The sequence below is a fragment of the Gossypium hirsutum genome, chromosome D11, assembly GCF_007990345.1.
Source record: "Gossypium hirsutum isolate 1008001.06 chromosome D11, Gossypium_hirsutum_v2.1, whole genome shotgun sequence".
NCBI classification, from domain to species: domain Eukaryota; kingdom Viridiplantae; phylum Streptophyta; class Magnoliopsida; order Malvales; family Malvaceae; genus Gossypium; species Gossypium hirsutum.
This window is the reverse complement of record NC_053447.1, coordinates 72,198,778-72,313,556: the sequence shown is the minus strand read 5'-3', so window position 1 is coordinate 72,313,556 and position 114,779 is coordinate 72,198,778. Positions and strand designations below refer to the sequence as shown.

General features: G+C 32.2%; 14 protein-coding genes and 2 non-coding genes across 28 annotated transcripts; 11 read left to right on the top strand and 5 right to left on the bottom strand.

Annotated features, from left to right (window-relative positions):
- Positions 1 to 4,500: 4,500 nt before the first annotated feature.
- LOC121223568 (carotene epsilon-monooxygenase, chloroplastic) lies at positions 4,501 to 9,290 on the top strand. The gene is made up of 9 exons (XM_041105298.1): positions 4,501 to 5,171; positions 6,526 to 6,822; positions 6,907 to 7,104; positions 7,203 to 7,304; positions 7,669 to 7,809; positions 7,927 to 8,034; positions 8,445 to 8,527; positions 8,634 to 8,796; positions 8,885 to 9,290. Exons 1-9 carry the CDS (start codon positions 4,677 to 4,679, stop codon positions 8,942 to 8,944), a joined length of 1,647 nt encoding a protein of 548 aa, XP_040961232.1. The 5' UTR covers positions 4,501 to 4,676; the 3' UTR covers positions 8,945 to 9,290.
- A 423-nt stretch (positions 9,291 to 9,713) lies between these two features.
- On the bottom strand, positions 9,714 to 12,853 carry LOC121223567 (vacuolar protein-sorting-associated protein 37 homolog 1). Its single transcript, XM_041105297.1, has 7 exons — positions 12,724 to 12,853; positions 11,436 to 11,660; positions 11,243 to 11,330; positions 10,509 to 10,548; positions 10,378 to 10,424; positions 10,158 to 10,278; positions 9,714 to 10,005 (listed from the first exon to the last, which is right to left on the bottom strand). Exons 1-7 carry the CDS (start codon positions 12,735 to 12,737, stop codon positions 9,842 to 9,844), a joined length of 699 nt encoding a protein of 232 aa, XP_040961231.1. The 5' UTR covers positions 12,738 to 12,853; the 3' UTR covers positions 9,714 to 9,841.
- A 1,744-nt stretch (positions 12,854 to 14,597) lies between these two features.
- LOC121223566 (WUSCHEL-related homeobox 8) lies at positions 14,598 to 16,701 on the top strand. The gene is made up of 3 exons (XM_041105296.1): positions 14,598 to 14,991; positions 16,062 to 16,457; positions 16,530 to 16,701. Exons 1-3 carry the CDS (start codon positions 14,805 to 14,807, stop codon positions 16,616 to 16,618), a joined length of 672 nt encoding a protein of 223 aa, XP_040961230.1. The 5' UTR covers positions 14,598 to 14,804; the 3' UTR covers positions 16,619 to 16,701.
- A 3,657-nt stretch (positions 16,702 to 20,358) lies between these two features.
- Positions 20,359 to 22,055, top strand: LOC121223565 (transcription factor MYB1R1). Its single transcript, XM_041105294.1, has 3 exons — positions 20,359 to 20,859; positions 20,958 to 21,166; positions 21,363 to 22,055. Exons 1-3 carry the CDS (start codon positions 20,559 to 20,561, stop codon positions 21,771 to 21,773), a joined length of 921 nt encoding a protein of 306 aa, XP_040961228.1. The 5' UTR covers positions 20,359 to 20,558; the 3' UTR covers positions 21,774 to 22,055.
- A 4,148-nt stretch (positions 22,056 to 26,203) lies between these two features.
- Positions 26,204 to 27,105, bottom strand: LOC107905948 (probable calcium-binding protein CML13). Its single transcript, XM_016832753.2, has one exon. It carries the CDS (start codon positions 26,914 to 26,916, stop codon positions 26,479 to 26,481), a length of 438 nt encoding a protein of 145 aa, XP_016688242.2. The 5' UTR covers positions 26,917 to 27,105; the 3' UTR covers positions 26,204 to 26,478.
- A 1,664-nt stretch (positions 27,106 to 28,769) lies between these two features.
- LOC121223563 (polyadenylate-binding protein 7) lies at positions 28,770 to 34,854 on the top strand. Of its 3 annotated transcripts, XM_041105292.1 has the most exons (11): positions 28,779 to 28,886; positions 28,993 to 29,204; positions 29,985 to 30,103; positions 30,428 to 30,621; positions 30,702 to 30,961; positions 31,042 to 31,148; positions 31,217 to 31,406; positions 31,752 to 32,047; positions 32,123 to 32,269; positions 32,345 to 32,536; positions 34,453 to 34,854. In XM_041105292.1, exons 2-11 carry the CDS (start codon positions 29,003 to 29,005, stop codon positions 34,648 to 34,650), a joined length of 1,905 nt encoding a protein of 634 aa, XP_040961226.1. In that variant the 5' UTR covers positions 28,779 to 28,886; positions 28,993 to 29,002; the 3' UTR covers positions 34,651 to 34,854. The 3 variants fall into 3 exon arrangements, with proteins under 3 accessions (XP_040961225.1, XP_040961227.1, XP_040961226.1); XM_041105291.1 differs by having other exon boundaries at positions 28,770 to 29,204; XM_041105293.1 differs by having other exon boundaries at positions 28,773 to 29,204; positions 32,348 to 32,536.
- Positions 34,855 to 36,445: 1,591 nt separating this feature from the next.
- Positions 36,446 to 38,622, top strand: LOC121223562 (60S ribosomal protein L24). Its single transcript, XM_041105290.1, has 5 exons — positions 36,446 to 36,547; positions 37,592 to 37,667; positions 37,756 to 37,857; positions 38,040 to 38,188; positions 38,284 to 38,622. Exons 1-5 carry the CDS (start codon positions 36,537 to 36,539, stop codon positions 38,435 to 38,437), a joined length of 492 nt encoding a protein of 163 aa, XP_040961224.1. The 5' UTR covers positions 36,446 to 36,536; the 3' UTR covers positions 38,438 to 38,622.
- A 1,150-nt stretch (positions 38,623 to 39,772) lies between these two features.
- Positions 39,773 to 43,691, top strand: LOC121223561 (uncharacterized). 2 transcript variants are annotated; one of them, XM_041105288.1, is made up of 7 exons: positions 39,773 to 40,519; positions 41,406 to 41,544; positions 41,638 to 41,691; positions 41,776 to 41,867; positions 42,509 to 42,741; positions 42,954 to 43,124; positions 43,254 to 43,691. In XM_041105288.1, exons 1-7 carry the CDS (start codon positions 39,861 to 39,863, stop codon positions 43,349 to 43,351), a joined length of 1,446 nt encoding a protein of 481 aa, XP_040961222.1. In that variant the 5' UTR covers positions 39,773 to 39,860; the 3' UTR covers positions 43,352 to 43,691. The 2 variants fall into 2 exon arrangements, with proteins under 2 accessions (XP_040961222.1, XP_040961223.1); XM_041105289.1 differs by having other exon boundaries at positions 39,775 to 40,519; positions 41,409 to 41,544.
- Positions 43,692 to 50,651: 6,960 nt separating this feature from the next.
- LOC121223560 (iridoid oxidase) lies at positions 50,652 to 52,816 on the top strand. Its single transcript, XM_041105287.1, has 2 exons — positions 50,652 to 51,615; positions 52,020 to 52,816. Exons 1-2 carry the CDS (start codon positions 50,701 to 50,703, stop codon positions 52,644 to 52,646), a joined length of 1,542 nt encoding a protein of 513 aa, XP_040961221.1. The 5' UTR covers positions 50,652 to 50,700; the 3' UTR covers positions 52,647 to 52,816.
- Positions 52,817 to 56,386: 3,570 nt separating this feature from the next.
- Positions 56,387 to 59,631, top strand: LOC121223559 (histone deacetylase HDT1). 3 transcript variants are annotated; one of them, XM_041105284.1, is made up of 8 exons: positions 56,387 to 56,578; positions 57,392 to 57,468; positions 57,558 to 57,789; positions 57,879 to 58,063; positions 58,383 to 58,499; positions 58,598 to 58,688; positions 58,895 to 59,030; positions 59,377 to 59,631. In XM_041105284.1, the coding sequence occupies exons 1-8, from the start codon at positions 56,566 to 56,568 to the stop codon at positions 59,438 to 59,440; spliced, it is 915 nt and encodes a 304-aa protein (XP_040961218.1). In that variant the 5' UTR covers positions 56,387 to 56,565; the 3' UTR covers positions 59,441 to 59,631. The 3 variants fall into 3 exon arrangements, with proteins under 3 accessions (XP_040961218.1, XP_040961220.1, XP_040961219.1); XM_041105286.1 differs by having other exon boundaries at positions 56,417 to 56,578; positions 57,558 to 57,783; XM_041105285.1 differs by having other exon boundaries at positions 56,429 to 56,578; positions 57,558 to 57,786.
- A 5,898-nt stretch (positions 59,632 to 65,529) lies between these two features.
- On the top strand, positions 65,530 to 67,003 carry LOC121223558 (60S ribosomal protein L24-like). 3 transcript variants are annotated; one of them, XM_041105281.1, is made up of 4 exons: positions 65,530 to 65,680; positions 65,930 to 66,419; positions 66,508 to 66,610; positions 66,793 to 67,003. In XM_041105281.1, the coding sequence occupies exons 2-4, from the start codon at positions 66,337 to 66,339 to the stop codon at positions 66,961 to 66,963; spliced, it is 357 nt and encodes a 118-aa protein (XP_040961215.1). In that variant the 5' UTR covers positions 65,530 to 65,680; positions 65,930 to 66,336; the 3' UTR covers positions 66,964 to 67,003. The 3 variants fall into 3 exon arrangements, with proteins under 3 accessions (XP_040961215.1, XP_040961216.1, XP_040961214.1); XM_041105282.1 differs by having other exon boundaries at positions 65,537 to 65,680; positions 65,917 to 66,419; XM_041105280.1 differs by having other exon boundaries at positions 65,559 to 65,680; positions 65,799 to 66,419.
- An 8,291-nt stretch (positions 67,004 to 75,294) lies between these two features.
- On the top strand, positions 75,295 to 75,377 carry TRNAL-UAA (transfer RNA leucine (anticodon UAA)). Its single transcript has one exon. It is a non-coding gene; the product is annotated as a tRNA-Leu (tRNA).
- Positions 75,378 to 89,600: 14,223 nt separating this feature from the next.
- LOC121223306 (protein MAINTENANCE OF MERISTEMS-like) lies at positions 89,601 to 90,185 on the bottom strand. Its single transcript, XM_041104482.1, has one exon. The coding sequence runs from the start codon at positions 90,183 to 90,185 to the stop codon at positions 89,601 to 89,603; it is 585 nt and encodes a 194-aa protein (XP_040960416.1).
- Positions 90,186 to 93,225: 3,040 nt separating this feature from the next.
- LOC121224014 (small nucleolar RNA snoR83) lies at positions 93,226 to 93,368 on the top strand. The gene has a single exon (XR_005921477.1). It is a non-coding gene; the product is annotated as a small nucleolar RNA snoR83 (small nucleolar RNA).
- Positions 93,369 to 97,998: 4,630 nt separating this feature from the next.
- Positions 97,999 to 108,198, bottom strand: LOC121223556 (BTB/POZ domain-containing protein FBL11). 2 transcript variants are annotated; one of them, XM_041105279.1, is made up of 19 exons: positions 107,936 to 108,197; positions 107,768 to 107,818; positions 107,064 to 107,184; positions 106,074 to 106,215; positions 105,895 to 105,944; positions 105,130 to 105,218; positions 104,941 to 105,046; positions 104,562 to 104,598; positions 104,315 to 104,466; positions 103,289 to 103,844; positions 102,591 to 102,872; positions 101,830 to 101,975; positions 101,163 to 101,510; positions 100,480 to 100,720; positions 100,120 to 100,175; positions 99,772 to 99,852; positions 99,207 to 99,251; positions 99,034 to 99,102; positions 97,999 to 98,519 (listed from the first exon to the last, which is right to left on the bottom strand). In XM_041105279.1, the coding sequence occupies exons 1-19, from the start codon at positions 108,112 to 108,114 to the stop codon at positions 98,346 to 98,348; spliced, it is 2,925 nt and encodes a 974-aa protein (XP_040961213.1). In that variant the 5' UTR covers positions 108,115 to 108,197; the 3' UTR covers positions 97,999 to 98,345. The 2 variants fall into 2 exon arrangements, 1 of the variants encoding a protein (XP_040961213.1); XR_005920885.1 differs by lacking the exons at positions 97,999 to 98,519; positions 99,034 to 99,102 and having other exon boundaries at positions 99,212 to 99,251; positions 99,985 to 100,175; positions 107,936 to 108,198.
- Positions 108,199 to 108,675: 477 nt separating this feature from the next.
- On the bottom strand, positions 108,676 to 113,068 carry LOC121223555 (serine/threonine-protein kinase D6PKL1). 5 transcript variants are annotated; one of them, XM_041105275.1, is made up of 3 exons: positions 112,877 to 113,068; positions 109,896 to 111,968; positions 108,676 to 109,715 (listed from the first exon to the last, which is right to left on the bottom strand). In XM_041105275.1, the coding sequence occupies exons 2-3, from the start codon at positions 111,578 to 111,580 to the stop codon at positions 108,872 to 108,874; spliced, it is 2,529 nt and encodes an 842-aa protein (XP_040961209.1). In that variant the 5' UTR covers positions 111,581 to 111,968; positions 112,877 to 113,068; the 3' UTR covers positions 108,676 to 108,871. The 5 variants fall into 5 exon arrangements, with proteins under 5 accessions (XP_040961209.1, XP_040961208.1, XP_040961212.1 ...); XM_041105274.1 differs by having other exon boundaries at positions 109,896 to 111,743; XM_041105278.1 differs by having other exon boundaries at positions 109,896 to 111,743; positions 112,714 to 112,882.
- Positions 113,069 to 114,779: the final 1,711 nt, after the last annotated feature.

Genomic DNA, 114,779 nt, shown 5'->3' with positions numbered 1-114,779 from the left:
GACCCATGAACACCTCTAAATCAGATAAATCAAATTTTCCTATAAGTTTCGTACTATATTTAAGTTATAGATTTAATCCCTCTTTTGCGATTTGATAATTTTTAATTCATATAATTTTGGAATTTTTAGAATTTCAATTTGAACTTAAATAATAATTGCTAAATTTATTAACTAAAATCATGAATCCTCGTACTGGAAATGTCGATTTAGTTTGTTCTCCAACGAACTTAAGAGGTAGCCAAAAATAGTTAAATTCTATTGTTAGTTCTTATCTTCTTAGGGTTTAGCCCACATACTATAATTTAGTCCATTTAGTTTTTATATTTTTAAAATTTTTAAATTTCAATCTTAACTCAAACCATAGCAATTAATTTCGTTAAGTTGAATTCTGCTATTAGGTTCACATTGTGTTTAAGTTATAGATTTAGTCCCTATTCTATAATTCAATTGTTTTTTGGTCCTTATACTTTTGGAATTTAAAATTTCAATCCAAACTCAGACAATGGTTGTTAAGTCCATTAAGTAAAACAATGACTTGAGTTTTTCTGTAAGTGTTATGTGAAAATAGCAAGTTGACACGAACATTACACATGAGAATACAGTTGTCACATAAGATTTTGGAAGTAAGACTACTGCTTGATTTAAGGCTAAAATTTTAAAATTCGAAAAATACAGACTAAAAATATAAAATTAAAGTATAATAATTAAATTTGTAACTTACGAATACTAAAAAGACTAAACGATATGAAGTTGTTTATAAATGCGTTAGAAAAGTTAAATTTTGCTATTAGTCCCTTTATTATCTATAAGTTGTAAATTTAGTTATGGTATTTTAAAAAAAATTATTTTTCGAATTTTAAAATTTTAGTCCTATCTAAATGGTAACTATTAATACTTTTAAATTAAACTCTGCTTGTAAATTTACAAATTTGCTTACAAATGAGACGGATTAATGGATTGAACTGAAATCCATTTCTAAAAAAATTTCAAGTCTAAGCCCAAAAAATATAAACCCAAAATACTCAACTCGAAATAATTTTAAAAAAAATTAAAACCCGAATTTATCTAATTCTGACTTACACAAACTAAAATATCCTTAACAATTTACGATTCTGCTTAAAACTACTTGTTTTACTGTTTAAAAATAAAATTATATTTTATTTAAATTTAAATAGAAAAACACAAATAGTAATAGAAAAACCATTTCAAAATTAAGAAGGGTCAAGTTAGGGTTTAGGAAAGCTTTATTTCATTTTTTTTAGGATTGGGCTTGAACCCACTAGGTTTTTTTGATTTTCTTTTAGGTTTTGATTGGGATATTTTGGTAAGGCCCGTTTCATTATTTGTTTCCTTAGGTTTTAGGGTTTGTGATTTTACCGGGCTTGGCCTAAATTTTAATAAAAAATCCCAGAGTTCATGTCAAAAAAATAAAAATAAAAATTAAGAAGGGTAAATTACACCTAAGGCCACTAACTTATTAGTAAGTTTACGTTTTGGTTACTCAACTTCAAAAAGTTACAAAATGGTTACTAAACTACTCGTAAGTTTTCATTTAAGTCATTGACTTGTTAAAATGATTGTTTTATGGCCTTCTTTACTCGCACCACCTGCAACAATAAAAAGTTATCATTCCTCTTATCTTTTATAGTTCAGTTTTCTTTTCATAAAAAAACTTTAAATATCACGAATTTGTTAACTAAATTTTAAACAACTTTCTTCTTTAATCTCTAACACTGACAATCAAATTAACATGTATCTAAGGTATGTTATTTTACTCATCAATAGATATTGATCTATCGTACTAATAGTTGAATTGTCACTTAAAGCTCGCTAGCTGAGCTTAAAAAAAAAACTTAACAGTCCAGTGACTTAAATGAAAAGTTTTGAATAATTCAATAAACATTTTGTAACTTTTTGAAGCCAAGTAATTAAAAGATAAACTTACTAATAAAAACTTTTGTAACACCCATAATCCTAGCTCTTACTTAAACCCGAGCAATGAATGCTACAATTAAGGGTAAACACATTACTCTAGAGCCCATTTTGTTATTTAGATTTTACTCTTCTTTTAGGTCTTTTAATGGTCATTTAAGGCCTATTGTAACAATTCTAGGTTTTCTCTAAAGCCTTATTGCATTTAGGGTTCATTTGAGACTCTCTCGGATAAAAAAAAACAAGCTAGAGCAAAATAGGATCAATGTCACGACATCATGGAACCAGTATCATGACACTAGATTCTCTGATGCTCATGTTGTGACGTCTTGAGGCCAGTGTCGCAACCCTAAATGCTCTTATGCTAAACAAGTTAGAACTTCTATATATTAATATTAAGATCAATACCACATAATCCAACACATGTATAAATCAATTTAAACTCATATAATACTTCAATTTATCATATAATAATTATCAACTTAACGTCCCAACAATTTCATTTAAATTTCTTTAATTCCATCACTTATATCAACTTCTTAGCATTACAACTCTTTTTATTATTTTTCTCTTCCTCCTCTCCATTTCATATCATATATGTACATGTATATATATGAGAGTCATTGGCTTTTAGTATAGTAGCCTATATGTAATATTAATTATTCTTTCACTAATTACACATATACTCTTAACAATGTTGTCTACTTAAGTAGCTGTCATTAAATTATTTATATCTTGGCGTACATAATCTAAAATTAAGATCCGCTTGTTGTTTTCAAAACTAGACTTAATAAAATTTTTACCATAAAAATTTTAGAATTTTCACATAAGTCGATTAGTATAGTTTTTTTTTCTTCATTTCTTCTATTGTTCTGCTGCTAGGCAATTCTGACCATTCTTCACTAAAAATTATTTATTTTACAGTATAGGGTTTGTATAATATTTTTGTTTGTTTCTCTTGAAAATGACTCGTTAAGATTTTAAAAATATAAATTTTGTCTCCTAAATATTTTTTATACAATTTTTAATGATTTTTCAAAATTAGAACAAGAGAACTTGAAATCGATCTGACTTTATGTCACTTAAATTTATTTATCTCATGATCTAAAAATTTCATTGCTTACATCATTTCTTCTATACAAAACTAGACTTAATAGGCTTTAACTCAGTTTTTACGATTTTTGGTTAATTTTCAAAGTTGAGTTACTGTTGCTATCTAGAAACTGTTTTAGTGGAAATATTTACTTTTCCAAGATTCTTTGCATTAACTTTCAATTGGATGTATATAATCATTATAATTTTTATTATTATTCAATTTAGTCATATGCATTCATATGTTATTCACATATTCATTTATTTATCTTAACATTTCTCATGATACAAATCATATCTCTTTTTCTCGTAAAAACTTAATGTCGCCATATATCATTCATTCTAAAAATACTTCCCATCTTTACTATTTCGATTAAATTTACACATCATACATTCCAATCACGATGTATCTAACTCAATTATTTGAAATATAGCTAAAGTTAACGTGAAAACTTATCTCTTTTATCAATAATTTCCTCCCCTTTGCTTCTCTTCCCTTTTCTTCCTCAACTTCATGACTTTCCTTCTCTTTTCTTTTAATTTTCTTCATTTCCGTCTACTACTTTCTTGCTTTTAAGTTGATGAACATACTCTCTAGAGCCTCTACTTCATTTCTCCTCTTTGGTGCCTATGAAAATTTCCAAGAAATTTAGTAGAAATAGTGAGATTACATGACAAGGGACCAAATTGTAACAAAATAAAAATCTCCTCTTCTTATATATATAGTAACGTGAGAAGCATGGAAACATGAGAGAAATTTCTAGATTTTTCCATGAAAATATCTCATTAATTTAATTAATTAAAATATTAAAATATTAAAATATCTTATAATAAAATAATATTAAAATAATTTATAAACTATTATGATGATAATTATATTGATTGAGAAATGATCATTTTTGCCCTTGTCATATCTCAATATTCACTTTCATGTCATTTTTTATTTTTAATTTTAATTCTTCTTATTTTTATACTTATTTAATTTGATCCTCATTTACCAATTTATTTTACTCTTTAGTCCTTCCTCCCTTGGGGTATTTTTACTTTTGGTCTTTCAACTTTTTCGCATTTATATTTTGACCTCATAATTTTTTTAAATATTTACACTAAAACCACAACACTTTTCATATTTTTACAACTTAGTCCTTACCTTAAATTAATATGTCATGTCATATTTCTTGGTTCAACTTCCTTTACGATCCTATGACCTTCTCTTTCATCGATCTTATACCTTATTTCACTAAGAATCTATCACATACTATTTACGACTAAGGGGTTTTTGGGACGTTACAACTTTCGAATAATTAAATGACTTAAATGAAAATTTTTGAATAATTTAATAATAATTTTATAACTTTTTGAAATCGAGTAACCAAAACGTAAACATACTAATAATTTAGTGACCTTGGTTGCAATTCTCCCTTACGAATAGAATTTCGAGTTTCCTTTTTAAAATTCTTAGCTGTTATATCGGATATGTTTTTTTTTTTAACCACAAACCAGACATCTTCAATATAGAACCAAAAAAAAAAGAAGACACCTTCATTTCTGTTAGTTAGCAGCCATGGCGAAGAACACTGAAACCAGACACAACTGAACTTCGACAACAAGTCATCCTAAGAAAAAAAACACATTTTTAAAAAAACCCCATCATGCAATCTTATCTTGCTCCTAGCTCTTTCACTTTCCTTTCATTTCCTTCACAAAAACCCATTAATAAAACTATCCCGTTTCAATCTTTCACAATCAAATCCTCCATTGATAAGACTCCCACCACTAAACCCAAACCAACAACCCCATCAAAAACAACATCTTGGGTTAGTCCCAATTGGCTCACTTCATTGACTAAGTCCTTAACATTGGGCTCCAACGACGATTCGGGTATACCCATAGCTAGTGCTCAATTAGAGGATGTCTCTGAGCTTCTTGGTGGTGCTTTGTTCTTGCCTTTGTTTAAGTGGATGAATGAGTATGGGCCTATATATCGGTTAGCTGCTGGTCCTAGGAACTTTGTGGTGGTTAGTAACCCGGCCATTGCTAAGCATGTGTTGAGAAACTATGGTAAATATGCTAAAGGACTTGTCTCTGAGGTCTCTGAGTTTCTTTTCGGGTCGGGTTTCGCCATTGCTGAAGGTTCTCTTTGGACGGTAATCATTGGTTTCCTTTTATTGTATTGCATAGAATTGGCTACTTGATAAGTATAGTACTCGGGTTTGGGTGGAAGTGTCGGATATTGATATGTGCCCACCAGGTGTATGTTAAAATTTTTCTATGTTTGGACTTTGTGTATTATTGATAATGGATAAGAGCATTTACATGGTTCTTTTGCTTGATATATATATATATATATAGTGCTCAATAACAATGTTACTCGGGTTTGTGTGTAAGTGTTGATATTTGCTTGTGCCCATTTTCTCAAGCTTTTCTATTTATATTTGGAGAGAACATTTACATGGTTTTTTTTAGCTTGATTTATAATATCTAGTGCTTGATATCTCTATGTTCCTTGGACTTGGATTATTAAGTGTTAGGATACCCGTGTTTGAATATGCTTCGGAGTTCGGACAATGGTACTTCATGAAAAATAAAGAGTCGGAGCAAGCTATGATATTAATTATAGGCTGAGTAGTGATTTTATAAGGAAAAGGAGAGAAATCCCTTCTAGGTTGATTGCTTGGCCTAGTTGTTATGAATCTAGTGCCTGATATCTCTATGTTTCTTGGACTCGGGTTATAACTGTTAAGATACTCATGTTTGAATATGCTTCGGACAATAGTACTTTGTGAAGAAAATAAAGAGTTGGAGCTAGCTATGACATCAATTATAGGATTTCTAGGTTGATTGCTTGGCCTAGTTGTTTCGAATCTAGTGTTTGATATCTATATTGCTTGTATTTGGGTCTAAGTGTTAGATACTCGTGTTCGAATATGTATAGGACAAATGTATTTCATGAAAACCAAAGAGTCAGAGTTATCTATGATGTTAACTATAGGGTGAGTTGTGATTACTAAGGAAAAGGAGTGAAATCCTTTCTAGGTGGATTGCTTGGCCTAGTTGCCATGAATCTTGTGCTTGATATCTGTATTGCTCGGATTTGGGTCTAAGTTTTAGATACCTGTGTTTGAATTTGTATAGGACAAATGTATTTCATGAAAATCAAAGAGTCTTAGCAATCTTTGATATTAACAATAGGTTGAGTAGTGATTACTAAGGAAAAGGAGTGAAATCCCTTCTAGGTTGATTGCTTTGCCTAGTTGCTATGAATCTAGTGCTTGATATCTATGTTGCTCAGACTTGGGTCTAAGCGTTAGATACCCGTGTTCAAATATGTTTCAGACAAATGTATTTCATTAAAAATGAAGACTCGATGACCTGGTTAACATTTACGAACAATCGATCTATGACTCTGAATGTTAGAAACTGGCTGTGGTATTGTACTTTAGTTGAATCTTATGTCTTCCGTTTCAAGTTTCGAGCATGAAAAAATCGATTTTTGGATAGGTGAGGCGGAGGGCTGTAGTTCCATCTCTTCACAAGAAGTATTTGTCTGTTATGGTTGATCGGGTATTTTGCAAATGTGCCGAGAGATTAGTAGAGAAGCTGCAACCTTTTGCATTTGATGGCACTGCCGTGAACATGGAAGAAAAGTTTTCTCAACTGACTCTTGATGTTATCGGTCTCTCGGTATTTAATTATAACTTCGATTCGTTGACAACCGATAGCCCTGTCATTGATGCAGTTTATACTGCTTTGAAAGAAGCAGAATTACGATCCACGGACATTTTACCCTATTGGAAGGCAAGTTCTTCCTCATGTTCCCTTATTTGGCTTTTCTTGCTTTGATCTTTCGATGATGAATCAGTCGTTAATTTTCATTTGTAGATTAGTGCTTTGTGCAAGATAGTTCCGAGACAAATAAAGGCTGAAAAAGCAGTTACAGTCATTCGGAAAGCCGTTGAAGAACTTATTGTAAAGTGCAAAGAGATTGTTGAAAAAGAAGGTGAAAGGATCAACGAGGAGGAATATGTAAATGATGCTGATCCAAGTATCCTTCGATTCTTGCTTGCAAGCAGGGAAGAGGTGCGCAACTGGTCTTCACTTCTTCTTGTATGATTTCTTTGTTTGAAGTGTGAACACTTTGCTTCTTGTTCTTATTATGATGGCTCAATCTGTTACAGGTTTCAAGCTTGCAGTTACGAGATGACCTTTTATCAATGTTAGTTGCAGGTCACGAGACTACTGGTTCGGTATTGACATGGACATTGTATCTTCTAAGCAAGGTATTTTCTTTTCTATCTGCATTATATGTTGTTCAATATGCTACCAAATTGTCGGGTTGCATGTCAAAACTCTGCCGGTTGCAGTGTGAAAGTAATTCTGGTTTTTCCCGGGTTTAGGTCACACTGGTCAATCTAGGCACTGTCTCATGCATTACATTACTAAGGATTTGTTTTCATTTCGGGTCATTCAGTCTAACATTGACGGAAAATTACTTTTAACACAAGGCACTCAAGGTCCATCAATCTTCTTTTCTTCCCAATTTTTATTTTTTCGATTTTAACATTCTGGATTTGCTAGATAAACAAAGTTTAGAAAAACGAAAATGTGAGTAACTTCGCTCTATTCCTCCATTTTCTAATGCAGGATCCCTCGGCATTGGTAAAAGCACAACAAGAAGTCGACAGAGTCTTAGAGGGACGGAACCCTACCTATGAAGACATAAAGGATCTCAAGTTCCTAACTCGATGCATAACTGAGTCATTGCGTCTATATCCACATCCTCCTGTAAGTTGCGACCTTTCTAGTTTCTAGTAGACAACGAAGACAAACCTAGTAACTTCTCGCATATTTTCTCGATTAATTGACCTGTGTTTTATACTTTCTGGCTTCCTGTACTCGTAGGTCTTGATAAGGAGAGCTCAAGTTGACGATGTTCTTCCCGGAGACTATAAAGTTAAGGCTGGTCAAGACATAATGATTTCAGTATATAATATACATCATTCTTCACAGGTGCTTGCTTATTTTCATCATACTCGTAATTTTTTTTTTCTTTGAATTTTTTCCTGGTTATTACTCCTATGTTGTTCCGTTTCTTCATTTTTCTTAAAATGCCTGTGTTTGATACCTGTATCCGATGTATATAACCTAAAAGACCCCGCCAAATATATGGGAATACTTTAGAAAATTTTTTGAATATATCCAAATCCTCTGTGAAATACCTCATTTTCCGTTGTTCGCATCTTACGTATCAAATTGTACATGCACTATCTCTATGCTGAATTTGCAGACTGCATAACCGATCAACGTTTTGTTTCCTTCAAGTAGAATATTCTAAGTTTGAAAATAGGGAGTTTTACGATTCCTACCATCCGTTTTCTTGGACAGCAATAACCGATTTTCCGTCTTTTTCTTCTTTCCAGGTCTGGGAAAGAGCTGAAGAGTTTGTGCCCGAAAGGTTCGACTTGGAAAGCTCAGTCCCTAACGAATCAAACACAGATTACAGGTACGAAAAACAACCGTGTTTTACTAGTTTTCTCCCCGTCCACGATATCCTTCCCGCATTTGCATTGCATACTCTTCATCATATTATTACGGTAGAACATCTTCAGGTTCATTCCGTTCAGCGGGGGGCCTCGTAAATGTGTTGGTGATCAATTTGCTTTACTAGAGGCCATTGTTGCACTTGCAATTTTCCTTCAACGCTTGAATTTTGAGCTGGTTCCGGATCAAAACATTAGTATGACCACCGGAGCTACGATACATACAACAAACGTAATTTCTCTTCGTAACATTACCTCTTTTCGTTAACCATAAGATCTCTCATCAGGCACAGGTTGTTGACAATGTGCTTTTATTGCAGGGTTTGTACATGAAGCTCAGCCAACGCATGCCCGATATTAGTTCGTCAACTTCCAAGTAAATCGCAAATTATTTACTGTATCAAATCGTATCATGTTTATAGTCATAACTCATAATGCACCGTGTTTGAACGACGAACTATAACGAGTTTTTGCCATTCACGGTCTCGTGAATTACATAGGCAATAGGCGGAAGAGTAGGCCATGTTCTTGTTTTCTTTTCCCAATTGATACACTTCGATGTATTACTAATTCAAATTTGTGTCACGGGTCTATACTTTAGCATTTTGGCTGTTAAGGGCACGGACTGTGACATTTGCAGCTGGATATAGAGCAGGTTAAATTTTACTATTGGCCACTGTACTTAGCAAAAGTTGTAAATTTAATCTTCATACTTTCATTTGATCACTTTTAGTATTTTTACTTTTTAAATTTGAAAATTTTAATCCTAACCCAATAATAGTCATTAAATTTTGTTAAGTAAAGTTCTATTTTCAAAATCTGATGCACGAAAAATAAATCCAATTAATGGATTACCAACTATCATTTACGTTAAAATTAAAATTTTGAAATTCGAAAAAATTAAGGACTTAAATGAACTAATTAGAAAAAATGAATTAAATTTATATTGTACGCATAGTACATAACCAGTAATTGAATTTAACCAAATGAATTTAATTGCTGCTAATATTTGGATCAAGACTAAAATTTCAAAATTTGAAAAATACAAGGACTAAAATTGATATAATAAAAATATAGAAATTAAATTCACAACTTTCTTTAATTGCAGAGACTGAAATTGCAGAATTAACCTATTGAACACAATCAAACTACAAAACTTGTATTTATTGGAAAAAGTTGAAAGGTTCAAAACATATGATTTCATAAGCCAAGCAAGAACAAGCAACAATCTGTCGATATCAAGTTTATACAGATACAATCAAATATCGATCTCCGTTTCATCCGATAGGAGATGTTTTAGCAGCGAGATGAATGAGAGCTCGCTGGTGGTAACTAATCCGAAGCTTCTTGTACTTTTGTACAAAGGTACCCAGATCTATTTCCCTGTCAAGAAGTTGCCTGTTCACAATTTCTGATTCTTCTTCCGTCACATTCATTGCATCTACAAAGAAGAACCGTCTTTTATTTCTTATGTATCGAAGCCTTACCGAGCTTCTTATAGCAAATATACTATGTAACCATACCCATGTCAAACATATACCCCAATCAAACACTCATATCTGAGTCCAAGTAGGTGATATTATTAATACGTACCTTGAAGCCTATGCATAAATGATGCAGGGGAGTAGAACTTCAAAGTTTCTTCTTTCTGTCTATCGAGCTCGTTTAGTTTTTCCTGAGCGGCAGCCAATTCGGTTGTGCGGATAATCCTGCACTGATCACACGAAAGAGAGAGAGAAAAAGGGTTTTAGTATCGATATTACATGCATTAAATCGGTGACGTAAAACCGAAAATATGTTCAGAGAACCTCACCTGGTTTCTTAGCTCCATTATTTGTGGTTCTTTATCCAAATTGTTCCCTGTTTATCAAAAACATGTAAATGGGAATTTCTATGTATGAAAATTTATGGCATTATCATAATATTCATGGAATAAGAACTCACTAGCAAGCTGCAAAGTCTCGTTTCGGAGTTCATCTCGTATCTGGTAAAACATTAAATCTCTAATGAGTAAGAAACTGATGAAACACAGAGTAACAACAAACACGGTTGTATCGTCGCATGCATGTGTAGTTCAAATAAAGGGTATCGACAAATAGCTAAAATGCAACTGGGTTATGATGCCGACAAGGAATAGCAACGATCTGTGCGGTTTATGTTGAAATAGAACACCAAGGTGAACTGGATAACAGAATTTGGTATACTAACCACTATAGGTTTACTCCTAATTAAGTTTGAACATAAGACAATCTCTGAGACCAATACAACCATGAGATCATCTTTGCCTCGGTATTTCAAGTTGAGTTACTGAATAATCCCTTATAAAAGGGAGCGTAGTCCACTAAATTCTGAAACATTAGAACTTTATGAAACCTTATTTCCTTACCGTAATATACCTGCAGGCTACCGACAACTACTTATCTTCATAACCAGCATTTCGACATTCAAAATGGCAACAGCAGCACAAAAAAACTAGCAATATGAATCGACAATCTGTAATAGAAACAGACTATCAATCTTGCCAAAAAACCACTGGTTAACTGATACCCTTGTTTATGTTATGGTCTAAAAGGCGAACCAAAATTTGAGACTAGAAAAGTGGACTAAAACCAAGAACATGACGCATGGTGCAAAAGGACAAAACAACATGCAAATACAAAAGTGATTTTGTTACTTACTTTGTTTTGAATTTTAACTTGATCAACTGATAGTAAGAACTGATTGTACGCATCCTTATCAGACAAAAGCTTCCGTAATTCATCAACACTGAGAAAAATACGAAAGTGATTAGGATTTCGACAAACATTATTTAAGAGTAACCAAGATTACTCTGCCAATACTGAGACAGAATGCACAAACCAAACCCCTTACCTTTTGTCTTTTAAAAGAGCAATGACTCCAGCAGCTTCAGCAGGTGAAACCGGTGACGGAGAATGAGACCATTCTGCAGGCCTTTGCGAGTTGAAGCTGTTAGAAGCACTGCTACTCGGTGTTGCGGGTCGGGAAGAATTAGTGGAGCCAACAACAGAAGGCGGATACCACGAACAGGAAGAACCCTCTTGTGGATGTGGCTGAGCTTGTTGCTCGTGTGAATTCCTGCAACATGATCGAGCTTTCAGTGAAAGCAGTATACATATATATAAGCACACACAAGCAAATACATCACAAAACGATCATAATTGTGTGAGTTCTGACCGTATCATACAACTACAACCTTGACAGTCAACACAACTTCGTATAACCACATGACTTTTCAGAAAATTCTCGAGATTTTGACGGTGTTGCCCCCCATTGAAAAACCAACATAAGGTAATAGCACAAAAAAGAATACTTTGAAACATGTCCACATTTGTGAATTGTACATTAAAATGTCAAGCAATTAAGAGAAGCTCATCCTTATATCAAACTCCATGAAGACAAATATGTTATAAGGCTCTGTTTACGAACTATTTTCCATGAAACAAACATATTTTAAAAGTACCATGAAGACCCTGTACCAGAAGTCAGATTGCAATTTGCCCCATCTACAAAAGATGGGCAAATTAGTCCACCATTAAAGAGTAAATTGATAATTTCTATTAAAAATTTCATTCATTTGTATTGTTAAAAACTGATGAGTGAATAGAATAATATGACTGAATAGAATAACCCAACAATGACATGTGTATTGACCTACATGAACCAATTTTTACCAGTAGAAATGAATGAAATTTTTAAGAGCATCTAGTTAGTTCTTTAATTTAATGTAAATGACTAATTTAACTATTCTTTTTTAGTAGAAGAACAAAATGTAATCTGACTCCTAGTGATTGATCTCTATGCTTCTAATTTACCTTTTTCGTAAAAAAAGCACCAATGCAACAAAAATTCCCCAAATTATTCCAACTAAAAACATTTTTTATACTACAAATGGCAATAACCCAATTGTTCAAATTTTAATCCCTGATCATGGAAGAGACCAACAAACAAAAGGTAAATGATGATTCTAAATATACAATTTATATTAAAAATGAAAGGAAATAAGATTAACTAACACGATAAACCCTAAAAATAAAACAAACTCAGATTTAATTTCACGGAAATTATAATTGAAGTCAAAATCACAGCCAATTGAAAATTAAATAAGAAAATAGATTAAAGAATTAAATAAGAACAGCACCAGAACTTGAACATAGCTCGAGCAGGGAGGCTCCTTGATCGTCGGATAATCAAAAAATGAACCCAATCGATAGAGTAAAAAAATAAGAAAACAAATGCTTTTGATTGAGTTGAATCTTCCACGAAGAAGAAAAGATGCACTGTCTTGTTTTTATATAGTTTTAAGATTATTTTTTGGAGTGGGCCGGGGACGGGCGGGTGTTAAAATGTAAAAGGGCCAAAACTCTTCGGCCTGTTTTCCAAATTTTGAAGCCCGTCTAGGGCCACCCCTCTATTAAAAAAATAGAAAACTAATCCTTATATATTTTGAAATATGCAAATTAATCCTTCTTTCAAATAATAACGTGGAAAATACTGAAAATTAGTTTTTATGGGTAAATTATAAAAATGGCCACCCAATATGCCTTTCGTTCTATTTTGGTCACTTAACTATTATTATTTTTATTTAGTCACTAAACTTTCCGAAATTAAATATTTTAATCCCTTTGAGTTGATGTGGGCTTTTTTTATTGGTATAGTAACAAAATTACCCTCTAATATTTGCACATTCCATTAACTTGATCCTAAATATAAAAATTTTAACAAATTCAGCCTTCAATATTTATAAAATTTATTATTTTAGTTCTAATTCTAAAACGTTAATAAATTTGGCCCTCAAATTTTAAAAAATCCACCAATTTATTACCAACTCTAAATTTTTTTAAATATTTTAAAAAAGATAATCCTTTTTAGTCCTTTATTAACTCCAAATTTTTTTAAATTTGATTTTTTTATGGAATTTATAACTTTTATGATTAATTTAGTAACATTTTTAGTTCAATTTGACAAACTAATATAAAGTAGGATCCAAATATTAATTTGGTAAAATAAAATTAAATAATTGCAATATCTAAATATAAATAGTATCTAAATATTAGTTAAGTAAGAAAAATAAACTTAAATAATTACAAGATCTAATACAAATTAAGCAATTAACTTATTTTACTTTTCTTTAAACTTTGGTGATTAAGATTATTCCAATTTTAAAAATATTTTATTCAAAATGGACTAAACTTACTTCTTCTTTTTTGTGAAAAAATAAACAGAAAATCACATCAAATTAAAAAGATCAAAAGCACCACTCGCTTTATCTTGTTGAAAGATGTCCGAGATTTCATAAGAAACGGAATCGAAGGTTTGAAGGCTTGATTTTCACGTAAGACCCCAACTTGACCAAGCAATCTGCAATTTATTATTTTCTCTAGATATGTTTTATTTAAATACTTGACCCATCAACATTTATTTAAAATCTGAATTTGATTACTCTTCACATTTAATTTGAATTTTACCATTAGAATTCGACTTAATTAAATTATTCATTGAATATTTCAATAATTTTTTTTATTAATAATAGCGGACTGAATTTATTGAGGAGTAGAGTACAAAACAAATTTAAAAGTTATTGTACACATAATCTATACTAAGCATATAATATTACTCTAACGTAAATATTAAAATAATGTTAAGATAACTATATAAAAATTTCTAATAAATAAAAAATATATAATTATTAAATATTAAATTAAAATAATATAAAAATTACTTTTAAAATAATATGGGTGGACAAAAAATAAGATGGATAGTCTTTTACAAATATGAGCAAATTTAAATAAAATTTTAGACTCATATTTCGAATTAGACTAGATTTAAGCAAATATAAAATATTTTAATATTATGCTTAAATTTCGCTCGGACTCAACCCAACCCGACCCGACCGACCATGAATTCAACTATGTTAACTTTGGTAATTTCATTTTACTTTGGAAAGTAAATATAAGTGATGTTTTACATTTATCAAAAATAAAAAGAGTCCAAAATTTTCTAACATAATTGATGGAAATAACCTCATCCAAATCAGTCATAAAGTCAATGATGAAGAATCTTCTACACTGCTAATTAACGCAGCTTTTTGCTCCCTTAATTCCTCAAAATATCTATTCAAGATAGCTTTTTGCTCTTTGTTATAGCTTTTTCTCCCATAAATTGACAAACAGATATTCCAAAGTTAAAAAGTCTCTAACGGGAATACAGAGATAAAAAAAAATGGAGCGGGAGAATCAACATGGAGAAGAAGAGTATTTGCAGTACCAAATTCAGAATGGGGTTTGCGGGAAAGTGATGAGTGATGAACAGGTAGAGGAACTGAAGAAACAGATCGTTGCCTATTCAGCCATTTCTGAACAGCTTGCCGAGTTGCACAAATCCATGTCTGCCCGCCACGATTTTACTGGTTCTCTTCTCTCTTGCTTCTTTTGTTTCTTTCGACATGTTCCCCAGTTGAGTTCACCATTTGGATTCTTATTTGATCCAAATCGGCAATTTAGGTTTTACAGAAGCAAAAGTGAAAAAAAGAGCTTTCATTGAAGGCTGCAGTTTTCTCTTTGAGAAGATGAAGATTTTAAAGAAAGGCCACGTTTTTTTAGATGTTGGATTTTTAATTTATTCATTTATTTATTTTTAATATAATTTTGTTTTTTTAAGTAGCAAATGTTGTTGGGAATTTTCATTAATTTCTAAAAATAAACATCAAGCAGTTTCTAGAACAAAATTTTATATAAATATTATTTATAGTATTTTACAAACATTTTAAAAATATTGTTATGTTGGGTTTTTTAAAATATTTTATATGTAGATGGTCGGATTGTTTATCCAATCTTAAAAATTTGTTTGAAAAGTGCAAGGGTTTAGTTAAAAATATAGATTAAAAATGGGGTTGGATAAAAAATAACTTCCGTTTTTTAAATGAGTTGGGCCTCAGGTGGTGTTTTTTGGTTTCAGCTTGGCTTAAATCAGTTGTTTTGTTGTTGTTTTGCTATCATTTCGTTATTATATTGTTGTTATTATTTTGATATTATATAACTCTTGTTTTATTATTAACTTTGTTATTATTTTAGACATTTTTGCTTGATAAGATGTAATTATTTTAGTATTATTTAAATTAATTTAATACGAGTGGGTCTGAATGGATTTGGGTTTAGTATTTTTAATTTGGGTTGAGCTTAGGTAGAATTTTAGATTTATTTTTTGAGTCTGATCTTAACTTAAAATCTTGTATCAACCGACCCATAATCAGATTTAATTCTACTTTATAGAAATAAATTGTGAGAATCGTAAAATTGTATTTCCTTTTTGTATGACTAGTCTATCATATTGCTTAATGCTTACCAAATAAATAACAGGTTTTGTTTCCGATTTTGTTCCTCGTACTGCATCTGGTCTAAGTACCATAGAGTTAAAAGCTTAGAGAAAATCGTTGGCTGGCTGCCTTAGTCCTATCATCAATTGCTGTTTTGGTTTCAGGCATAAGGTTGGGAAATCTATACTGTGATCCAATATCAGCCTCTTTTGGGCACAAGATCACTCCTAGACAGCGATGGACTCCAACGCCATTACAACTTCAAATTCTAGAGAATATATATGAGCAAGGAACCGGGACACCAAGCAAGCAGAAAATCAAAGAGATAGCATCTGAACTAGCACAACATGGTCAAATTTCTGAAACTAATGTATATAATTGGTTTCAGAATCGTCGTGCTCGTTCAAAAAGAAAATTTCAGGTCTCTACTGGTTCAGCCAATGCTGAACCTGAACCAGATGTGAGCACAAAAGAGAAAAAGACCAAACCAGTAGGTCTGGACTTCATTGACAGCTTCTCACAAGGGGTTGAAAGCTTCTATTTCCAAGGTTCTGAATCAGGTACTAAAATGTAGCATTTGGTCTTGTGTCGAAATCATAACTTTCCTTTTTTTTAAAAAGTTCTTTTTGCAGGGATTGATCAGTTGATGGGTAAAGAGGAATCTTCACGAGGCTATGATCCTTACAATAATTTAGTTGAACAATTTGGGTTATTAGGATGATGTCTTGCGGTTTTGTCTTAGGGCCGAACATGTTGGATTTATTTCTGTATTTACTTTTATTTAATGAAAAATAATTTAGTCAACTGAAAATAAGAAAGTTTTTTCTATAAAATAATTTACTCTTTTAAAAAGTATAGTGGTTTTATTTTTATATAAAAATTAACAAATCAAAATTATTATTATATTTATAATATATTTTTATTTTAAAAATATTTAAAATTAAAAAAATATTATAATTTTCAATATTATTTAATATATATGTAATTATCTATATCTAATCATATAATAAATTATTAATATAATTTTTTTTATTTTAATAAATTATTTAATAATTTAATTATAATTTTAAATAATATTCTTTATTGAAAAATATTTAATATTAATATTTTAATAATAAATATTTATTACAATTATAACTATATTAATAATAAATGTTTTGTAATATAAATGTTAAAATATGTCATAAGTCAATATACTCTTCACCAATTTAGAATTTAATATATATATATTTTTATTTTTAAGAATTTAGTCCCTCTACTTTTTAGATTTGAAAATTAAGTCCAATTATTATTAACATTGTTATTTTTTTCAATTTTATTGATATCACATTTTTAAATAAAAAATATTTGATATTCATGTAACTAAAAAATATCGTTATAATGATCATTAATTTAACAAAATATTTTTAATAATGCTAATAATTGAACCTGATTTTTTATATCTAAAAAGTATGACTAACCCAATGATAAAATTACATTGACTAAATTTCAAATTTACGAAGAGTACAAGGACTTATGACATATTTTAACCTAGTATAAAAATATGATATTTTAATTATATAAATATGAGTATTTGTTTAAATAATACTTAACATCATTTATCATTTACAACTCTAATGTGTCAATATGTACTCTCATATATATATAATATGTAATTTAAATTAAGTTTTAATCAAGAATTATTTATTATTATATTTATATATGGCATTGATTTTTACAACATATTTTTTTATTATAATATAAATTTCGATTGTTTAAAGGAAATTGCACTCTAATATTTGTTTAAAGAACAATGTAAAATTTAAATTTATAGATATAAAATAAACTCAATTAAACAATGAAAATATAAGAAAATCTCATATGTATATTTGTTTCATTAAAAATAATTTTTCTAACATATTTTCAAAAAACCTGCCAAATAACATAAAATATTTTACACAGATTTATCCAAACACTAGAAAATATTAACTTTTTCGGAAATCATTTTTCGAAAGTCGTTTTCAATGAAATAGACAGATTAGGATTTCGAAATTGAGTCTTAATGAAAACGATAGTCATTAAATATACTAACTTTTTTTGTGTGTGTGAAAGTAATATGTGAAAATGGTAAGCTGACATGTATTGCACATGGAATAATATGTTTGATGCATCAAATTTTGAAAATAATATAACAACTTAATGAATTTAATAATTGTCATTTGGTCAGGACTGTAAATAATTAAATTAAAGTACAAGTATTAAATCCACAACATATTCAAAATACAGGGTCTAATAGCAGAATTTGACCTTTTTTCATCTATGATTGTTTTTTTTTTACAAAATCCATTATTTATTTATATGGCCATAATAGAAAGTGGGTGATTAATGGGGTCCATGTTTATCATCTACACCCATCACTAAGGGTGATAATAAATAAGCAAAGAAGGGTGACATAGAGGAGCAGCGAATATGCCAAGTTGACGGTAGAGAAATGCTCAGTCCCTCCACCATCCCTTCTCTTTAATCATTTACATTCTCTCCTAATTTTTATGGGTAAATTACACCATTAGTCACTAAATTATAAATGAATATTTTATGTTAGTCACTTAATTAAAAATATTACAATTTGGTTATTAAACTATTCAAAAATTTTCATTAAAATCACTGAACTATTCAGAAGCTTTTACTTAAGTCACTAGACTGTCAAGTGTTTTTTTTTTTAAGTTCCACCAACGATCTCTAAGCGATTATTTGACCATCGGTATGGTGGATTAATACCCATCGATGAGTAGATTTTAAATCCAAGTTTGAATTTTGGTTCGTAAATTCATAACGTCCAAAGCAATTTCATAAAAAAAATTAAATTGTAAAAGAGAAGTGGAAAGAGAGCTTTCGATTGGTGTAGGCAATGTAAATAAAGAAAGTCATATATAGTTTTTAATTTTCCATTGACTATAATTAAAACTTTTGAATAGTTCAATGATCAATTTGTAATTTTTTAAAGTTAAGTGACCGGAATGAAAACTTACTTATAGTTTAGTGACTAATGATATAATTTACCCACTTCTTATTTATTAATTTATCGTTTCCTAAAAAAGTATATTATATCTCTTCTCCACATCATTTAAATTATTGTTTACCTAAACCCAAATGGCCCCATGATTTATATCTCGTCCAGGTTGAACCTTAGAATATACCCATGTTTAAATTATTTTATTTTGTTTTTTTATTCTCAAATAGTTTTACCTAATTAAAAATTCTCACGTCAACACAAAATTAATTTAATTATTTAAGGAAGACGGTGAAAATTTTTTCTTCGTCTCTTTTATAGTCTTTTAACACGAATCCTTGTGGGGTTCATAATTGTTCCTCCCAATAATATGATTGTTAGGATTGCAATTTGAGTTTGTGTTGAGAGTCCAAGAAAAAAGGTCAACTATACATATAGTCACTCAACTACAAAATATTTTCATTTCAGGCACCCATGTTACATAGCGATGTCAATTGGGCGGGGCGAATACAGGGGTTTCATCCTAGTCCCTGCCCTGCAACCCATTGCGGGTACGAAACTCAAAACCATCCGTGTCCTACAACCCACGTTGGTCCTCAAACCCACCTAATCCCCGCTATACTCGCCCAGCAACCCACTTCATACGATATATTTATAAGTATTAGTTAAATAAATATAAATCAATTTTTTTTATGAACAAAGTATGAAATACCTGTCTTCCAAACTCCCACCACATATGTGACATTATTTCAACTGTCACCATTTAAAAAAAAATGTCGTCACGACCCTTTAATTGGTAAAAAAATTATAACTTCAACACTAGTTTAAAAATCTCAGAAAATAAAATCCTTACATAATATCCAAATACAAACAATGTCTCAAATACATCATAGCAGTGAATGCAATACAAGTGCAAAATAGCAGTGAATGTGAGTTGAGTACGGTTATCAAAATTAATTTTTTATTTTTTAAATATACTTATTATAATATACAGGGCGGGTGGGGATGAGGTGGGTACAAGGTTATACCTACGCCTGTCCCACCACCCATTACGGGTCTAATTTTGTTCCCATCCTCACCCCACTACCTGCGAAACCTGTATCTATCCTCGTTCAATTGAGTGCAAAGTAGGGCGGGACCCCGCGAAACCCGCCCCACTGACACCCCTAACGTTGCATAGTTCGTTCATTTTTAAAAATGTCATGTTAGATTTCCATTTGAGATTTTAACGTAATGACCAAAATAAACGAATTATGTAATGTGAATGTCTAAATTGCAAACTTTTATTGATAGAATGATTATATGTGCACTTTACCCAAAAAGGAAAACCCTTTAATATTTTACTCTTTTCTAAACTAGTTGTTTAAGTGAAAACAAAATAAAACATCCACCATGTGATGGATGTACCAACTCAAGTATTGTTAAAACAATGGCCTTATTTAAATCATTAAAGGGGTTGGGCACATTGGAGGGTCCTGATTCATGATCTAGAAAATCAAGATTTTATGGTAGATATTGAACTTCAGTAAGACATGATGTAGCTTTCAGTGAGTCCTTGTAAAGCACTGGTTAATTTGCACTATATATGAACCACAGCATCCCTTTAGTTATCTTTTCTTATATTCCATTTTTCTTCTTCTTCATTTAGGATTCAACGATTCTCTTCCCTTTCATGACCACGAGTATGTCTCGTAGCTGCTCTCACTGTGGAAACAACGGCCACAACTCTCGTACGTGCGGTGAAGTTGTTGCCGGTGATGCAAGCAATGGCAGCGGTGGAAGTGGAGGAGGAGAAGAGAAGGGTATCATGTTATTCGGTGTTCGAGTCATGGAAGGGTCGTTCAGGAAAAGTGTTAGCATGAATAATCTTTCTCAGTTCGATCAACCTCAGGTTTCTAACGCCGATGCTGGCTATGCTTCTGATGACGTTCTTCATGGATCTGGAATAGGAAGAAGCCGTGAACGCAAGAGAGGTATAATAATTCAAATATTCATGATCGAATTACATATTAATGAATAGATTAATGTTGATTTTTTAGTTTTTATTTTGAAATTTTGATTTTGTTTATAGGTGTACCATGGACGGAAGAGGAACATAAATTATTTTTATTGGGGTTGCAAAAAGTAGGGAAAGGGGATTGGAGAGGAATTTCAAGAAATTTTGTGAAGACACGTACACCGACCCAAGTGGCTAGTCACGCTCAAAAGTATTTTCTTAGGCGAAATAACTTGAATCGGAGGCGTCGCAGATCTAGTCTTTTTGATATAACAACTGATTCGGTAAGTATCTATAAATATTTATTTAAATTTGATTTTCATTATTAATCTTAGACTTATCTAAGGGTCGAGTCAGGTCCTAACAAAATTCTAGATTTGTTTATAGGTCCGGGCTTGACCCGACCCATGGATAGGTATCATATTCAATCCTACGGTTCATAAATTCTAATATATTTGATTTTCGTGATGAATCCTGCAGTTCATAAATTCGACCATATTGGAAGAAGATGAAGTCGCCCATCAAGAAAACGTTTCGTCACCACAGATGAATGGATTTTCTATGCCGACAACGTTTCCGGCAACTCTAAGTTTGACTGATTTATCAGTAACAGAAAATAATAACTCGAAGGAGAATCTCATATCAAGGCCGCCGAGCCCCAAAGCGAACACCTCTTCTTATGTTATCTGTCCAATACCGGTTCTTCCCGCTCCTCCATCATCGAAAATGGCTGATCTTAATTTAAACCAGAAAGCCGAAGAAGACCGTTTACCTCTATCGCTAAAACTCTCGACACCATCCGCCGATGAGCAATCAACAGCAGCGGCACACTCGTCTACTCTCGTCGTCATGTCAAATGGGGATAACAATAGCATCATCAGCGTTGCTTGAAAATTAAATGAAGTAAATAATTAGGTGAAAAAATTATTGGAGTATTTGGTAATTAGGTGAAATTCCTTGTTTTGTACAGCATAATTATTACTGAGATTGCATTAGAGTGAAAAAAAAAAATATTAGAGTATTGGGTAATTAGGTGAAATTCCTTGTTTTGCACATCATAATTAGTGCAGCAGGAGTCTAAATTAAAGAAAAGTGGGGTTGTCTTCTCTTTAATTTTGTGGGTTGTATGTAAATTTGATCATGGTCGGTATAAAATTTTAGGTCTATTTTTTAGGTTCGTGTTCGGTTCGCTTAAAATTTTATCCAAGCTTGATTTAGTCTACTTGTATTAATTTTTTTATATTATTTTTTATCTAAAATCAAATACACTACAAACATCAAAATAAATATTTCCGAACAATTTGAGAATACATTAAAAAGAATATTTATATTTAAATAATACTAAAATAATTACAACTTAGCAAACAAATGTCTCTAAAATAGTAACAAAATTAATAATTATATAATATCCAAACAATAACAACAATATAATAACAATATAATAGCAAAATTGTAACAAAACAGCAACGAAATAACAACAAATCAACTTATTCAGGCTGAGCTTGGGCCAAAAAATCCTATTCAAAGCTCGACCCATTAAGAAAATGAGCATTATTTTTTGTCCAAACTCATTTTTTTGTTTATATTTTTATCAAAGCTCTTCCACTTTTGAATCTAAATAGATGAACCGATCAGTATGGTCTGTTTGGTTCCCTTTGTGGGCGAAATCTCTAATGGGATTTAGGAATTTTGACAAATTAAAAATAAAAATATGTAACTCGATATTCTTATATTTACGTGATTGCCATTTTAACACATACCCAATTTTTTAGACTGTTTGCTCATACATTCAAGGGCAAAGTAAGAAAATTTGTTTAGGAGGCCGAAATTAAATTGTAATTTTTATAATACTAAAAATACAATTTCATCATTTTAATAGTCTTTATCTTTATAATTTTTAAAGGATTAAATCAAAATTTTTATCATTTTAGGGGGCAAAATAAAAATTTATCTTTATTAATTCTAAATTTAAAAATTTCAAAATAACTAAATATAAAAATTTCCATTTTAGGGATGAAATCTTACGAGCCCCGGTTTCACCCCTGCAGACATCACTCGAGTAAATCAAAGCTGTATACACAAATCTTATTATATATTTTAAAAACACGTTTTTTTCATTCATTGAAAATTTTAAAATTAATTATAAAAATATATTATTTATTATATATTTGAAAAGTCATTTCAAAGAGTCATATACGTAATAACATGTGGTATTTTTAAAAACATTTATAACATTTATTATTTTAGTTTTATTTTTTTTAAATAAACTTTTTTGTATTTAAGGATTAGTCCTCTCAAATTTTTTTTCCTTATTTTCTCATCTTCTTTTAATATATATTTGTTTTATGATTGTTGTTTGAAATAAATAAAAATTTTAAAAGATATAAAAAAAAACAACAACATTTAAGAAAAACTTTTAAAAAAATAATATTGTGAATTTTTAAAAAAAATTAATAATAATAAATAATATAAATTTAGGGTTGGGTTTTGTAAACTAAAAATTTAAGTGTTAGAAAATTAACTATTGAATTTTTATTGATAAATTTTATAAATGTTGAATTTATATTAATAAATTGTTTGTTAAATTAGTAAATATAATTATATTGTTTGATAAAAGTAAGTATTGATTTTAAAAAAATATTTATTTTTAATTTTAATCTTATTAATATAATATTTTATATTGTTTTGGATAAAAGATGCATATGCTAATTTAAAAATCTCATTTTTAAAAAGATATTTTATTTTATTTTTTAAATAAAATAAAACCAACTTAGGTCCTGTTTGGCAATTGGCTGATTGTTGATTGTAGTGATTGGTTTGACCAACTCCAACTGATTCTATTAACTATTTATCTAAAAGTGTTTGATAAAATGTAGTTGATAGTTGAAAGCTGATGTAAACTAACAAATAAGGGCATGACATATTTTATTCTTAACTATTTATTTGTTTATAATACTTTAGTATTTATTGCGTGAAATTATTGAAATAAATCACTATTACCAAGGAATTAAAACATCCATTACGGAAATTAATTAGTGAAGTTTTTGAAAATTTAAATAAACAAATTTCTTAAGTTCCTTATTTGCAATTTTCTTAAGTTGCATAAGAAATCATTTTACACGAGTAAATTGAAAATAAATTAAGAGTACATAAATTAATTAGTGAATATTTTTTAGAATGAAGACTACTAATATCTTGGCACCCCTATTAGGTTTGAGAGCATGTGGCAAAGGGAGTAATTTTTTAGCAACGACGGTCAAATATATCATTCCAATATCTCATTCCCAATCAGCTTTAAAAAAAGTTATTCATCCCTGCGCTTTTTGTTTTTAAGGTTTTAGTTCAACAAGCTCTTGCAAACCTCCATTTATCAAATACTACAATTAGAGGGTTTGACTACACAATTCTCCATTTGTGCCCAATTAGTTAAAAAGGGCATAAAACTCTGCTTACCAAACATCATCTTAATATTTTGTATATTAAGTGATAAGTAGCTACTACTTAGTTATCTTATTAACACTTTTTATTTAAAAATTTACATTAAGTAAAATAATTAAAATAATAATTAAACACATTTAAAATATTAAAAAATACACTTTTACCTAAAATAAAAATTATTAGAAAATAAAAATAAAACTCTGAATTGCATTCTTTAAATAAATAATAATATTACAAAAACAAATTTTATGTTTTCTATTTCTTCTTTTTCCCTTTTAAATTTAATATTTTTTATTGCCTCCACGTTACCATTTGTTAGGTTTTTTAGGGTAATTTATTTTAAAAATAGAGTTTATTATATACTTTCTAATATTGTAGCTTAATAAAATTGTACCCATTACTAATTATTTTATTATTTAATTTACTTCTTAAAAAATAAAATGAAAAAGATAATATTATAAAATCTGAAAATTCTAAAAGTAAAAGAGATTAATAATGATGGAAATAGGGATAGTTTTCATATTGTTACACTGATATAAATAATAATGTGCTTAAATTTAATGTATTTAAAATTAATTTATCTTACCTACTTAATATTTTCATTTATTAATAGTTAAATTTTTTATTTATAATACCAAATTTGTGTTTATAATTTAAAAAAGTATTTTTTTTCCTTTTAACTCTTATAACTCATTTATGTTATTATAATAATTATTTTAGAAATTTATTTTTTATTTTTTATTTTTTAATAAATTCATTTTTTTAAAACTTTTATCATTTTTCATTTATTAAGAATTTTAAAATTAATTAAAAATATGAAATATATTATTTTATTATATATTTAAAAAATTATTTAAAAAATTATATACTTAATACTCGTTAAAATGCTTAATTAACAAGAGGTATATTTAAAAATTATTATTTTTTGTTTTATTTTTTTAATTTCAAAATTTTATATTTAAGGATTGTTTTAAAAGGAATAATTTCGTTAGGTTTTGATTTATTATATTTAAGGATTTTTTCTTTTAAGGATTGCTTTAAGAAACACATTTAAAAATACTATCTAAACTATTGTTTACACGACATGTGTTTAGTTTTTTTGTTGACACATATAATATTTTTGAACATTTATTTTATGGTAATTTATATATTTTATAAAATTGTTTACACGACACATGTTTAGTTATTTTGTTGAGATGTGACCTTTTCTAAATATTAATTTTATAATAATTTATAAGTTAAATATGGTTCATAAGTCGCTTTGAATTGGATCGGATCAAATTAAATTTAAGTAAAAAAATTTCTTAATCATAAATTTAAAAAGAACATAATACAAGTCTAAAGAGAAGCGTTAAAATGATGAAATTTGTGACTAATAAAGAGTTTAAATTGTCATTACACCAATAAAAAGAAATCACGTCAGTACTTTCATTAAGTCAAATTTTAAACAACTGTTAATATTCAATGACCAAAAAATTTGATTCTGAATAGTTTAGTAACAAAAAAAAAAGAAGAAGTTTAGTGACCAAAATAGAACACAAACAATACTTTAGTTACAATTTTTGTACTTTACCCTAAAAAGAATATGAAATTCATGATTTAGTTCAAACAAAAGAAATAAACAAACATAAAGTTATTCATAAAATTATTCATAGGTATTTACAATATGTTCCCTATAGTAATTGGGTTCATGAATTATAGCCACCAAACAGAGCAACAAGGTACGTTACCAAGGTTTCATGATTACCTTATCCCACACAACTTGTTTACTATTCAATACCCTTATGAAAAATTAATTATATCAGAGTGTTTCCATTTTGAATTTGATAAATGCATTAATCGTAAAGTATGTGTTTGTGAATGCCCTATAAAGCTACCTAATGTTGATTGAAAAATTGAAAATGATATTTAAAAAAAACAATTGCTTAATTACAATGTTGATTTCAAATTACAAAAACTAAAATCACTACAACACGAATTTCTTTTCCCTTTTCAGAATCGAATCATAATATTCTGATATAAAATTTCTATTTGAAAAGGATTTTGCTGAAATTATAGAAACATTTAAACACTAATGTTGAAATTTAAAAAGAATAAAAAAAAGCATTTGTTGACAATGGAAGAACAAAATAGAAGAAATATTGAATGATCTTCTATGTCACTTAGCAACCATCTTGGCAATGAAATCATCGTATTTGAGCTTCCCATCGGAGCTAACATCGACTCCCTTGATCCAATCATCGAACTCCGTTGGCTCCAGCTTCTCCCCAACGCTAGTCAAAATGTGTTTAAGATCTGACACCAGGACGAAGCCGGTCGCCTCCTTATCCAGCACCTTGAACGCATCACGCAACTTCTGTTCGAACGGCTCCGTTTTTAAGTGCTTCTCCATTAGCCCCATAAAGCGTGAGAAATCGAAGGGTGTGGTTAACTTCTCTTGAGCCACGATTTCTTTGAGTTTAGCTTGGGTGGGGTTACCGCCTAGGGACCTCATTAAGACCCCGAGCTCCGTCGGAGCTATCTTGCCGTCGCTGTCGGTATCAAAGAGAGTGAAAGCCTCTTTCATAGCGTTTTTCTGATCTTCGGTGAGGCCCATTTAGTCAGATAAGGAAGACAAGAAATTTTTGTTTCAGAATTTTGGTTAGAATGTTAGAGAATTGAATTGTTGGGCATAACGTATTAACAGCCTCTTAACTCGTAAAACAGTGCAAATAATAGAGAGATGAGGAAGAAAGGCTAGTGAAAGAGGCCAAGAGAAACTGTTTACATTTTGACTATTTCCTTCCTATTTTTCTGATTGCCATCACCCTCGTCTCCTTCATTTTACATTTTAACTACCTGTTTTTGCTTTATATATATTTTCGTATTTTGTAATGTATTTCCTATGAAAATTAAATATATAATATTATAATTTTTAAATATTAAAAAATATTTTGAATTCTTTATGTTATATTTTTTTATAGAAAAACTATGTAAAATTATTAAACATCAAATAAAAATAATTTAAGAAACACATCTTAATATTATTTACTTTAAAATATATCTTAAAGAAAATATGTATTATCTAATTAAAATAAATAATTTTGTGAAAATTTTAAAAGTAAAAAAGTATGCTCTCAAAAAAGGTAAAATATAACTGAATTTACCCTCCTTATAGTTTAAGGTTCCATGCAAAAAAATAAATAAATAAATAATAAAGAAAAATACTCTACTCTTTATCATCATCTTCGAATATAAAATTCTATTTTTTTTCTCTTCATTAGTCACTCACTAAATAAAAAGGGAGAAAAATCAAATTCAGAATTGGAACCCTATTTATCTTTTTATTTTATTTTATTTTTAATTTCAAACTTTTTATATTTAAGTATTGTTTTAAAAGTAATAATTTCGATTTGCTTTAAGAAACACATTTAAATGTATTTTCTAAACTATTGTTTACACGACATGTGTTATGTTTTTTTGTTGACACATGAAATCTTTTGAGCATTGATTTTATGATAATTCATAAAATTTAAAAAATTATTTCCATGACACATGTTTAAATTTGTTTGACATGTGGTATTTTTAAATATTAATTTTATAATAATTTATAAGTTAAACTTATTAACTTAAAATTCTTTGACTCGATCCGACTCGATCTGACTTGACTCGATCGAATGCTCACCCCTAGTCATATGCATTGTGTATGATTTTATGCGTTTAATATTTAATTAATTTTAAATATTATATTTTTAATTACAATAATTAATATATATAATAATATTTCTTGTTTGAATTATTGAATATAATTAAAATATAATAACTTATTCAAATATTATAATAAAAAATTTTAAATCTTAATTAAAGAATTTTTAACCTATATACATTACTATGTTTCATGGTTAAAGCTCTATGCAAGTGATAGCTTTATTTTAAAATGAGTACAATTTTTTACTTAATAATTATAATTGTAATTTTAATTATCTTTAAATACATAATTATCATAAAATTATGTTAAATCATATTTATTTTTAAATATATAATTATCACAACTTCTATTTTATTTTAACTCTTTAACTAATAATTTTAAATTAAATACTATAATTGTTTTTAAATATTAATTTAATAATATGATAAAAAATAAAAATATTTCCTTTGAGTTCAATTTTTTTCAAATTAATATATTTATATATTATTATATTTTTTAAAAATAAAATAAAATACAATATTTTATCATTTCTTATAAATTTCTATAATAATAATTATTTAATATTTCAAAATTTTCAATTTTGATAGATAATTTTTTAAATGCACTCATAATTATCACATATATTATTTATTTTTAATTATATTTGAAGGAAAATCTATATTATCTAATTACAAAAACTAAATTTGTGAAATTGTAAAAAATAAAAAAAAATACACTCTGAAAAAGCGCATATTGTAACGGATCTTACATTCCTTATAGTTGAAACTCCCATGCAAAAAAAAAGGAAAAAATAAATAAAAACACTCACTCTTTATTATCATCTTTGAATACAAAATCCAAAATTTTTTCTCTTCATTAATCACTCACTAAATAAAAAGGTAAAGAAGAATTAAATCCAAAACTGAAACCCCATTTCTCAAAAGTTTCCATTGAAAAATTGATTTGATTTTTGAGTGAAATCGTTTTTGCGATATTGGTATATAGTAGAAGATCAATGGCGGTTCCATCGGCGGTGACGTTACCGGCGTCGACGGTTTCATTATATGTCGGAGATTTGCATCCCGATGTCACCGACGGCACTCTCTTCGACGCTTTTAATGAGTTTAAGGGAATATCGTCTGTTCGTGTTTGTAGAGATTCGTCGACGGGAAGGTCTCTTTGTTATGGCTATGTTAATTTCAGTTCTATTCAGGATGGTATGATTTGTTGTTAATTTTAAACTATCTAATGTTTTCATTTGGGTTTTGATTTAAATATGACATTTTTTCACTAATTTTATCTTCTAAGAATTTTCTGTTCTGATTGATTTTTAAATCTCTGTTTAGATATATATTTTTAATTCAATTAGTATTTAAAATTATGTTATTTGATATGTATATTGTTGACTGGAGTTTTCGAAGAAAATTTTGAAGTGATGTCTATCAAGAGTTGATTAATCCTTCAATGAATTTTTATTATTTCGGATTGAGCCTAAGTTTTGCTTAATGATTTTATAAAAAGTTTAAGTGCTTGAAAATATATATTATTGGAGTCTGATGATGTACCTACCAAAAGGAAATAGTGATCATTTGCCATTGATAAACTTTGACTTTGGACCTATAACATGTTCAATTTTTAGGGAACTAGATCAAGTAGTACTACGCTTCCCCATAATGACCTATATGCTATATAGGTTGGGGGCGTACACAGTCTATTTCAATAAATTGTTCTTGTTTTGTGAATCCGTAGTATTATTGTTATTATTGTGTTTTAAAATTATCTATCATTGAGTATTATTTTGCTATAATAAATAACTTCGGAGGAAATGCATTAGTGAAAATTTCCCACTATCATAAAAAAAAAATTAAATTTAAAATTAATGTCTATTAAATCATAGCTAATTGACATGATTAATACATTTCTCCAAATAAAAAAAATTGTCAATGAGTTAACCTTTATGCATGGTTCATGTTTTTTCTTTTTGTGGTATGGCTTAGCACATTTTGCAATGGAGAAAATGAATCACAGCATGCTTAATGGGAAAATGATAAGGGTGACATGGTCACTTAGAGATCCTGATGCAAGAAAAAGTGGAGTTGGAAATGTGTTTGTTAAGGTACAAAATCCTTTTATGTTCTTCATTTAACTCATATATGTATATAGATTAATTGAGGGGATTGACTGTTTTAAGAAATTTTTGTAAGGGTCATCCGTCAAATAGTTGTATCAGGGTTTTGTCCTCAGTCTCCACAAAAGGTCGTGTACAATACTCTTTAGTCTTGCAGGTATCTATAACACCACCGGTTGTTGGAGACTAAGTTGACTGCTCGACGGACGACACTTTGAAAACTTTTTTCGAATGAGCTCATCCCCTCAACTATACCTATTATTTCTTTCATTAGTGGAAATTTTGAATGTGGATTTGTTGGTATTTATTCAGAATCTAAGTGAATCAATAGATAGTGTGGGGTTACAAGAGTTATTTCAAAAGTTTGGGAATGTAGTATCTTGCAAAGTTGCCACATTTGAAGATGGTAAAAGCATGGGATATGGATTTGTTCAATTTGAATCAGAGGAATCTGCAAATGCTGCAATTGAAAGGCTTGATAATACCATGATTGGTGATAAGGAAATGTAATGTGATTTTCTTTTCTCTTTAATTGTTATTTATCTCTTCTTGAAATGAATGTTTAATTCTTGTTTTTTCGGAACAGATATGTTGGGAAATTTATGAAAAAGTGTGATAGGGTTCTACCAAGTCCTGATGTTAAATATACAAATTTGTATGTGAAGAACTTGGATCCAGATATCAATGAAGAGGTTTTACAAGAGAAATTTTCCGAGTTTGGGAAAATTGCTTGCTTGGTTGTAGCAAGGGATGAAAATGGAACCTCGAGAGGTTTTGGTTTTGTGAATTTCGAATGTCCAGAGGATGCTAAGAAGGCAATGGAATCGATGAACGGATCACAACTCGGTACATTCTTATATCCGACACTTAAAGCGAGCGACGCTTAATACGGTTTACTTTCTTTTGATGCATGGTTGTATTATTAGGTTCAAAAGTTCTATATGTAGCAAGGGCACAAAAGAAAGCGGAACGGGAGCAAATATTGCGGAATCAGTTTGAGGAACGACGAAAGGAGCAGATTATGAAATATAAAGTAAGCTAAGTTTTTCTCTACATGATGCAATTCATGATCACCATTGTTTACCATTTTCGAAATTTCAGGCTTCGAATGTTTATGTGAAGAACATTGATGATGATGTCACCGATGATGAGCTGAGAGACCTTTTCAGTCTATGTGGTACGATTACGTCTGCAAAACTTATGCGAGATGACAAAGGAATAAACAAAGGTTTCGGATTTGTCTGTTTCTCTGCTCCGGAGGAGGCCGCTAAAGCTGTCGGCACGTTCCATGGTAAAGATAAACTAGTCTTCATATCTTTAATGAGCTACCTTTAGTGATTGAAATCGAAATGGAGAGCATCTAGGAAGTTATTCATATGTTACTTGCTTCTTAAGTTTCATGCCTTACTGTTTCATCCCTGCATTTCCATATGTTAAAGGATATATGGTAAGTTAAACCAAGCTGTCAGCACGTTTCATGGTAAAGTTAAACGAGTCGTTATAACTTTAACGAGCTACCTTTAGTGATTAAAATCGAAATGTAGAGCATCTAGGAAGTTATACACACGTTACTTGCTTCTTAAGTTTCATTGCCTTATTGTTTTTGTCAATTATCTCTCATCCCTGCATTCCATAGGATATATGTTTCACCGCAAGCCATTGTACGTCGCGATAGCTCAAAGGAAAGAGGATAGACAAGCACAATTGCAACTTCAGTATGCTCAACGTATGCCTGGATTAGCAGGGCCTTCAACAGTTGTTCTCCCGGGAGGGTACCCTCCGCTTTACTACGCATCTCCAACCGGCATTGTTTCACAAGTACCCCTAAGGCCCGGGATGATGCACCAACCTTTAGGTTTAAGGCCAGGATGGAGAGCTAATGGCTTTGCACCACCAACCAGACCAGTCTTTCAATACTCATCACTTCCCCTGGTATGTGTATTTATATACAAGTATGTTAGCGGTTCGAACTATACGAATATGAGTACTTACTATACCATGTCATAGTTCCCTACTGCTCCAAGACAAACCAGGCCAAACCGTCGTCAGATGAACGGCAACACTCTTCGAGGTTCTCATTCCGTTACATACGCGCTGCAATTGCAACCACCGAATCAAACAGTGACTTCCTCAAAAGATCAAAGTAATCAACAGGTTGTTTTTTCATTCTTTTTCCTCTCCTTTTTATATGTTTTCGAGTCTACGTTGCTCCGACATTTCATTTTGCAGCAGACTGGACAAGCTAAATCTGTACCGAATGGTCAAGGTCGAGAAGTGAACAAAGGGCCCGGTGGTGGTGCTGCTGCCGCAGCTTTGACACAAGGGACTGAGATGCTGAGTAGTATGCTTGCTGCTGCTTCACCCGAACAGCAAAAAACAATACTTGGTGAAAAACTTTATCCACTTATTCAAAAGCACCAGGTAATTAATTTCTACACCCTATAATACTAGACCTTCTTACTAGATTCTTCGATGAGCTTCTAATACGTGTGTATGTCGAACACGATTGTCTGAATATATTTAATATTATATCGTTTGTTTTTTTCACTACTTTAGTGATCATATCCTCGCATAATATATCAAATAAAGCTATTGCAAATGGATTGTTGTAGAACAAGAAAAAGTAGTACTTCTAGAAAAAATTTAATGTTTTTAGGATTGGATCGGTGGACGAGTCGGTTAAGCCACCAATTTTTCGGTTCGATTGCTACGATTAAAAAATTATAAAAAATTTAGTTCAATCAATTCAATTGTCGGTTCAATTAATCCGTACCGATTAATAGTTCAATCGATTTAATACTATTTTTTGAGAAAACATCTTGATTGGTTCATGATCCAATTGGTCCAATCTTGATACTGCAAAAATATAGGTAGCTCTGAATTCATCCCCAACTTTTACGTTTCTCCCAATTTATGAAATTGGACGAATTGAGCCTTGGCAGTCCAAATTTTTTGGGTTAAATGCCTTTTAGGTCCCTCTTGATTTTGAAATTGGATAAATGGACGCTTGACCCCCTCAAAATCTTTTTTGGTTTTAATGCCTCTTAGGTTCCTGCCAGTATCAAAATTAGACAAATTAAGCCCTATTTTCCAAATTTTCTAGTTTAACCTATCTCTTCAGTTCTTAACTATTTCAAAATGAAGTCTTTGAAGTGTCGTTCGTTAAGTAGTTTTATCTCTCGATTCCGAGGAGAACCCAAACAAATTGATAGAGTTTAGGGAGTGCCTCATCACCAAGAAAATGTTTAGCGTTTGGCCTTGGTTTAAACCCATGCCCTCATATGGTATTAACGGTATGGGTTCGAACCCCACCGAGACTAAATGCTAAACATTTCCTTAGTGGCAAAGTACTCCCTGAACTCCATAAACCTATTTGGAGGACTTTCCTCAAACTCGAGAAACAAAACGCGGGGTTAAAACCGAGTATAGACATCTTAGGTACAATTCCTTCATTGTTCGAGGATCCCATCAATTACTTAACAGAGAATACTTCAATGACTTCTTTCGAAAGAGAGCTAACCCCTCAATAGAGCCATATTTCTCAATTAAAATTTATTTTTGACCACCCTGTGGGTTCCATCCCTACTAACATTATGTCCTATGCATATTCAAATACAAGTATGTGAGCATGACTTTCAAAGAACTCTCTAATAATGCACGAAAAAACTTAAAAAAAAAAACTAAACATATTTATGTTTGACGCATAACTCATATTCAACACTCACATTTGAGTCTAAATAACTTAGACTCAAATTATCATTCCTTGTACTGAAATGTGTCAAATACAGATATTCAATTTTTCTCTTATTTTTCAAATCATCATTCCTTGTACTCGAATGTGTCAAATACGGATATTCAACACGGATATTTACATTTTTCTTTTATTTTGCTATTATTTTGCTATGTCTCTACAACTTGATTTGGTTCCAAATATGCATAAGTTCTTGTACTCCTTGAAAATTTAGGATTTAATTTCTATATTTTTATTTCTAGGAATTTAGCTCTAATTTTTAGATTTCGAAATTCATATCCAACTGTTAACATTATTATTTTTATTAAATTTGTTGATGTGATATTTTAACCAAAAAAATAGTATTAATAGTTTGACCTAAACTTTAAAATTTGAAAAAAAGTAGGATTAAATTTCAATTTTTCAAAAAAATATAGAAATTTATGACATATTTTTACCAAACAAAACATCTTTGTGTTTAACACATACTCATATTCAACACTCAAGTCTTATAATGTACACCCAAATTATTATCCCTTGTTTTGTATTAAACACGAATACTTCCTATATTAATACATTTTTCTCTTATTTTGCTTTGTTTTTACAGCCTGATTTGGTTCCTAAGATCACAGGGATGCTATTAGAAATGGACAATTCAGAACTGTTGCTTTTATTAGAATCACCAGAATCATTAGCAGCTAAAGTGGAAGAAGCTGTGGGGGTTCTTAAGCTTTCAAATGCTAAAGTGACAGGCCAAGATGCCCTTCATCCCAATTTCCTTTCTGCTGGTGTTGCTGTCAATTGAAACACAACAAATATATGGCTGTCACAAGCATTTCAATGATAGACTCCATGGATGTTCAGCTCTTGTTTTTTTTTTTTTTTCGTTTTAATATCTAAGTTTAAGTAGTGGACTTTCAAAAGTTTCTCAACAGCACTCTTTTTTTTTTTAGTTTTTTCTTGTTAGGATTATTTATATTATTTGTTAAAAGTATGTTTTCTTTTTTGGTATATATAATTTTTGGACTTTGAAAATAAATATGGATGGTGCAAGACAACTCCAATTGGGACTTGCTACAGCAGGGGCATTATATGCGATCATAATGGAGATTGGGAAACTGGTTTTACCCACCATTTCGGTATCTGCTCTATTGTTGAGGCCAAATTAAGGGAAATTTATGATGGGTTGATGCAAGTTTAGAATATGAGTACGCTGGAATCAGACAACTTAGTGGCTGCCCAGCTAATTAATGAACAGATCAGGGGTGATGGTAGCAATCCGATATTTGGAAGCTGCTGCACCGGGACTAGTTGTTAAGGCTATATCTCATGTTCATTGTGAAGGCAACAGAGCGGCAGACATGATGGCTTCGTTGGCTTTTCTAAAAGGGATTGACATCTATGGTCATAATCAACCACCAAGTGAGGTTCTTCAGATTATTCAGGAAGACATAGAAGACCGTACATTCATTGGATGGTGTAAACTCGAGTTTTAGGGTGGGTTTGGATGGACGATTGGGTGGGGTGCGGTGTGGTGCGTTTGACTTACTTTTTGTCTCACGCTACAGTGTCGCTACAGTATCTAATCTCACCGCCACTGCTGTTTTTACACTAACCGTAAGTAAATGCACCGCTCATCCAAACTCACCCTTAGTATTTAAAATTCTAATTGGACGCTTTTTCAAGTTTATTTTTTTAACTTAAATTTATAATATTTTGTTTTTTCTCCTATTCTTTTATTTATTTATATTTTATATCATATAAAATTAAATATATTATATTACACTATAAATATTACAATATGTTAAATTATTTATATTTAAAAATTTAATAGAAAGAAATATAATAGTAGTAAAAATATATAATTATTAAATATTAAATAGAAATGACATTTTTTAAATATATTTCATATTATTTAACAACTAAATTAGAATTAGAGGTTATCATGGGTCGGACCAGGCCCAGATAAAATTTTAGGCATGTTTTGTAGGCCTGGGCTCGGCCCAAAAATTTGTCCAAACCTAGCCTGAAAAAAATTGTTAAGCCCGAGCTCGGATCTGCCTGACCCATATTAAATTTTACAACACCAAAATAGGATATTTTAAAAAGAAAATAGCATATTAAATTTTAAAAAGTATATTTGATTAAAAATAAAAAATATATATTTAATATATAATTTGGGCCAGGCCGGGCTGGGCATTGGGTAAAAAATGTGTACCCGAGGCCTGGCCTATTTTCTAAACGAGTCTCATTTTTTTGTCCAAACTCATATTTCGGGCCTATATTTTTATCCGAACCCTCCTATTTTTTGGGCGGGCCGGGCCGGGTAGCCCAAACCATGATCACCTCTAATTAGAATGACGGAAAGATCTGGCAGATACTTGAAAGACTCAATTGAAGCTCTATGAAGTTTAGGGACTAATTTAAAATCCAAGCAATAGATTAGAGGCGTTAAGTGAAATTAACCCAAATAACAAACTTTTTTTTTTAAATTACGGGCTATCTACACTACTCGGCCGAGATTTTTACGGGCCGAAGTACTATATAAGGCCCATTCAATGATTGGGTAATTTCGTAATTTAATAAACAAGTTTTTGTTCGTAACTCTTTATCTATATATAAATAACAACGTTGCTAGGGTTTCTAGGGTTTGCATAGTAAAAAGAAAACAGGTAACAGAGAGTAGCAGCGATGGTTCTCAAGTACGCCTCTCCCTTCTTCTATTCCTTGATTTCAATTAAATTTCTTTAAATATAACATGAATTTAATGATCTGTTCTTGAAATATTGTTTCTTTATTTTCTTTTTTTTGGGGAAAAAATGGATCTGCTTTTCATTTCATTCCATTTCGGCCTGAAATCTGAAAATATGTTTAATTTTTTGGTTTTTTAGGTTACACTTACATGTTAACCGGTTTTGTGTTTTAAATTTCGTTTTTGAAATTTTACATTTTTCAATCGATCAACTGTACATAGGATTTGATTAATGAAGCTAATAGTTGTGAATTAACGAAAGGAAGATGGTTTAATGCCTGCTGTAATTTGATTAATTGGAACACTATATGGTGTTTAAGGCAATCGATTAGTTTCATTGTGAAAATATATCTCTGTTTGTCTGTTTTAGCTCATTGGATAGTAGCTCTATAAATAATTATTTTTGTTTGTCGGCTATGTTGCTGCTGATGAATGTTGGATATGGGTTCGAGTTCTCTCATTTAAGTTTTACATAAATTTGGAGTTAACGTTAATTGGACTCGGGTGTTTGTGTAAGATATGTGTATGTATGCTTCATAAGTATGTTCTTTTATGTATTTGGGAATCTTTGTAGTATATTAATGTCATATCCATATCCAAGAATCTGTTGAACATTGCTTGAAATACAAGTTTCCAATACGGGTATTTTTGGAAAAATGAAGAGTACAAGAGCAGCTTACAAGTTGGAAATGGGAAATTAACTTGCTCCTGCTTCATACTATGGTCTATAAGATGGATATTATGTTTTTTTTTGCAATCAAGAGCTAGTGTAAGGGGTAATTGTTTGTAGAATTCTGTTTATGTTAATGGTGATTGTTGTTTGATCTTGTTAATCATGTAATAAGCTCGTAACTCGTAAGTAGGGATGTATAAGATTTGGTTTAAAATTGCATTGCCGAAAATTGCATTATCTATAAACTTTCTTGCATAATGCCAAATTTTGGATTTTGAATTTCTCAAACCCTACACTTATCTTTTTATGTTGGCATGTTAGGACGGAGCTTTGTCGGTTTAGTGGTGCCAAGATATACCCAGGGAAAGGCATCAGATTTATCCGTTCTGATTCTCAGGTAAATTTCCATCCAATTCTATATTGAAGTGGTTGATATTCCGATGTTCTTGCTGATTATTAACTGCCTTTTGCATGGACTTGTGAAGGTCTTCCTTTTTTCAAACTCAAAATGCAAGAGGTACTTCCACAACCGTTTGAAGCCATCAAAACTTACATGGACAGCCATGTATAGGAAGCAACATAAGAAGGTTAGTGTCAGCTTTGTGAACCCAATTTCATTTTGGTTTCAGAATTGCATCTTGGTTGCGAGTAAAATTATTTTTTACTCAATAGTCGGCTTTTATTACTATCATGAACCTTATTTTATTCCAATCATTTATCCGATAAAAGTTTTATTGGTTTTAATAATAGTGACCATACGTACATGTAGGACATTGCTCAAGGGGCCGTTAAGAAGAGGAGACGTGCCACAAAGAAGCCATACTCCAGATCCATCGTCGGTGCCACCTTAGAGGTTATCCAAAAGAAGAGGAGCGAGAAACCTGAAGTTCGTGACGCTGCTCGGGAAGCTGCACTCCGGTGTGTGGTTTCTTCCTTTGATGTTTCACTTTCATTTGTTCTTTCATCTTTCTCGTTGCTGAATTTTGACGTTTATAACACCACCTATTGTGCAGAGAAATCAAGGAAAGGATCAAGAAAACCAAGGATGAAAAGAAAGCAAAGAAAGCCGAAGTAGCGGCGAAGCAACAAAAGACGCAGGGCAAAGGTAACATTCCTAAGGGTGGTGCACCAAAAGGTGCCAAGCTCGGCGGCGGCGGAAAGCGTTGAGTGGCTAGGTTATTTTCCCCTTTTTCCCTACCCTGAGAAAATAGGTAGTATTTTCAAATTTAATGAAAGCCTTGTACGGTATGAATTGGCTTTTTGGTTATGTTGTTTTTTATTTTATGCTTATCATATACCATGACCTCATGTTGAATTCAAGTTATCAAGTAATTTTATGGATTTTTTTTCAATTTAAAGAAGTTATGTCGTTGATTTATCAATTCGAATTAATTAAATTGAATTTTTAATATAAAATATTTATAAGCTTGAGTACGTGTATGAAGGATATTTTAAATCTAAAAATAAAACATAAAACCTTGATATATTTTATTATACTTAAATTATGTTTTGATAGGGGTGTAAATTAATAGAACGTTAGATGAATTGTTCGTGAACTGTTCGTACAACAGTTGTTTATGCTCATTTATTAAGTTAAATAAATGAGTATGAACAAAATTTTTGTTTGTTTGTATTTATTGTTTGTTTGTTTTTTATTCATTAACATTATTCCTGAATATGTTTAATTATTTGTTTACGAACATGTTTGTTTAATGTTTGTGAATATGTTTGATTAAGTTAAATGAACATGTTCGTGAACATTAAACAAATGAATATTAACACATATGATTTTAAATAAATGAACATGGACAAGAACACAGACTGAACACGAACAAGTTTAAAAACAAATAAACAAACATGAACATAGGTTTGTTTGTTGAAGATGATTCATTTACAGCCCTATGTTTTGGTCACTCAATTTTAAAAAGTTATAAAATCATCATTTAATTATTTGAAAGTTTTCATTTATTAAATTATTCAAAAAAATTTATTTAAGTTACTAAGTTGTTACATTTTTCTTAAATCTAGTTAACGAGCTCTAAATGATAATTTAATGATCGGCACTGTTGAATATTTATTGATGATTAGAAAAATATATTTTAGATCCAGGTCAATTTGCCAATTAGCGTCAAAGATGAGAGAACAGAAAGAAAAGGAGTGTTTTCAATTGGTGCAAGCCATATGCTAACAATTTTAACAGTTCCGTGGTTTAAATGAAAACCTTTGCATGATGTAGTGACCATTTTATAACTTTACACGAAGTAAAGTGATTAAAACATAAACTTGTCAATAGTTTAATAAACATTAGATATAATTTATCCTTATAAAGTCTTTGCCTGGGTCAGAACTTCGATAAGAGGCCCATAAACCCAATTAATTGGCTGTCTCCAAAATGGCCCAAATTTGTCAAATCGAATCTAACCCGACCTATACCCACACAGGTCCCACACACGTGCCCGATCCATTTTCCTTCTTTCCCTCAGTACTTAACGGAACCGTCACGGCTCATCATGTTCCGTCAAAACCATCAACCCCCCCTACTGTCTCCTCTTCTTCCTCCCCTAACGTCTTCCGTCCGTAACGTCCGCCTATGGCCTCTTCCGTTGACGACGAGTTCTCTCTCATCGACGACCACGAAACTAACCCTAGCCACCACCACGTTCTCCACCACCACCATTCTTACGCGCAGGTCCACGCGCCGCCACCCGATAACCACAACGGCGATGATGACTCTGATTCTGCTTTCCGCGGAGCCAACTTCGTTAACAACAACAGTAGTAACGCGACGTCCTCCGATGTACGGATCGAGAAGAGGAGGGACCAAGAAGAGATAAACGATGGAGTTTTGAAGAGATCGAAGCAATCGGCGGCGACTGAGTACCGGAAAGACAGAGAAGAATGGAGCGATGCCGCGATCGGGTGTTTGTTGGAGGCGTATATGGAGAAGTTAACGCAGCTGAACAGGGGGAATCTTAGAGGAAGGGATTGGGAAGAGGTGGCGGCGGCGGTTAGCGAGCGGTGCGAGAAGCAGAGCAAGAGTGTGGAGCAGTGCAAGAACAAGGTTGATAATCTGAAGAAACGGTATAAGCTTGAGAGGCATAGGATGAGTGATGGTGGCATCACGGCGAGTCATTGGCCTTGGTTTAAGAAAATGGAAGAGATTGTTGGTAATTCTCTGCCTGCAAAGGCGGTGGTTGAAGAAGATAAGGGTAGCGCTTCTCCGGGAACCGTTGTTAGACAATCCAAAAGGTATAATTTTGATTCCATTTACGTTTATGGTTATTATTTTGCTAATGTTTCTCAAGGTTAGGGAGTAAATTTAGACAAATGGTTGTTCAGGATATTCAAATCGCAAAAAAGTAAAGCAAACTCGAATAATGAAATTTGGGTTTCTTAATCCGTTGTCCATATAAGTAATGTAGATTTCGAGACATTCATAGATTCATATCTGCTTCCACTTAGAATCTGTTGCTAATATTTGCAAGCAACTGCTAGACTGTTAATTATAGTTATCAACAATCAAACTTGTTGAGGGGTTGGACTCTCAACAAGTCTGGTATTGTCTCCAATCGGGGTATTATCTTCCAACACCGCGAAGAGCTTTGGCAGGCTCACAAATGAGTGTTTTGGAGTGCCTTAACAGGTGAACTGTGAAAACTGAGGAGTATGTGTTTTAGGTCATGGGGTCGAGTTCAATTGTGCGCCAATTTTTCAGTTTCCACGGTTTGCTTGTTCAGACGCTTTGAGGCACTCTGATTCTGTGAATCTGCCAATGCTTTTGACAAAGTTAGGAGACAGAACCTCGACTAGGGACAATAATGGACTTGTTGAGGGTCTGACCTCCCAACAAAACTCACTACCTCAAATGTTGGTTTTATTAGTCTCAGTTTCACTCTTTTATGGGGTTCATTTGAAAATGATGCTATTTTCGAGTTGTTTCAATGAAATTTGAGTCTCTATTGATTTTATTGTTTCATTTTAGTAAATTTGTATTTGAAGGGTTCTATCTTTTGATATTGTTCTTGACTAGGGCTTGTAATGAAAATGTTGATGCCCTAGTTTGTGATTAAAGATCTTGTTTTGTATATTTGTTCTTTTCATAACGATAGAGATGCATTCGTGGTTGTTTGATCAGCAGATATACTTCAGCTGCACCAAACCCTGTAGGTCAGATGATTACCATGAAATCAAAAAGTCCTAAATGGCGCAGAGTGGTATTCAAAATTAGCGGTGCCGCTCTTGCTTGCACCGGTCCTCCCAATATCGACCCCAAGGTTCACCATGAGTTTCTTATATAAAGTTTGGAATTGTGACAATATGGTTGTTGAATTGCATTCTCTAATATGCTGTTTTTTTCTCATTATCAGGTGGCGGTGCTGATTGCTAGGGAAGTTGCAATTGCTTGCCGCCTCGGTGTAGAGGTAGTTGTTACTGCCTTTTTATCTCTTATGATTGCGGATGTTTGCAATTCTTTTAAGATGCAATTCTTTTGGGTGATATTCAAGGTAGCAATCGTTGTTGGAGGTCGCAATTTCTTTTGCGGAGACACGTGGGTTGGAGCTACCGGTTTAGATAGAAGTACTGCATATCAAATTGGGTAATGTCTGCAAACCAACTTTTGTTTAATGTTGAATATAAATTGAGTCTAATGGTTAAACCTATGATGAGGCTGTAAAACTAGGCTTGCTTGATATATAGGTGTCTTTGATAGTTTTATAGTTCTTCGGGTTATGATTATAAACCAATACTTCTCGGTTGTTTCCAGAAATGACTTTAGTTGGGTGTTATACATAATATATATGCTCGCAAGCTTGTTGTATGTTATACTATATTACTCGGGTTCGGGTTTAAGTGTTGGACATGGATACATGTTTAACACGAGTATGCTTAATGTTTTCATGTTTTTTATGTATTTGGAGGGAGGATCATATCCCCATATCATGTTTGAATATGTTTCGGGTATGGATACCTCAGGAAAAATGAAGAGTTGGAGAAACGTAGGCATGTTATATCGAATAAACATTGAAAATGATGGGGTGGGTCAAAAGAAAAAAACAGGAGCTAATGAATCCGTTTGTTATCTGGACTTTCAATCTTAATGGGTTAACAATACCAGAAGTAGTTCCTTGAAGTTTACTATGGTGGTCGTGTTGCTTCCAAATAAATTTGTTTATGCACTTGCATGTTCATATTGTGTTATGAAACTAATCAAAGCCATGATTCTGCAATATACTGCAGCATGATGGCATCTGTGATGAATTCTATACTACTGCAATCGTTGTTGGAGAAGATGGGTGTTCAGGCCCGTGTGCAAACGGCATTTTCTGTGCAAGAGGCAGAACCGTACAGCCGGGTACGGGCCATACGTCATCTTGAAAAAGGTAGAGTTGTAATATTTGGTGGCATTGGTGCCGGCACTGGAAATCCACTCTTTTCTACTGATACAGCTGCAGCACTTCGAGCTTCAGAAAGTATGCCCGTCTCTTTCTGTTTTCTTTCAATTCAATCTCTTGAACTATAATGGCACTCTCCTTTTGATCCCTTTACATCTCTGACACGGAACACTTGTGCACATGTGAACACATTTTTCTTTCATTTTTCTTGGGGCTATCAACATTTGACATGTCTACTACTACTACTACTACTACTACTACTACTACTACTACTACTACTTTCTCTTCAGTTCATGCCGAGGCAGTTGTTAAAGGTACGAATGTCGATGGTGTTTATGACTGTCATTCCCAGGACAACAATGCTACATTTGAACACATCTCCTTTCGAGATCTAGTCTCGAGAGGTGCCACAACCATGGACATGATGTCATTGACCTTCTGTGAAGAAAATGGCATTCCGGGTTGGTATTCTTGTCAAACCATACTTCATGTTTGTATTCCATGTTCCTGAATTTTTATTATAAGTTTCTAAATCCAAGGTTACATCTAAGACCATCTCATACGAACTAAATCAATTTACTTTGGTACAGTTGTGGTCTTTAATCTTCTTCAGCCTGGAAACATCTCGAAAGCATTATGCGGAGACCAAGTTGGTACGTTGATCGATCAAACTGGAAGGATAAGCTGATCCAATGCATTCCCAGTTGTTGTGACCCTTGATATAAGTCCAGCTTGCCAACTTTATCGTAAATCCATAATTCTTATGGCGTCAATATCTAGTGTATTTAAATGCATTAGAAATAGTATCAACTTATTGAATCATCACCTATGGAAGATGGCTGCTGCAATGTACCATTACTGATTTACAAAAAAGACATCTGTGAGATTTCTAGTTCACTGATAATACTCATAGATTAGAATTAGAAGTAAGTAGGAAGCTGTCTTAAATGAAACTTATTACTGTCAACAATGTATCATAAATTTTATTATTTGCAAATTTATAGATCCATTTCTTGACTTGCTGACAATTTCGATTATTGTTTGTCTCGAGATTGTGATAATTAGAAGGGTGAGAACCTATGTTATTCGCACATGGGTGTTAATGTTTATATGGGAATGTTCTGTTGTTCATGTATTTAGAGAGATATCCTGATACTCGTGTTCGGATATATGTCAAACACGGATTGTTAAAGAAAAATGAAGACTCAGAGCAACATAGGTGAGAACTCCAACCCAATGCTATGAAACATCTCTTACAATACTTCCATTTCTATTTAGTATGAAGCGTGTGTATGACAAATCTAATAAAAGCTCATTGGATCCTCATTTACATTGGTTCTTATTTATTGATCGGATGGTTTCAAGAACTCAAAACCATTGATGGAGCCTTTTTTCTTGTTAAGAGGTTCGGAAATGGTGGAATTCAATGCAGATCGTGAAGGATGGTGTAGAAGGGTGAGAATAAGTTTTACTTGCGGTCAGGTGTTAGTATATATGGGTATGTTTTGTTGTTCATGTATTTAGAGACTCATATCATCGTATTTGTGTTCAGATGTATGTCAGACATGGATAGTTAAAGAAAAATGAAGACTCGAAGCAACATAGGTGAGAACTCTGACCCGATGGTATGAAAACATCTCTTACAGTGCTTACATTTCTATTTAGTATGAAGTGTTGCATGACAAATCAAATAAAAGCTCATTGGATCCTCATTTGCTTTGGTTCTTATGTATTGATAGGATGGTTTCAAGAACTCAAACCATTGCTGGAGCTTGTGTTCTTGTTAGGAAGTTCGAGTGTTAGTATATATGAGTATGCTTTCATATCCTTGTATTTTTGTTCAGATATATGTCAAACATGGATAGTTGAAGAAAAATCAAGACTCAGAGCAACATAGGTGAGAACTCTAAACCGATGCCATGAAAACATTTGTTCCAATACTTCCATTTCTATTTAGTATGAAGTGTGTGCATGACAAATCTAATAAAAGCTCATTGGATCCTCATTTATATTGGTTCTTATGTATTGATAGGATGGTTTCAAAACTCAGAACCATTGATGGAGCCTTTGTTCTTGTTAAGAGGTTTGGAAATGGTGGAACTCAATATGGATAGAAGGATGATGTAGAATACTTTCACCTTTCAGATTAAATCGGGGAATCAGCTTGGAGCAAGAAGATGGAAAACATTCGGTAAGAATCTGATGCCTTGGAAAACCCAATGGTTCCCTACACTTTTAATGATAGAATACACATATATATTTAATAACTAATCTTCTAGGGTAGGCTAAATGTTCAAAATAGGACCAAACTTTTTATGAATCGCTTGAATAAGGATTAAACCTTTCAAAACAGTCAAATAAGGGCTTCTCAAATATCGCTTATCAAATCTCAATTTATGTTTTTATTTTTCTTTTCTTTTGGAATAACTGCCATGTGTTTTATTCTAAACATATTATCATTTACCTAACTTTATACTACAAACTGGTTGAAGCGTGTGAAAAGCTCTTATTTGAGTATTCTCGAAAAGTTTAGCTTTTATCCTCTTTTTGAACATTTAGCATCTAATAGTATCTAAACAGGGGGGAATCTAGAAATCTTTTAGAAGGATCGAAATAAATTTTTGAGAGATTAAAATATAATCTTATCATGTATTAGTTTATGATTTTCTCATTTTTGAAGGGACTAGATAGAATTTGGGGGGATTCTAATTTATCATATATAAATTTATAATTTAATTATTTAAGGCCTGCTCCATTGTATTCGCCCCTATGTAAATGATAAATTTTAATTATTTTTAATAAGGGGAGGGGTAGGGTGTTCATAGATCGAATTTAGGATTTGATATCAACTAGTTTCTCATTGCCATTAAAAATTCCAAAATGCTTTAAAAAAGTTTGGTGTAAAATTTTAATGTTTTGCATCCTTGTTGAAGAGGGCTCAATAGAATTTTAGGTTTGGGTTCAGCCCGGCTCAAATAAGGGCATAAAATTTTATCTAAATTCGGTTCGGATAAAAATGTTAAAATTTGAGCTTTGTCTGGATAAAGAAACAAATTCGGGTCAGGTTTGAGTCAAAAAATTTTATTTGAGGTTAAAAACAGGTCTTGTTTTTTTACTCATATCCATTTTTTTAGTTTATATTTTTGTCTAATCTCTTTCACTTTTTGGGTGGGCGTTCAACTTGGCCCCTATGACTAGGGTTAAGCGGGTGGATTAAGTGAGGGTAAAAGAGTAATTTACAACATTACAATTTCAAAACTAAAGCTTTATTTCAATAGAAGTTTTTTTTTTTTTTGTTATTACACACAAGCTCAATTGACGGGCGGGCTATCTATTTATTTCGAACCAAATTTATTTAATAAAGAAATATTTTATTTAAATTTACTTATAAAACATATAAATATTAATATGAAAATGATTTTTATCCTATTTTAATACTCCCCTTTTTTTTGTGCATTAATAATTTCATCATCAAAACTATAAGTATTTGTCTACATATGATGATGTTAATAATTCATTCACGATAAAAAAATATATATTTAAATTGTAAATTATTTAGTTTTGGAATTCCATTATATGTACATGCAACTTTCAATGGTTTCTTTCAAAATTCGAAGGACCACGAACTAAAAATGAAGAAAAAAAAAGAGTCAATGTCCACGAACTAAAAATTAAATATTAGTAATTATTAGTAAAATTAAGGACCACGAATAAATTATATGGTTTCTTTCAAAAAATAAAAAAAATAAATTTTAAATATGTACGAACATTTGAAACAGGGGTGAACCTAGGGGGTTGGCAGCTGCCCTGGTCCCCCTAACATAGAAAACTTTTCATTTAGCATCTTTAAAATTTTAAATTAGTAAATGTAAAATTACACATTGACCCCCTAAAAATGATAAAATTTTGATATAATCTTTTAAAAGTTACAATTCAATTTTGGACTTCTCTAAAAAAAAATTTTTAACTTCATCCCTGTTTGAAAACAATGTCACCGAAAGTTAGAAGGGGTATTTCTTTTTCTTGTAACACATTATATCCCAGCTATACATGCTATGGGTAAAAGATGTGTTTTAAATTTAGTCCACATATTTTAAATTGTTTCACATTAGATCCAAACTATTATTCAACATTTAAATTGTAAAATTAAGCTATCAGAAGGACTTGATTGATACGATACTAATATTTGACATCTCAATTATAACATTTTAAAATTTAAAGATGTCTAGTGTAATTAATCATGTATATACAACATGATTTCTTTCAACTTGATTTTAGGATAAGAAAAAAAATTATATTTAATTATATGATCAAAATCTTGAAATCTCTTTTTTGTGCAAAAAATATTTGAAGTATGGGGGACCGAAAGAAAACATACAACCAAAAGCTTATGTAAGCTCAATCAATGCATAAAATAGAACTTGATTTTATCTATTATGAAAGTATAAAATTTCATTTTTCAGGGTTGCTGAGAGTCAATTCAAATGAATCTATCACCTAATATATATTTCAATAAATTATATTTGTAGTATTTTTTTTTCAATTATGAAAAGTTATTAAATAGTCATAATCTATTAATATTTTATTGCCACTCAATTATGAAAAGTTACAAAACGGTCATTCAATTATTCAATTATTTAATTTTGTTTTTTTTGGTCACCCAATTATCTTAGATTTTTGGGTGTTTCCATTTTTACATTAGTCGGTTGGTGACCAAAAGAGACAAAATTGAGTAGTTCGGGTGACCATAAAAGAAATTTACTAATAGTTGGGTGATTATTTTGTAACTTTTCATAATTTTGTGACAAAAAAAAATACTTATAGTTGGCTGCTGACTACTAGTGTAGTTTACCTTATATATTTTTGGGTCAAAAGTTTTTAAGTTATATTCAATTTCAATTAAATTCGAAGTTGAGTTGGGTTGGACAATGGGAGAAGTACTCTAAATGTTGTTTTCTTTATCCACATGATTCGAACTCGAAACCTTATCTAAAGGATATCGAATTATGTTATAACAATTAAGTTACACAATATGTTGAATAGCACAACAGGGGCAGTTCACACAATACGGGGGTGAAACCAGAAAATATTTTTAGAGGTGAAATTAAATTGTATATTTTTATAAGAGTTAACAAACATGATTGGGTTGGACAATGGGGGAAGTACTCTAAATGTTGTTTTCTCCATCCACATAATTCGAGCTCGAAACCTTATTTAAAGGATATCGAATTGTTTTATAATAATTGAGTTACACAAGATGTTGAATAGCACAACAGAAGCAGTTCACACCATATGGGGCAAAGGTGAAATTAGAAAATTTTTATGGGGACGAAATTAAATTATATATTTTTATGATAGTTAACATGCAATTTTACCATTTTGATAGCTTATATCTTTTTAAATTTTTAAAGGAGTAAATCAAAATTTTATTATTTTTGGATGTTAAAGTGTAATTTTCCTATATAATAACTTAGAAGTTGATAAATTTTAAAAGACCAAAAAAGAAAATTCTCTTTTAAAGGGTCGAAGCCTCCGCAAGCTCCTCCTTTAATGTCACCCTAATATGAGGTGCAAAAGCCGTTAAAATGAAGTGATTCACACCATAAATGATCCGAAGAATCGCTAAACCGATTGTTTGAGGCAGCTTGATATTAAATTTCAATGAATTTAACTTTATCTATTCACTACACAAAAAATTAAACTAAAAAAATAAAATTAAAATTTTCAAAAATTATAACTACCATAATTTTTAAAATAATAGAACCAACTTTTATCAAAGAAAGAAGTCAATTTAAAAACAACAGAAAAAAAATCGAATTTTCATGTAAATTTATTAAAATTAAAGCTTTTATTTTTCATTTAAATAAATTTGAATATAAAATTTAACAATGTGAATCATCCAATTGAAAATATTGAATTTTAAATAATTTTTAATTTTTGAAACACATAAATTATTTTTTAAACTTTAACAAAGTACAATTATTGAGGACATAATTTAGTTTTAATCAAAATCAGCTTTTCTTTTATAAAATTAAAATTAATTTTTTATACACACCTATCGGCCCTTCCATTGATATTATCACTATGTCACTCTCAATCAATTTCATTTCTCTATGATTTTCCCTTATGTTATTTTTTTAAAATTAATTAATTAATCCTCCTTGACTTGTGGCACAAGTCATTGTACTTTCATTTTACAATTATTTTTATTAATATTGCATAATTAAATGTAAATAAAATAGATTTATTACTAAATGTTGATTAAAAATCGCCATTAATCGAAATAAAAAATTAGTAATTATTAACTAAAAAAGTATTTATTGGTAAATTTAAGGACCACAAACAAATTTATATGGTTTTTAAAAAAAATTTTTAAGGACCACAAATAAATTTATATGTTTCTTTTTCAAAAAATAAAATAAAAATTAATTACCTTACAGCTCTGGTCCTGAAAATCAAGCAATTCTTTTTTACAAAAATATGATGGTAGTTCTCTTTTTGACACAATACTTAAAAGGGTAAACTACCAAAATAGTCACTTTTGTTTGGCTTAGGTTACATTTTAGTCACTTATGTTTGAAATGTTACGTTTTAGTCACTTATGTTATCATGTTGTAACATTTTAGTCATTGAGCCGTTAGTTTCTGTTAACGGTGTAACAGTAAACTGATGTGGCACGTTAAATCATCATTTCAAACAAAAATTCTAGGTTAATTTATACAAGCGGTCCTCATATTTTTTCGTTTGGAGCAATTTAATTTTTTTCTTTTATGTTTTTTTGACTTTCTTTCTTTTCCATTCTCTTATGCTTCTCCCTTTGTTTTCCTCCCTTCTCCATTTCTTTCAACGTAGTTTTTCTATGTTTTATTTTTTTGAACAATTTAATTTTTTCGAGTGAGGCTGGCTTGTGGACTAGTTACAAATGGAAAGCATAAACAAACTATGTTAAAAGAAATGAAGAAGGGAGGAAAATAAAGGAAGAAGCATAAGAGAATGGAAAAAAAAGTTAGAAGAACATAAAAGAAAAATTTTAAATTGTTGAAAATAAAAAATATAGGGACCAATTGTAGAATTTAACCTAAAATTTTCGTTTGAAATGATGATTTAACGTGCCACATCAACTTACAGTTACACCATTGTCGACAATTAACACTCAGTGACTAAAATATTACAACACGATAACGTAAGTGACTAAAACATAACATTTCAAACACAAGTGACTAAAATGTAACCTAAGGCAAACAAAAGTGACTATTTTGATAGTTTACCCTACTTAAAATTACACATAGTCCTTTTTCAACCCATAAATAGAAAGATAATATATTTCAGCGTCTAGTCAAAAAAATATATATATATATTTCAGCATATTTGAATCCACGTCCTTCTACACTGATAAGCTAACATTAAATCAATATTATTACATTTAATATTATTATTAAATTTTATCATCAAGTTGTTAAGATTTGAACTATCAGATTCGCACGTAATTTCTTTGTCAAAATATTTTAATATATTAAGGCAATGTATTTAATATTTTTAAAATTTTAACTTTATCTGAATGGATAGAATTGGGGGCACCAATAAAACAAAGTTTTTCTTTATTCCATTTTTTATTCATCGATAATGAACATGATTTTTGGGTGAGAATTTAATATTTTAATTATAGCAACAGCTAAAAATATTACGTCAAATTACAATAGTGAAATTAAATTTAAAATAGTGGAGGGACTAAAATCAGCATTAGACCAAAATTAAATTTTAGAATTTTAGAAGAGATACTTATCAAATCAAGATTAGATGTTCTTGTTTTCTTTCAACTTGGAATGTAATAAATTAATTAATTAACTCCAAAATATTATTATATTTTAAATAATTTTGCAATGAAGATTCCTCTCAAAAAGTTTCCCATCCTACGGGCCCTGCATGATTTTGTCATCTAATTAAATCTACAAGCTTTTATAAAGAGTGCTTACCCTAATATGAGAAACCATTGTTATATGATCTAAACAAATATATATACACATTTGTATATGTATAATGGAGTATGAAATTTTAGGGTTAAGTATAGCACTTTTGCTATGGGTTGCATGGGCCATAACGACAGAGCGGTGCCACCGGCGATTGGAAGAGCTAGGTCAACTTCCACCTGGACCAACATGGTGGCCGGTAGTTGGCAATATATTTCAATTAGGGTTGGCGCCACCTCATGTGTCTTTTGCCAAGTTGGCTTGTCGACATGGACCCATCATGACTTTATGGTTAGGTTCAATGAGCACCGTGGTCATCTCGTCCAACGAAGTGGCTCGTGAGATGTTCAAGAACCATGACGTGGTGTTAGCTGGCAGGAAGATTTACGAAGCCATGAAAGGAGATTTCGGCCATGAGGGATCCCTTATAACATCCCAGTACGGCCCACACTGGCGGATGCTGCGACGATTGTGTACCACAGAATTTTTCGTGACAAGCCGTCTTGATGCCATGCGAGGAGTTCGAAGACGGTGCATCGATCAAATGTTGCAATCCGTACAAGATGCAAGTGCAAATGGCACGAACCCAATTGACGTGGGGCGGTTCGTTTTCTTAATGGCGTTCAACTTGATAGGAAACCTCATATTCTCAAAAGATTTATTGGATCATAAATCGGAAAAAGGTGTAAAATTTTTTTACCATGCAGGGAAAGTGATGGAGTTAGCCGGTAAACCGAATGTCGCAGATTTTTTACCTATTCTAAAACGGGTCGACCCGCAAGGTATAAGGAGGAAAACCCAATTTCATGTTAAAAAAGCATTTGAAATTGCCGGAGGATTCATTAAAGAAAGGATGAAAAACATTGGATATGGAGAAAATGAAGGGAAAAGAAAGGACTTTTTGGATGTTCTTTTGGAGTTTCGTGGTGATGGCTTGGAAGAACCTTCTAAATTTTCCTCTCGAACCATCAATGTCATTGTTTTTGTAAGTTAACACTAATTGACTCCTTTTAATACATTTTTCTTTTAAGCTAGGAATTTGTTTTAGGGGGCTAAAAAAGAATAATTTTTTTGGGGAGACAAAATGTAATTTTATCTTTATACTAACATGTGATTTCTGGGATTATATAAACAATTTTTTGGAGGGGCCAACTCTAATTAATTGTAAGGGAGAACAAAAAAATTTGGAATCGAAATTAAGTTATATATTTTTATAATAATTAAAATTAAGTTATATATATATATATGGGTGTGACGTCCTAATTGTGCACTAGTTAATTGGAATAATAACACTTTTAATCCTTATTAATATCAAATATTTAATATAAGTATTTTCTTAAACAAAATTTTTCCTTTTGCCCCTAAACTTTTTTTTATGGTATATGCCAGGAGATGTTCACTGCAGGAACTGATACAACAACAAGCACTATAGAATGGGCAATGGCTGAGCTTCTACACAATCCAAGGACATTAAAAACAGTCCAAGCTGAATTGAGGAATCATTTAGTCCACCATGGGAGGAGCCTTGAAGAAAAAGACATCGAAAACCTACCATATCTCAAAGCAATAATCAAAGAAACCCTAAGACTTCACCCACCAATCCCTTTCTTAGTCCCTCACATGGCTATGGACTCTTGTAAGATGTTGGGTTACCATATCCCTAAAGAAACCCAAGTTTTGGTGAACATTTGGGCCATCGGACGAGACCCGAAAACGTGGGAAAACCCGTCAGAGTTCAGACCGGAACGGTTCTTGGAGCCGAATACAATGGATTATAAGGGTCACCATTTTGAGTTTATTCCTTTCGGGTCCGGTCGTCGGATGTGCCCAGCGGTGCCACTCGCGTCTCGACTGCTCCCGATGGCACTCGGGTCATTGTTACATTGCTTTGATTGGAGTTTGGCTGACGGGGTTAAGCCCGAAGATTTGGATATGAGTGAGAGAATGGGGATAACATTGAGGAAATATGTTCCCTTAAAGGCCTTAGCAATACCTTGCACTGGTTTCAGACACTAAAATTCGAATTGTTAAACTTGTTGTGAATAGCTGCATCAACTGATCGGATTTTTGGAAAAAATCCTTTGTTCATTTTAATTTGTGCTCTTATGTGTATGTATATTTACTTTGGGAATAATGTTTTATAATTGTTGTGAATAATAGAAAGACTGTGGTAAAGGACTTAAATATATTTCTGCGTGTCCTTCGGATGGTGTGGTTTGCCTATTTATATGATAAGGTACTCTTCATCGATAAGACAAATTAGGTAGGCTCCATGCATATAGACATGTTTCCTACTCTAGTCTAGGTAAGTATCTTCATGGTACCGAGCTTATGCAAATGCAACCTCGCAGTATAGAGAGCAAGTCTTATTCGTTAACCTGCGTACTTAGCCTACAAGCTCATTAGGATCTGGCCCAGGCCCAAACTTGAGACGGGTTTGGGCCAATGATGATAATCATCCCGACACATTTTATCATCTTTATTTAAAAAAATGAATAAATTAGTTCTTATAAATCAGATCAAAGAGCAAACCGATCTTTTCTATTAAAAATTAAAGTGATTGACAAAATAACCAAACTGTAACTTATGCTAATGTACAAGGTCCAATTTTTAGATGTAGAAATAGATGAGATTTTTAACAGAAGAGCCAGTTTACTCTTTGATCTAACGTATAAAAATTAATTAATTTTTTTATAGTAGAGAAAGCAAAATGCAAACAATATTTATACAATTTTATAGCATAATTTAACCTTTAAATGATTGAGAAATTTTTTTAGTTATGGGTGTATATTATTAGGTTAAATTATATTATCTGAAAGATGGATATTAGATTTAGTGGTTGGACAATATCTCAAAAATATGGCTCCAAGTTCTTCTTAGTCATCTCTTAATACTTCTTGGAATTATTTAAAAAACTATTATACACTAATTTAGACGAATTTTTGTACCTATCTACTCAAAACTCTTTCCATAAATTGCGGATTTAGTACAATTTCATCCTTTTTTATTCTCATACTTTCAGAATTTAAAAATTTTAGTCCTAACCAAACAATAAGTATTAAATTCATTAAGTTCTGTTATTTTCAATATTTGATGCGTCAAACATACTATTGTACGTGTAATGCTATGTTAGCTTGTTCTTTCCACATATTACTATAAAAAAATCAGTTAATAAATTTCAACGAGTACTGTTTGCATTAAGCCTGAAATTTAAGATTAATTCAGATTACATAATTCAATTACTGAGTGGTAAAATTTATGTGAATTTTAAATTAATTGGCATGGTCGTTATTGTAATAAAAAAATAATAGTTTAAAAAAAATTAGTTTTTTTTGTCTTTTTTCTTTACTTAATTGGGTTTATGTTGGTTGATTGAGTCCTCGATCTTTTAAAATAAACCTTTCAATTGAGTGAATTGAGTTGGTTTTGGATTGAATTAAATTCAAATCGGTTTAATTCAAAGTTTACCTTTTTTTTTTTGAGTCATCGAAGGTTTGGATTATTCCAATTTCAGGTTATTCCGTATTAGGATATTTCAAGTTTACCAATCAAGATTCTAAATCGTATCATTTAAAGTTTGTATCATTTTGAATTTGAAACTCAGGTTCGAGTCATTTCAAGTTGAGATTCAAGTAATTGTTGGTTTGGATTATTTCAAGTTTGAGTGATTCAAGGTCATTTCAAGTTCAAACCATTTATTGTTGGGTTATTTTTAAGCTCGGGTTAGACAAATTTGGATTGTTGACTTTTTATGGTTGAATCAAATTAGATAGAGTTAGAATTCGAATCAATAAAAAATTTACATAAATGCTTAATTTTCATATTGATTTCATTTTTGGGTTTAAAAAGAAAAAAAAAGAGGGGGAAAATTGAGCCTTAAGATCCTTTCAAAAAAGCACGATCCAAGAAATTTGCTTCATTTATATTCAATTTGATACTTAAATTTTTTTGATATCTCATTTAAGTATCTATGTTTTTTTACGAGAGCACAAGTATCAAATATTACATGATAACTTTTCGTTTAAGTACCAAATCGAACACTAAAATTAAATTTAAGTACCAAATCGAACATCAAAATCAAACTTTAATATTAAATGATATATTAACCCATTAATAAATGAATAAATATATGTAGACGTGCGTGATTGGAGAAAACATCTTTTTCTCAAATGTCGGCATCATTCCCAGCATTTAATGGAAGTTTTGGATTTTGTAGGTGAAAAAGTTAAGCATTATAATATTGGATTAGTATACCGTATTTGGTGGTGTGTTCTTTTTGTAAACATTCTTAGTGGGTTTGGATAGTTATTGAGGTACTGTGCGGTACGGTGCGGTACAGTATTGTATGTTTAGCTTAGTTTTTATCTTAGGTTATAGTATTGTTATAATATCTATTTTTATCGTAAAAGTAATATCTATTTAAACACACTTTTAAAAAATTGTTATATGTAATTTTTTAAATATTTTATGAATTTAAAAATTTTACTACAGTTTACCAAAAAATTTTCTTATAAAATATAAGGATTATGACGTTATTATTTGTTTTTTTTGAAAAAATAAAAGTTTAAATAATATATAATATTTATATGAACTTACCTACATGAAGTTAAAAAAGAATATTTGACAGCTTTGTAACTTTGTTAAGGTTCAACGTAGAAGAATAATCCCAATTGCAATTTAAATAAATCTGATTAATTATAATTATAATTAATTAGTATAAAATGTAATCGGATTGATAATCGAATATATCTAGATTTAGATCGTACTATATCTGAGTAGAACTTATGCATGATGAAACTTGAGTCACAATAAATATTTTTTAAAAATCATACGTAATTTATAAAGAGTAAAAAACTTGAACATGAAATGTAAAATTTAATTTTTTTTCAAAACAATTTCATCATAAGTTTTGATCATGGCTGTTCTTTTTGACACGATGTCTAAAATTACTCATAGCTCGTCCTCAACCCATAAATAGAAGAATAATGCGCTTCAATGTACTCGAACTCACGTCCTCTTGCATTGATAACAATATTTATACTAATTGGACTAAGAATCAATCAGCGTAAAACTTAAAATTAAATGTTAAAATTTTGGATCATTGATTTCATCGGTTTGAATTGAATTATTTCACTTACATTATAAATTAAAATGTTAACAACGTTACCTTTAACTACCATAACATATAACTTTTGCCAAATACATGTACCACATTAGACCAATAATATAAGTACCACATTAGAAAAAAAAGTGTCAAACTCGGGTACCAAATGATATATTAAACCTTTTGAAATATAACCAAGAGATACATAAATGAATTTAGCCAACCACGTTATTGACTTAGTCATAAAATTTGTAGAAATTTTAATTTAATTGATATGAGATTTAAGATTCGATTTTATATTTATAAACTAATTCTCTTTTTCTCAATAAAATGTGAATTTAATAAAATAACAACTTTTTTATTATTTTTACTGCTTCATCGGATTGAGTTGATTTCGGGTTAAATAAATTTAATTTAATTTAATTTAATTCAGAATTTATTTATTTTTTGTTGTTTAAAATACAAATAAATTTAAATTTAAATTTAAATTATTTCTAATTCGAGTTAATAAACGTAATTGCTTGGTATTTATTTTGATTCCATTTTTGGGTTTAATAAATACATGATCCAAGAAATTTGGGCCGTCAGATTCTTTCAGAAAAGCCTAAACTCCTTGATTACCCAAAAGTACGCCCATATCAGAATCCTTTACGCTGCTCCGCGAAACACCAAATCACAGACTCGCCCCGCTCCTCACTCCTATTCCGAAAAAAGAAAAGAAAAACACGTCAACGCACTAACGGAGAAATTACACTTTCTCTACGTCGTTGACTGTTGAATTTTCATTCCTTAAAAACAAAACCCTAAACCTTAAATTCTCTCACATTTTCAATGGAATTTTGGGGTAAATTCTCCTTTACATCTTACAATCTTTTCTTTCAGTTAAAATTTATTCTTTAAACCTTTGTTTCAATTGCGAAATTGGTTGAAATGAATGATTATTTATGTTTGATTATCGATTATTTACGTTTCTTTGAAAAATGCTAATCGTATGTTCAGATGCTGTCTTCTAGTAAGGATTTGATGCTTCAGGCTGTTTCTTTTGCTAATTATTTTTCTTTTAATATGATAATTTTTGTCTTTGATTTTGTATGTAGTGCGGCATGGAATTATATATATACATGTTCTCCTAGATAGATTCATACACTCTTTTGAATTAGAATTTAGGTTTGGTATTTATTTTGATTTTGTTCTTTTAAATTGTTTTCTTAGTTTCATTTCACGTCTGATTAAAGGAAAATCACTTATTTTATACAATTTTTTTTCAAGCATTTCTCTGTAAAATTTCCCTATAATTTACTCATTATGAATATTGAAGGGCAAAAAAAGAAAATGATAACTTTTTTTCCTTGTTAAATCGTAATTTCTTTGGACACTATTAAGGGTTTGAAATAATCTTTTATAATTTGATGTTTTGAATTGGATTACCCTGTTGGAAACCTTTTAGAATATGTTCTATCTGCTACTACTATTGGTATTGCGTTTCATCATTTGGTGTTATTGTAGTTTTTTACATCTCAATGATTGTTGCTTGTCAAATATTTTTCGATTGATATTTGCGATTTCAATTCAATTAGCCATTGCATCCTTCAATGTTCTTGGGTCTAATGAATCATGAAAACCTGTCATCCTCTGAAATTTGGCAATATATATGTAGGTGCTGAGGTTAAAAGTGGACAGAGCTTTGAGGTTGAATTAGAGGATGATGGCAGTAGGATTTTGCATATTTCACAGGTTATATTAAGGAACTCTGATTTCCATAGTTATTGTGTTCTGACAGTAGTTATATATCTATTAATTTTGTCGCTATATATAACTCACAGGCTGCCCTTGGTGAGGTGACCAGTGATAACAAAAAAGAAAAAGGAAATGGAACTGCTTGCGTCTATCTCAAATTCAATAATGAAAAGTTTGTAATCGGAACACTTTCCCATGATAAATTCCCCCAGATGCCATTGGATTTGGCATTGCATAGTAAATTTGAGTTGTCCCATACCTGGAAGAATGGCAGTGTTTATTTCACTGGGTATTATGTTGATACGCCTCAAGGTAGTGGTAAGTCATTCTGCTAGCGTTTTATATTTATTTGGTATCTGTTAGTAATATTTAAATATGTAAATCATATTTCAATTTTTACTTTACAGGTTCTGAGTCTGAAGAGGAGCTTCTTGAACCCATAGTTAATCCCATAAAGCCTCATGCTACAATATCTGATCCTACCACGTCAAAACAGGTTAAGATTGTGGAACCAAAAAAAGCAGAGGATAGCTGTGATGACGAGGATGAAGATGATACTTCTACCGAGGATGAAATGTCCAGTGAGGATCAGGTAGATGTCTAGCAATTATTATCATAACCAGCTGATATGCTCTTTACGATTTTATGGTGAATCATAATTATGAATAGTTGAATAGAGTGTTTAGCATTTAATGATTTATGTACATTAGGGACACAGCTATCCTTGAATCTAATTGTTTTTTCTTCTTCACATGAAAATTTGCTGAACAAAATGTTTGCCATTTCTAGCTTGGTCTTGGTAGGAGCCATTGTTTTTAATTTGATAAAGCTGTTTTTGTTGTTGTTTTTACAATCCAGTTTTTGACGGAATACTATGTCTAATTATTGTTGATTCTGAGTTATCATTTTAGGAACCTGGCATGTTAGTAAATGGTGAGAATGAAAGTGACAATGATACTGACAGTGATGAGGATGATAGTGAAGAAGAAAGTTCAGATGAGGATCCTGAGACACCTGAGACGGAAAAGGTAAAGACATGCTTTAAGCTTATCCATTCATGACTTTCAGGGGCTTCAGCTGAGTCTGTACTTTCTCATTCTAATTACTGGTGATTGATTTTCCTTAGGCCGGACCGAGCAAGAAGAGATCTGCAGAGTCAGCTACAAAGACCCCTGCACCAGAAAAGAAGGCAAAGCTAGTCACTCCCCAAAAGACAGGTACATTTCCCCTCCTATATGTACTCTTCTTGAGATGTTGATAGATAAATGATTAATGAGGGATCATAATACAAATTTGATTAGTTATAAAATGTTTGCTTGCGCCTATTTCTAATTCTCTGTTCTTGCTCATTCTTCAATTGACAGTTTTTTTTTTTTCTAATTAAAATTTATATTCTTAAAGAGTTGCAAAATCCTTGATGCAGATGGCAAGAAAGTGGGTGGACATACAGCAACTCCTCATCCTTCAAAGGAAGCCAGAAAGGCATCGGCTACCACCGGTCAAGTGAATCAGAGCGCAAAGCCAGGCGGTTCATCATTCCCTTGCAAGTCTTGCGGCAGGTCAGTTCCTTATTACGTCGGGATAAAGAAACATTTAGTCCTTTGAACTTGGCAGTTTTTCCCAACTTGGTCCTTAACATTTTTTTGGCCTACTCAAGTCTTGGAGCTTGACAACTTTTCTCAATTTGGGCCCTGAACTTGTTTCCATAAAGGCATGATGACATGACACGATCTCATAGTGTATCCAAGTTTAGGGACTAAATTGAAAAAAGCTACCAAGTTTTGATACTAATATGAATGAAAAAGAAGTTCGGGGAATAAAATGGGGAAAGTTGCCAAGTACATGGATTAAATGTATTTTTGTTTAAATTTGGATTAACATTTCTTGCTTGAAAATTTTGTTCAGGTCATTTGGCTCTGAAATGGCCTTGCAATCTCATTCCAAGGCAAAACATGGAACTGCAGTGTAAAAATCAATCAGTCTAACAAGTAATATCTTTGCTTAACTATTACCATTCCTGGAATGGGCAAATTGAACATAATTAGTTAAATGTTTTAGGTGACTATAATTGATGATTTATGTGTTTAATGAGTAGTATTTGCAAATTATTAGGTTATCTTAAATGAAATTGTGTTCTGCCTATAGCAAAAAATTATGTCATATTGGTATCATTTTCTCATGTTATGATTGTGTTTAAAGTATTATATATATTTTTTAACTTTTAACGTGTTAATAGACCGTGTTAAGTAGCTTTAGACACGTGTTTGAGTTATATGCCACGTTTTAGTTATTATTTACTTTGATGAAAACATCTTTTATGGTATAGTAAAGGGATAAATACCAAAATTAAAATACATCAAAAATATTAAAAACATTAAAATAAATATTTCTGAATAAATTGGAAATAATTGAAAAAATATATATACTTAAATAATATTAATATAGATGCAATTTAACAAGAAATTGTCTTTAAAATAATAACAAAATTAACAATAAAACAAGTGTTATACAATATTCAAATAATGATAAAATAATAGTAATATAATAGTGAAATGATAGTAAAATATGGAGAAAACAACAAAAAAATATCATTAAAATAACAGAAACAAATAGCAGATTTTTTTTGGCATTTAGTGAATTTGGGCTGGCCTGGGCTCGGACCAACAATGTCTTACCTGAGGCCCAACCCATTTTTAAAACAAACCTTATTTTTTTGCCTAAGCCTATTTTTCAAGCTTATATTTTTACCCAAATCCTCTCACATTTCGGGTGGGCCTTCGAGTCGGGCTGCCTAACCCATGAGCAAGTCTAGTGGGACCATTGCAGTTAATATTTATGGACTATGGAGGATATAACATGCAAGAAGAGTGAGTGATATATAATGGGATGAGATATTTTAGTCTCTTTTTACATTAAAAAAAAAAGAGAAAGATATATAATGGAGGGGAGGAGCTAAAGGCGGCTGACAAGGGTCCCGATCCCCTAAAATGGAAAATTTCACCTCTTTTTATAATTTAAAATTTTTTAAATTAATATATAATAAAATTATACTTTAGCCCCTCAAGAATGAAAAAATCGCTTTAATCCTTTAAAAATTATAAATATATAAACTATAAAAATAATAAAATTTTACTTTTACTATTATAAAAATATATAATTTTATTCCAGCCCCTCAAAATTTTTTTTTTAACTCCGCCCATGATATAATGAGATGGGACAAAAGACTCACCATCATAGCAAATTGATCCAACAGTTGATGCTCCACCAAAGGCAGTAGATGATTCATATGGTAATCATGCAATGACTTTTGTGGGGTTAACCCATGTGAATAAAGGTGTATAGAATTAGTTAAAGCTAACAAATGGCAGACGGTCAATGGAGAAAGTTGCCTTGGTCTTATTTTATCTGTTGATTTTATTAAATCGATTTAATTTGGTCGGAGGTTGTTTAAATTTTTTTTTAAATTTTAGTTAACTATCAATTCAGTTTAAAATTAGGTAATTAATTGAATTTAATAAATAATATTATATATTATATGTATTAGACTATTATATATTAAATATTAATTCGAATAATTTGATCAAATAAATATTATCAATTTATTTATTTATTTTTATATGTTTTATACTTATTTAAAAAGAAATAAAAATATTTTTCTACTCTTGTCCAGTTATATCATTCTATTCTCAATGTACAAGTGAATTTGATAGCAATTTACTAGCCGCGCAAGCTACTGCACAATTAATATTATGTTTTACTATTTCTAATTTTTGAAGACTTACCAAATATAATAAATTATTAATATAAATTATTATTTTAATAAATTACTTAATATTTCAATTTTATTTTAATAATAAATTTTAAAAAAAATAATTTTAAATAATCTTCTTCACATATTATTAAAAATATTCAATAATAATATTTTAATAATAAATATAATAAATTGTTAATATAGTTTATTATTTTAATAAATTGCTAAATATTTTAATTTTATTTTAATAATAAATTTTAAAAATAATAATTTTAAATAATCTTCTTTACACATTATTAAAATAAAAAATTTAAATATTTATTACAAAACATATTATTGAATATTTTTAATAATATGGGAAGAAGATTATTTAAATTTATTGTGACTCAAATTTCGTCATTCATAAATTCTACTCAAATATATTAGGGTCTAAATCTAGATATATTCGGTTTTGAATCCGATTATTTTTTATACTAATTAATTATAATTATAATTATAATTAATCAGATTTATTTAAATTACAATTGGGATTATTCTTTTACGTTGAACCTTAACAAAGTTACAAAGCTGTCAAATATTCTTTTTTAACTTCATGTAGATAAGTTTATATAAATAATATTATATATTATTTTAACTTTTATTTTCTCTAAAAAAACAAATAATAACGTCATAATCCCTATTTTTTATAAGAGAAAATTTTAGTAAACTATCAATAAAGTTTTTAAATTCATAAAATATATAAAAAAAATACATAACAATTTTTTTAAAGGTATATATGTTTAGATAAGTGTTGTGTTTACTCACGGTTAGTGAAAAAACAACGATAACGGTGAAATTAGATATTGTAATATAAATCAAAAACTAAATTAAACACACCGCACTATACTACCCATCTAAACTCACAATAAGAATGTTTATAAAAACAACACACCACCAAATACCAGATACTAGAGGTGTTCATGGGCGGGGCCGGGCCGAGTTCGGGCTAGGTCCATAAAAAATTTTGGCCCGCATACTAGGTTCGGGCCCGGCCCGAAATATGGACCTGAAATTTTGTCCAGGCACGGCCCGGGAAAAAATTCTTAGGCCCGAGCCCGGCCCGGCCCATTTTTTAAAATAAACACCAATTTAAAAAAATATATTTTTAAAATTTAAAAAATATAAAAAAATATTTTTTTATTATATATTCGGGCCGGGCCAGGCCCGGACCAAAAAATCGTGCCCGAGGGCCGACTCATTTTTTAAACGGGCCTCATTTTTTTGCCCAAACCCATATTTCGGGCCTATATTTTTACCCGAATCCTCCTATATTTCGGGTGGGCCGTCGGGTCGAGCCGGGCCGCCCGGCCATGAACACCTCTACCAGATACTAATCCATATTATAATGCTTGACTTTTCACCTACAAAATCCAAAACTTCCATTAAATTCTGGTAATGATGCTGACATTTGAGAAAAAGATGTTTTCTCCAATCACACACATGTACATATATTTAATCATTTATTAATGGGATAATATATCATTTACTATCACAATTTAATTTTAATATTCAATTTGGTACTTAAACCAAAAGTTATCATGTAATGTGTGATACTTGTGCTCTTGTAAGAAAATATAGTTACTTAAATGAGATATAAAAAAAACTTAAGTATCAAATTGAATATAAATGAAGCAAATTTTTTGGATCGTATTTTTTTAAAGGATATTTAAGTCTCAATTCTCCCCCCCCCCTTTTTCTTTTTAAACCCAAAAATAAAATCAAAATGAAAATTAAGCATTTCCTTCAATTTTTCGTTGCTTCGAATTCTAACTCAATCTAATTTGATTAAACTATAAAAAGTCAATAATCCAAATTTATCTAACCCAAGCTTAAAAATAACCCAACAATGAATGATTTGAACTTGAATCACTCAAACCTGAAATAATCCAAACCAACAATTATTTGAATCTCAACTTGAAATGACTCGAACTTGAGTTTCAAATTCAAAATGATACAGACTTTAAATGACACGATCTGGAATATTGATTGGTAAACTCGAATAATCTTAATACGGAATAACTTGAAATTGAAATAATCCAAATCCTCGATGACTCAAAAAAAAAGTAAACTTTGAATTAAACCGATTTAAATTTAACTCAATCCAAAACCAACTCAATTCACTCAATTGAGATGTCTATTTTAAAAGATTGAGGACTCAATCAACCAACATAAACCCAGTTAAGTAAAGAAAAAAGACAAAAAAAAAACTAAATTTTATTATTTTCTTAAAATTATGTTTTTTTTATAATAACGATGATGCCAACTAATTTAAAATTGAAATGAATTATGTAATCTGAACCAATCTTAAACATATATATATATATATATAATCTCTCTCCCACACACATATATATCATTTAAAGTTTATATATATATATATACACATATACACATGCATATCATAAGGTTTTCGTTCTTTTTCCTTGTTAACAAGAATGTCGTAATCACAATTTTACATGCAGATATTATATGCTTAATTTTGTACCTACAAAATCCAAAGCTTCCAAGGACTGATGGTAATGATACTGACATTTGAGAATTGAGATTTTTTATCCAATCATATTGTGTATATATATTAAAGGTCAAATTCTGCTATTAGGCCATGTACTTTGTGTAAGTTATGAATTTAGTACCTATACTTCAATTTTGAAATTTTAGTCTAACTAAATGGTAGCATCTAAATCTGTTTAGTTAAATTATGCTATTAGCCTTTTTCTATGCCTAAAATTATAGATTTAGTCCATGTTTTTTAAGTGGATTATTCTTAGCCACTATATTTTTTTAAAATTTGAAATTTTAGGCTTAATGCAAATTGTAATCGTTGAATCTATTAACTGATTTTTTTTATAGTAATATGTGGAAATAACAAGCTAGCTAACACATACACACAAAAATATATTTGACGCATCAAATTTTGAAAATAACAGAATTTAACTTAATGAATTTAATAATTATTATTTAGTCAAGACTAAAATTTTTAAATTCTAAAAGTATGAGGATAAAAAATGATCAAATTGTACTGAATCCTCAATTTATGCAAAGAGTTTTGAGCAGATAGGTACAAAAAATTTGTCTAAATTAGTGTACAAAAGTTTTTCAAATAATTCCAAGAAATATTAAGAGATGACTAAGAAGAACTTGGAGCCATATTTTTGAGATATTATCCAACCACTAAATCAAATATCCATCTTTTAGATAATATAGTTTAACCTAATCAATTATTTCGAGATAATAAAATGTCATGACCAGTAAGTTAGGACCCAACATTTTTGAATTCCCGAAAATAAACTTTTATTTGAAATTTGTGAATTTATTGCAAAACAAATACTTGGCTTTCTAAATTCATCGAAAAATAATCGCAATCCAGTAAGTTAGGACACGATCTTTCTCGAGAATTATGAATGCCAAATATTTTGGAAATTTGTAAAATATGATGATTTTAATGCTTTGACACAACCAAAATATATATATTTTTAAAAGGCATGTTAAAAAGTTAATGTATAACATGAAACAAATAATTTAATTTAAATTATATATGTATATTCTAAATGTGTGTGTATTTATGTATATATATTTGTAAAAAATGAAGAATAATATATAAAAACATATATGGAAATATACGTAAATACATACTTATAAAAGTAAAAAAAAAATTGAAACTAAAATATAAAAGTATAAATATGTATATAGAAGTTAAGAAATAAAATAAAAAAATGTATAAAATATATACAGGTATACATATACTACATAAAAAGATACATATATATATATTATAAAAAAAACCATGAGAGTATACTATATAAAAACATGCATATATATATTATATAAAAACAATGCGTGTATGAATATGGAAATAACAATAATAACCATGATAATAAATAATGGTATAATGATAAACATTAAAAAAATAAAAAAATAGCTAAAAATGGACTAAATTGAACTTAAAAACAAAAAAAACGGGTAGATTCGAAAATAAATAAAAAAGAACAAAATTGAACACGCGAACAACTATGGGGGACTAAAAGGGAAATTAATCCCACCCCCAAAACGCTGCGCAGCGAGGGACCGAATTGAAACAGAAATGAAAGATGAAGTTAATTTAAAAAAAAAAAACAAAATGGGTTTAATTGAAGTACGTCGCAAAAAGAAGGGACTAAATTAGAAAATTTCCCATTCAAGGCCAGAACGCGCGGATCCTCCCCTCCGGGTCGGGTCACCGCGCGGGTCATGGCCACCTAAACGGCGCCGTTTTGCTTATAGCATTAAAACCAAAATTTTCTTTCAAAAAAAAACGTTTCTGCTTCATTTTTTGTTTTAAAACAACAAACAGTGGGGAAAAAAAAATTCCTTCGCCATGACGCCGCCGTCGACGGCCATGAACCACCGCGACCGGTGCTCGGCTCCAGTGCACGAAATCAGGTAAGCACTCTTTTATTTTTTTATTTTCTTTTGTAAAAAAAATTGAAATCGAAAAAGAAAATGGAGAAAAGCACCTAAAAAAAACTGCTTGTGTATTGCTCTTTGATTTTTTTTACAGGGTTTTTTCTCGCTCCCCTTCTCTTTACAGAATATGGCTTTATATAGCCCGAAAACAGAAAAAATAAAACAAATATAATTGTTTTCTTTGCTGTTCCTTCTCCTTCGGACTCCTTGAGTCCATGTTTGCAGGTGTTCGTGGAGCAAACGGCGCGCGTTGAGAGGAGGTTGGCCCCGAGACGTGCGGCGCCTGGGGAGTCTGCTGGAGGCGGGAACTTGCTGCGGCGCTACTTGCTGCACTAGGGTTTCTGCAGGCTTGTTTGTATTTTGGGCTAGGGTCTGTATTGGGCTAGGGTAATTAGGATTTTGGGCTGTTAATTGGGCCTGTTTTGAGTGGGCCGGGCAATTTGAGCTTTTACAGGGATTGTTGTTCGATCTTGTTAATTATGTAATAAGCTCGTAACTCGTAAGTGGGGATGTATAAGATTTGGTTTAAAATTGCATTGCCGAAAATCGCATTATCTATAAACTTTCTTGCATAATGCCAAAATTTGGAATTTGAATTTCCCAAACCCTGCACTTATTTTTTTTATGTTGGCATGTTAGGACGGAGCTTTGTTGGTTTAGTGGTGCCAAGATATACCCAGGAAAAGGCATCAGATTTATCCGTTCTGATTCTCAGGTAAATTTCCATTCAATTCTATATTGAAGTGGTTGATATTCGGATATTCTTGCTGATTATTAACTACCTTTTGCATGGACTTGTGAAGGTCTTCCTTTTTTCAAACTCAAAATGCAAGAGGTACTTTCCACAACCGTTTGAAGCCATCGAAACTTACATGGACAGCCATGTATAGGAAGCAACATAAGAAGGTTAGTGTCGGCTTTGTGAACCCAATTTCATTTTGGTTTCAGAATTGCATCTTGGTTGCAAGTAAAATTATTTTTTACTCAATAGTCGGCCTTTATTACTGTCATGAACCTTATTTTATTCCAATCATTTATCCTATAAAAGTTATATTAGTTTTAATAATAGTGATCATACGTACATGTAGGACATTGCTCAAGAGGCCGTTAAGAAGAGGAGACGTGCCACAAAGAAGCCATACTCCAGATCCATCGTCGGTGCCACCTTAGAGGTTATCAAATTCTATTCAAAATCTCGAAATAAAGATAAAGTTGACATGAAAAAAATATTGATTTGTTTTAAACCATACATGAAATGAAGAGTGGAAGCAATGAATCACGTAAATGAACTTTTTTTTTCTTCTTTTTGTTAATCACATAGACCCAACTTGCAAGCTTTCTCTAACCAATGAATTCATTTGTTTTTCCTACTTTACTCTTCCGCCGCGGCGGCCTTTTCTCTGTCTTCTCTTCACTGATATCGATACATGAAACCTGTAAGTACTCCTAAGTCTACTATTTCGCTATCATATCCTCTTTTATAATTTTTCTGTTATTCTGAATTGGGAAATCTGAGTTAAATTTCTCAGATCCGAACAAGAAGATGGGTTGTAGCATGGCACAATTTGAGCTCCTGTCCGTTGTCATATCATGGCAGATCCTCAAGACATGGTTGATTTGGTGTCATATTTTGAAGATTTCGATGAGATTGCAGACTCATCATGGTATGGGAGCTTGACACCTGCAACCAATCAGAACTTTCAAAATGGAGAGAGCGAAGAATTGTTCAATGATAATCAGATATTGGCATGACAAGAAGCGTTGAAGAGCTCGACAAATCGGAAGCTAAAAAAAGAGGCATAGAGGAACAGTGCAACGCATTGCTGATTCTTGGGAGTTGCATTGTTCCTCTATGCCTCTTTTTTTAGCTTCCGATTTGTCGAGCTCTTCAACGCTTCTTGTCATGCCAATATCTGATTATCATTGAACAATTCTTCGCTCTCTCCATTTTGAAAGTTTTGATTGGTTGCTGGTGCCAAGCTCTCATATCATGACGAGTCTTCAATCTCATCGAAATCTTCAAGATATGACAGCAAATCAACAATGTCTTGAGGATTTAGACTCAATATTTTCATAAATAATCTAGACTCAATATCATTTTCATAATTGATTATTTTTTTAAAATTTATTAAAATTATACAAATATAACTAATATTTATAATTTTTTTTTAAATCATTAAAAATTGTAAGGATTACTTCAAAATTATAAAAATATTTACATTGTTATTAAAAACATAAATTAGAAGATGCCAAAAATAGGAAGAAATTGAAAAATTATTATGCCAAGATAACCTACTTGTTCCCGAGTGGAGACATGAACTTTCAAGGGGAGAGTTCTCAAGAGAGAACCCCTTGATGTCAAATGCAAGCATAGATGAGAACTACTTGTTCCTGAGTGGAGACTTGAATAGTTTGCATATATTCAAACAAGAAATCCATGCATGGTTTCATAGGAAAAGAGACGGGGTGGCTTTCCGTACTACCACAGGTCTGTAAGTTCATTAATTTAGTTAAACTGTGTTCCAACCTTGCCACATGCTGCATAACTAAAAACTGAAGCCACAACAAGGACACACATACATACAACAATTTAAAAGAAAAGCAGAAAAATATTGTCGCCAGGTTAGTTAACTTTGATTAGTTCAGTTACATTGTCACCAGGTTAAGTATAAATCTCTTTTTTTAGTTATCTAAAAAAGCCTAATTCAAGAAACTCTCTTTTACTTTTTTTTGGGGTGAAATCGAGAAACTTTCTTTAATCTTCAAAATTTTTTGTTGTTTTGGATTGGGTTCTTTTTCTTGTTTCTTGACCAAGGGCTGGCAAAAAAGGAAGCAAAACGAAGCTGCTATCATGGCAGATTCTCAAGACATTGTTGATCCTTTGTCATATCTTGAAGACTTGAATGAGATTGCAGACTCGGCATGGTATGAGAGCTTGATGCCAGCAACCAATCAGAGCTTTCAGAATGGAAAGAACGAAGCTAAAAAAAGAGGCGCAGAGAAACAGTGCAACTCTCAACAATCAGCAATGCGGAGAAATAGAAAATTTACCAAGGAAGAGATGCCGAAAAGAAAACTGGGTCGCAAATAAGGTTGCTATACAGAAGTCGGATTGACAGATAGATAGAACAAGTAAATTCTCCAAATTTAATTTAATAATTATTGTTTCTATATATATATATATTAGTAGATGATCCAAAAAATCCTTGTATCGACAATGTAAATATGTTTGTTTCTTTTAACACCAATTTTGTGTGTATATTTTGGGAATGGAAGGACAAGAAGACAGATATAACTTTCCTTATCCTCTTCTGGTTCTAAATTGGCCTTTAGTTATTTCTTTTGGTTTTAACACCGGATGTGTAGGGCATTTTGCACGAGTTCCAAGAAATAGCTAAAGGCCAATTTAGAACCAGAAGAGGATAAGGAAATTTATATCAGTCTTCTTGTCCTTCCATTCCCAAAATATACACACAAAATAGGTGTTAAATGAAACAAACATATTTACATTGTCGATACAAGGATTTTTTGGATCATCTACTAATATATATATAAACAATAATTATTAAATTAAATTTGGAGAATTTACTTGTTCTATCTGTCTGTCAATCCGACTTCTGTATAGCAACCTTATTTGCGGCCTAGTTTTCTTTTCGGCAATTTCTTCCTTGGTAAATTTTCTATTTTTCCGCATTGCTGATTGTTGAGAGTTGCACGGTTTCTCTGCGCCTCTTTTTTTAGCTTCGTTCTTTCCATTCTGAAAGCTCTGATTGGTTGCTGGCATCAAGCTCTCATACCATGCCGAGTCTGCAATCTCATTGAAGTCTTCAAGATATGACAAAGGATCAACAATGTCTTGAGGATCTGCCATGATAGTAGCTTCGTTTTGCTTCCTTTTTTGCCAGCCCTTGGTCAAGAAACAAGAAAAAGAACCCAATCCAGAACAATAGAAAATTTTGAAGGTTAAAGAGAGTTTCTCGATTTCACCAAAAAAAAGTAAAAGAGAGTTTCTTGAATTAGGCTTTGTTAGATAACTAAAAAGAGAGATTTATACTTAACCTGGTGACAATGTAACTGAACTAATCAAAGTTAACTAACCTGGTGACAATATTTTTTTGCTTTTCTTTTGAATTGCTGTATGTATGTGTGTCCTTGTTGTGGCTTCAGTTTTCAGTTATGCAGCATGTGGCAAGGTTGGAAAACAGTTTAACTAAATTAACGAACTTACAGACCTGTGGTAGTACGGAAAGTCACCCCGTCTCTTTTCCTATGAAACCATGCATGAATTTCTTGTTCGAATATATGCAAACTATTCAGGTCTCCACTCAGGAACAAGTAGTTCTCATCTATGCTTGCATTTGACATCAAAGGGTTCTCCCTTGAAAGTTCATGTCTCCACTTGGGAATAAGTATGTTATCTTGGCATAATAATTTTTCAATTTCTTCCTATTTTTGACATCTTCTAATTTATGTTTTTAATAACAATGTAAAATTTTTTACCATTTTTAATGATTTAAAAAAATAATATTCTTTTATAAATATTAGTTATATTTGTATAATTTTAATAAAATTTAAAGGGTTTTTTATAATAATAATTAATTATGAAAATGATATTGAATCTAAATTATTTACGAAAATAAAGTATTTCCTACTGCAACAATAGGTGTCGCTTGACTGGTTGGCGGTACTACGATTTTAAAAAAATTATTTTTTTGAATAGTATCGCTTGAAACATTGGCGGCACCGGTATAATTTTTTAAAGAATATTAGTATTTTTTATTTATACAATAGAAATAAAATACAAGAAAAAATTATTTTTTCTTGTGGTGCGGCCTTAACACTGATAATTTTTTTTTAAAAAAAGTGCTTGACAAAAAAAATGAGTTGAAAAAAAAAAGAAATGAGTTGAAAAAAAAAAGTTAAAACAAACGAAAAAAATATACATCGGTTCCATCATAAATCTCTAAAAATCAAATCAAAATATGATAAAATATCCAACCCTTTATTATTTTCACAGCTTTTTCTTTTTTGATAAAAAATTAACATGTTATTTTCAAATTGCTTTTAAAGAAGAAAATTTAATAAACATGAGGTGTTAGGTCTTGACATAACCCAAAGGTGAAGGACTCCAAGCAATCATTTTTAGTTCTTTCTCACCTTTTTCTTCCCATCTGATTACCCAAGCCCTAGTTTCTGTTACAAACTTCATGCCATTTTCGAATACATCACTCTTAGACACCAAAATTTTGTTTGAGAAGAAGCATAATTAAATTATATATTTTTACTATCATAAAAATATAATTTTATCATTTTAATAGTTTATATTTTTATAAAATTTAAATGATTAAATTAAAATTTTATCATTTTAGGGGGTTAAAATGTAATTTTATCATATTTTAATTTAAAATTTTATAAATTATTAAGGGACTAAAAGTTAAATTTTCTATTTTAGGGGGGTCGGTGCTGGCTCTGCACCTGCCTAGACACTTTCCATCTCACCAAACTCAGCATCAAACAACTGTTATCGGTGCTTATCTTTTTGTCTATTAGTAAATTTACGTTTTGGTAACTTAATTTTAAAAAGTTATAAAATAATCGTTAAATTATTCGAAATTTTTTATTTAAATCATTGGATAAAATAACCTAATCAAACCAACTCGAGCAATTTAATCTTAATCTCTAATACAATTATATTGAAAACCATAAACTTCATAGAAAACCCAAAGTCAATGACAAAACAAATTAAAAACCATTCTCTAATGGTGATTTTACTGGAGATTTTGCAGCAAGTCTGCAACTGCAAAACCACCTTTGATTAAGGATCTCTTCGATCGCAGCGCAAACCAGAATTTGAGTTCCGATTTCAAGTATCTCAGTAGCTTTTTTTCTTCAAACATTTTCTATACATATTGCGATAGGTTCGAGGTAGTCCGGGAATTTCCCCCGAGCAGTGTTGTTTAATGCTTGTTCTAAGCTTCGGAAATCTTTGAACTCCACTTTGTTGTTGTTGTCGTCATCATAAACTTCATTCTTCAAATCAATAAGTTTAGTTGTAACACTAATTCTTCATAAGAGTGAAACTAAATAAAACATGAAATCTCAAATCCACTACTAAACAACCATCCAATAAATTCTTAGATTTGAAAAATAATCACATTTATGAGTTATACTATTTTCGGAATTGAAGTTATCAATTGCTATTTGGAGAAACCGTTACTGTTCATTAACTTCAATCGGTCAAGTTACCTACCTTAAATAAAAATAAAATGTGTTAATATCATACGTAGCCTATGAACACTTCTATCTACTAATATTGTATGTATATATTATACCTTCTTTACTAGAGTTTTGTGATGAATTCCTTAAATTTATTTAATTGAGCCATAAAATAAATGATCGAAGCCAGAAATTTTGTTAGGGGCAAGATAAAATTATAAAATTCTGGAAGGGCCATTGCTAAAAAAATTGTGTTAAAAAAAAGCTTAGATTAAATTATTAACTTTTCATAGGGCTAAAAAGGCAATTTTTCCATTTAATTATGGAAATCAGAGTTCCTTAATAACCTGTGAAATATGCAAAATCCTACTGCCATCATCCTCTAATTCAACCTCAAAGCTCTGTCCACTTTTAACCTCAGCACCTACACATATATTGCCAAATTTCAGAGGATGACAGGCTTTCATGATTCACTAGACCCAAGAACATTGAAGGATGCAATGGCTAATTGAATTGAGATCGCAAATATGTAACAATCGAAAAATAGTTGACAAGCAATCATCATTGAGATGTAAAAAACTACAATAATACCAATAGTAGTAGCAGATAGAACATATTCTAAAAAGTTTCCAACAGGGCAATCCAATTCAAACCCTTAATAGTGTCCAAAGAAATTACGATTTAACAAGGAAAAAAAGGTATCATTTTCTTTTTTTCCCTTCAATATTCATAACGAGTAAATTATAGGGAAATTTTACAGAGAAATGCTTGCAAAAAAATTGTATAAAATAAGTCATTTTCCTTTAATCAGACGTGAAATGAAACTTAGAAAACAATTTAAAAGAACAAAATCAATATAATTACCAAACCTAAATTCTAATTCAAAACAGTGTATGAATCTATCTGGGAGAACATGTATATATATATAATTCCATGCCGCACTCTTACATACAAAATCAAAGATAAAAATTATCTTATTAAAAGAAAAATAATTAGCAAAAGAAACAGCCTGAAACATCAAATCCAACATACGATTAGCATTTTCAAAGAAACGTAAATAATCGATAATCAAACATAAATAATCATTCATTTCAACCAATTTCGCAATTGAAACAAATATTCAAAGCACAAATTTTAACTGTAAAGGAAAATTTACCCCAAAATTCCATTGAAGATGTGAGAGAAATCGGTAGAGAAATTGTTTTTAAGGAATGAAAAATCGACAGTCAACGACGTAGAGAGAGTGTAATTTCTTTGTTAGTGCGTTGACGTGTTTTTCTTTTGACAATTTCAAGTGAGTCATCCCTGTACCCTGTTATGCCCTCCGATAAAACATAAGCAAGGACAGTGGAATATGCAACAACCCCTGCAGTAGATATTATTAGAAGGGTAAACTACACATATAGTCACTTTTGTTTACTTTAGGTTACATTTTGGTCACTTATGTTTAAAATATTACGTTTTAGTCACTTACGTTATCGTGTTGTAACATTTTAATCACTGAGCAGTTAATTTCCGTTAACGGTGTAACGGGAAGCTAACGTGGCACGTTAAATCATCATTTCAAACAAAAATTTTAGGTTAAATTATACAACCATCTCCATATTTTTTTGTTTTGGACAATTTAATTTTTTTCTTTTATATTCTTTAAACTTTACTCTCTCTTTTTCTCTTTATTTTCCATTATCTTCTGTTTCTCCTTCTATTTTCCTACCTTTTTCATGTCTTTTAACATATTAAGAAGTCGAATTGGCAGTGAAGAAAGAAGTAGGAAGCCGAAAAGCCATCATTGCCTATAATCAAAACCCATAAACTCGTACCATGATTCTTTCTTCACTGCCAATTCGACTTCCTGATATGTTAAAAGAAATGGAGAAGGTAGGAAAACAGAGGGGGAAGCAGAAGAAAATGGAAAATAAAGAAAAAAAAGAAAGTTAAAAGAACATAAAAGAAAAAATTAAATTGCTCAAAATGAAAAAAATATGGGGACCAATTGTATAATTTAACCTAAAATTTTTGTTTGAAATGATAATTTAAGGTGTCAAGTCAGCTTACCGTTACACTGTCAATGGCAATTAATGGCTCAATGACTAAAATGTTACAACATGAAAACGTAAGTGACTAAAATGTAACATTTCAAACATAAGTGACTAAAATGTAACCTGAGATAAACAAAAGTGACCATAGATATAGTTTACCTTATTAGAAGGACAAGAAAAAAAAAATATGACCTTGTTGCTATAGTAGTGAAAGGTGCTTATATCAGCTTATATAAAGAGATTGACCCTTTCCCTCCGGAGGCACCGGTAGCAATACGCTCACCAGGCTCTAACAGCTGGTTCTCCAAAATTACCTGGTGAATCTCCTCCTCAATCACCGCGTAAAAACACTCCCTGTATATCTTTAACCATTGCATAATTTTAGCATCCACGAAAATAGAAGACAATGAAATACACGAAAGTGATCACAAATTGATGCCTGTTTGAAATGAATAAGTACCATAAGGATGGGGAAGTTGAAGACAATACCTGCTCTAGGGTTTTGGGTCTTTTGAGGGCAGCCACGTTCTGGTTACAAACGCAACACAGTCGAGCCCCGAATTTCTTTGGCTTTGAATCGGCTTCCATAAATGAAAGATGTTTCAAGAGAACTGCGTCTAAGGTGAACAATTCACGTTGTCCTTAGGCATGAGTTTTGATCTAACGTCAATGATAGGGAGCATTTGGAAGGGAGGAGCAGCGTCAGGTGAAGAAGGTTGCTGGTTTAAATGAACATAGTGTTGAGGGGTTGTTATTATCGGCTCTTGAACTGACAAAGTGCTGCTAAATTGATCTCCTACGTTGGATATTGCTGCCATGTTTGCTAAACTTGATCAATGTGTTTATAATAACAACCCACTATGAGAGTATTTATACAGAAAAAATCATGTTCTTGAAGCACTGCATCGAATATATTTCTAGCAAAACTTGTGCTAGCTTTTGTTGCCGTGTCACTTTCATCTTCCATTGTTAGGGATAAGGGGACTAAAAGGAAAACTAAACCCCGAAAGGAAGGGCCCCTGTTTCCATGTCAAAGTCGTGAAGTAAGTGTCCCTTGCTGTAAATGTTCATAACTTCATATTGTACATAGGAGAAGAAAAAGTGGTAACGCTGAATGCTACTGATCTGAGAGAGCAAAACGATGGTTGTACTGACACTGATGAGGAATCCAGAAGAGATAGGGTTGCTGTTTTTTGTTGTTGATCGTTGATTGATTTTTCTGTTTCTTTAGTTTTTGTTTTTCTTGGTTCTGTTTGTTGAAGGTGTTTTGGAGAAGATGGTGGTAATTAAATTATAGTAATAAGATATTAATTTGTGTAATACTTGAAGCAACTAGCAGGTTTGCCCGAGAGGTTAAGGGGGAAGACTTAAGATCTTCTGCACATAAGTGCGCGTGGGTTCGAACCCCACAGCCTGCAATTTTTGAAAAAGATTAATTTTATTTTATTATTTTATAAAGTGTAAAGTTTTGTTTTTTTCGTGAAAAAAGATAAATTTATTTTATTAATTTTGATTTTATTTTATAAAGTGGAAATTTTCGAATTTCTTAAATTTTAAGTGAAAAAAATATAAGTTTATTTTACATTATTTTTAAAATTTTAATTTCCAAATGATGTATTTAAAAGTACATGTCTACATGCTTCATGAGTTGATTTAGGATTTATATTTATCCACTTGAAAAATAGCTAAAAATATATTGTATTGTCATAGAGGCTTTCACACATTTGACAAAGTTTTGAGGTCTCAAATTTTGATGACCCAGCTTAAAGTTTAATCTTGTTTTAAAATACATATAGGAATCGTTGAAATTTATTTTTGCTTAAATTCTATCATATGTGGATCTTAAAGGTGTTTATGGATTGAGTTGGTTGAGACTAACTTAAAGTATGGTATTTATATACTTTATGTTTGTCAAGCTTATTCATGCTCGAAATATGAGTATAAATTTTCTCAAATCCGCTCATAGTTATAAATGACTAACTTATAAATGACTAACTTAAGTCTATTTTAGGTCCGTCCATATTATATTTTAAAAATTATATTACATTATTTTTAATTTAATTTTTATTATATTTATATATTTTAATGTTTACATTATTGTAGTATTATATATTACTATAGATTTAATTTTTATATGTTATAAATTACATAATATAAAACATTACAAAAATTTAAAAACATGGCGAGTTGACCACGAACCTTGAATGTTCAAGTCCAAATCCTACGCATATTTTGAATAGACTTAATTTTTTTTACCCATGCTCATTTTTTGAACCTAATATTTTCGTCCAAATACTCTTAAATTTTAGGTGAGCTTTCGATTGGGTAAATTACCTAACCCCTGAACAAATCTAGTAAGTCTTATCTAGAGTTATTTTAACTTAGGTTTTGTTTGTACTTCATTGTTTGAGTACTTGTCTAGAGTTATATGGAACACATGTAATGTGGGGTTAAAAATTTGTCATAAACTTGAATTAATTTTTTTGCTCAAATATATTTCCTGAAATACATAATTTTATTAATTCCTTTCAAATTTCGACTTGTTGATACAAAGAATCAAAAAAAGTAGAAATGGCGGACCCCAAATGAAAGAAAATGGTCTCCACTTGTTTTAGAGAAAAAAAGGGAGGTAGAAGAAAGAACTCTCTTACTTTAGGGTTTAGGGTTTCCTTTTATTATGTTGTATCGGACCTCGGGTCTGGTCATTTTTATTTTATTATAAGTATGTAACAATTTGTCTATCATCTTGTCGAGGGGCTTACTATATAAGTTTTAACTTGAAACTTTATTAAACAAATTTTGTTGTTTGATAGTGTGAAACAAAAGTCAAGAATTGTAATGCAGAATAATGTGAACTGTATTTCTCGAAAGAAAAAATTTGTAAATCAACGGACTCATAGAAAAATATTTGATATCAGTTTTGATCTTAAATCAGCGAGCTGTTTAGAGGTTGCGATCTTAAATCAGCGAGCTATGTGAAGCTGTGATCTTAAATCAACTAACTCAAATAACGAGCCTTAAGATTGCAGCTAGGAGCTTGAGTTCGCGCTAACAGTGTTGGAGGTTGCGGTGTTGAACCTACAAGCCTAAGATTACAGTTAGGAGCTTAAGCTCGCACTAACTATTTTAGAGGATGTGGTGTTGAACCTGCAAGCTTAAAATGACAGCTGGGAGCTTGAGCTCGCGCCAACTATTTCTAAGGTTGCGGTATTTAACCTGTGAACCTGAGATGACAGCTGCAATCTTAAATCAGCAAGTTGTGTGAAGTTGCAGTCTTAAATCAGCTAACTCAAATAATTGAAGGTTACGATTTTAAATCAGCTAACCTCTATAATATGAGTCGGGAACGTAGGTCCGCGAGCTATTTTAAAGGCCGTGATATTAAACCGACAAGCTTTAAGACTACAATGAAGAGCTTGAGTTCTCGCTAATTATTTTGAAAGCTGTTGTTCTTCACCTGCGAGCCTTAATATGACAATTGGAAACTTTGCTATCACTAACTGTGTTGGAGACTATAACTCTTCACCTGCGAGCCTTACTAATATCACTTGCAAGAATAACAAATTATGCTTGCGAAGATTGAATTAGTGCCCTGCAAAATTGAGGCAATCAAATTGAATACAAGACAATTGCATAGTGATCATCTCTCATAGAATAAAACTTAAATCACACTTACAAATGCATGCTATTTTCTGAGTTCTGACATCTTTTAGAATGTTTTGTCTAATGTTTTGAACTCTATATTTCCTAGCTGAAAGAACATAAGAGTTGTTTTTTTTTTTACATATTTTCTATCTTTCAATCCAAGCATTTTATCAAAATCAATATTCAAAACAAATTCCGTAAACAAGGTCCTTACTTCTTAGCTATAAGCAATAAGGCTAACATTGAAAACATCTATATTTAAGGAAATATGTCATAAACAACAAATTCAATTATAGATATTTCACCAAACTTAACAATTTGAACAAACAAATTAACAAAATTGGGATGAAAAGGTCAGAAATAGAAGGCTAAAGAACTTTTAGAGGTCCAACTTTAGATTTCCTCTTTAGATGAGTTATTTTTTCAAAAAATCTGTACGTTTTTTGTTCTTTTTCATTTATGGTTGTACTACTCACGCGCTTCTATCATTAATTTTGAAGAAAATTTGGTAAAGGAACTTCTCTTCTTTTCTGTTTGGACACTTAAAACATGGGTCTATTACAAAAATATTACAAAAAAATAAAAAATACCAAAATAATATTAATTTTTTTATTTACCAAAATATTACAAAAGAATAAAAAAGTAAAAAAAAAGCTGCTGGAGGATGTGACAGCACCCTGGTGGAGGGGCTGCCACTGGCATCACCAGTGGTGCCAGTGGCAGAGGCGGCACCACCCCCTTATAAAGGGGGGACCATTCGGTTGGTGGGTGGAGATGAAAAGGAGAAGGAAAGGAGAAGAAAGAAAGAAAGAAAGAAAGAAAGAAAGAAAGAAAAAGAAAGGAGAAGAAAGAAAGAAAATGAAATGAGAAGAAAGAAAATGAAAGTAGAAGAAAGAAAAAAAGGAGAATAAGAAGAGGGAATGAAGGAAAAAGAAAGAAAAAATAGGGTCTTTTACAAAAATATTACAAAAAAATAAAAAAATACCAAAATAATATTACTTTTTTTATTTACCAAAATATTACAAAAAAAACAAAACAGTGGAAAATGGGATGCCACAGGCAGCACCAAAAGTGCCACTGCCACAGGCAGCACCACTTGTATTATAAGTCCAGCATCCTTCTAGCTGAAGGAGAAGAAGAAGAAGAAGGAAGAGGAGGTGGTGCCGAAAAAGAGAGAAAGAAGAAAAAATAAGGTATTTTTTTAAACAATAACGGATTATCTTGTTATTACGTTTTTTTTATAATTTTTATAATTTTTTGTTGTTAATTTAGTTATTATTGTTAGTTATTAAGATTAATAAAAACTCAAATTGATGGTTTTAGTTAGTATTATTATTGTTAGTTTTTAGGGTTTAGTTATTAATAATTATTGTTACTTAGTATTATTGTTAGTAAAAAACTAATATTATTATTATGGTTAGTTATTAGGATTAGTAAAAACCCTAATTATTATTTTAGTATGATTGTTAGTGTTGACACCATTTTTGGATGAAAACGGGGTCGACTTGGATTTTGAAAAAAGAATGAAAACGGGAGTCGCCACCAATCCTTTTTTTGATGAGGTGTGATCGGGTCACCTCAAAAAGTGGTTGTTTTTAATAAATGATTTAATTTTATGAAAACAACGATTTTGGTCTACGAAATTCAGAAAAAAAAAGGTTCGGGAGTCGGTTACGCACGAGGAAGGATTAGCACCCTCGACACGCCCAAAATTGGTACCTTAGTTGATTATTTAATGTCTTTATGTCGAAAATTAAAAACTCGAAAAGAATTTAAAAATAAGGTCCTTCTTTATATTGCGTTATTTTTTTTTAAAAAAAATTACTTGGATAAGTCAAAATGAAAAATGCCTTCTTATCTCGAATTAACAAGATGTCACATCCAGTATGTTAGGACACGACACCTTGTAATTTTTGAGAGTAAGCTTTCCTTTTATTTTTTATTTAAACCTCATTTATTTTAATTTTAAAAGGATATTCGATTACTTAAAATCAACGAGAAAAATCGAATCTCAGTAAGTTAGGGCACGATTTTCTCGAATTTTCTAAATACGGAATATTGCCTTTACTTTCGAAAAATCCTCATATCGAGAAAACCACGTGTCATATCCAATGCGTTAGGACACAACATATTGAAATCCCGATAATGAGTTTTTATTTATGTTTTTTTATTTAAGAGCATTCTCGAGCATTTAGATTCAACAGAAAATTAGAACCCAGCACGTTAGGGCCCAATTCTCTCGAAGATCCCAAGTATCGAGTATTGCTTTTGTTTCCAAAATTTTCCCTTTTTTACGAATTCGGGTAAAAATTGATGTGACGGAATATCAATTACGATAATGCGAGTAAAAATAATACGAGCGAAGATAACAAAAATAAATATATAAAAAAATCAATTATATACAATAACAAGTAAATAAACAAAATAAAAAACTAAAACATTTTTAAAAAAAAATAATGGACACATAAATAAATAGATAAACATAAAGTAAAACAATAATAATAATAAAGAAATGAATAAAATTATAAAAGTTTTAAAAATGCATATATGAATTTTAAAAGATTTAAAATACAAAAAAAACTATGTAGGTATATATATATATAATGAAAATATGTATGTCTATACATATATATATATATGTGTATGTACAAGAATTATAAAATATGAAAACATAATTACATATATATAAATAACATGCGCATGTATGTATATATATTACATAAAGACAAAAAAATATAAATATGTATATTATAAAAATAAAATAACGTAAGTATGTACATACATTTATAAGTATATGAATTAAAATATGTAAATATATAAGTATATATATGCTTGTAGAAAATATGAAATATAAAAAATATATACTTAAAATAAATAAAGAATATGTACATGTATATATATAAATTATAATAAAATATTAGAATAAAAATGAAATAAAATATTAAATATGAAAATATATATATATGTATACACGTACATAATAAAAATATATACTAATACATAATAATAATAATAGTAATACTAATAATACTAATAATATAAAAATAACAAGGATATTTAATAGAGATATAAAAATAAACGAAAAAAGGACTAAAATTGAATTAAAAACAAAGTTGTGGGGCAAATGTGAAAGGAAATAAAGAGAAATGGGCTTATTTGAGCGCGCACAAAACATAGGGGGACCGAAACAACAATTATTCCATTCCATTAAAACACAGCACATTAGCGGGGACTAAATCGAAAAGCGCGAGAAATTATGGGGCCAAATTGGAAATAAGAAAAATGACTTAATTGCAAAACCTTTAAAAAGCGAAAGGACTGCGCGCATAAATATCCCATTCAAACGAAAACACGCGGATCCTCTAGCGGGTCGGGTCGGATGGGTCGGGCAATGGTCAAAACGACGTCGTTTTGAGGCTTAAGTGTAGCCCCCAAAACGACGTCGTTTTGGAGGGCTATATAAAGGCCTAAAATAGCCAAAAAAATCATTTGGGAGAGGGAAAGAAAAAAAGAAGAGAGAGGGAAGAGAGAAGGGAGAGAGAAGGGAGGGGGAAAGGGAAATCCGGCCAGGGGGGCCGGTCACCGGACGGCCACCGGAGGCTCGCCGGCGCCGGCGCCGGCCACCGCACACGGTGGCCGGAAAAGGTAAAAAAATATTTTTTTTTCTTTTTTTTTTGCTTAATAATGCATATATTTTTATGTTTTATATTTTTTAGTATTTTTATGTAGAAAATAAACTCAAAACAGTAAAGAAAAAAAAAGAAAGAGTCACCTTAGGTTTTAGATTTGATTCTCCGATTTGGTGTTAGAGCCCCTGATAGTATATATATTTTCGAATGGTTCTTGTATTGAATCCGTTAATATTGAAAGAAAATCTTTTGTTTTCATAGCAAAAAATAAAAAAATCCCCTCCCCCTCTGTTTACAATGACCATAGGGCTTTTATATAGCCCAAAATCCAAAGAGAAAAAAAAAGAATTTCATTTTTGGTGTTTTTCTTTGCTGTCATTTTTTGTCTTCTTTTGCAGGCATAGAGTGGTGGAGGCAAGTGGTGGCAAAGTTGGTGGTGACAGAGGCGGCAGCTGTAAAAGAGGACCTTAGGTGCGCCGCACCTAGGGTTAGGGTTACCTTTCTCTCTTTTCTTTATTTTCTGATTTGGGCTGAATTTTTTTATTGGGTTTGTGATTTTGGGCCTGTTGTATTTGGTTTGTTGGGTTTGGGTTGGTTATTGGGCTGATTGGGCTAGTGTGTTATTGGGTAGGTTAGTGAGGTTTTTGGGTTGTATTGGGTTTGGTTTAATTTTGTGATGGGTTGGACAAATATTGGGCTATACAGTTAGTTTTTACATTATATTATTGTTAGTTATTATTTTTAGTAAAACCCTAATTATCATTGTTAGTTAGTTTTATTTTGAGTATAAAACTATTATTATTGTTATTGTGTTGGGCCTGCCACAGGCGGCACCAGACTGAAATGTAATGATCTTAAGTATTCAAGGACCTCTTATGCAAATTTACCATTTTGAGCAAAGAAAGTGAAATGATGCCGCCTGACAGTGTGGCAGCACTAAACTTTAAACGTGGCTAATTGCCACATTATTTTTACTCATTAGAAGGCAATTAGCCACGTTTAAAGTTTTGACGAGGGCTTTCGTTATGGTCAAATGGGGTCAACGCTATGTTGTTGAAAACACTTCATCTTCCGATTACATTTGTCTTCTCTATTATATTTTAAAGGTTGGCTACCTTGATGCCAAGAATGGGTCAGCAACAAGTCGACCAGATGGAGGCAGGACACGTATTTGTCGAAGATGTCAGAGATGCAATTGTTGCAAACCGTCGAATAGCGAGGTCAATGAATGTAGAAATATATTCACGACATCTGGAAACATTCGAGTTAATAAGACCATCAGTCGTCGACCTGGTATACCACCTAGGTCCTATGGAATTGATCTCCGAAACAGACGGTGCGAGTGCAGAAGGTTCGAAACACTTCATTATCCATGTGCGCATGTCGTGGCAGTGTGTGCTGAAGTGAACCTTAATGTTGAACAACATGTCGATGATGTGTACACGCACGAGCGCACATTACGTGTCTGGGAAAAGAGTTCCCCGTCCTGCCTGACCTGTCTACGTGGGAGATGCCTCCGACGACTTTTAAGCTTCTCCAGACAGAGGGCTATGCAGGAATCTAATAGGTCGTCCGCAATCAACCAGAATCCATAATAAAATGGACATTAGGGAGAAATTCGACGGTAAGCATTGTGGAATATACAGGTTAAGTGGTCATAGTCGGAATAAATGCCCTCAGCGAAACTATCATGTGGGACAGTCGTCAAGATCAGGTCAGAATTGACCTAATTCTGTCAAATTGTTATGTGTAATGTTGGGATGTTGCAATGTTGTTTTAACACCGATTAACTTAAATTCAGCTTATGCTTAAATTGAATCCAAATTAAGTTATAAAAAGTATAATTCATTTGGAATAATTAAAATTATATCTAAAATGGATATACAAAAAGTACAAACTTTTTAATGTACAAAAAAGTGCAATAAACCCCTAAAATTGATGGTTCGATGATGTGGTCCTAAAGGTATACCTATGCGGAGGTCGACGGTCACGTTCTGGGTGTTCGCGACTACCAACATCCTCATTTGGAGCAGGTGGGGGTGTGGTAAACATAGAGGAAAAATCATGTGGCTCGATCGACATCGACAAACTTGAACCGAAATGAGTCCCATGATGTGGGCCGGGAGTGTCGTATTGCAGCGGGTAGGATCCAAAGAGATCAAACTCGTATGCGTATTGGCCCCCTGAGAAGCTCGGGATATAGTCATTACCCGCTAAATCCAAATGATAGCAATGTAAATCTCTATGTGAATGTGACTACTCGAGATCTGGCTCGAGCTCCGGCTCGGGCTCTGGTTCAGGATTATGATCTGTCACAGGCTCTACCTCCATCGGGGTAGCTGGGTACTATCCCCTAAGTCGTGCATGTGCGGAGGACTACAGTCGACTGTCCTCTAATTATTATATAGCTTTCCGCAACTATAGTACCATTGTATGTACTCTAATGATGGTTGCAAATCGGAAGCCATAACCATATTAGGTATTCGACCCATCTGATCGTTCCACAGCGCAAAAAAATTTTAGTGCTTAACCCCCCAATCAAACTACGATTTTTCTCTTTTGTTGATGCCGTGAACCGCCCCCACCTCGCATGGCAGAATCGGGATTTATTAGATGCATCCAAACTGTCGTAGCACCCGATCCCCATGGTACCACTCGACTACATTAAAATTTATTATTGGTGCGTTAGTGCACCACATTTCAAAATGAACATATACAGACGAGGGTATCACAGCTGTAATTATCGGGTTACGATATAGCATTCATATAAACTGCATGATTAAAAATATGGTTATAATTAGCCAAAACGTGTGAGTAAGATGTAGAAAGTAATATGTCACGAACATTAGAATAGTTTACCCCTTCCCCAGCATGCTGTTCGATCATGAGTCGGTATATCGAGACAAGGTGCATATGATGTACTTGCCCCTATTAGTTGATTAATCTAATGTTCGCTCGTATAGCTGGGGCTCCGCCGTTCTAGCAGTGTTAAATCGGGAGCTTTGTCGGACGACAAACCCTTTTTTTGTAGACATGGGCGGATGCCTTACATTGTTGCAGTCCTAGGCGCTCTATCGGATGCCATTTTTTGCATCGGTTACTCACCAACCGTATGTTTTTCCACTAGTAAACATGTGATAAAATATAACTTGTTATTATTTGTAGTCATAGTATATTGACTAATGTTACCAACCCTAAACCTCATTTTTTTTATAGGTGGAGTATTTATCCGGGTATCGGGAGGTCGCACACTGTCCGGATATACCGACTCATGATCGAATAGCATGCCGGGGAAGGGGTAAGCTATACTAATATTCGTGACATCTTACTTTTTATATCTTACTCACACGTTATGGCTAATTATAACCATATTTTTAATCATGAAGTTTATATGGATGCCATATTGTAGCCCTGTAATTACAGCTGTGATACCCTCGTCTGCATACGTTTATTCTGAAATGTGGTGCACTAACGCACCAATTATAAATTTCAATGTAGTCGAATGGTACCATAGGGATCGGGTGCTACGACAGTTTGGTTGCATCCAATATATCCCGAATCCGCCATGCGAGGTTGGGGCGGTTCACGGTATCAACAAAAGAGGAAAATCGCAGTTGGATTGAGGGGTTAAGTACAAAAAAATTGTTGCGCTGTGGAACGATCGGATGAGTCGAAGACCTCAAATCGTTATGGCTTCCAATTTGCAACCATCATTAGAGTACATACAATTGTACTGTAGTTGCGGAAAGCCATATATAATTGGAGGGCAGTCGACTGTAGTCCCCCGCACATACAGCGACCTGGAGAATCGTACCCAATGACTTGATGGAGCCCGAGCCAGATCCTGAGCAGTCACATTCACATGAGGATTCACATTGCTATCATCCAGATTTGGCGGGCAATGATTATATTCTGAGCTTCTCAGGGGGCCAATACGCATACGAGTTTGATCTCTTTGGATCCTACCCGCCGCAGTACGGCACTTTCGGCAAATAGTCAGTGCCCGCCAAATCCAGATGATAGCTATGTGAATCAACATGTGAATGTCATTGTTCCGGATCTGGCTGGGGCTCTAGCTGTAGCTCTGGCTGGGGCTCCTGCTCAGGCTCTGGTTTCGAATCATAATATGGCACAGGCTCCACCTCCATCGGGGCCGCTGAGTACGATCTTCCAGGTTGCTGCATGTGCGGGGGGACTATAGTCGACCGGCCTCCAAGTATATATGGCTTCCCGAAATTATAGTGCCATTGTATGTGCTCCAATGATGGTTGCAATTTGGAAGCCATAACCATCTAAGGTCTTTGACGCATTCGATCGTTCCACCATGCCACAAATTTTCGGTGCTTAATAACCCAATCCAACTGAGGTTTTCCTCTCTTATTCATCCTGTGAACCGCCCCCACCTCGCATGGCGGACGCGGGATATGTTGGATACAACCAAACTGTCGTAGCACCCGATCTCTGTAATACCACTCGACCATATTAAAATTTATAATTGGTACGTTAGAGCACCATATATGGGAATGAACGTATGCAGACGAGGGTACCACATCTGTAATTTCTGGCCTACGGTATAGCATACATATAAACTGTATGAATAATAACATGGTTATAATTAGCCATAACGTGTGAGTAAGATATAGAAAGTAAGATGTCATGAATATTAGAATAGCAACTTACCCCTTCCCAGGCATACTGTTCGATCATGAGTCGGTATATTAGGACAGTGTGTGACCTCCCGATACCCGGACGAACACTCCACCTATAAAAAATAAATATAGGGTTTAGGGTTGGTAACATAACTCAATATATTATGCCTACAAATAATGCCAAGTCATATTTTATCACCTGTTCACCAATGGATCAACATACGGTTGGTGACTAACCAATGCCAAAAATGGCATCCGATAGAGCGCCCAGGACTGCAGCAATGTGAGGCATCCGCACATGTCTACAACATTCGGGTTTGTCGTCCGACAAAGCTCCCGATACAACACTGCTAGAACGACGGAGCCCCAACTATACGAGTCAACACTGGACAAATCAGCTAATAGGGGCAAGTACATCAAATGCACCTCGTTGTTGTTTCCATCGGGCATGAGTACTCCCCCTAGGATATGCATGATGTACACTTGAACAATGCACATTAACTCACATTCAGTGGCAGTCGCTGATAATTATCCAAATTTGGCTTTCAGCCATGTAAATTTTAATCCCGTAAAATTTGACTCATCGTCCTCTAGCGAGTCTCCTAGGAGCTGATAACAAAGTGCAGCCGGATCGGAAAATGAAGATACTCCCGTTACGGGACTCCCATCAATTAGGAGCCTGAGCTGCATTGCGACATCCTCCAAGGTCACCGTGCACTCTCCACATGAAAAATGAAAAGTATGGGTCTGTGGGCACCACTGCTCCACTAGCGCAGATAATAAATCATAGCGCAAGTCGGAGGTCCGGATCAATGCTGCTGACCCAAATCAGACTTGCTCCAAGTACGGCATCAATCGTGCATCCGGAGCTTTCTTTAAACCATTCACACGACCCCTTATCACTCGGTACGAGTCCTGATAGTGTTAAATTACAGAAAAATATTACGATAACATGATTTATTTCTATATATTACGTATATCCTTTTTAAATAAATAGAACCCGTGATTAACAAATAATAAATCAAACCGCCTTATTAGTCGCATCAGATATTTATCTACCGGGTTGAATCAATAGAGCCAATGCAACCTTTTTTTTCTATTTTTTGTATAATTTTTGTAAATAAAAATATAAAATTTTGGCAATTTTTTATTTTTATATTATTTTAGTAAAAATATTGATAATGGCAGCACAAATAGTGGAAATTCAGGATTTATTATTTGTTAATCATGGGTTCTATTTATTTAAAAAAGATATACATAATATATAGAAATAAATCATGTTATCGTAATATTTTTCTGTAATTTAACACTACCAGGACTCGTACCGAGTAAAAAGCGGTCGTGTGAATAGTTTAAGGAAAGCTCCGGATGCACGATTAATGCCGTACTTAGAGCAAGCTGGATTTGGGTCAGCAGCATTGATTCGGACCTCCGACTTATGCTATGATTTATTATCTGCGCTAGTGGAGCGGTGGAGCCCGGAGACCCACACTTTTTTATTTTCCGTGTAGGGAGTGCACGGTGACCTTAGAGGATGTTGCAATGCAACTCGGGCTCCCAATTGATGGGAGTTTCGTAACGGGAATATCTTCATTTACCGATCCGACTGCACTTTGTTATTAGCTCTTAGGAGACTCGTTAGAGGACAATGAGTCAAATTTTACGGGTTTAAAATTTACTTGGCTGAAAGCCAAATTTGGACAATTATCAGCGACTGCCACTGAAGGTGAGTTGATGTGCGTTGCTTGAGCGTACATGCATATCCTAGGGGGAGTACTCATGCCCGATGCAAACAACAACAAGGTGCATTTGATGTACTTGCCCCTATTAGCTGATTTTTCCAGTGTTAGCTCATATAGCTGGGGCTCTGCCGTTCTAGCAGTGTTGTATCGGGAGCTTTGTCGGACGACAAACCAGGATGTTGTAGACATGGGTGGATGCCTCACATTGCTGCAGTCCTGGGAGCTCTATCGGATGCCATTTTTGGCATCGGTTACTCACCAACTGTATGTTGATCCACTGATGAACAGATGATAAAATATAAATTGGCATTACTTGTAGTCATAATTTATTGAGTAGTGTTACCAATCCTAAACCCTATATTTGTTTTTTGTAGGTGGAGTGTTCGTCCGGGTATTGGGAGGTCGCACACTGTTCTGATATACCGACTCATGATCGAACAGTATGCCCGGGAAGGGGTAAGCTGCTATTCTAATATTCATGACTTCTTACTTTCTATATCTTACTCACACGTTATGACTAATTATAACCATGTTATTAATCATGCATTTTATATGGATGCCATACCGTAGGCCGGAAATTAAGGATGTGGTACCCTCGTCTGCATACGTTCAGTCCCACATATGGTGCACAAACACACCAATTATAAATTTCAATATGGTTGAGTGGTATCAGGGAGATCGGGTGCTACGACAGTTTGGCTGCATCCAAGAAATCCCGCATCTACCATGCGATGTGGGGGTGGTTCACGGCATGAATAAGAGAGGAAAACCTTAGTTGGATTGGGGCATTAAGCACCGAAAATTTGTGGCACAATAGAACAATCGAATGCATCGAAGATCTCAGATCATTTTGGCTTCCAATTTGCAACCATTATTAGAGTACATACAATGGTACTGTAGTTGCAGAACGCCATATATAATTTGAGGACAGGCGACTGTAGTCCCCCGTACATGAAGCGACCTAGAGGATCGTACCCAACAGCCCCGATAGAGCCCGAGCCAGATCCTGAGCAGTCACATTCACATGAGGATTCAAATTGCTATCATACGTATACGGGTTTGATCTCATTGGATCCTACCTGCAGCAGTACGACACTCTCGACAAAAAGTCAGTGCACGCTAAATCCGGATGATAGCTATGTGAATCCACATGTGAAGGTGATTGTTCTGGATCTGGCTGGGACTCTGGCTGGGGCTCTGGCTGGGGCTCCTGCTCGGGCTCTGGTTTTGGATCATAATATGACAAAGGCTTCGCCTCCATCGAGGCCGCTGGGTACAATTCCCCAGGTTGCTGCATGTGCGGGGGGACTACAGTCGACTGGCCTCTGAGTATATATGGCTTCCCGCAACAATAGTGCCATTGTATGTACTCTAATGATGGTTGCAATTCGGAAGCCATAACCATCTGAGGTCTTCGACATATTCGATCGTTCCACCGTGGCACAAATTTTTGGTGTTTAATGCCCCAATCTAACTGAGGTTTTCCTCTCTTATTCATGCCGTGAACCGCCCCACCTCGCACGGCGAATGCGGGATATGTTGGATGCAGCCAAACTGTCGTAGCACCCGACCTCCGTGATACCACTCGACCATATTGAAATTTATAATTGGTGCGTTAGTGCACCATATGTGGGAATGAATGTATGCAGACGAGGGTACCAAATCTGTAATTTTCGGCCTACGGTATGACATCCACATAAACCGCATGATTAATAACATGGTTATAATTAGCCATAACGTGTGAGTAAGATATAGAAAGTAAGATGTCATGAATATTAGAATAACAGTGTGCGACCTCCCGCTACCCGGACAAACACTCCACCTACAAAAAATAAATATAGGGTTTAGGGTTGGTAACATTACTCAATATATTATAACTACAAATAATGTCAAGTTATATTTTATCACCTGTTCACCAGTGGATAAACATACGGTTGGTGACTAACCGATGCCAAAAATGGCATTCGATAGAGCGCCTAGGACTGCAATAATGTGAGGCATCGGTACATGTCTACAACATCTGGGCTTATCGTCGGAGAAAGCTCCCGATACAACACTACTAGAACGGCGGAGCCCCAGCTATACGAGCTAACACTGGACAAATCAGCTAATAGGGGCAAATACATCAAATGCACCTTGTTGTTGTTTGCATCGAGCATGAGTATTACCCCTAGAATATGAATGATATACGCTCGACAAACGCACATCAACTCACCTTCAGTGGCAGTCGCTGATAATTCTCCAAATTTGGCTTTCAGCCATGTAAATTTTAAGCCTGTAAAATTTGACTCATCGTCCTCTGGCGAGTCTCCTAGGAGCTGATAACAAAGTGCAGCCGGATCGATAAATAAAGATACTCCTGTTACGAAACTCCCGTCAATTGGGAGCCCGAGCTGTATTGTAACATCCTCTAAGGTCACCGTGCACTCCCCACACGGAAAATGAAAAGTGTGCGTCTCCGGACGCCACCGCTCAACTAGCGCAGATAATAAATCATAGCGCAAGTTGGAGGTCTGGATCAATGCTGCGGACCCAAATCTGGCTTGCTCTAAGTACGGCATCAATCGTGCATCCGGAGCTTTCTTTAAACCATTCACATGACCCGTTATTACTCGGTACCAGTCTTGATAGTGTTAAATTACAGAAAAATATTACAATAACATGATTTCTTTCTATATATTACGTATATCCTTTTTAAATAAATAGAACCCATGATTAACAAATAATAAATCTCGAATTTCCACTGCCATTATTGAGATTTTTACTAAAATAATATAAAAAATAAAAAATTACAAAAATATTATTTTTTTTATTTACAAAAATTATACAAAAAATAGAAAAAAAGCTAAATTGGCTCCATTGATTCAACCCGGTAGACACATATATGATGCAGCTAATAAGGCAGTATGATTTATTATTTGTTAATCACGGGTTCTATTTATTTAAAAAGGATATACGTAATATATAGAAATAAATCATGTTATCATAATACTTTTTCTGTAATTTAACACTATCAGGACTCGTACCAAGTAATAAGGGGTCGTGTGAATGGTTTAAAGAAAGCTCCGGATGCACGATTGATGCCGTACTTGGAGCAAGCAGGATTTGGGTCAGCAGCATTAATCCGGACCTCCGACTTACGCTATGATTTATTATCTGCGCTATGATTTGGGTCAGCACGATTGATGCCGTGTGAGGAGTGCACGGTGACCTTGGAGGATGTTACAATGCAGCTCGGGCTCCCAATTGACGGGAGTCCCGTCACGAAAGTATCTTCATTTACCGATCCGGCTGCATTTTATTATCAGTTCTTAGAAGACTCGCTAGAGGACGATGAGTCAAATTTTACGGGTTTAAAATTTACATGGCTGAAAGCCAAATTTGGACAATTATCAGCGACTGCCACTGAAGGTGAGTTGATGTGCGTTGCTCAAGCGTACATCATGCATATCTTAGGGGGAGTACTCATGCCCGATGCAAACAACAACAAGGTGCATTTGATGTACTTGCCCCTATTAGCTGATTTGTCCAGTGTTAGCTCGTATAGCTGGGGCTCCACCGTTCTAGCAGTGTTGTATCGGGAACTTTTCCGGATGACAAACCAGGATGTTGTAGACATGGACGGATGCCTCACATTGCTGCAGTCTTGGACGCTCTATCGGATGCCATTTTTGGCATCGGTTAGTCACCAACCGTAGGTTTATCCACTGGTGAACAAGTGATAAAATATAACTTGGCAGTATTTGTAGTCATAATATATTGAGTAATGTTACCAACCCTAAACCCTATTTTTATTTTTTGTAGGTGGAGTGTTCGTCCGGGTATCGAGAGGCCACACGCTAGTGGAGCGGTAGCGCCCAGAGACCCACACTTTTCATTTTTCGTGTGGGGAGTATACGGTGCCCTTGAAAGATGTTGCAATGCAGCTCGGGCTACTAATTGACGGGAGTCCTGTAACGGGAGTATCTTCATTTATCGATCCGGCTACATTTTGTTATTAGCTCCTAGGAAACTCGCTAGGGGACGATAAGTCAAATTTTACAGGCTTAAAATTTACATAGCTGAAAGCCAAATTTGGACAATTATCAGCGACTGCCACTGAAAGTGAGTTGATGTGCGTTGCTCGAGCATAGATCATGCATATCCTAAGGGGAGTACTCATGCCCGATGCAAACAACAACCAGGTGCATTTGATATACTTGCCCCTATTAGCTGATTTGTCCAGTGTTGTATCGGGAGCTTTGTCAGACGATAAACCCGGATGTTGTAGACATGTGCGGATGCCTCACATTGCTGTAGTCCTGGACGCTCTATCGGATGCCATTTTTGGCATCGGTTAGTCACTAACCGTATGTTTATCCACTGGTAAACAGGTGATAAAATATAACTTGGCATTATTTGTAGTCATAATATATTGAGTAATGTTACCAACCCTAAACCCTATATTTGTTTTTTATAGGTGGAGTGTTCATCCGGGTATCGGGAGATCGCATACTGTCCCAATATACTGATTTCTGATCGAACAGTACGCCCAGTAAGGGGTAAGCTGCTATTCTAATATTCATGACATCTTACTTTCTATATCTTACTCACACGTTATGGCTAATTATGACCATATTATTACTCATGCAGTTTATATGGATGCCATACCGTAGGCCGAAAATTACAGATGTGATACCCTCGTCTGCATACGTTTATTCCCACATATGTTGCACTAAGCACCAAAATTTCAATATGGTCGAGTGGTATCACGGAGATCGGGTGCTACGACAGGTTAGCTGCATCCAACATATCCCGCATCCGTCATGCGCGGTGGGGGCGGTTCACGGGATGAATAAGAGAGGAAAACCTCAGCTGGATGGGGGCATTAAGCACCGAAAATTTATGGCGCGGTGGAACGATCGAATGCGTCGAAGACCTCAGATCGTTATGGCTTCCGATTTGCAACCATCATTAGAGTACATACAATGGTACTGTAGTTGCGGAAAGCCATATATAATTGGAGGGCAGTCGACTGTAGTCTCCCGCACATGCAGCGACCTGGGGAATCGTACCCAACGGCCCGATGAAACTCGAGCCAGATCCTGAGCAGTCACATTCACATGGGGATTCACATTGCTATCATCCGGATTTAACAGGTAATGATTATATTCCGAGCTTCTCAGAGGGCCAATACGCATACTAGTTTGATCTCTTTAGATCCTACCCGCTGCAGTACGGCACTCTCGGCAAATAGTCAGTGCCCGCGAAATTCGGATGATAGCTATGTGAATCCACATGTGAAGGTGATTGCTCCGAATCTGGCTGGGGCTCTGGCTGTGGCTCTGGCTGAGGCTCCTGCTCGGGCTCTGGTTCCGAATCAGAATATGGCACAGGCTCTGCCGCCCATGGGAGGGCCACCATCGGATACCCTCCTCTAGGGTATTGTCACATCATGCAGCCTTTTTTTTCTTTTTTTTGTATTATTTTAGTAAATAAATAAAGTATAATATTTTGGTTATTTTTTTATTTTTTTATATTATTTTAGTAAAAATCTCGCCATTATCTCATTTATGACCATATATTTATTTCATTATGAATTCAGAAAAGAAAAATATCATAATCCCAAATCAGCTAAAAATAAAAAAGGTGCTTATTTGATTCATGGGAGGCCGAAATCAAATCCCTAAATCTGGGGGTTTCGCTGATGGCGCCTTTCCTTTATTTTTTAATCGAAGGTGTTCTTCCTAATTTTTTAGTCTTCTTAATGTTGATAATTAGTATTAAAAACATTTTCTTTTTGGGGTTACCAAATGATTTTCTGGGTTTTTCATAAACTGGGAAATGCATTGTTTGCATCATAAAAGATCTGTTTTTGCTTCAGATTCAGCAAAAAAGGAAAATCAAATTTTGTAAGGGGAAAGAAAATACCTCCCACTAAGTTGTAAGTTGTAGTCAGGACATCTACAAAAGGCACTCCAGCGACAGCAGCCCTGCTTGAGATGAAAGATGAGCTCCTTTTACCATGGAAGTTGATGGATGGCAGACTTCATCACATCTGCTTTTCGAGTTTCTCTTGCATCTTAGGTCCCAAATGGCAAAGGACCCATCTCTCGACCCAGAGAGAACAAGATCAGAAATGGTTGGATGCGAACCCAAACATTTCACACTTCCAATCATCGATTCTTGCTTTTTCTGCATTTTCATGGTAAGATGAGCAGAAGAAAGCTCACCAGAATCAAACAGGTTTACATATCCAGCCTCATCAGATACAGCAAAAATAAGGGAATTTTTACTTGCCTTACAAAAGGAGACGGCCGAAGGAGGCATTTCTAAAATATTGTTTTCAATCGCTCCGATTTCAGTGAAATCCGAAGCTAATTCGTCATTCCATGCTCGTTTTCTAACTCGAAAGCTACTGAGTTCCCTGGATCTGAATGTCATGTATTTGAAGGGACAGGGCTGAATGGCGGTACCAATGGTGTCATTCTCATTGGCGGCACAAGACTAAAATATAATGATCTAAAGTTTCAAGGACCTAATGTGAAAATTTACCATTTTAAATTTTGAAAGTGAATTGCTGCTGTGGGGCGCCCTTAAAGTTGAAATGTGGCTAATTGCTTTTTAAGCCCTCCTTATTTATTATTTTATTTTTATTCCCCTTCAACTCACTTTTTTATTTAATAAACAAGCACTCAACCTATTTTTGTAGTTAAATAAGCTCTTAATCTATGATTTTAACTCATAAAAGCCCTTTATTTTATTATTAAAGTAAATATATTTTATGTTTATGTGAATTTGATGAGAATAATTTATTAAATAAAAAAATTTACTAAATTTGATTAGAATAGTTTATAATTATAATTTATTTTTTCTATTTGGGTTACATTTATGGGTGATCAGTTTTATTATTACTTTTAGTTTTTCAATAAAGCATGCATGGTATTTCTATTAATTTTTTTAATTAAATCTAATATTAGTTAAGTGATAATTAAGATACTTAGAATTCTAATTAAGTAATAACTCTACTTTACATTAATAAAAGTAGCATTCAAATTTTTTAATTAATAACAATAAATTATAATTATAATTATCACAATTTTTTTTGTCTTTTTTCTTATATTTTATGCTTAGAGTTCTATTTAAATAACAATTCTATTTTAAAATTAGCACAATTTTTTTAATAATAATTGCATTTTAAATTATTATTATTTTGAAATATATAATTCTCACAACTTCTATTAAATTATAATTAACAACAAATGATATTTAAAATAATATATATAAAAGCACGAGTCTTGAAAAAACTTTTGAACTGACAAAAATATCATTTGTTGTTAATTATATTAATAAACTACATTAGAATAATAATTTATTAATATTATTATATAATAATAAAAACTAAGATTAATTAAAATAATAATATATTAATGTGAAATTAATTAATTTGGTCATATATTATAAAGGCTCTACTTAAAAAAACATAATATATTATTAATTAATAAAATTATAAATCTATAAAATCATTGAATATAATTGGATGAATTTAAAATAATAAGAATTCAAGTTTTTTAATTAAATAAAAATATTTTTATATATAAATACTCTTTATAAATTTAAAAATAATTATAATTTAATAGAAGTTGTGAGAATTATATATTTCAAAATAATGATAATTTAAAATGCAATTATTATTAAAAAAATTGTGCTAATTTTAAAATAGAGTTGCTATTTAAATAGAACTCTAAGCATAAAATATAGGAAAAAAAACAAAAAAAAATGTGATAATTATAATTATAATTTATTGTTATTAGTTAAAAAATTTGAATGTTACTTTTATTAATGTAAAGTAGAGTTATTACTTAATTAGAATTATAAGTATCTTAATTATCACTTAACTAATATTAGATTTAATTAAAAAAATTAATAGAAATACCAGGCATCCTTTATTGAAAAACCAAAAGTAATAATAAAACTGATCACCTATAAATGTAACTCAAATAGAAAAAATAAATTATAATTATAAACTATTCTCATCAAATTTAGTAAATTTTTTTATTTAATAAATTATTCTCATCAAATTCACATAAACATAAAATATATTTACTTTAATAATAAAATAAAGGGATTTTATGAGTTAAAATCATAGATTAAGAGCTTATTTAACTACAAAAATAGGTTGAGGACTTGTTTATTAAATAAAAAAGTGAGTTGAAGGAGAATAAAAAAAATAATAAATAAGGAGAGCTTAGAAGGACATTAGCCACATTTCAACTTTAAGTGCGCCACATAGCTGCAGCAATTCACTTTCAAAATTTAAAATGGTAAATTTTCACATCAGGTCCTTAAAACTTTCGATCATTATATTTTAGTCCTATGCCGCCAATGAGAATGGCACCATTGGTGCCGCCATTCAGTCCTGTCCTTTTTTTTGGTATATTTTGGTAAATAAAAAAATATAATATTTTAGTATTTTTTAATTTTTTTATAATAACTTGGTAAAAAACCCTTGATATAAAAAATCAACAGAAGTGGATTCATCACACCATTTTTATTTTATTACAATTATATAACACGACAGTAGGGTTTTCCAAAAAGCAAAGCACAATTAATTTTTCATTTCTTGTGTAAATCAAAAAAGTTCGAAAGGAATAAAATATCATTTGAGGGAAACTTTTAACCTCTTTGTAACTGAAGGAGGGCCTGCCACAGGCTGCACTAAAGGTGCCTGTGGCAGAGGCGGCACCAATTGTTCGCATTTTAGTTTTTTATTCGTATTTTTTCTAAATTTTTTTATTTTTAAAAAATATATTATTTTTAAAAAATATATTATTTTTTGATTTTTTTGATTTTATATTATTTTAGTATATTATATTTGAAATGTATTAATTTACTGTGTTTTTTAAATAAATTTAAAAAAATTCTTATTTTGGCCTTATGTTCGTATTTTTTTCCTGGATTTTATTACTTTTAAAAAATATATTATTTTCTAATTTTATTATTTTACATTATTTTAGTACATTATGTTTGAAATGTATTAATTTAGTGTGTTTTTTATTGAAAATAATAAAATTCAGAAAAAAATACGAACAAAAGGCCGAAATAAGAGTTTTTTTAATTATTTAAAAAACACACTAAATGAATACATTTCAAACATAATGTACTAAAATAATGTAAAATAATAAAATTAAAAAATAATATATTTTTTAAAGTAATAAACTCTGGGGGAAAAAATAAGAACAAAGGGCCGAAATAAAGATTTTTTTAAATTTATTTAAAAAAACACAGTAAATTAATATATTTCAAACATGATGTACTAAAATAATGTAAACTAATAAAATTAAAAAATAATATATTTTTATTGAAAGTAATAAAATCTGGAAAAAAATACGAACAAAGGGCCGAAATAAGGATTTTTTTTAATTTAGTTAAAAAACACACTAAATTAATACATTTCAAATATAACGTACTGAAATAATGTAAAATAAAAAAATAAAAAATAGTATATTTTTTAAAAGTAAAAAAATCCTAAAAAAATACGAATAAAGGGCCGAAATAATGGTTTTTTAATTTATTTAAAAAACACAGTAAATTAATATATTTCAAACATAATCTACTAAAATAATGTAAAATAAAAAATTAAAAAATAGTATGTTTTTTAAAAGTAATAAATTCCGGAAAAAAATACGAACAAATGACTAAAATATAAACAATTGGTACCGCCTCTGCCATAGGCACCAAAGGTGCCGCCTGTGGTAGGCCCTCCTTCAGTATTTTTCTTTTTATTTTTTTGTATTATTTTGGTAAAAAAAAAGTTATATTATTTTGGAATTTTTTTTATTTTTTTGGTAATATTTTGGTAAAATTCCCGTGCAAGGCCACTTGAGATGAGACCTTAAGTTAATATTTATAATTTAGGGAAAAGAATAAAATATATTTTAAAAATGTTGATCTAAAGGTCCAGATTAAAGTTCTGGTCCGACAGGGTGTGTGCTCAATTCCTACTCGCAACGTGTTTAACTTCTGGTTAAATTATGATTTTGGCTTCTCTACTTTATTTACATTTGAGATTTAACCCCTATATTTTAATTTAGTAAAATTCGGTCCTCTTTTTAGTTAGTACAATTAGTTTGGTTAAATTGTGACTTTCAAAACTATTTTATCCTGAGATTTGCAATTTAATTTTTGCATTCCATAACGGCGTTAGTTGGTCCAATGAATTTAGTCCCTGCACTAAAATTTACAATTTAATCCTTATATTTTAATTTATCACAATTTGATTCATTAGTTACGTCCAACTACTATGCTCAAATTTGTGATTTAATCACTGAATTTTAAATTGGCATAATTTGGTTTTTACCATTAGTTAGTAAGAATAGTTGTACCTTTAAAAGATAGAAATATTGTTGTGGATTTTTTTTTCTTAAAAGCATTCCTTCCAACCAATGTTGTTGAAACCGAACTGTTGAATATGAAAGTGATTCTATATCCAATAAAAACCAACATGATTCGAACCCTAAACTGTACATCCTTCATATTTGTGTCATGCCGATGCCGATGCCAGTGTTCATTCATTCAAAGCCAACAGCCTTCCCTTCATAGCAATTCAATTTACTACCATAGTTGAATACGAAAACAATTCCATGTCTAATAAAAACAACTGATACGATTCGACCCTGAAATCACTTGGCTTTTCTATTTGTTTCATGCTGCTGATGCCGGCATGTCCTTTCATTCAAAGGCTATAGCCTTTCCTTCACGACTGTTTTAACAACATTTGTGCTGTTCCATACCAGTACTAGTGTCTCCCTATGCACTGGTTTTCTAGTAGTGTCTGCAAAATGGGAGCCTACATTGCATCTAGTCGACTTGCATCGGGCAATCTTCACACTTCTCAAAGAATACCTGTCAGCATCCTGCGATAATATTCGAGAACGAAGTTTCAGTTTGTTTGCCTGATAACGCACGATGGACTGAATTTTACAGAAACATAAACTATTAGTTTAAAGTTGTAAAGGATCATAGTAATTCAAGATGGATTTATATTACTTGTTAGTAAACATATCAATTGGATGGGTCGAGATTTGAGTTCAAGTCATTTGAATTTGCTGGTCGGTTTTTCACGTTGGATCAATTCAAGTTACATCTTTGAGTAACTTCAGGTTCAGATCATTTTGGATTTCGGTCATTTTGAGTTCAGGTTATTTTCTGGTTCGGTTTCAGGTCTTTTTTTTCTTTCTTCAGTTTCCAGTTGTTGTCTCCTTATGATCAAATCGGATTAGATCAGGTCAGGCTTTTGGCTTCAGGTCAGAATCGACAGGTCTACTTGATCAAGATGCTAACATTGTGGATCAAGTGAATGTTCGAATGCACTATGTCTAAACTTATTCTGCAAGTAACAACTGAGGAGCAAGTAAACTTCTAACTTACATCTGGAAGGTCGAAATCACCTTCTTTTGCATCACACACATCGAGCGCTACTTGCCGAAGCATTGGCATCTGCAGTAAGGCACAGCTATCAGTATTTAGGTACTAAACTGAAGTACGTAAGAAAGTCGGATAACAAAAATGCAAACTAGCATGTTTATTTTTAAAGAGATTACTTTTGAAGCAGCTTCAAGGATGAAGTTTCTTTGTATACCAGAGCCCTGTATAAATAACGGCAATGCATTAGCTATTGATGCTAAACAATACAATGACGTTAAAATACGTACAAATTCTATTAATGTTATATGCTTTCGAATTCTTAAGAGTAATTCCTCGCTGCTAACACACATGCAATTTAATAGAAATTATGGTACTACCATAAAACATTAGAGACTCGTGAGATCCAGAAACAGTATAGGTCCGCACATTTAGTCAGGTCAGTACATTAAAGAAGATTAGACCTATGTTGATGCCCATATCCGATACATATCTGGATATGGGTATGCAGATATGACCTTTCAAGTACACGAAAGAACTTTATAATTACACATAGCTGTGTTGGACATGTACCCATATGCAGCACTCACATCTTTAATCCGGATAACATTAGAAAAATTTGATTAAAAGCTAACTATTTCAGGGTTCTGTATTGAAACTTCGTATTCTACAGGGGCTAACAATGGGCATACGAAATAGACATATCTGATTAGGGCAAATGAGAATGCATTAGCAAATACTCACATTATGGCGAAGCAAGAGATTTTCAAGAGCAATGCAGTTGAAAAGAGAAGAAACGCCATTTTCGGTCACTTCCCCACAGTCCTACGCGACAAAAGGATCAAGTCATAAAAAATACAGTGTGTGTGGAATGCATTTAACTAGATCATTCATTTATAGGGAAAGAGAGAAAGGACAAAAGGACAAAAGGGACAAAAGAGAAAGGACAAAACTGACCCGTAAATTTAGAACAAGACATTTCACACAAGTGTATTAAGTTCATCAAACCTTCATGGAATCCTCTTGAAGAAAACAGAAGAACCGAGAATTTTTTTTTTCCCTAAATTCTAGAGGTACAGGGCATAACCAAACCTCGAGATGGAGAGAAATCAAGCCTGGCCATCCGTGTGAAATGATACATTGAGCATCTGAGGAAACAAAAAAATAACACGGGGAATATTGGTAACTACCTCAATCGCATGCAAAAGGTATTACTTTTGTTAAACTTCAACTGTAGACATACCGAGTCACATACAAACAGAACATTAAAAAATCATATACAATCCAATAGCACAGCAAAAGGGAATCCATCAATAATCACATCAACATCGTGTCATCTTATGGATACTGAAAATTAGCTCATAAAATAAGAAACAAGAAAAAAAATGTGTATATATTACAAGCAAAGATTAGTACCACATCAACTGTATCCTTTAAAAATAGTCTCTTTACCTGAATTAAGTTTGGATCCTAACAAGGAAAGTTCAACCAAGTTTGCACAGTTCCGAGTCAGAAGAACCAAGTCATTATTAGTCATCCAAGGAGTTACTCTCTCGAGCTTCAATATCCGCAGATTTGGCATAGATATGTTGAAGCTTGAAATGGATATATCACCAAGACAGTAGCACAAAGCCAAAGTTTGCAATTGCCTTAAGGATGTCAGTATGTTGATTATCATGCAATCAGATATTACCTACAAAGAACTTAAAAGATAAATAATAAACAAAAGTCTGTATATAAGTGCATTTCAACAATTACAAGAAAAGACTAAAATAGATGCACATGGACTACACTTGAGTCAAGAACAGCTGGCCTCATCCTCAAATCAGTTTCACTAAAGTAATTGCGAATTTATATCACTAGTTAAGAAATCACATGTTAATTTCTACATGCAAAGGACAAGGAAACAACGTGATTTGACGTGGCAAAGAAAATATGCCATTTAGAAGATATCTTAAAACATACTCTTTCAAATAACTCTACAGGCAGAGAAAACTTGTTGCATTTTTTAAATTCTCAAAGCAGCTAACACGAATGTAGGTGGCTTTTAATCATTGTGAAATTGAAAGCGTGGAACCATTAATCCGATGGATAATATGTCCACCCGATAACATGCTAATGGATAGATTCTTTACCTGAAAATAAAGAACTAATGATTCCAACAAAGGACATGTGGTGGGCAGTAATCTCAGTGAATCTTCAGGTAATGTTCCACCCAAACCCACAGTCATTACTCTCAACGACAAAATTGCAGGTTTTAGGGCTTGTAAAGAAAAGTATGAAAGCCCCCATCCTAGTGCAATTTCTTCTAATCGGCATGTCCTACCAAGCTCGATAAAGAGTTCTTCACATGAATATGAGGAAGAGATTTTTGCCTCTTTTTTTGTATTTTCTGGTTGAAACAAATTTTTACAACCTCTTGCATTCAAACACTTAAGGCCAGGATTTGTGCAGACAACATGATGTAATGCCGCGCCAGAAATCTGAAAATTTGAGAGGTGAGACAACTGAATTTTCATTTTACAGCACCTATCTTATCAGAAACTTGAGCAGAATTACATTTCACGCATGTCAGAAACCACTGCTTGCTATGGATCAAGTATAAAATGGCCTAAATATGAATGCAAATTCTATAAGCATATGGAGAGCGCAGCTATAGATTAAATACAGAATTTCAGGACATGGAAAAGTGTGTCAAAATACCAAGTTTGTTACTCATTTATTCTATACTTCATTTTAAAATGCAACATCATATATATATAAAATATATACATAGAAGGACCAGTGAGTTTGCTAACTAACCATTGTATTTGAAACATCAAGCACCTCCAACAGAGAACCCGAGAAGCTACAAAGAGCACTGTCAACAAGATTTGTGTCCCTCAAGCAAAGACTCTTCAGCATTTGTGTTTGGGACAAAAGCTCTAGTAAAGAAGCTTCATCGGCACCTGTGGAAGAACAGACAAGTCATGTATTTTTAGGCATCCAAATGGCAAAACTTATTTTAATGGCAAAGACAAAATAAGGAAACTCAGAAAGCTAGCCCTCTGATAAAATGCATTAACTTCATTGAAGCTTTGGATCCTAGCTTATGAACTTTCTTCGATATCAATTACCCCCAAAAAGTGTGCATGGTTGAACTACAACGTCAATGTTAAAATCTGAAATTTAGGCAGACACAGAAATCTTTGACTTGTCACCTCAAGTTGCCAATATAGGGCTTTATTAGATATTAGTTACCCAGACCATTTTATTACATTGCATCCCTATAGTCATATGACTCGTACCATCCATTCTATCATATAATCAATGACATCCTTCATCAAGAGATGTTCTTTGCATCAAAGTTAAAAGTAAATGAGAGGAGATCAAAATGTGTAATTGAGGCTGTGAGAAGAGATGATGGTAGTTTATGTGAAAAAAATAGAAGTCCAAAACAGCATGAGAGAGAAGGGAAAATGTAAGAAATTACAAGCAAATGACCCAGGGTCAATAACTAGGAGTAAAATGGAGACCATACTGCAATTAATAAATAATTTATCAAATAAGGAAGACGTGCTTACACTTGCAGCCACCCATGTGCAGTAATTGAAGATTAGACGCCAATGAATCCAAAGGTCTTTTTCCAAACTGTGCAGACTGAGAATTACTAAAACTAGGACTAGCATTGCAAAGAGCTAGAACTGAATTCATTCCAAAAGAAGTATGACAAACTAGAAGTGACTGTAGCTTTGTACATCTGCGAATAAGATTTGCCATGCAGACATCTGTCACTGAGATGCACCCCTTAAGATTCAAATAACATAAGGAGGCACAGAATTTTGAGATATACTGGATGTGCGAATCTGGAACAAAAATCGGGGAAACATTAGAAAGAGTTGCCAAGAAGAAAAAGCAAAAGAACAAAGTGATTGAAGTTATAAAAACCATACATGGCAACACAAAAGATTCACCAGTCACTGATTTCATGGTTAAAGAAAATATCAATAGCAAAGACGGCTAAAATATGTTCTGACATAGTTGTATTTTGCTCACTGGTCACTAAGTGACGTGATGCAAATATGAATTGCCATTCCATCAAGAAAAAAATTATAAGATTGAAAAAAAAAAAAAAGAATCCTGATGAAACTTACTAAGGGCCAACAGCTAAGAATAACCTTCAAAGTTCGCAAACTTTTCTTGATCAGAGTAATGATAACATTTTTTTTTAATTAGTTGGGAACAACTCTTATTCACAAAAATAACTGGAAGAACATCTCACCACAGACATCACTTCTGCCCTCCAATGTCAGCTTTGTGATATTTGATAGTGAAGGTCCCAAATGATAAAGAGATGTCATAGAAAACTTATCACCAACAAAATATGCCCTGTTTGGTGCCACTGAAATTACAGCTGAGCTTGAGGATATAACTGACAGTTGTGATGAAATAAGTGGATTTACGTCAACAGTTATATCAACTTCAGAGACCAGAGAACACTTCTGAATCAACCTATACAAAGTGGTCATCTTGAAGTTCAAAAGATAAGCAGCTTTCACCCTTCTTAAAAATGGAAATGAATTTGAAAAGTAATCAATAGCATCTTCAAGAGGTAGCTTCAGACAACCTGATATATCCACCTCTAGTACTGCTTCAAAGGACAAAGTAGGCAGCAAACTCTGTGTGATTTGACATTTACTTCCATCAGCTTGTTCAAAGTTACTAGCAGATTCTTTGATAGTTTTTCTCAACGCCAAATATGAATTATGGTTATTTGGAAGAAAAGACAAGAGCAGAATCATTGGTGTTATCTGTGGACAACCAGAAAGGTCCACTTTCTGCAAAGAGAAAAAAAATGAAAAGGAGCCATGTGACAAGCAGGTTTGGATATCAATTAAGTAAACATGATGGCTAAGCATAAATGGTTACTCACATGATTTATGAGTATTTGAGACCCCTACCATGCTGAATGCATTTTAGACCTACATAATCCCATTTATATAACTTCTGGAAACTCCAAAAGCTAGCACACTGTATGTTCACTTTGATAAAATGATGATTCTAATCAGAGAATAAAATGCAAGCATTTTGTTGCCTTTTACCAAATGCTTCTAGATGCTGAAATTGCAGAAATCATGCATATTCAAGTGTAACGGGTTTTGGGTACTATATACAAATGAAATTGCCAAAAGACATAAATTCTCACAAGTCACAATCTCTCTCAATTGAAATCTAAAATATTATTGGTTAATCCTCTTGGAAATCCCAAGTGAATGGATGGCAGCTAGAAAGATAGATAAGGAAAGACCTTGGAATATTTGGTCAATCGAATTCTGAGATGACTCAAGTCACCATCGCCTAAAACATTCATTGATCCTTTTGGTGTAACTTTCATTAGTTTAAAAATTGAGTCAACACTCTCATTTGCAAGCTCAGAAAAACTGATAGAACTTCTTTTTCCTGCAATATAAATTTGAATAACATCATTGTTAATTTAATGAAAATAAAAATATCCTGTCATCCAATAAATAAAACAACAACATAACTGAACATACCCGCAGCAAACCATAATGGCAAAAGGCTAATGCGGATCTGCTCAACGTCAATAACATGAATAATATCAGAACATATGACAATCAAATAAAATTTGGAAAAGATTTTGTTCAAACAAGATATATCTTATTTCATCTTAAAATAACTCTTCGCCATTAAAAAGTTTGAATCTGCGGTGGTAAAATCTTAGACCATCCATTCTGCAACGCTAGGATCTATCAAACTTCCTAGGTTTCTTACTTGAATAATGGAAAAACCTATTTTGCTTCCCACCCACCCCCATAAGAAAATTTATAATCAGATACCCTTTTACCCCAGGCCCCCAACATAAAATTCATGGCTACATCCCTGAGGAACTACCATGGAAATGTAAAAAACTACCTGCTTTAAAATGTCAAAAAATTCACATTCTGTCTTACTTGATCTTTCCAACTGTTCTGTATTAGAATGAAGCCAAATTAATAGTGCATCAGAAAGGTGCTTCTCACTGTGGAAGTTTACAAAACCATCAAACTTCAGAAAACACTTGGTAAGAGTGAATATCAGAATATTTTAACAGTAATTACTAACCCGTCTATAGTCAAATGGGGATGCTTTATGCAAAGTAACAACAACTCATAAGGCGTGTCTTTGAAAATTTTATTAGACATGGCCCACATCTGCAGGAAATTGACAATAGTTCATCAGCTTCTAATATGGTTTGAAACGAATGCATCACAAAAGTCAAATGCACAAGCAAGCTGATTCAATACAAGCTTCTCCATGAAAAGTGATATGACAATGATAACTTTAGCATGATAAGACGGGCACTCCTAAGAAGAGACCAAAGTTATTTTAAAAAACAATATCAAGCCTACAAGAGAGACAACAATCAGAAGAAGAATCAATCATGGAAACATCCTACAGCTCGATCTAAACAGACACATTTAAGTTAATCCTTGGCAAACATGTCGCTCTCACCACTGCAATGTTCTTGCCACCCTCATGATAAGTCTAAGAGGCTAACGCAACCGTCCTTTGTCGAGAAAAGTGCTCGGATGATAAGTTAAGAAATGAGTGCACTTTTTAATATTTACTTTTCTTCCAGTGGAATGACTAAGCCCAGTCTAATAACAAGAGGAGACCAACTACTCACCAACCCAACCTAACTGTCATGATAATCAACATTGTTCAACTCAGTAACAGCTTAAAGTCTATGACAGAATGTGAATATGAAAATTTCAAGTGAGGTCTGACTTGCTCATAGAAGATTTGATCAATCAGAAACTTGTAACAAGGTCACAAGCTGACATTACTGGTGATTTCTCAAAAACTGAATGGAAGTTTAGCACATACAAAGTTTCTTGCTAGGTAGCTTGCACATATTTCTTGAACAAAACCATTATCTGCAACATATTCAAAATATATCTTTTAGTTGGACACCACCCCATTAACATCAAATGAAATGCAATGACTAACATAATAAGCATCTCTATTTATTTCTAATAATCTCGAAATACACAGTAAGTCCTTACCAAGTTCTAAACCAAAATCCCATATATCGATCAGATCCTCTAATTGTATTTGAAACAGCCCAGGATCCTTGGATAAGGACGCCTCAGAAAGCCAAGATTTCAACTGCATGAGAAGCATTTCCACTCCGAAATAAAGCGCTGCCTGGAAGGTGGTGCAGAAATTTAAAGGCAACCAACTTGGTTTAAGATATAATAGGGAGAGTTCATATTCCAAAGTTACAGCAATGTGGTTATTCTTTATTGTGTCAAAGTGAAAATTTCCACCATACTATAACTAGATATTGATATTTGTTACTATAATTTACTTTGATTAATATTTATCATTGTACTTTCACGATCAAGGGTAAATTTGCAATTGTACTGTATTTTTCCATTCTACTTTTATTGACTGAAATTTCCACTAAATTTTGATTTATTATTTTTATTGAATTTTGCCTATCAACTTTAATTTTTATGATTTCAACACAAAATTTTTAAAAAAATGTTATTACAAATATTTTACTTTAACAATTAACAAAAAAAATTATTTTAATAAAGATTATTAAGTTGGAAATTTTACATAGAATTTTTATTTTATAAAATCCCAGACTCTTTTTTCACTTATTTTGGTCTTTGTTTTATTTTTTTCAAGTCTTTCTTTTATAAAATCAAAATTCCATGATAATTTTATTTTTTAATATTTTTATAAATTTATTGTATTTAAATTTTTTGTTAACTTTTGTCTTTAAGTATCCAAAATCACTATTGAGTAACATAATTTAATCAAAAAACAAAATTGAGTGCCAAACATTCAATGAAGTTTAGTTACAAAATTCAATCAAATAAAATGAGAGTGGTAAACTTAGACAATGGCAACTATCTAACTAAATAAATTATTGTAGCAAATTTTAATGTCCACCTATGAGCAGCTAAGTTGCTCTCTAACCCATCTTTATTTGAGGCATTAAAAAAAAACGCTAGCAGAAACGTTTGAAGGAGCCAAATGTTCACCTGGAAAAGAGGGATGAAATTCTTAGAAGTGATGTCTAAACGGAAGCCAAAGATGCATCTAACGACATTCAAAAAAGTTTCCGATTGCCACTGGATTGAAATATAGTCCAAGCATGATTCACTGCACCGAGTTGTGAACAAATTCAAATTCATAAGATAGCCACTAAGCATCAATTCCATTACTCAATCAAAAACTTTTTACAGCTAAATAATACTTAGCAAATTATATTTCAGAGGATTAATCAAAAATTATATTAATCATTACTAGCTTAATAATTGAAATTTCTTTCCAAAATTTGGATTATATTAATCATTACTAGCTTAATAATTAAAATTTCTTTCTAAAATTTGTTCACTTGTGAACTAACTCAAATTCATAATAAGGTCATTAAGCATTAATTCCATCACTCAATCAAAAACTTTTTACAGCTAAATAATACATCGCAAATTAAATTTCAGAGGATTAATCAAGATTTATACTAATCAAATAGCTTAAAATTAAACTTTCTTTCTAAAATCTATTCACCGTTTTGTGAACAAATCCAAATTCATAACAAGCTCATTAAGCATTACTTCCATTACCCGATCAAAAACTTTTTACAGCTAAACAATACTTCCGCAAATTACATTTCAGAGGATTAATCAAGAATTATACTAATTAGCATTAGCTTAATAATTAAAATTTATTTCTAAAATAAAAAAACCTGAAACTTCCACTGAGAAGGCCACGGAAGTAGGAAGATTCTTCAATAAGCCTACAAGAAAGAATTTCGAAACTAAACATCAAAAATCGAAGCTAAATTCTTAATTTATTTCGGAGAAAGGGAGAGAGAAATGAATAAAATGATCGAAAATAAGATTGGATCTACTACCTATTCCGATGAGCTTGGATTTTGAACGTTGAGAAAGAGAGAGTGGAAGGGTAATCCCAAGTGGAGAAATCCGTTGTGGAAATAACGATTTCTTCATTGGAGATATCAGTTTCGATCTGGTTATTAGGATCGGAGCATACGAGAACAACGAACTCATCGTCGCCGGAGCTTGACGCCATTAAAGCTAAACGGAAGCAAAGCAAAAGTAGCTTCAACTGTAATATAATGATAAATAAGCTAAAGCTCGGGGCCGGAGAATCAATAGATAAACGAAAAGGAAATGAAGTTTTATCGGTTGCCTAAAACGCACCGTTTCTTGGAAATTTTCCGACATAATGTGATTTTTTTGGTTTTATTCGTGATTTGGCACCTAAACCATATCTCAATTTTCAAATTGGTCCTTAAAGTTCAACATATGGCATGTTTTTATTGGATGTTGTAAAAAAAATTTAGGGGAAAACAAACCAAATTGATAGTAAAAAATCTTTAATATATTTAACTTATACTTTTCAATAAATTTTTATTCGGATTGGTAGCCAATCGATTTAACCATTAGTCCAATTCTAAAAATATTGGTTAAAATTTCATTCATTTTTCGTATTAAAAGCTGACATGATTGACGAAACAGTCAGATAATTACATATGACGTGCTACGTATACCTCATGTAGAGATACAGAAAAATATTTAACAGTAGAAATGAATTGGAATTGTTAATAAAAAGACCAATTTACTCTTTGACTTAACATCTAGGAACTAATTCATTCACTTTTTTAATAAATGGGACAAAAAACAATCCAACTCTTAATACAAATAACTCTTAATACAAATAACTCTTATGCGTCAAAATTTGGCAATCTATCTTATACCATCAAATCTACATCATGAGCTAAAGAGATCCTTTGATGATGAAAAAAACTCTTTCAAATTACTTTTCATTAAAATAATTCAAATTCAAGTTGCTCTCCAGCAGCTTTACATTCCAAATAATTGCTCTTTGTTTTCGGGGACATCACTGCTGGAAACCCGAATTCATACAACTCAGGTAGTTCCGGTGGGACAGCACATCGTATCAAAGCCCAATTCAAACCTTCGAAAAACGGATGTTGCTTGATCTCGGCAGCTCCTTTTTCCGTTCCCAAACGATTCTCAGGCTCCTTTACCAACAAACCTCGAATGAGTTCCCTTGCTTGGACACTAACAATAGGACTCTCCGGAAATGTAAGGCTTTGTAACACGACATTAGCTAGCGTTTCATCGTTCCCTGCACCTTTAAAAGGTGTCTTACCATAGAGAAGCTCGTAAAGAAAGACACCGTAAGTCCACCAATCAACGGCGGCTCCATGACCTTCTCCTTTAATGATCTCGGGAGCCAAGTACTCATGTGTTCCAACGAAGGAATTGGATCTTGCATCAGTAGGCTCGGCCACGAGTTGTGGCAATGATCTAACTTGGGAAGCATGGCTTGGTCTTACCGTCTTTGTTTTTGTAGGAGCAGGCGATAACCTAGGACTGAAGCAACGGATTTGACACGATGGTTCAATGCAAAAGGGTTCAGCGCAACCCGATCCTCCACACGAACCAGACATCCTTGCAGGATCCAAATTCGATGAGGATTTTAGAAGAGTTGGATTAACCGAGCATCTAAGTGAAAGATCAAAATCCGTGAGCATAATATGGCCGTCTTCTCGAACAAGAATGTTTTCGGGTTTCAAATCGCGGTAAATAACTCCAAGCATGTGCAAGTACTCCAAGGCGAGAAGGACCTCAGCTACATAAAACCTGCATATATATAACCGGTTCGGAAATACACCGATTTCAGATCAAATGATAAATTATCAGAACTTATCATGCTTTAGATGTTCAAACTGAATGAATGACCCCGAAACACGCAAGATAAAAGATATTTCAAACTATTAGAAGGAAATATGAACTCGACATTTCATCATCTAAGCATCTTACCTAGCTGCGGGCTCGGAAAAACATCTCCCAGGCTGCCTTTGACGAAGGACATGAAGGTCTCCACCCGGACAATACTCCATAACCAAACAAGATAAGTTATCGGAAGTGAATTGTGTATATAACGTTGGTAGAAAAGGATGATCGAGCATCCTTAATATTTCTCTCTCAGTTTGAGCCCTTGGCATTTTCTTCCTTCTTACCAAATATTCGTTGTCCATGATCTTTAACGCAAAGAAGCAGTTTGTACCAATAAGTTCAGCAAGATATATTGTCCCGATGTCCCCACAACCGAGCTTCTTTAAAAGATTGAAATGTCTCAACCCCAAGATTCCATCCTGTATCTTAACATGTCGGATGGCTTCCCATTTAACGTCCTTGGACATATGAGGTCTATTCCCACAGCTAGACCGACTTAAATTGCTGTAATCACTAATGCTCGTGCTAGTACTATCACCAAGGCTACTCGGACTTTGGGAAAAGTCTCCCTTACCTCTCGATTTTGGGCTCTTTTTTTTAGCCCTTGGAATGGGAGGTTGGGTTTTGTTAGAATTGTTTTCAGCCAATTTCACAGGATTTGAGTTAACTTCAGCACTAACCCCGGATGCATTTGACTTCATGGAATCTTGATTAGACTCGTTACTTGAATTCTTCATAGAGCATTGACATCTCTGACAAACTAATTGACTCATAGTGGAATCCGAGCTGCTGTTAACTCCGTTGCTAGTGGTGGAAATGGATTCCGGCTTTATTTTCTTCTTGACCAAACTCTTGTTCCGGACAACCGTTTTCGCTACCCGTGGTGCATTTCTTGTCATCCTGTTTACCTTGTTGCCATTCATTGAGCTAGAAGTAGCAACAACTTGCAGCCGGACCTTTCGTCCCGACTTTGGTGTTGATGCTCGTTTTGGTAACTTTGTTGAAGCTGGCACAGTCTTTTCCGGTTCTACTGTATTATTACCAGCAGAAGTATGCTCCTCTTTCCGATGAAGCTCTGCTTTTGGTGCTTTAGTTCCAACTTGTCTCGATGCAGAAACATCAGTTCGACTTGATGTAGAAGCTTCAGTGCTAATTTCTGTCGTGGCACAAACAAACCGAGGTGAAGAATTAGTACTTTGGCTCAATGACTGCAATTTGCTTTCTTCAGGCACCAACGATATTTCAACCACGCCTTGGTTACCTTCATCTATCCGATGACCAGATCCACCGCTAGATTCAACTACAACCGTATCGAACAAACTTTTTATCCTTCCAGCTTCGGAGAACCTCGGAGAACTAGTTGACATCGATAATCTTTTCATAGCAGCCATTTCCGATGCCCTGGAAATACAAAGATCCCTTAATGCATGTTTCAATGACAACCGCTCCGAGCCACCTATTCTCGGGGAATGGGGCATCCCCATTGCAATCGGTTTCTTCAAAGCATTTTTCTTTAAAGAGCTCGAGCTTGCATCTCCTTGATACGAAACACTTAAACCTTTCGGACCTTTAAGATTGATAGACTCGAAAAGCCGATTAATATCACCTTCAAGAGAATCCTTGTATCCTAGTTTCAACACAGGTGGCTTCCGATCTTTGTCACTTAAACCTGATCCAGAATGCAATCGAGATGACCGGACAGATCGTTGTACTGGTTTCAACTCTCTGCCTGCCTCAACAATTTCACAAGTACCAGTATATGAACTCATTCTAACTGCTACAAAGTACTAAATTCGCTCGCAGGATTTCACCCTAGGCCTCCAAATTAATACTAATTCATTGTATCAACTGATTTCAAAGATCCGAATGCATAGCAAATTGTGACCTTTCTCTCATTAAATCAGTTCAAAAGGCTCAAATATTCCAAGAAACCTAAACATTGTTACCATATTAGAAAACCATTAAAAACCATAAGTACATAAGGGCCAGAAAGAACAACTTGGATATACATACATACATACATATATCGGCAACAATTTTTTCAAAGAAAAATTGGTGACTTTTCTCTCATTAAATTAATTCAAGAGCTCAAATATTCCAAGAACCAGTAAGTACCATGGAGACCCCTATATTAGGAGTTAGATTGCATTTTGTCCCCTGTACTCAAAAAATAGATAAATTAATCTCTATACATTAGATCAAATAGCAAATAAATCTTTTTTGTTAAAAATTTCATCCATTTCTACTCATAAAAATGTCACTTGTAACTGTTTAGTTATTCTGTCAGCCACGCCCATTTTTAAGTAAAAATAGATGAAATTCTTAACTGAAATATTAGTTCGCTCTTTAATCTAACGTGCAAGGATTAATTTACACATTTTTTGAGTAAAGGGGCCAAAATGCAATCTAACTCCACACACATCCGACCGTACATCCATCCATACATTGGCAACAAAATTTTCAAAGAAAATCATGCAATATCAAGGCTTACAACAAATACCCTAAGTGGATTTGCTTAAATTTCTTAAATCTTTTAAGTAAATCATTATCTTCTGAATATTATGTTGCTTAAATTTAAATTTTCACTATGATCATAAACAAACTAGTTTAAATAACTAAAAGTCACTGCTATACACTTTCCATGTATATCATCACTAATTAATAAACTACATGCTAAAATTTAAACTAAAAAAACAAAAGATTACTAACAAAAATATTAAAAATGCAAAAACCAAGCTCAAATTTTACTTTTATTTTCCATTTAAAAGCAATGAATCAGAAATTCTATACATAAATGAAGCAAAATCGAAATTGCAGCTTAACACACACACACACACACACACAAAAAAACACCATTTATCTTCAAATCAAAGCCCAACACTGAAAAATGGAAATACAATACTTGAAAATCAAAACGAACCCAGAACTTGATATCTCCAACATGATTAAAATCTTCTTTCATGGATCGAATCCAACTCAAAACCAAAGAGAAAAAAAGGATCTAATCCCCCCCCCCACAAACAACAAAAAAAGCCAATATTTGAACCAAGTGACAGAAATGTTACCTTAAGAAAGAAGAGAGAACAGGCATTGGTGAATATATTATTGGATTTTTGGGACCAAAATGCATTAAATGTTGAAATTTACAAAAGATCAAAGGAGGAAAGTGGGTTTAAAGAATGAAAACAGAACTCAAAAATAGAAAGGAAGAGAGACTAGCCAAAAACGCATGTCGTTTCCTCTTAAGCCTTTTTCTTTTAATTATTTAATGTTGAAATTGACCCACCGTATATTAAAGTGGGTCTCACGTAGCATGGAAGGAATTGGAAAAAGGATGATATTACACATTTTATAATTATATTATTTTAAAGTATGTTGGGATATATTAAAATATACTAATTTTTAAATTAGTTTAATTATTACTTTTATTGAAAGTCAATAAATTAATTTTATTTATTTATTTGAACTTAATCCTTATATTTTATTAAAAAAATGATAAAACAACATTTAATCATTGAACTTAATAAATTTTCCTACGTTAGTCTTTGAATTTTTTTTTGGCACACATCAGTCACAAAACTTCACAGCTTTTCTCAAATCGATCATTGAATTTGGATTTTATTGAAATTTGATGACATGGCACTATAAAATTATGGCACTATAAAATTCATGATCTAAAAAATTTTATAATTTCTTTATAATTTTTTAATATTTTTAACATTTTTTAGGTTAAATATCAAAGCGATGAGATTTTGATCATCAATTTAATTGTCTGAATCAAATGTCTAGAATAACTTAATTTAAAACATATTAAAATAGCATTAATCATTAATAAGAAGACACATTTGATTTAATATATATTAGTAAGTATAAAAAAATAAAAATAATTATTTATGTCATCAATTTTTTGCGGTTAGTATAAAAATAATAGTGATAGTGTGATTAGACACGATAGCGCGAGACAAAAAGAAAGCTAGACGTACCGCATTAGAGGTAAACACCAATCCAAAAGGATTCGAAGTTTATATGGATTGACATGTAAGTTATCATGTCAATATTGATTAAATTTTAATAATTCGATCAATATTTTCATACTAAAATTTAAAACTCAATATCTAAAATGGTCCAAACTAAAATGATATAAAAATAAATATTAAGGACTAAATTTTTTATTATACCATTAAATATTTAATTTTAAATTTTACAGGTTCAAAATATCAATTAAACTCGTTTGAATATGATTTTGGGCTAATTTTTCATGCAATTTTATTCGATTTCAAGTAATTGTTTTAATAAAAAAATATTTATTAAAATTTAATTATGAAAAAAAAATTAAAAATATTCTATTATTTATTGAAATGCCCTTCAATAATTGAGGGGAGGGGGGAAATACAATGTCAGAGCTGGCTGGAGGGATTTTGGGATGCACATTTTCCTTTTGAGCACTTTCTTGATCCAACCACATAAATTTCTTATAATATATATTCAATTATTTATTACTATTGTATTTATAAATAAATAAATAATTTTTCTGAAATTCAAATCATTGACACACATAAGTTATTGTCGTTAAATAACAAAGCAAACAACATGCGTTATTAATAGTCAAATTTCCAAGGATTTCAATCAATTGCGTTGAAAAGAAAAAAATAAATAAAGATGAATATCAAATTTGATATACGAATTTTAATTCTACGCAATTATATACATGAAACTCGAACTATGATTTGCATGTAAATTTAAAATTTTGGTTTTCATTAAATTGTACACATTTAAATAAATAAATATATACATTTATTTTCATATCGGTTTAATATAATTATTTGTGTGTGCAATATATGAATTATGAACATAGAATGGTGCTAATTCGATAATATTGTTAATGATTTGTGAAAACTAAACCAAATTAAAATTTCATATATAAAATTACGCAAAATCAAAGTTTATACATAACATTGCATATTTTAC

What these genes read in the sequence shown, in the direction of transcription:
- LOC121223568 (XM_041105298.1), top strand. Translation starts at nt 4,677, where the DNA reads ATGCAATCTTATCTTGCTCCTAGCTCTTTCACTTTCCTTTCATTTCCT. An exon ending in ACATTTTACCCTATTGGAAG is followed by an intron (nt 6,823 to 6,906) that starts GCAAGTTCTTCC and finishes TTTCATTTGTAG; the next exon opens with ATTAGTGCTTTGTGCAAGAT. An exon ending in TGCTTGCAAGCAGGGAAGAG is followed by an intron (nt 7,105 to 7,202) that starts GTGCGCAACTGG and finishes AATCTGTTACAG; the next exon opens with GTTTCAAGCTTGCAGTTACG.
- LOC121223567 (XM_041105297.1), bottom strand. An exon ending in CGAGACTTTGCAGCTTGCTA is followed by an intron (nt 10,425 to 10,508) that starts GTGAGTTCTTAT and finishes TTTGATAAACAG; the next exon opens with GGAACAATTTGGATAAAGAA. An exon ending in ATTTATGCATAGGCTTCAAG is followed by an intron (nt 10,006 to 10,157) that starts GTACGTATTAAT and finishes TCTTCTTTGTAG; the next exon opens with ATGCAATGAATGTGACGGAA.
- LOC121223566 (XM_041105296.1), top strand. Translation starts at nt 14,805, where the DNA reads ATGGAGCGGGAGAATCAACATGGAGAAGAAGAGTATTTGCAGTACCAA. An exon ending in TGCCCGCCACGATTTTACTG is followed by an intron (nt 14,992 to 16,061) that starts GTTCTCTTCTCT and finishes TTTTGGTTTCAG; the next exon opens with GCATAAGGTTGGGAAATCTA. An exon ending in TTTCCAAGGTTCTGAATCAG is followed by an intron (nt 16,458 to 16,529) that starts GTACTAAAATGT and finishes TTCTTTTTGCAG; the next exon opens with GGATTGATCAGTTGATGGGT.
- LOC121223565 (XM_041105294.1), top strand. Translation starts at nt 20,559, where the DNA reads ATGACCACGAGTATGTCTCGTAGCTGCTCTCACTGTGGAAACAACGGC. An exon ending in AAGCCGTGAACGCAAGAGAG is followed by an intron (nt 20,860 to 20,957) that starts GTATAATAATTC and finishes TTTTGTTTATAG; the next exon opens with GTGTACCATGGACGGAAGAG. An exon ending in TTGATATAACAACTGATTCG is followed by an intron (nt 21,167 to 21,362) that starts GTAAGTATCTAT and finishes TGAATCCTGCAG; the next exon opens with TTCATAAATTCGACCATATT.
- LOC107905948 (XM_016832753.2), bottom strand. Translation starts at nt 26,916, where the DNA reads ATGGGCCTCACCGAAGATCAGAAAAACGCTATGAAAGAGGCTTTCACT.
- LOC121223563 (XM_041105291.1), top strand. Translation starts at nt 29,003, where the DNA reads ATGGCGGTTCCATCGGCGGTGACGTTACCGGCGTCGACGGTTTCATTA. An exon ending in ATGATTGGTGATAAGGAAAT is followed by an intron (nt 30,622 to 30,701) that starts GTAATGTGATTT and finishes TTTTCGGAACAG; the next exon opens with ATATGTTGGGAAATTTATGA. An exon ending in AAGATCAAAGTAATCAACAG is followed by an intron (nt 32,270 to 32,344) that starts GTTGTTTTTTCA and finishes TTCATTTTGCAG; the next exon opens with CAGACTGGACAAGCTAAATC.
- LOC121223562 (XM_041105290.1), top strand. An exon ending in TTATCCGTTCTGATTCTCAG is followed by an intron (nt 37,668 to 37,755) that starts GTAAATTTCCAT and finishes GGACTTGTGAAG; the next exon opens with GTCTTCCTTTTTTCAAACTC. An exon ending in ATAGGAAGCAACATAAGAAG is followed by an intron (nt 37,858 to 38,039) that starts GTTAGTGTCAGC and finishes ACGTACATGTAG; the next exon opens with GACATTGCTCAAGGGGCCGT.
- LOC121223561 (XM_041105288.1), top strand. Translation starts at nt 39,861, where the DNA reads ATGGCCTCTTCCGTTGACGACGAGTTCTCTCTCATCGACGACCACGAA. An exon ending in AGCACTTCGAGCTTCAGAAA is followed by an intron (nt 42,742 to 42,953) that starts GTATGCCCGTCT and finishes CTTTCTCTTCAG; the next exon opens with TTCATGCCGAGGCAGTTGTT. An exon ending in TGAAGAAAATGGCATTCCGG is followed by an intron (nt 43,125 to 43,253) that starts GTTGGTATTCTT and finishes ACTTTGGTACAG; the next exon opens with TTGTGGTCTTTAATCTTCTT.
- LOC121223560 (XM_041105287.1), top strand. Translation starts at nt 50,701, where the DNA reads ATGGAGTATGAAATTTTAGGGTTAAGTATAGCACTTTTGCTATGGGTT. An exon ending in CCATCAATGTCATTGTTTTT is followed by an intron (nt 51,616 to 52,019) that starts GTAAGTTAACAC and finishes GGTATATGCCAG; the next exon opens with GAGATGTTCACTGCAGGAAC.
- LOC121223559 (XM_041105284.1), top strand. An exon ending in AGACACCTGAGACGGAAAAG is followed by an intron (nt 58,500 to 58,597) that starts GTAAAGACATGC and finishes GATTTTCCTTAG; the next exon opens with GCCGGACCGAGCAAGAAGAG. An exon ending in AGTCACTCCCCAAAAGACAG is followed by an intron (nt 58,689 to 58,894) that starts GTACATTTCCCC and finishes TCCTTGATGCAG; the next exon opens with ATGGCAAGAAAGTGGGTGGA.
- LOC121223558 (XM_041105281.1), top strand. Translation starts at nt 66,337, where the DNA reads ATGTTAGGACGGAGCTTTGTTGGTTTAGTGGTGCCAAGATATACCCAG. An exon ending in TTATCCGTTCTGATTCTCAG is followed by an intron (nt 66,420 to 66,507) that starts GTAAATTTCCAT and finishes GGACTTGTGAAG; the next exon opens with GTCTTCCTTTTTTCAAACTC. An exon ending in ATAGGAAGCAACATAAGAAG is followed by an intron (nt 66,611 to 66,792) that starts GTTAGTGTCGGC and finishes ACGTACATGTAG; the next exon opens with GACATTGCTCAAGAGGCCGT.
- LOC121223306 (XM_041104482.1), bottom strand. Translation starts at nt 90,185, where the DNA reads ATGCCGTACTTAGAGCAAGCCAGATTTGGGTCCGCAGCATTGATCCAG.
- LOC121223556 (XM_041105279.1), bottom strand. Translation starts at nt 108,114, where the DNA reads ATGGCGTCAAGCTCCGGCGACGATGAGTTCGTTGTTCTCGTATGCTCC. An exon ending in CCCCATTTGACTATAGACGG is followed by an intron (nt 105,047 to 105,129) that starts GTTAGTAATTAC and finishes AAACTTCCACAG; the next exon opens with TGAGAAGCACCTTTCTGATG. An exon ending in GCACATGGGTGGCTGCAAGT is followed by an intron (nt 101,976 to 102,590) that starts GTAAGCACGTCT and finishes GTTCTTCCACAG; the next exon opens with GTGCCGATGAAGCTTCTTTA.
- LOC121223555 (XM_041105275.1), bottom strand. Translation starts at nt 111,580, where the DNA reads ATGAGTTCATATACTGGTACTTGTGAAATTGTTGAGGCAGGCAGAGAG. An exon ending in TTTTCCGAGCCCGCAGCTAG is followed by an intron (nt 109,716 to 109,895) that starts GTAAGATGCTTA and finishes ATATATATGCAG; the next exon opens with GTTTTATGTAGCTGAGGTCC.